The 144,179-nt window shown below is 38.2% G+C and overlaps 1 protein-coding gene across 3 annotated transcripts; it reads right to left on the bottom strand.

Moving 5' to 3' along the window:
• Positions 1 to 53,514: 53,514 nt before the first annotated feature.
• fgf12a (fibroblast growth factor 12a) lies at positions 53,515 to 139,416 on the bottom strand. Of its 3 annotated transcripts, XM_015361561.2 has the most exons (6): positions 115,020 to 116,082; positions 114,231 to 114,281; positions 111,177 to 111,287; positions 100,395 to 100,498; positions 60,426 to 60,624; positions 53,515 to 56,405 (listed from the first exon to the last, which is right to left on the bottom strand). In XM_015361561.2, the coding sequence occupies exons 1-6, from the start codon at positions 115,216 to 115,218 to the stop codon at positions 56,290 to 56,292; spliced, it is 780 nt and encodes a 259-aa protein (XP_015217047.1). In that variant the 5' UTR covers positions 115,219 to 116,082; the 3' UTR covers positions 53,515 to 56,289. The 3 variants fall into 3 exon arrangements, with proteins under 3 accessions (XP_015217047.1, XP_015217050.1, XP_006637935.1); XM_015361564.2 differs by lacking the exons at positions 114,231 to 114,281; positions 115,020 to 116,082 and adding an exon at positions 139,096 to 139,416; XM_006637872.3 differs by lacking the exon at positions 114,231 to 114,281.
• Positions 139,417 to 144,179: the final 4,763 nt, after the last annotated feature.

Here is a 144,179-nt window from a genome sequence, read left to right as displayed (position 1 = left end):
CTCATCCGAAGGACGGCACCTGTTTACAGTATAGTGTCCCCATCACTATACTGGGGCATTAGGACCCACGTGGACCACAGGGTGAGCACCCCCTGCTGGCCCCACTAACACCTCTTCCAGCAGCAACCTTAGTTTTTCCCAGGAGGTCTCCCATCCAGGTACTGACAAGGCTCACACCTGCTTAGCTTTAGTGGGTTGCCAGTTGTGAGTTGCAGGGTGATATGGCTGCTGGCTGCTATATGCATATGCATTTCAAAGTGTGAAGTACAGTTTGTTGTTGAAGCCAATATTCTGGCTTTTAAAGGAAAAATCAGACGAGACATGGGTGGGTTGGATATGGATGGATAGCCACAAAGAATGACTTTGCTTGAAACCATTTTTTATATGACCAGACATTTATAAACATAATTCTTGTATTTTTCAGATTTGCGTCAATTATTTCAAACACTTTGGGAAAAACAGATTCAGTTTTTTAATAGCCATTTTCCAGAACAACTTTAGCTTATTGCAGTGCTTGAAAAAAAAATAATTTAAATAAAATTCCACGTTTTGAACTTGTTAAGAATTAAATGATGTCTTCAGTAAAATATTGCTGATGTAAAAAGGCTCCCTTAATTTCTTGTGTTCCTTAATTCTATTTGTTCCTTATTGTCCCGACTCTGTGTCTTATATTGGCTATATTGGTTCACTCTGTCAGAAAGACCTTTCAACCACTTTTTTTTAATTCATTTTGAAGTGGATGGACAAAGACCAACAATGATGAATGAAGCCCATTTGATCCTGCACATACAATATGAACCCACACACTAAATGGTCAAAAGTATTTCAACAGAAGAAAAGATAAGAAATGGTACTTCAGAAAGTAAACAATAATTCCACTTCAGACGTGCAGCACACACTTCAGAATGAGCAGTGAAATGTGAACCAGAAGACACAAATGTACAGAAAAGTGTATTTAAAACTGAAAACAGGAGGCATTTATTTACGCAAAGGGGTTGTAGGCGTCTCGAACAAGCTACCCAGCCACATTGCCAAAGCTGCTACCCTTGCTGCTTCACAAAAATGGCTGTGTGAGATCACTGGCTCCATAGCTCAATTAATTACCAGTAAACCAATACTCTAGATGGGTGGATTGGCCTCATTTGTAAATGTTCTTCTTTTCTCATATTCTAGACAAAATGGGATGATCAATAATCTCAAGATGGATGGCCCCGTAAAACAAGCAGGAAAACAAGCGTGTTGGGTGCAGGTGAAAGAACTAGATCTGGTTTTTCCTACTGTATATATAATATAGGAACAAAATTGTTATTTCTAATAGGGGTTTATGAAAATAATCAATATCAGAAAATACTCAACCAAATTAATCAATATGTTAAATAAATTATCACAACCAATCACGATAATATTTTGAGTGGTTGGTATACAATAATTAGAACCTGAGTTATTTTTTCTCTGGCAAAGCTTTGGTGAAAATATTGATAATTCAAGCACACGGAGTAAAACAAATATTTATTAACAATAACAGTTAATAAATTACACTAAACTACACACAACATAAACATACAACATACAAGTTAGAGTATTAAAAAGGAGTCCCAAAAAACTCCAGACTACTACCAAGTATTCAACTCATACTGTACTGTAGATTGTGGAAATGCTCAGTTGACAACCCAGCTCATGTAAGGGTTAAAATTCACGCACTACTTAGACAATTTTTAAGGTCAGCACTGGTTTTTGGGGCCCAAGTCAGGTTTATGACGAGTGATCTTTTGCTCCTATCTGAATTTTTTTTTTCCGGAAACTCTCTGGGGCCTTGATGGCACGGTGCATCGCGACATAATTATATGCCAAAAGTGAATCAGTCAGATTAAAATTTGTAACCGAGCATTATTGAATCCCATTCACTTGCAAGAGCTTTGATCAATGGTCTTGATTGTTTCACTCTCATACTTTTTGGTTTGGGTAACATTTCAAAATCCGATGACAGGAGAGGTTCAGATATAGATCACAGAAAATGCTCAGTTGACACCCCAGGTAAGGTAAGGGTTTCCTTTCACGCACTACATAGACAATTTTAAAGCTTAGTGTTGGATTTCGGAGCCCAAGTCAGGTTTAGGACGAGTGATTTTTTGCTTCATTCTGAATTTTTTTGGGGGAAATTCTTTGGGGCCTGGATGGTGCGATGCACAGCGCTGTAATTTTATCCCAAAACTGAGTCGGTCGAAATATTTTTTTTTAAAAAGCATTATTGAATCTTATTCACTTGCACGAAGTTTGATCAATGGTCTTGATTGTTTCATTCTCATACTTTTTGGTGTGGGGATTATACCAAAATCCGATGCCCAGAGAGGCTCAGATATACAGGTACAGTATATACTGTATGACCTTCAGTACAATGGCCAAAAGAAGAGAAAGCTGCCTTCTAAACTAAACATAATAGACCTACAGTTAAATCTCTCTCTCTGTAAACCTGGATGCTACAAAATCAATGGGAACTTATCTCCCTATTCTAAAAATGTATGCACTAACCAGGAGGTGCCATCTTTAACTGAGGGATTCTTTCACTAGAGATCAGAGTTTCTAGCAACAACAGAATGTCAGGCTCTCTTTACAATGTCCAAATCTCTAAAAGCTCCAATCTGCTCTTTGCAGATGATCAGGTCAATGAGCTCTCTGATATTTTCTATCTGTCCCTTGTTATTTCTCCCATATGCTCTTTTTTACTTCTGTGTTTTATGCTGTGCATCTAGTTCTTTGGAGGACACTCTTAGTCATTTACCAAGTCATTTAATTAAGATAAACCAAGTTAAACATTCCAATTGCTCTAATCACTGAATCTCCTACCTCTACATATAAGCAAACCTCTCCTTGCTTCTAAGTTCCCTGAGAACTGGAAATGTTGACACAAGCCAGGTTTCACCCCCTGTATCTAGATTCTTAAAGGCTCTCTAACAGACACTTACAATAGCCTGTAACAATAGAAATAAATTAGTTAGCGTACACAACAATATCTTATCCCAAAGCCATAAAGAAGGGCACAGCCCTATTGCAGTTCTGTTCTGTGTCAATTATTGCAGCCATGTTCCATTTTTCTGCTTTAATTTCAATTCAGGTCACTCTCAATGTGAAATGCCAGTGGGCCATAGGATTTAAATAATGTGCTGATCTCAGCATGAAATGCTGTAAAAAGGCTTTGCATTGCAAGAGAATATCAAAACCATTGTGCACTGTCAACACTGCTGTGTCAATCGGATTTAAGAATTTGAATTTAGTAGTAAACTAACTTATGGTTATGTGAAAGGTGTTTTTTCTTTTTCAATAAAATCTCTAAACACTTCACTTTTAATTAAGATGGCAGTGTTTCACATGTGCTAATTATTTAATTGCAGGGCATTAACCACAAAGTAATACAAGTACAACATATAATTCTTCAGCTCTCTCTTCATAGAGAACTTCACTCTGTTAAATGGAAATTAAGTGCCTTCTCATGGATATGACCTTGATATCATACATAATGCATGTTTTAAACTTACAGCCATCACTTCTGATTGCTTCCTGCAGAGCACAAGATGTGTTTTAAATTACATTAAAAACAGGCCTCTTTTCATCTAAAAAGTAAATCTAAAAAATTGAAAAAAATTTTATGGGTTATTATATATCACTAGACAAATCCAACTACTAATCCATGACCAAAGCCTTAGATACCATGAAGGGTTTGATTGAGTATCTTTACACTTTCACCTATAACAATCTCAAATAGGACATCAATATCTATAAAACTGTGAAAAAAGGAGAAACTGCATTAACAAAAACTTACAATGATCACACAGTGAAGAGTAGAAGGCTCTATATGCAAGAACACCTTTTGAGCCTCTCCCATTACTAGAACCACACATGCTTTTTATATACCAATCAAAAGCCTAATTTCACCCATACGAGAATGGGGAATTCTAAACTTCTTAACAATTGGACATTAATTAAGTCATTCTTGTGGCTATTTACAAGTAATCAGAGGCAATATGGTGGCTTCTAGTGCCAGGTCAGCTGTAACTACTGCCCCTACTTTAGCTGGTCTTCCACAACTCCTCGCCCCACAACTTACTCTTAGAGGGAGAGTGTCATCTGCCATAGACAATGGCTGAAGGGGCACAGTTTTCAAGGCTCTTCCTGGGTTAAATAACCTTCACTGTGAGTCATTTCCCATTTGAAGGACAAATGCTACAAGTCCCTGCCTTTCTTGGCAAGAATCAGATATCTGTTACCAGATGTCTCCTGGAGGCTGTGTGCCTTTCTGTGGTTCCTTCTTGTTCGGTTCTGGGGTTGCTTGGGTCAGACGTCATGGCAGCTCTCTCTCACCCTGTGGAACTGCTGAACTTTCATTACCACTGCACACTCTTGGGTTAAACTCCTCTGAAAGTCTTAGTACTGCTTTCCGGCAACTGCCAGTGCTTTGTTAGCCTTTAAATGTTGCTGTGAAAGACCCTGGATATCGATGTTAGAAAGGTTTCTCTCTTCCAGCTGTTTCTATTCTGAAAAGGACCTGGCTGACCAGAGACTGCAGATTTTTCACCTGCGCCCCCTTTTCTTTCACTCCCAGTAATGGAACTCAAAGAGCGATGACATCTCCTGCGAGACACTTTTCCAGCTCTGCCTGGAGACTGTGGCAGCTGCTCTGAGCCTTTTCCAGCTCATTGCTCACCTCTTTCAGCTTCTTCTGAAAAGTGCTTCACTTTCAGCCTTTCAGCCTGGCTAGACTGCAGCTGGCTGATCGGAGTCTCACAGAGGGCTGGCTGATCCGAGGCACTTCAGGAGACTGCAGGGCTTCACTTGTCTCTCAGTTCGCAGGTTATCTTGGACGCAGTTTTCCTAGTTTTGAAACCTTCCTGGCTCCCTGTCTACATGGTGATCTGAGGGAGTGCATCCCACAGAGTAGTGTTCTCCCACTGTAGAATGGTTTAACAGAGCACCGCAGCCATCTTCTAGCTGCTGCTGGCTCTGAACCTTCATGTTATTTCAGTCTTTGGTCACGGATGCACATCAGCTCTTTTGGAGGGGGTGTTATTGCATAATACTACTTATCCAAAAAGTAAGTCAATCTCTCATAGTGTCACTATTAACAGTAATTAATACAGTAATTCCAATCCATACATGTAAATATAGACATTGAAGGGTTTTTTTTGCCCATGGGTCGGTGTGTCTGGTTAAAAGGCTGTTTGTTGACATTCCAATCTTTCCAATCAAGTGTACTGACTAGTCCTATAAATGACTAGTCAAAAAATAATCTCTAGGGTAATGAGTTTTGTCAGCCACAGCTGGCTATAAAGCTTGTGCCATCCTCTTACTTGTCTCAAGCTGTAGCGTGAGCCTGTCAGCTCTCCCAGAGCAACTCTACGCAGTAAAAAAGAGCAGCACATTGCAGAAAGGTCAGAGGGGTTAAAACACCGGCCTATAAAGCACTCTTAGCTACCCTCCTATTGATGAGAGATAGTCTCTTAATAAATTACGTCTGTTGATCTCGCCTTCTGCTGAAAGAGCTGGGGTTTTCCACACAGTGTGAAGTTCTGCGGCTGTCTCTCGCCCACGCACAGTACTGCAGCCCCCCCCTTCCCCTCCCTCCACACACACACACCTCCTCAAATGGCCACCTCGACATCTACCTCATGCTCAAGAGGATTGCCTCATTTTTCTCGCCTGCAAAGAGACAGCAGAGCTAATGCAGCCAGTCCCCGGCCTTCTGAAAAACTCCAAGAAAAAAAACCCGATGAAATCTCTAGTTTAAAACAGCGATTTATGCCTGGGAGGGGGAAACTACCAGCATCAGCAGCCTCATTTTCTCTCACCTTTTTTTCCTATAAATAAGACAAGGGCACTATACTGCAGAGACACCCAGAGCTCCATTTCAAAATACAGTAGAATATCACCACAGGGAAAAAAAGGGTTCCATTATGTACCAAATTTAATTAACAGGCATTGCTACCTTTTCTTCCTTGTTTCACAGAAAAATAAAAAAAACATGCATATTTATCTTGTTATGTAATAAAGTCTCTAGAAGGAGAAATTTAATTTAAGATGCATAAAAGAAATGAAAAACTCCCTTTGTGCAATGACTTGTGCTTAGGTGTAATCAGATTTTCTGATTTTGGGGAAGCACTTTGGAATCAGGATTTCCATCAAAAATAGGGTTAGACTAATTTGTTTTTCTGCTGTGGATGTCTATGTAAAATCTCCACAGAATTGTTTTGAAATGTAGTGCCTATTAAGGATGACCCTACAATAAGGTTTTCTCTGCATAACATTTCCAAAAGTGGTCTGCCCACAGCTAATGGGTTTTAACAGAAGTTAAAATTTGGATTATGTTAATGACGTCCTGTACAGTATAAAACAGCCTGTTACAGCTTACTCCTGCCTCCATGGCACATGGATTACAGCCGCCAATGTTTCATAATGGGCTGGTAGCTTGTCTCTATACTGTACTTCACATATGACCATCCTTATGACTGAGGTTCTCAAAGACCACTGAGGTGAAAAACACCAGAAGTGGAAGACACTGTGGCAGTGGGACCCAGACACGGCACTTATTACAGACACAGCACATGAGACAGTAAAATGTGTTTTTGTATAGAAGACTGCTGAGATGAGCCAGAAAGCTAAATCAGGAAGAAACTATTGTTACGATATTAGTTCCCCCTCCTTAAGGGTGCTCCAGCCCTTTCACTCAAGACTGTATTCTATGCACCTGCTCCCTATTCCCAGCCCACCTTAAAAGCCAGGCGCTGACGCTCATCCGGGATCTGCATCTGATTTCCATATCGTGCGAGTCCGGGACCTGGAAGCGCCTGGTCCCGTTAAGGTTTTAATCTCTGTTCCCGTTCCTGTTCCCTGTCCGCCGGTTCCGACCCAGCCTTCGTGGTTTTAACTTCGTGTTTTGATGGATCTCCTGGTTTTGGACTTACCCTTGTGTTTTGGATATTCCCAAAGGACTACTCTCTCGGGTTGTTCGCCTCGGCCACACCTCCCCCGTGCACCAGCGCACCTTGGACACGCCCCCCTGTCTTCTGCCCCGTATTCCTGCATGACGTTTCCCTAGTGTTTCCCCACTCCGTCGGATTGTGTCGTCCGCATAGGGTCCGGAAAGAACTGTTCGTTACAACTATATAGAGAAATGGTTCTGATCCACTCAGGTTGCCTAACAAAAGCTATTATTTTGGTCGTCTCAGTAATCCAGAGAATATATTGATAATTGTTAGCATATGGAGAGAGCAGGTAATTCTGCAACAGACAGACCTGTTTACAGTTTGTTTTAAACAGATACAGCTGTATCCGGTCACCTCAGCCAATCAACGTATAATACAATTTCAAATCCATCAGCCATAACGCCTTCGGCTCTTGTGGGCTATCAGTTAGCAAAGAGGAGCAAAACTACACAACCTTTGCTTAAAGCACTACTGTATGTGTCTGAATTTGTGCTTGTCTCTACAAAGGTATGAAATACTTTCCCCATATTTATACCCATGCTTTTTATTTTTGATTTTGCTATTACAAATTCAGGTTTTAAAATAGATAATTTCAGAAAATGTGGGACTGAATTTCCAAAGAGACTAAATCTATTATAACGCCCAAATTTAACTGAGCTCTATTAACCTTAGGAGTGTGTTAGACATACAGTATATTAAATAGTAATAAATACAGATTATGATTGTGAGAGCTGCTTACTGAGCAGCTATATTAAAATCATACATAGAGGAATAAGGCATTACAAAATACAGACTGGTACATGCATTTCATTATAATATCAGACTGAAGAATGCAATGATATCTCACTAAAACACAATAATCATTGTGAAATAACATAATGTTATCTTGCTGAAACACGTTATTGAAAGCAAATGCAAATTGTCTCAGAATAATGGTGCTAATTGGTTTCTGTAATAACCATTAACCTTAAAAAACATAAATTAACCATTATTGAATTAAGAAGCTAACTCAATAAATGGCATGATGTCTAGCATTAATTAGCAAGACTTCCCATCATCTTTTAATTTTCTCCAGGTTTTTGTTGGCTTTAATGTTATCTTCACTCTTCACAGTTTGTCTAACCCATCCTTTCATCTTCTGGTTTTCCCCTTGACTCCAGTGTGATTAATTATTTTAAGTAGTCAAGCATGGCCTCTTTTCAAAATGGCTGTACTACAGAACCTTGTTCAAAGATCTGAATCGGGGGCTGTCTCCGGAACAGTGAGCTCTCTGCTTCTCTGCAAGGGATGTGACATGGTTACCTGAATCTTTAGCCAGTCATTTTGAGTTTTTCTTGTTGTTGTTGCTTTTTAAAAAGAGCATATTTGCTAAAGGTCCTTCAAAGGAGTGGCCCAAAATAAATGGGGGAAGTGATCATATTATAAAAAGCTAAGACAGAAGTGCACTGAAATCTGGATATGAACAACTCAACAGTTATTTATTCAAATGACAAAGGTGGCCTTAATGGGAGAAAGAAAAAAAAGAATCCCCGAGGTAAACTCATAATGGCCCTTGTTATATCTGTCAATATGTGAAATGAAACATTTGTTCATCTCCTCTGGGTTTTTGTGAAACAAGACTGGAAATCCCAGGAAAGCAAACAAATGGCTTTATTATAGTCCAAACACTGCATGTACTGAAGACAGGTGCAAAACATATTCAGAATAATCTTATTTTCTGGAAGGAGTTAAATCTACATACAGTATATAAAGAGAAGCTCTTCAAGAATGCAACACATATTGACCTGTTTTAGTACAGGTATGCTTTTATGAGATAATGCAATATGCCTATGGAAGTGCTTTGCTGGTAGAAAAGTTGCAACATGATATCACTGGGGGATCCAGATCCCAATCATCCAGCAAGACGTCAAAGTGGTATCTGAATAAAAACACCCACAATTGACCTAGACCATGTCTAACAGTCACTCCTTCACAGCAACAACATTTGCTGATACAACAGGGCATGACGAAAGACTTCTCGCCTTAGTCGCAGTCATCAGACCTTCCTATAGTAGTAAAATCATTGCCCTGTTTGCAAAAGGGCAAATCTGGTGTTTCCTGGTAAATCCTAGAGCTGAGCCTCATTCGGTAATGGCATAGAATATGTAGGTTTGATTGGCTGCCTTAAATTAAGCTTATTACTCTCCCCTGTCCACTATCTGGAAAGCTTTTCAAGCTATATCACAAACAACAAAAAGAAGCCCCCCCCCCACTCTTTCAACAGTTGACCTGTCTGTATTGAACAAGCTGAACGAGTATTACTGCAGATTTGATAAACAAAGATTTCTTAAAAGGAGAGATTTTCTCAATTGTAGATGCTGTTTAGCCAAAATAGATTGGAGTTTTCTCTCAAATATCCATTTCAAAATACTTTGGTTCTATGTACAAAACAAGTCTGAACCCTGCAGTTGATGAGGCAAACATACTTCTACGATCCCTGCCTCTCGGCAACTAAAGAGGCAGAAGAAGGCGTAGCCTTAGTTAATTAGTCCACCTATCAGTGTACGCTTTCACCACCACACCTCCGTCTCATCTGGTTTTTAAGCATTAGTCTTTCCCTACCCCCTCGCTCAGTATTGGTTTCCCTTTCGAGCTACTTAGTTGTGCTACGCCTTCTACCTCCTCGTACAGTTCTGGTTCCGACTTTGGTTTATCCCCTTTTACTACGTCTTTTGGATTACTCGGCTTCGGTTGCTTTCTCCTAGTTTGGTTCTCTGGCTTCCCCTGGACTCTCGGCTCTCTCCGGTTTTGGATTACGGTCTGGCTTTGCCTACTCTCTCCCTGTTTGGATCACTGGCTTCCCCTGGACTCTCAGCTCTCTCCTTCGGCTACGGTATTTGGATCACGACTTGTCTCTATCAGCTCCCGCAAGTGGGTTCACTACTTGGTTTCGGTTTCACTGGCCGAATCCGTAACACATACAGTACAGGGCCTTGTGAAAGTATTCAGACCATTTTCATATTGTGTTGCTTTTAAGCTTTAGGTTATGACACTTTGAAGGAACAATTCATATTTGTCATATACACAGTCTACTCCACACATTCACAGCAAAAAAAAAAAGAAGAAAAAATATAATATGAAACACAAATGGAGAAGTCATGTTTGCACAAGTATTCAAATCCTTTGCTGTGACAAGCCTACATTAATTTAGGTGCAGAAAATGACCTTAATAAGCCACACAATTAGTTGAGTGGCCTCTGCCTGTATTAATAGTTGTTTATGTGATTTCAGAATAAATGAAGTGGAAGGCACTTAGGCGTAGATCAAGCTGTCTTTCCAAACTGAGTAATTGGACAAGGAGGATACTGGTGAGGAATACCACTGTGGTTGAGATGAGAAATCTTGTGCATGGATCAACACTAAAAACTTCTGCACAGGGTTTTTGACACAGCATCTGAGTGATCCTACAAACGTGAAGCAATCAACTTTGCTGTCAAGCAAGACAAAATTGTATCTTTTTCATCTAAATGCAAAGTGCTACATCTGAAGCAAATCCAATAGTTCATCACTCAGTCCACACCATCCCTACTGTTAACCATAGCATGTTGTTGGAAGAATTATGTTTTCTCATTAGGAGGGGCTGAGAATCTTAAGACTGATGGGAACATAGATTGAGCAAAGTACAGATAAATCCTAGGGGGCAAATCTGCTTCAGACCTAAAACTGGGACAATCATCTTTCAGCAAGAAAATGACCCAAAGCAAAAATCTACACTGGAGTAGCTTAAGAATAAGAAAGTGAACGTCCTTGACTGGCCCGGTCAAAGTCCTGACTTAAATCCTACTGAGAATCTATAGAGAGACTTGAAAACTGCTGTCCATAAGCAGTCCTCAAGCAATATGCTGGAACTTAAGGAAATCTGCCATGAAGAATAGCTAAAAAAGTGCACCAGGTCCATGTGCAAAATCGGTACAGACTTACCCAAAAAGACTTGTAGCAGTAATTGCTGCCAAAAGAGCCTCCACCAAATATTGAGCTCATGGATCAATCAACATTTCAGTTTTCTGGTCTTAGTAGTTTTTGCTGACATTTACTGTAACGTTGTGAATCCTTAGCAGTACCAGTTTGAGCATTCAGGTTTGTAAAAAAACAATAATTTTAAAAATGTGTATGCATCATTTTGTAATTTCAGAAAACAGGACAACATAGAAAGGGCTTGAATTCTTTTGCAAGGCACTGTAAAAACTAGAAGTATGAAATGATTTTATCAGAGATTTCATCCAAATTTCTAATACACCCATCATGGAAGAAAGGATGTTAGAAAGCTTATATAGAAAAGAATAACATTGTTTTAAAACGTTTTTGCTATAACATTTACATTTGCTATAAATATATTTTTTTATTTTTTATAAAAAAATTACAATTATATGTACCTTGTGACTCTATATTGGATAAGTGTTTAGAAAATGGATGGAAACAGTTTGCACTTTCAGAATGACAATATGTATACCTATCTACCGATTTTGTTTTCTGTTTCTATAATCCCCAAAAATGATACAATGTTTGTAGATTGCTTTGCAAACAAGCATTGTTGCTTAGTTTATATAGACCACCTGTAGATAATTATCCATTTTATGGTGCTAAGTTAGCAAACATTTTATTTCACTTTATCTATTGCCAGGAGACCATAAACACAGTAGCTTGGCACTGGAACCCAAAATGTCTTTTTTCACCATTAAAAATAATTGGCTTGTATTAAGTGAAAACCTACTGAGGACTGATTTAAAAACAAATCAGATGGAATTTCTCTTATGCCTGTAAAACGACATTACCTGATAAGTACCATTTAGCTCAAATATTTTACAGGCCATCTGAGACAGAGATTAATCATTAGAAAATCTTTGACTGAGGAAAGGTGCTCTGTTTTAATAAAGATGATTTTTAATGTAATTAATCTCTATACTTTTAGAAAATAAATAAATAAATTTTAAGCACAGAAGAATATTTCTATCTTGAAAAGGCTATGGCCCCCCATCTCTCTACCAAGATGAAAAATGTTTTTGGTAAGACATCTATTATTTAAATGAAGTAGTTATACACATTGATTTTGATATGTTTACAGTATGAGGAAACTCTTTTTTAAAGAAAAATACATTTTAATTTTTAGAATTGGCTATAATGTTTTATTATACCCACCTGCTTCTCATGTCTCAGCTTGCCGAAGACCACATCCTGGGGACCAGGAGGAAGTGTGGGCGGACTGCTCTGAACCTCTGACCTTCTAGACACTCCCCTTTCAACATGACATCAGAGCCCCCACAGACGGGCCCTTCCTGCAGTGCCCCCACTGTCCTGGAGGCCACATGGTTCACTGTGTCACTGACAGCCAAGAGAGCTCTGGACTACTAGGCCTGTTCTCTACCCTTGACAATAGGACTGTTTCGTGTACTCACCTGTCTTATCTGTCTCTGCAGCCTCTATGCACTTCTAAACACAGAGCAGAGAAGCAGAGTCACTCCTGACAGAATCAAATCACTTTACTTTCCATGTGCATTACATGTACAAGGGATTTGATCTGGTGTCTTAATGCAAACTCATAGATATAAACAGTCAATAATACATGTTCACTTCAGAAAATCAACTTGTGCAGGTAACAGTTACATACACACTACACCCCATACTCATGTGTTCTGGCTAAGCAGTGCAGATGCTGGGTGGTTTTGGTTTTGATCATCAGGTCGCATCTTCCCAAGGCACATTTTTGAAAGACACGATGTCCTGGATGAAAGGAGTCATTGACAATTTTTTCCAATTGCTGAGTTTAGACCGATCTTCAAATGGGAAATGGCAGCCAATGGCTGTTACGCCACGCCCCCGGAGGACTCATCATTCCACCTCACATTCCAGCACGGTTCCCAATTAGCCTTTTACCCCAGCCTGTGTAATGCTGCTTCACACTCTCCCCGGTGCTTTGTATTATGGTTGTCCTGGCTAGAGCTACTCACAGTTTCATTGTTATTTACTACTTGGTTTTTGGCTTCCTGACCCTGGTTTGTTCTCCGTCTACGTCTCCTGGATGTTAAATTGCATTAAATGGGCAGTGGCACCCTAAAGTTGATGCAGTTTAATGCCTTGTCCTCTGGGTTCCCTGCCCTGAGGCATAGCCATTTCCTGAATGAGCCCTGGCCAGTTGGTTCTGCCCATACCCAAAGCATTACAGGAACACTTCCACCCACCAGGGGATTAGTCAAGAGTCCTTGTTAAGAAGGCTTCAAAAGCCCTGGTCAAGAGGGAATGCAGGGTTTTTGGAAGAGAAAGGTTTGCTGGACAGATTACAGCATTAGACCCAGGAGAGGACTCAGACTCTACAGGGAGCAGCTGAGGAAGGCTCCAGCATAATCTCCCCCCCCCCCCCCCCCATCAGTTTCACCAGTAGCATGCCAGCGATTTCCATGTAAATAGGAACACATTTGCTTTTGAGGTCTTATTACACGGTGTAGAAAAGCGCATTTAAATCAAAATCATATGTTGTAAATGATATTTATTGCTCTGAAATGCTCTAATCTTCCATGTTGAAGCATAGTATTGAACAAGAAAGTATTTCCATTTTTAGAGGTCAAACATTCTGTAAAGAACATTGCAAAACTGGTAATGACGAACACCGTTTTGTATCTTCTTGACATAAGCACAGTTATTCATCTCTGTATTCTCTGAATGTACAAGGATAGATACAAGCAGTAGTAAATATTCAAGTCAAGACGGCAACTAAAAGCAAGGTTAAAATATAAGTTGGAGTGAAAGTATTGTACTGTATTTCTATATGAAGGACCAGATTGTATGCCAGCTATTATACAGTAAGTATTATTATATTTCTAAACATTGTTGCCTTTATTTTTACATTTCTGAACAGAGTTGTACAGTATATTACATGTAAGCTACAGTATACTGAAGATAATTTCAACTTGGCTGTGTCAGCACGAGAGTTGCAAAGGATCTACTGGTGGAGGTTATTTGTAAAGCAAAAAGGAAAATGTTTCAGCTGTTGAGCCCATTCAGGTGTCTGAAACATATTCTCTATCTCTTGGCACTTTTATGCATGGAAGTAACTTCTTCTTGTTCCTTTGTATTTCTAATTGTTGTATCCACTGTGCTTATTTATATAACCCCTGCTTTATTTTTCTTCATATTAGACTGTTTTTCCCTTCATCACCACTGTTCTGTTACAGGCTGAAATCTATGACAATGGAAATCTCTCTAAGAATCTAGATACAAGGGGTAATGTGAGAAATACTGATCAAAATAATCTTCTGGTTAACCTTGGTTAAATTCTGGGTAAATGCTCAAGTGTCAATCAACAGCTCAAAGACAAAATATAAGATCATAGCAGGAGAAGAAGAGGAAAAAAGAGCGAATGGAGAGACCAGAAGAGAGAAAGGAGTCATGAGGAGTTGGAACTTGAAGCTTGTGCCAGGTGAAAACCCCTACTTCATGATCATCCAGATAAAACCTGATTGCAGCTAAGTATTTGAACCTTGCTGGCGAGAGCTGGCTATTCTGTGTTTTTAGGGAACTTTGATTTCGTGAATCAATAATACCTCTGTTAACGATGGTCTTTCCTGCTTAGGCATGCATTTTTAGAACAGGGAAATAGGCTCCCATTTGTTTTGTGAAATCTATGTTTTTAGAGAGAGAAATTTAACCACAGGATGTATTGCATTCTGTTTTATTTATAAGGTAGCTTATCTCTCCTTTGGCCTCCATATGCATTATTTAAGAGTCAAGTACTTGGTAGCAGTCTGGGGTTTTCTGGGAGGTTAGAACGTTATGCCTTGTCCCTATCTGTACAGACTGTAAATTCAGAAACTTGTGTGTTGTATGTTTTTGTTGGTTGTAGTCTAGTGTTTGTATTGTCATTGTTAATAAAGTGTGCCTGGGTTATCACTCTTTTCACCAAAGCTGTGCCAGAGAACTAAGAACTCACGTGCCTCTAATTATACCATCTGCTCAGGTATATTTTGGAGAAATCACTTATAAGTTGGGGGTCATGAAAAATTATTTTACTTATTAACTAAACCTGATCAATCCCTGATATTCACCATTTTTGTAAGCCCCCCATTCGTAACAGTATTCTTTTTATAATGTGACCCATTCAATTTACATATTCTTTACTTTTTAAAGACATTAGCAAATGGCTCTACCTCTGCATTTATCTCTTTTGGATGTACAGTAACCTAATTTAGGAATAGACGAGGTAAATACTTTATATACTTGTGAGTTTTGTTTCTTTAACTTTGACAATATTCAACAATAAAAACAGTGCCTGCATTTGCTTTTTAAGCTGTCTTGTGAAGCAAAAAAAGGAAGTGGCACAGCTGGGTACAATAAGTTGGAAGTACAAAAGCAGCTGACAATTATTGTAAACTGTGAAATATGACCACTGTTGTATCTCATAAGAACATAAGAAGTTTTGATTAATCCCAAAACAAAATAGGAATTTTAAAACAGGGCAAATTCTTTAGCTGCATCTTGTTACAGACACAACACACAGAAAACATGCTATATCACACTGAAATAAATTAACCAAGGAATATGGCTGGTTTCATCATAATACGACCCGCAATAAAAAAAAATCAAGTTCTTTAGCTGCATTATTCTGATACTACCGGAATACGATTCAAAGTGCAATTATTGTGGCCAGACAGTGGTGCAATATGTCAGCATACTGTCTGTGACAGACATATTTTAGGTTTTGGTTTATTTCAAGGTTCTGTATGTTGATGCCTACAGCTGTTACACTGTCAAATGTAATTGCAATATTGTTATAAATTCAATGAGGAGTTATAACACACTGCAATACTGCTGACATACTCACCACCATAAGCACAACCCTTCGAACATGTTACCTTATTTTTTGTGATTTTAAAGGGTTTATCATTTTTTCATTTAGATCCCCCTCCAGGTTCTAGTTATAACATGGCATTTTCTTCTCAGGGAAGTCTGTACAGTCTTTCTTTTTATTTGTTTTTACTCTTCATTCAAATGCACTTCTTATCTTTTACTTTTACTTCACTGTAATTTGTTATTCTTGCTCTGCTCATCACTCTGTATTAAAGTGAATGATTAATAAAGACAAATGGGCACCAGGGTTTTTGAGATACAATTCACTCCCTGACACCCAATCACAATCATAAGCAAAAACAATCACCAGTAATCAAGTAATCAGCTCCTCATTATTACTGTTTAAAATCAAATGATTGTTAATCATCTTTATTCATCAATAACTAATGATTGTTCTCAACACTACACTGGCTGATCCTGTCTGGCCAGGGACACCTCTCTGCAACCAACACTTAGACTCCTGACACAACAGCAGTCAGTTTAAACTATAAACAGTACTAATGTACTACTCTACAAAGATTAATTTACAATCAATCCAGGCAAACCTACTAAAACTGCTAAATTCACTCTGGATCTCTCTCTTTACCCAATCCATAACAAAACCCTTGCAAGTTTTCATTTCACCTCTTTCTAACTCTTCAACCTTACACTGGTGTTAGAACTGCCAGCCAGCAAATTATGTTAAAGCACAGGAGAAAGATACTGTCACCTTGGTCTAGTGTAACTCTGTACAATTCTGCAAATCAATCAAGGCAAGTGTGTCCTATTTACTCTCTAGCAACAGGGGGCTGCAACCAAGCCTCAGCTTGCTCCATCCCACTCTCAAACCACACACCTCTCTGCCAACTCCAGCTACACAGACCTTCTCTCAGCTGTGGAGAAAGCTGAGAGCCAGGCAATGCCCTAGTCCTTCAGGTGCCAACACCTCCAGTCAGGCATAGCTCAACTGACTAACCCTGTTCCTCAGAAGTATGCTTCAACCCTATTGAGCCTGCACAACAAACTGCTAAGCATTAGAAGCATAGAATGCTGTTTCTCCCTCACATTCATGCTGTGAGGTTAACCATAAACTGCCTCCCACATCTTCATTAGGATGTTCAGTTAAAACAATCAACTTCCTATATAATATACAGCCCGTCTGTCCTTAACTTGTGACACCCCCCCCTCCATACAGTATATAATGTACCTCCTTCCAGATTGAAGCCTAAATACAGAATGAGACCCTTTTCCGTCTGGCTGATCCTATACTCCTTTCAATTCGTGGCATTGTGGCCCTTTCAATTTGTGGCGTTCCAGAGTTGTGGCGAATTCCATATACAGTAGAGCCTGTCTTTTCAGTTCTTTTACCTCTTGTGGATTTCCGATCCCTCTGAGTGCCAATTATTTAGTCAGTCCAGGTGTGCCTCATTGTTTCCATTTTCTTCCCTTCAACAGGTGTGTTTTTCTAAAAGACACCTCACACTGTCTCACACAAAACTAAACCTATTTCCAGATAACAGAAATAGCCTGGTTAGAAATTGTTCAGCTCAATAAAGAAAGGGTGTCAGTCAACACAAGTCAATGGTGTAAGCTACCAGAAATGATTGAAGCTATCTTAGCAATCTCTCAAAACTTTGACATGCCAGATTCTATGAATACTGGAGGGGCCAAGGTTGTCTAAATAATGCCTCATATTCTATTATTTTAAAGTCTTCTAATCATCCAAATCATTATATGGAGGATGAGGGGAATTTTGGTTCTACTGCATTTTTTCATATAGGGAAGAAAGGCTGCAAGCTGTTTTCAAGCATCTCGTAAAGCAGAATTAGCTAAGGCTATGATTGCCACAGAAGGAACCCGTGACAGTGGACTGGAATGAGAACACACTTGGATGCCTATAGTGTCATCAAGAATTAATAAAGCTACCTGCATTTTTAGCATTTACAAGCTCTTTGCAGCTATGTACATTCCAATACCCCAGGCATAAAACTTACTAATGCGACAAATACCTTTTCACATCAGCTAATTTAAAGAGGCATGTTTCCTCCCTCTGTCAGTATAAATTTGGGTAGATAGAGCAGGGCTGCCAATGTTGCAATTTTGTTTTTACTGAGTTAACTACAGAAATAATCTTATTTTGCATCTCACTGTACATGCATTACTCCAACCTTTCATTCACGTGCATAGCACTATGTAATTAAGACAGTTACAGAGAACTGGAATTGAACTTGTTAAAGTTGCATGACAATTTTGGTTGCTTTTTTTCTAAGCAACAACAGCAAACATTGTAAGCTCCAGAAACAGGGACGTTTGTTTTGGAGCTGGTAAGCAGCTTAGCTGTCCAGCTACTGTTCGCGAGAGACTTTTGAAGAAGACTAAGTAGAAGCTCAAAGAAGAGCTTAGTATTTTGTTTTGGTTATGCTTTGGTTTTTTAGTTTTTCCTTGCTCTGTAAATAGAAGTACTTACTCTTTACACGGCTGTCTTTTGTGTTTGTTTCTCACAGTTCTGCTTATCAATGCTCCTGTTAATGACACCCCAATCCAGAGTGTGTCACGGGAAACATACTGTATAAGTAAATTTTGCTGTGTGAAAATCAACGTTGCTATGGTAACCACACCAGCAACGGGCAGCAACGTGGCTGAATTCCCTTAACCTGCCTGTATTTGACAATCCCCTGAGGCAAGCATATTTAGGGATATTTTAACATAAAAACATGACAGCCAAAGTCTGAAACAAGCAAAGGTCAAAACCAAAGACAGCGAACACAACAGGAGCAGAGAGAATCCTGAAGCAAGCTGGCCAAAATGTGACCATATGACCAAAGTGTGAGACCCGCCGCCGCACTGTGAGTAAAAAATGTTCAGTACATCACAAAAGGCCTTGACAAGGATGGATAAAAGGATCATTTTAAGTAGCCTGGAGTCTGAAATTCCAATGACAATGAAGCCGATGGCGGATGGTCACAGCTTCACTGCTTGTGGTGCTGCTTGAGGGAGAACAGAGATGTTTATGCATCTGCCCTCCCACTCCCACCTCTCAAGATACATAAAGCATTCTGCAAATAGTGTTGGTGATTTCGCTCCAGCTTTCCAGCTAAAATTTATAGTTTATATACCATAACAGAGTTCATAAGGGAGAACTGATATTCATTGGACAGAATCTGCAGCTAAACCTTGCATGAAATTATGATCTTTAAAGCTTTTAAACCAATAAGTCACACAGATGAATCATTACAGTTCTTATACCTACAACTGTGGGAAGTATGAATTACGGCCTGTTTGCCATCTAATGTGATTTCTCTTTTTTTTGAGCTAGCATTGCATCTCCCTGCCACCTCTTCAGCTCATAAATAAGAGGTGCTAGACAATGAGATTTCAGGAAATGATTTGCATTTTACACATTCACATTAAGTCACCTTGGTGTATGAAATCATAGTCAGAGCTTTATTTACTTTTTTAACTATTCAGCACTAAAGCAGTGCTGTAGGATGGAACTGAAAGGTTGACCCAGTTCATGCTTCTTGATCCATATGACATGACAGGGTCTGGATCACAATTTTTAAAAGATGCAGAGAACACCCTGTTCCAATTTAAAAAAGTAGGAAATATTTTCATCGAATGAAGAGAACAATAAAATTAAAGAAAAGCTACCATACAGTATATAGTGTTAGAAAGAGATATAAGTTATAATTTGGACTAATTTTAATTTATACTTTAACAAACAAAAACACACTAATACTTTAAAAATCAATAACTTCACTGTGATATTCTAAATGCATCAAGGAGGCAACAGAAATTGCTAGAAATTACTTTGTGTGATGTTCTTTCACTGAATTAAAAACATTTTTTTTAATTTTAAGAATAAGTTTTACAACTGAAAGCATTGTTTTGATATTTGTGTTTGAATATTTTCAATTGAGGGAATTTTTAAATGCTGTAGTCTTATGCTTGTATGTTTTTTTCCCTTGTATTTCAATGCCTTTTTGAGTTTTGCTATCTTTAATTTCTCAGCTACTTTTTTAGTCTTGAAGATGTCATTCAGAGTCAGCATAATTTAATCTGCCTCCTGCAGTCGCAATCATTTTCATGCCAGTATAAATCAGCCAAGAGAAAGCTGCTCAAGCTGAGAACTACTCATTGTCAGCTGTGTAGATTTTCGATGGTGATATAAATCTGCAGCAATGGGAATGTGAAAAAATGGCTGAAATATAAAAAGACCCTTGCCATTAACAGTTGTAGTACAGACCCCTAGTTGAGAGGTATGCCTTACAATGCAACCATAGATGAGTTTGTGGGCTTAATTACTCTGATAAGGGGAGAAGACAAGAGTGTCAATCCAAGACGAAGTTGAGAAGAAGTGTTAAAATAGTGAGAAAATGCACTAGGGAATACTGGAAGGGCCCAGGTCAGAACGATAAGTCTATGGAATCATGAAAAGAGATCTGCTTGTTTAAAGTGAAGGGTTAAAAATTCTTTCTCTGTACGGCATGTTCAGCAAACCACCAGCTGCAACATTAAAGTATCAGCTGCTGATAAGACCAGGAACCTACAGACACAAAGAATGCTTGTTTTAAGAATCCCAAAGAATTGCTTTTGTGTAGAAGATCAACTGTAACTACCTGCTTTTAAAAAACACTGATATACAGTAGTTCAATGACGTAGACATCTTCTGATTAAAGTAGAAGTTTGCTTAATCAACAGAAATTAATTAAGATTGAAGTTATTCTTTTTGAGACTTAAGCTCTTTGTATTCCTTATCAAGTAAATGTATAAAAGGTCAGTTTTGTTTTTCTAATATGATCAAAGTTTTGCATATATTTATCCCCAAAATGAAATGTACTGTATTCTGTACTGAAGTTATCATTGATTTAATATCATTAACAAATGATAACTTTAACAAAAGTTTGAGAGGGATGGCAACAGCCAAGTTTCCTTGTAGAAACATAATGTTACAGATCTTATATTACAGTAGGAATGAGATTCTAGTTGTAGTTGTTGTACCTAGTTGTACCATAGCCTAAATGCTCAGAGACCCAGATTCAATCTAATACTGTATCTCAGAAACCCTACTAAGTACCAAAGTCACATGGGTGGAATGAGTATCCAGTTCCTTTAGCCAGGAGAATGGACCTCTGACCTAAGGGAGATAACCTCATGACACATTTCCCTTTCAAGCCCAAACTGAAGACTGGCATTAAAACACGCCTAACTTTATTGTATATTGTAAGCACAATTTGCTTGCACAAATATTATATTAATTTCCAAAAGTAATTGGAATCCGCTGTAATATCTATGTATTCTTTGAGTTGGGTTACGTTGTTGTTAGGTTGAATATTTGAATTAGACTTAAGCCTGGAATTAGTTACATTTAGGTACCTCAGGTGTATTTGGTATTAGTTAAAAGAAGGTGGCTAAAATGGAGCATTATTTTCTCATATTGATAGACTGTATTCTGTTAGTAAGACCAGGGGAGGGGCACCACAGTACCATTTTGTACAAAAAAAAAACATTTTGTTCTAAATAATTTGCCATACACTCACAAAATTTCAAATATCCAGGTGTGTGGTCTCCTCTCGTCAGCTCACAGCTGCAAACCTGGAACTACACACAAGGGAGAGAGAGAAGTCTTGATGGCTCTGGCGCAGGCTGAGTTCCAAGCATTCCCTGTGCCTTAACATCAGCAGACAGATGGGCAGTCTCAGGGAGTGAGATAATAGAGAGAGAAACCGCAAACCCATCTGCTGCCCTGCCAGGGATGCAAGCGTTTGTTGTAGAGGCAACTCTGCCAAACAGGGTCAGCTGGGAGAAGAGCAAGAATGGAAGGAGTGTGGATAATAGGGAATAGTAAATACTCCAAAGTCTAGTTACTAGGGAAGTCCGTAGTGAAGAGTAAGAATAGACAGCAAGCTTGGAGCCATGGAGTAAGTCAGGAAAGAATGCTCTAAAGCCTGGTAATTGATGAAGATGGTGTGAATAGAGTGATTTCTGAGTCAGAGGGAAGAGGTCGACTCAGTCTTCTATGTTAGGAGAACAACGTGATAGAACTAGAATCCTGGAGGTGTCCAAAATAGTATACTTAAGAATGGAGAGTGATAACATAAAATCATGAAAAAGTAAGGTAGCACGCAGATAGTGTATGAGTTTTTGCTAATATTTGTTACATCCCATTTTTACAAATACTGTATGTTATCCTGCTTTTCTTTTAGGAATTTACTCTTCTATGTGTTTCTTTGTGCCAGATCACAATCATTTAGTTTTTTTACCCTTCACGCTTGAAACTAGAAGTACAGTAACAATCTTCTTCATCTGCTGGCTGTGAAGGTTGAGGACAGAACATCTGTCTTGTTTCAGAAGGTTGACATTTACAGAACCACATGTCAAGAGGTGCAGCAGACATTAGTCCCATTGCCATGGTCTAAAAACAGCAATGCTTCATTTTTTAAATCGTCCCAGCTTAATCGGAAACCACGCTTACCCCCACCTGCTTCTTGTAATACGACGTGTATTTACTGATGTATCCATTGTGTGAAACCACAGGGGCTGTGGGCATCACTACAGGCATGCAAGCAGTTGGAAGTTTTCACTTATTTTCTCTACTTTTCACACACTCTCCTCTGAGTGGTGATGCACAAGGCCCCCTAGATCAGGCCAACCGATTACAAGGCACCCATATGTTAAGATCTCTGAGCCCTCAGCTCAAGGACACTCAGGGATCAGAGTCTTCGAGCAATGCACATTTGAATTCTATTTTTGATCTTTTTGTATAGTCCCTTTCAGGGAGTAACAGTGGAAGACCCTCAACTTGGTCGATCCTGTTTGGCCAGACCTGCTCTACCCCCTTCTTTACCATACCAGTGGGCCAACATGGCAATGACTGAAGCTGCTACTCCTGGAGGGCCTCCATACCTTGATGATCTTAACTCACTAGAAGCCTCCATGCTTCTAGCTACTACACAGAGCTTCCTGCTCTCTCACTCGGAATCTGGAGCCTCCTGCTCCTCTTCTGTCACGCACTTCACAAAAGGTGTGTCCTCCTTCACTCAAGTTAGCCCATGGACTTCTAGGTCTGTTTTCAGTTGGTGGCATTACCAGGTTAGGTCCACACACACAACACGGACTCTCCAGTGCTTCACCCTCATGTCCAGACTCAATTCTAACATTTATCTAAGTCTGCAGTGCCTTACTTGTGCACTCAAACACAATACTCTCATCAAAAACGCACATCCTCTCTAACACCTCGGCCTCGAGTCTCAGACTGTGCAACTTGCAGCTGCTTCAGCACCCTTTCAGCATGCCCAGCCATCACTGCCTTTACTGTTTGTCTTCTCACAGCTTCCAGCACATAGCTCTTGCCTGGTCTTCGCTGTCTCACTCATTTGTCACCACTGACTTCTGGCCAGCAGCCAGACAAGCCCTTTTCTTCATTCCTTGCTTCAACGCGTCTCGAGTGAGGGATCCTTTACCGCAGCTGGGTACACACCTTCTTTCACTAATACATATTAACTCATAAACTACTCACTAATTCTTTCAATCAGTGGGCTTTCTCTTGACAGCTCTGTCCTTTAAGTCCAAAACAGTTGGTCCCTTTGTAGAGTAAAAATCCACCTTTTGTCGAGCAGAAGAGGAGTTTATTGTATATTCAGCCGAACAGAAGCACCCTCCCTGCAATTAGAAGGATGGTTCTAACAAGAAAAGTTACAGCTCGTGTTCAGCCCATTGATTTGAAGTGCTTTTAGGTATTAGGGCACATTCACTTTAAGTCAATTTAAGAGTGTAAATGTCAATATTTGATTGCATATCAGTTTGAGTTTGAGGTTGTTTTAGGGCTTTCCTAAAAAAAAAAGGCACTGGTGTAAGTGTGGGCATGTCTATCTGTTTGTGCCTTGCGATGGACTGGTGACCTGTTCAGGGTGTACCCTGCCTTACCCCTGTTGCTCACCGGAATAGCCTCTGACTCTGAATTGAATGAAGCTTGCAGAAAATGGATGGATGGATGCTCTTTATAACATTACACAATGAAAATAGCCCTCACGTTCATATGATTTGTAGGCTACTTTAACACCAGCAGCCATCCCACCCATCCCAAAGTCTGTATCCAAAAATAAATCCAAACAGACCAATTAAGGGACAAAGAACTTAATGATATTGTACTTTTAAGAGATCATCTTTTAGCCACCAGTAAAACATAATGAGCAAATGTTTTTTCTTACAGAAGAATATCTGAGTTAGCATAATTAACTATAAAACTCAGCTCCAAAGTATGTGCATTTATGATTCCGGTTTTTGACCTCAGGTTACTCTTTATTAATTCAGCAGGAAAACATCTACTCAATTGGAACTCATTAATCAGGGTCTTTAAATAAACTGCAATAAAATACAATTCCTTCTGTTGCCAGAATAAAAACATAAAATATTCAGGTATTCTCCATAAGATGATATTAAGTTAAATGTATCATAACCTTTCTGTTGTCAGTTTTGCAGAACACTTGTATGGTGTACAAAACACTAATGACTGGTCTTACCTTTACAATCCTCATACATTCCCCCAGAAAAGTTGGTAAAGTTATTGAATAGGAAACAATGAGTCATCTTAAAGAACAGAACCTCCAAATGTGCTGATGTAAACAGTGGCCTACCACAGGGATCTGTTTTCATCCCATTGTGTTTCTGATCTAGATCAATAATTCACATTCTGATAAAAATACATTCCGTAAAATTAGTTTTTACAAAAATGATACAGAATCCCAGGACCAAAATCAAGAAAATCAAAGAAAGACATTCACACATTTAACATTCACACATTCATGTGACATGGATGATTCTGAGCTGCAGGAATGTATTCATGGAAGAGTTCATGTAGATTTCTATGTATCCTCATCAAGACAACATGGGCAAGAAATAATAAAACATGATTGGATGCATAACGGAAAGCATGGAATTTAAATCCAGGAAAGATTTGCTCTACTTCAGACTCCAGAAAAATAACAATGCAGAGTCACAGCTTGAAACTACTGTATAAGAAAACTTGTTTAGGACAAAAAGCAGGAAACATTTTTCACATAAAGAGTTGTGATTTACTACTGTATAACATGGCTCTGTTGTGAGGTTACCCAAATGAGGTATAATGGGACCTACCATTCATACTGTTTGGGACTGTTGGAACTGAAGAGGATGCTTAGGGCAATTTAAGGAGCTACATTGAGTTTTTTCTCTTTCTGTGGTATGGAGGACAAAGGACCAGGATGTTTAGCTGTACAGTACATCTTGAGTGTGTGTCCTTTAAGTTCTTTATAATGTTTCTTTATTAGCCCTATACAATTTCTTGCATTAGGAATTTGTCTTTTCGCATACCCCAGCTTTTCTCCATGGAGACACAGACAGGGAGAGAAGCTCGGGGTCAGAGCACAGGGTCTGCCATTGTACAGCACCCCTGGAGCAGTTAGGTTTAAGGGCCTGGCTCAGGGGCCCAACGGAGTAGGACTCCTCTGCCAGCTGCGGGATTTGAACCAGCAACCTTCCAGTCACAGACGTAGAGCCTGAGCCACAGAGCCACCACTCTGCCCAATGGGTGTAGACAATGATGACTGACTGTAGATGATGCTGAAATTAAGCGACTATTATGTAGTATACCTGTTTCGTGGTGGTCCATGTGCACTGGTGTTTCTGGGGGATACAGTGGCTCTTCAATGGGGAGAATTGCTAGATGGTGTAGTTGCGTACAATTTCTGCATGTTGTGGTCACGATATATCTGGGACACCCCTATTGTGACACAATATGGTTTCATTTGGGGATTCCAGAAATAATCATAAAATTAAAGATTTTATTCTATCCATTAATATTATTTTTTCTAAACCTCCAAACTCCAAATATCGAGAGTTAAAATCGTGAAACAGTGCAGGAATTACTGTATATTCAGATTGAGATGAAGGCTTTCCAAAGTCATTTATCAAAGAATCTTTTAACTTCTTCATTCCTGGGTGTTGTGAAATTAAAATAAAGAGAAACTGTAGATCACCAATAGACCGCTGTTTCATCTCTAAAAAGACAGCATAATCATATATTTGTACAGTATACTGTACAACATCATCAAGCTACATTTCTTGAATTGCCTTCATGAAGTGAAGTAAAAAAGGAAGAAGTAAAACAAAATATTTTAATTAAGAAAAAAGATATGCTTTTTAAAGATATAGCTATTAAAATGTTAATAAAAATGGCCTTTTGAATTGTGGCATAGATATTTGTTTTAGCATATTATGTAAGGTTTCTGTGACCAATACACAGTTATTTACCTTGATTTATGGAACACAAACATTCTTATAGAGGACAAAAGGTCAATTTAAACTCAATTTTCGACTTCATTTTATTATCTGCTTTAAAGGAAACTTTCTTGATTTACGATGGCAGCGTTGCTATCAATGCAATATGACTATAATTAGAGATAATAAATAGCTCCATTAGTGTGGCTGTTAGCTGTAAAAATAGTTTCTGATACTGTTCTTTCCTTTCTTGCTGAAATGCATGTATGGAAAAGTCATTGAACACAATAAAATACATAACATAATACATCTTGAAATGCAATCTACAGAAGCCAAGTATCTGTAGAATGCTAGAAAGTATATTTTACAATTTAATTAACTCTTGTAATTGTAATTGTAAAATAACTGGTTTTGATTTTTAAAAAAAGGTTTCATGCAGGATTCTGCAGCACTAAGTTGGATATTTAAGTGGACCATTTAATAATACCCCTTTACAAAAAATACACATCTGAAAATGCTGGACTTTTCTAGACGCCTAACATAATTAAAGGGTGTGATAGGTATTCAAAGGGATTTTCAGAAGAGATATATAAAAACAATAACTAACTGATACTTCATAAAATATTCTTACATCCTTTTTCCTTCAAATAAATTGTCAAATGAAACAACTTTTTGAAATCCATTCATCAATGATGGATTTCAGAATATCTGCATTTTGAAATTGTGTACCATGCAGCAAAAATTTCAGCTATAAGAACAAATGATAGCCTTTTAAGTGTGGGATATACAGTAGGTTGAAAGATTCAATCCACAAAATCCCAACATTCCCCAGTGTATTTTATTAATGCCTTTATGGGTCCCAGTCAGCACATAAGACAATACTGCATTAACCAATGAGAATAGTTTTGTGTGACATACAGTATAATCAAATAGTTGAGTTTTTGAAGATGCTTTCTATAATCTTGCCATCCAGGACCATGGTGCAGAATTTCTATAGATGAAGAAATGCTTGGTGTTTCCGTTGCATTGATGTAGGCTTGGTTTCCTGGCTTGGCCATCAGTATCTGAATGAGACACAAACTCAAGGCTACATGCTTTTGCAAAGTCTGCAACTTTGGTTGAGAACCAACATTATCATCTATTCCACAACAGCAATTGCCTGTGGACTGGTTATGCGTGAGGGTCAGACTTTCATTCATCTTTGATCGATTCTCTGCCATTTTGAAACTCCTCCCCTCGCATTTCTTTGGAATAATGAAGGGTGCCTTCCCTAAAGGCTCTCCTCCATACGTCCTTGGATTTGCCTTGCAAAAAAACAATTGACGACCACACTATTCTCAAGCTTCAAAATGTCCATCATTCAATGACCCTGGACAGAACATCCACCATCCACAGATGGTGATATGACGTGCAATTAGTCACAAACTGGAAATATATATATGTGGAGTTCAATAATGTATATGAGTCTGGCAATAGTATAGATTGAGTGTTGCAAAACTGTTCAAAAAGCTCCTTGTATTCAAAAGCAGCAAGATGATGCTGTGCTGCTCTCACTGCTGCATTTTTTTAAAAAAGGCTTTCCTCTTTTAACAGTGGGGCCAGAGAATATGACAGATGATTAATCTCCCTGCAGTAGAACAGCACCACGGCTTTTCAAACCCATCTATCATTCAGTTCTCCACCTTTATCTGGAGCCCAGACCCCAGGCAAGCAGAGTGCCTGATTGGTGTCAGGGGGATGAACATTTCAGAGCTAGAGACAATAATCATGGAGGGAATCTCTAATAATAGTCATCTTACATTCCAATAAAAAAAAACCCTTTGAGAAGCAAATCAATCTGATAAACAAACATTTTGTACCAGTCTCCTCTTTACTGCGCTGTACATTACAATGATACAAGTTGTAAAACAATACACAAAAAGCTTAGAAATTAGTGTTTTAGTGCTGAAGTGAAACGTGTTTGCTCTGCTGCATTCAGGAACCATTAGCCAAACAAACAGTACATGCAATCTCTTAAAATAAACACATTGCAGAATCTGACTTTCAGACTACCTTTATTTAAATGTTGTGTATGGAGCAGCGTAGGGATGTGAGATACAGTATTGTCTGCTAACCCTGTAGTTGTAGTGTCAGAATTGAAACCTGCAACAACCAGATTCCATGCTTTGATAAACTGTATGAAGTGACAAAGTACAATGGTGTTTCAAAATGCAAAGGTGCTTAATTTGAATTTGTGAATTAAACACATTAGTGACTATGTATCTTTTATGGGACTGTTCTCTATATTGTAACCCCTCCTGAGTTTTGAAAATTAGTATTCCAACAGCTTACAGGTTTCTTATGCTGATCTGGTATAAATTTTATTGCACAACGTGCTTCATCATCACTGGTGAACCTTTGGTCTTGAAGATGTCTTTTGGCATCTAGGTAGTACACAGGTCCGCTGCAGACCAACACTGTATGACCATATAGTGCTCAAACAATCATTGGCTTTTTGAAGAAAACTTCACATTGAATCTCCAACACCTTCTCACAGTCTAGATTGTTTTCATTACAGTCCCAGGAAGGATGCTTCTGAGCTTGAAAATTAGCTAGTCATCATGATATTCACAAAACAGGATAAATGTGCCTTATTTTTGCAACGAAAATGTGTATACCAGTATCAGAGCAATAAAGCTCTGAGTTGATTAAATGGATGTATTGCAAATGAAGAATAATTTTTGATACCAAGATACTTGCAGTACTTGTTTCATTTCTAAATTGGCTTTATTTCTGAAATACCTTGAATACTGCTCTTTGTTATATTCTGAGTTTTCTTCCCACTATATTGCAAGAGTCAACACTGGTGCTCACTATAAAACCCTTCAGAAGTACTGTATTTGATTACACATAACTCCTGAATTTCTGTACACCCCGACGATATTGTATATTGAAATTTTAGGGATCAGAATTAGCTCGAGATTGGTTTTAACTAAGGGTCAGAGTTAGGGTAGTTCTCTCTAAGATTTAGAGATAGGGTCAGAGTTGTACTTGTGTGAATAGAAGACAATCCAGGAGGCTAAAATAATGCTGGGTGAATTTTTCTAATGGACAATTGAAGAATGTGCAGAGAATAATTTATGCAATAAATGTAGTATTTAATTCATTATACATTCACATCGCTTCAAGGTGACTCATTACAAGTCTCCTCCATTCATGGTTCCTACTTTTCAACACTCATCACCTTATTTAATGAGCAAATGAACTGTCCCAAATGCTGAACTATTGTATCTTTTGCTGAATTAATTAACATAGCCCCAGTGCACAGGCCTGACACATTTGAGTCTTGCTTTTGAAGCCAATCGATCTCCAGCGGCCAAGACAAACTGACCTGAACTGATTCTCTAAATGTTGTGTAAATTAAGCTATGCCATTTGGGATTGTTTAAAGGAAAAGAGCATATTGCATTTTTAAAAAAATCTGAAAGAACAGCAACATGCAAGCACTTATTAAGAATCTCTGAACCATATCTTTGTTTCTGTGTACATTTCTCCTATATATAGTATTTATTTATTTAGGTATTAAGGAACAATACTAAATTTTAGTACTAAAATACAGTACTAAACAGTACTAAAATACTAATTTTGTTACTGTATCTGTCCACCCACACAAAACTAAAAAGTAGAATGAAAATAAAGTTTTGATAAGGTCCATTATGTTGTAAGCATGACAGGAAGCTGCGGCATTACTACAATGTATAAAAAGAATTAGAGTAAAAGTTTTAAAATGCAAAAACGCTATGGTAAATTCACGAAATAAACGTTAATTTATTGGTAACGTTCAAGATTTGGTAAATAGGTGTGAATTGGGCAAAGATGAAGTCTGTTATGAATGTGTGTGTCAGCAAAAAGTACCATTTCATTACTCACAAACAGAAATGTTTTGTCCCTGACAGCAACGATTCTTGAAGACTTGAAAATGTCCCTTACCAGCCCTTCTACATTCTCTTAATGTTCCTGACTGAGTCTCCTGAGACCTCTCCACAGTGGAGTTCAAATCAGAGTTCTGTATGACATTTCTTCTTGCATTCGCCAGTTCTGAATTTCTGAACTGAAATTACACAGGAGAAGTCTAGACAGGGATGCCAAGCCAAAAATTGCTCTTCTGTTTAATTAGCAGATCACTTTTGACCTTTATTGTTACAAATGGACATTGTTTTCAGGAAGCATTGTCCTATTTCTAGTGGAATTAAATTGTTCTGTCTTCATTTCAAAAAGCACACAAAGTTTGGAGGATTGGATGTCCTTTCCAATTTAATATTACTACTTAACTCAAAATAAATGGTCTCTTCTGGTCTGCAAAAATACAATAAAACATGCTTTTGTGGACATATAAAATAGATTTGTAATTTGAAACACATTACATTTGACTGTTCAGGAGTCTTAGCCAGTGGCTACAGAGCCCGTTGATCTTGACTAAGTTAAGGATAATGGTATCACACCTACAGTATGTCCACTATTTGCATGTGTCTATGTGAAACGCTACAGTATATACGGTGTATACCTTAACCCAATACTAATGTCTTTTGTGAATATAATTTTAGCAGGATGAATTTTTCCCTTTCAAAGCACTGTTGCATACATGAATAAATAATTCATTTTCAGTATGGTACAGTACATCCAATTTTCTGTACCTTTAAAATATTCATTTTAGCTGCATTAGTGTAATGAGAGTGCCAATGTCTGACTATGCGCAGACTTTTGATTTGCTTTTCAAGAATACATTGTGTTTACAAAGGGGGAGCTGCCAGAAATACTTCATCCAAAAATGATTTAAAAATGTCTATCTGTCTTTCTGAGATTTATTGATGTGATAAGAAAAACAGTGCTATAATTTATATATCCAAATGAGTGCAGATTATTACAAGTATAAGTCAAATAGATGTCTGGTTTCCAGTACATAATTTTATGTAGTTTTAGTTTTGGTTTAAGGATTGAGGATTTATTTCTATACCCAGAAGTGAGCTTTTATAAAACCTCCTAAATTAAAGTGTATTCCGCCATGTATTGTTGAATGCATTATTAAAGATTTGTTTAGTTAAATAAGGGTTACGCTAGTATCTTAAAATGGAATACCACTTGACTGATTCCCAATGTTTTTAATAAATGGTTCACTTAAACCATGTACTGTAGATCTAAAAAATATTAAAAAGAACTATTTAAGAATTTGGCAGGATTGTTTCAGTCATAATCCTTGTTAGGAATTATTCAGAAATATGTCTGTAAACTGCTCAATAACATGGTACATGTTACCTACATAATTCCAGAATATCCATCAAATTATTTATGTGTTCTTCATTCAATATAATTTATACTAATTTGAAGTTGAAATCTAATTATTCCCAGATATCTATATTTGAATGATGCTCAAGAATGATTAACATTACTAAAACAATCTGTATTGAACCGTCCTACTTCTGATTAAATCAATCATTTTTAAAGAAAGCTCGTTAATATATGGATATATATTTAATATAGTTATTATGCACAAAAACACAAAATACACATCAAAATAATGTAAACTTCACATACACATTACATTATTTTGATTTCCATATGCATTTCAAAAATCAGATATAAAAAATGCTGATTTTCATTGCATGTAAGCTTTCTTCTATTTGAGAAAAATATCCGCGTTCCTGTTCTCTTGTTTGAAGGTCAGAGATAGCATTGCCAGCCACTTACAAAGTTAATGTATTGTCTAAGCCAACCTGTTAATTGCTGTATCAGTCTTGCCAAGGGAGAGCTTTTCTATTTAATGTGACAACCTCCAGTTAATCATCTATTTTGTTTATATCCAGATTAAATAGTTTTAATCCTGAAGTTATTATGGTTTAACTGTACTTTCTTTAGTTAAATCTGGTGGGAGATGCATCTTTATTTTGTTTCCTACACAGAAAAATGAGTTGATTATTCTAATGCTAGCAATCTAATACTAATTTTCCTTTGTTTTGAACATTTCTGATTTTTTAAAGATTTTGAAAAAATGGTTTAGTATTTACATTTCCATATAGTTTGTAAGGAACACAAATCCTAATCTCTCACTTACACCTGCCTATGTACTGTATAAATATCATGTTTCTTTTCTTTGCATTTCGTATTTCGAATGCCTTCCTTCACCCCATCTTTGCCTTGAGGTAGCTCCTTGGGGGGAGCCCCATTCGCAGTGAGTGGCCTTTCTCCTGAACAAGGCATGTTACCTCTAAAAGACTCACTATTCCAACCATGCCTATTCTCCGCCTTAATAAGGATTTAACTGAACCACTGAAATGAAACTGATTGCTATAAAATTAATTTTAATTGATTTGATTTGTTCCGGGCATCTGTGATGGACCGGTGCCCCATCCAGGGTGTATCCTGCCTAGTGCCTGCTGCGACCCTGAATTGAATAAAGCAGTTAGAAAAAAATGAATGAATTAATTTTGGTAGTAAAGAAGAAGAGATAAGGGAAAATACAACAAATTCTGCAATAAAGCATTCTTATGATACCATACTTCTATGTAGGGTAGTCTGTAAAAAAGACCATCTATTCAAATTTGCTTTAATTTTGTTCTGGATCTCAAACATTTTCTTTTATACATAATGGAAAGTAAGGGGATTCTAAAAAAAATGGGTGGATACCTTGTCTAGGCATAAGTACTTAGTTTGTCTTATTTTACAGAAAGCTACGAAGGAGACAGTCATCAGCATACAATGAATACGGTGTTTGGATGCTTGTACAGTATGTTGAAGGGAAAGCAGCTGATGTTTTGTCTAACATACTGTGCCAGGGTTTCTCATGAATGAACAAGTTACGATGGTGATAATGGACAGCCTTTTCAAGTGCCCATTGTGAACTGTCACTACAGTCCTTTCACAAGTGGATAGACATACTGATGACTTTGAGTGGCCAAAGCCAATGTGCTCTAGAACAGCCCACTGTCACAATTATAGTTCCCCCTCCTTAAGGGTGCTCCAGCCCTTTCACTTAAGACTTTATTCTCTGCACCTGTTTCCCATTCCCAGCCCACCTTAAAAGCCAGGCGCTGACGCTCATCCGCGCTCTGCATCTGATTTCCATATTGTGCGAGTCCGGGACCTGGAAGCGCCTGGTCCCGTTAAGGTTTTAACCTCTGTTCCTGTTCCTTGTCTGCCGGTTCCGACCCGGCCTTCGTGTTTTTAATTCCTTGTTCTGATGGATCTCCTGGTTTTGGACTTTCTCGTGTGTTTTTGGATATTCCCTAAGGACTACTCTCTCGGATTGTTCGCCTCGGCCACACCTCCCCTGTGCACCAGCGCACCTTGGACACGCCCCCCTGTCTTCAGCCCCGTTTTCCTGCATGACGTTTCCCTAGTGTTTCCCCACTCCGTCGGATTGTGTCGTCCGCATAGGGTCCGGAAAGAACTGTTCGTTACACCCACAGAGTTCTATTCCAAGTGTTCAGCTGAAGAAAACACTATATTAGAGGCTAATTCACGAGGGGACTGATCTAGAATATGAAAGAGGTGCTGCACAATAAACAATTCAGCCTCTCAGAAAGCCTGTATGGTCATGATGTACCGTATGTCTCATCCACTTAGACTCTTGGCACATAGTCTGAGTCTAATAGTTATAATTATTTACTTATGTAATATCTAGAGTGTTCTAATAGGTCTTCAGCATAATGTATAATGAGTTTAGTAATAGTTATAGCTTGAACTAAAGCCAACAAGGATTACTTTTTCCTGTGTTTTATTCATCAGAAGTAGGGAAGCATCTTACATGGTCATCCTTAAATGCTAAAGGGCCCGACGGCAGATAAGCTGTCAATCTAGTGCCGAAACTGATTGCTGCTTCCAGCTTTCTATGTCTCTGCTTTCTCATCCCATTGACCAACTGTGGTCAAACCAGTGGAATGTGTCAGAGATGGAGTACGAGTTGAACTGGCTGCAGAAATGACCCCATCAGAGAGATATGCACACAAATGTCGTATTCCTAATTCCAAACACATAAGGTTAATGTCTCTACAAAGTCCCCTGGTTGCAATAATACTTCCGTCAAAGTTCCAGTAACTGGAGGCCCTCCAAGAAAAGAGATAAGTGATAGTCCCTTGTGTGCAAAAACGATGACTTTGTCAACCTAAGAAGTGTTTTCTTCTAAAATGTTCTTTCCAAAACTTTTGGAAAGAGAAAGAAGACTAAAAGTGCCAAGAATAAAGTGGTAGGATTCAGTACATCTTGTGCTGTCGGAACACATTGAGAAATGGACTTTATGACAAATTCTTTAAGGTGAATTTGAAGTCACCTAAAATAATAATACAAGGTATTTCTGCACTTAAATCTTAAAATGGCTACAATTTAGCATAATAATCCATTTATTTGGCAGTAATTGTCTCAGTTTCACAAGGATTGAGGAAAAGTATAAGCCATCCTGCGAAGTTCATTTGTTTTTTTCCAGACATAAAGAAAAATCCATTTATATCACAACACAGTTAATTTTTTATAAACTGCGCACTTAAAACTGAAGGACATAAAAACCAGTACCTCTTTGGGGAGAATTATTTATAATTCTGTCTTGATATATGGTTGGATGCATCTAGAGTTTGTGGTACACGTGATGGATGAAGTCAATTAGTGGCAGAGAGCAGGAATGTTGTACAACAAGGTTGAGCCCAACTTAGTACAGACATACCTCAGAAATAAGCCTGAACTCCATCATAATGTTGTTTTTTATAGCTGGCAGAAAAGAATGATCCTTTTCCTAGTAGACAAGGTAACAGCTTTTATGCAGAAGTATGACATTTGGCCCTACATAGAAAAACTGCAGACTTACTATGCTACAGTAAGGTAATGTCACAGAAACATTATACATAGATAACACCTTCAGTCTACTAATATAAATCCTCCATTTTATGGCTGAGTAACGCTTCTCTCATATACAGTAATCATATAGAAACTGATCACATTGCCGAAGCTGCTGATTGCTTCAGTGGTTCTCTTACAGATTGGGATTTGTACCAGCTATCAATGAATGTCCAATATGGGTTCTAAAGGTGTTTGGCAAGTTCTAGGCATCTCTTTTTGCAGAGGGTATTCTTCTTTGCAATCCACATTGATACTGGTGACTTCAAATGGTAGTTCAGACATTTTGTATCGTGAAGATGCCAGTATCTATTGGAGAGCGCTATTTCCTTTGAATTCACAGTTACTTCCCGAACCACTTGCTTCACAGACTGTGGTAGAAAGACACAATTGGGTCCTCTTCTTGGTAGTGTGGCCAATCTACCAGTAGCCTTAAACGTCGTAATAATAGACACTACAGGGAAAGGTGGCAGATTAAATTTTTTGTGGATTCATTTATAGAATCCCCCAGCCTGTCAAGATCAATGGCCATCTGCAATGATGAAACCTTGAATCTTTTCCATGTGTGTAACTCCATTTGTACTCAAGGAAAACAAATCCTTTAGAGGCATCTATAGAGTTCCAAAGGCTCACAATTGCGTTCCAATGTTACTGTAGATTAGTTTTTGTTGAATTGTATTGAAAGAAAAATTTAGAGTTGTAAGTAAATGTGACCAACTTGATTTCTGAAATTAAATTAGTTATTTAATTATGACAAATATGATGTTGCCCTGAGTCATACTTTCATGGTTACTTTATTAAGTGACACATTACCCTGTCTGGAACTCATTCTGTTATATAAAGTTTCTTGTTCCTATTTTATTGGAGGTGTGAATAAATCTGGAAGGCGCTCTGCACCATCACTGAATCATCACCTGCTTGACAAAAAACTCCTGTTCTTCTCCCAGAGCAACTGGCTATTGGCAAGTATTATCATAATTTCCCCTAGTCTGCTCATCCACTTACAGTACTTGTAATGTATGCCATTTGTAACTTGCATGCAGAATTTCTTCTTTCTTTAGGCATTGTCTTTCAAGCTCTGACATTCTTCAGATTTCTTTTTGCTACATTTTATTGAGGAAATGTGAAGCCTTTGAAGATTTTCTGGAAGCCTTATACAGTAGTTAAAACAAATATGACTGAATGCAACTGTATTATGATTATTGTACTGTTTGGCACTGCATTTGATTTGAATCTTCACACTACATGTTAATGAGATAACCATGCATTTTTAGTGTAGTGAAAACATGTACTGTAACAGCATAAACATTCATGTCAACACTTCTAACCACGGCCAACGTCTGTCTGTCTATTTCTTTTACAATTCTCCAAACATTGTTCTGAGTTATGTAGAATGCAAGTCGAACTCCACAGACAATACATTGGAATTTACACTGACTTAAAATAATGCAAATGAATCTTTATAGATTCAAGACTTCCTTTGCACAGTAATTGTGACATTTGGAAGAGTTGAACAGCACAGTCTCAACTTTCAGGGAGCTGTCTCAGAGGTAGCATTTTTTGTGTATGCTCTGTATCTCAACCATGCAATTCAATTCCACATTCAGGTGCTCTTGTATTTAGATTAAGCTGCCAACATGAATAAATGTAGGTCACAACACCAGGCATGAAAGCCAGACAGTTTTTCATCCCACAATGATTGATTTACAGTTTTAAAAGTGGATATCAAGGCAGGCAGGCTATCGTGGAATAAAAAAAGCAGGATAAGTTAACACATTTATTCTTTTATGAAGTCAGGGCTTGAACTACACCCTAACTAAACGTTTTACAGACGGACTTATACAGAATAATATGTGCAAATTACATAGAGTAAGAAAACAGGTAAGAATGTTTTTTTTCCAGTCACCTCTTATCATTAACAATACTATTAATTGCTGCACAGGAGTAGCTTATACAGTACATTACTTACACTTGTGGAAACAAAATGACCTGCATGTTGCCAGTATTTCACAAAGAGTGACTATTAAAAATAAAATAGTTAACATTCACATGAATCAGAAATGTATTTCCTAATTAAAATCATTGTATCTATTAGCAGGTTAACAAGCTGTCATTTTTCATGTTAATACTTTTGCCCAGAATCCAACTTAGCAACATCTGTCTTCTGCAAATGCGTTTTCTAAATTTAACTTAGTCACACTTATGTCTTCACACCATACAGCTCTGATTTTCATGGCTGTACGAGTATAACATGATTGAAAGAATTATCCGGGTCCAAGAGTTATGTACACTTCAGTTATATTAATCTCAATTCATCATATACAGTATTAACTTTCTTTTTGTTTAATATTTCCATTTGTTTCTGAATGTTTTTTTCATGAATATTCTGCTTATTATCTGCTTATTAAAACTGTAGTCTGCAATGAGATATTAAAGCTAAGCAAGACTGGGCCTTGTCAGTAATGGAATAGGACACCTAAAAGAAAACTGTAAGTGGTGTTAGTGGACCAGTAGGTGGCAGTCTTCTTTCTGGCCCAGGAGTAATGACACTATTCTTAGTAGTGGCGTGAACCCCAGTGTCCTGCTGTCCAATACAGTGCCATGGTCACTGGGTGCAGGGCAGGATACACCCAGGTTTGCCTTGCAGTCCATCACAGGGCAAACACAGACACGCACGCAGTCACACCAGGGCTAGTTTTCCCAGCAGCCACCACTAGAACCTACTAGTATGTTTTTGGATTGTGGATATCTTTATCATAATGTGAATGCTTAAACTGAACTTTTTTCTTGGGTGAACGAAGTTAAATGTCAGAAATCATGTTTACATAGTCTCGTAATTCAATTAAATGGGACATCATTGAAAGGGTGTAAGCATACCACTACTGTATATCTTGTTTTTATTTTATTAAAATAAAATGACCATCTTTGGACTAAAAAAAACATCATACTGTAGATATCAAGGGCCTATTTCATTAGTCTTAGAAGACATAGCAAATTAAAATAGTTTTGATACTAGGCTATTCTTTGTGAAAATTTTACATTCATTTCAAATTTTACCTCTATAAACTTGAAAATTTGATTCCAATAAAAATTTCAAGAGATAACTCTGAGCTACTCTGAAGACTGATGTTAATTACATTACAGAACAACTACAGTCAGTTACAGTAAATTATGATCTAATTGAGAAAACAGCAGTTTTCTCTACTCAGCCCCCTTTCTATTAATAGAAAATACTATAAGTTTATTCAGTTTCAGATCAGGTGATTAGAGAAAATGCCATGTTTCTTTTGTTTTGCATCAGCTTATTACTCTCTCTTTTCTCTTTTGAAATTGTCTTCCCCACAGGGCAGCTGAGACATAAGAGATTTAAAGGGCAGTGACATGGTGGTAGAACCAGTCATACAGTATGTTCATTTATAAATTGCTTTTGCTAGTTTTCATTTCTAAAGTAGAAAGACAAAGAAACTATTTTGGACAAAATGGTGGAGGCTCCTGGATGACTCAACCTGGCAATATTTGCTCAGAGGGCAGCTTGAGCTCAATGATCCAGATGTATCCAGATTGAGTTTGGATCACTGTGATCTGGATTCCATCTGGCGATGGACAATGGGCAGACAGACTTGGGATTAGTCATCTAGGGGTACCTTGACTGGGTGGACACCTGCAGGCATGCAATGACCTCATTGAGAGACATCCAGCCCCTCCAATCAGCACAGCCTCTCCTGTCAGATATTGCTAACCTTCTAACATGGGCATGAATATGATAAACATGGTCATATCCACTGGGAGCCAGGTCTTTTAATTTAATAAAATAATTTATTATTCAAAAATACTTGTCTAAAGAAGCAGCTTCTACAGTATACTTAACAATCTGGGGTTGTGGCCCAGGCTAGGGTGATATCTATAATAGGGTTACAGTTCTGATCTCAAACTTACTCCTATAAACTTTAATTTACTATGCCATCAGTGTTTATTGACTTCATGTTCCAGATCAACAACTAAAATTGAAATACAAACAGAGTTGTTTATATGCCTGTTATAACTTTTAATGGGCATTTGAACTCTGCCACAGGATACATTTGGTTATGGACTGCTCAGGACCAGGTCCAGTGCATCCCCACTGTCTAAAGCACTTACGTATGGTCATCTTCTGCACCCGAATCAGATTCGCACAAGAGATTCTTACAGACGGGACACTGAAAGGAAAACACCCTGTTACGATCCCTGCCTCCCGGCAACAGAGGAGGCAGAAGTAGGCGTAGCCCCTATCCATCAGTCCACCTATCGGTTTTCCCATTCACCACACCCCCGTCTCATCCTACTTAAACACCTGTCCTTCCCTACCTAGTTGCTCAGTATTGGTTTTCCCTTTTGAGCTTCCTGGTTGCGCTACTTCTACCCTGTGTTCGTCTTGGCTTTTGGTTTGCGGTTTTTCCCTTTGGACTTCGGCTTTTCGGATCTCGGCTTGGATTGGTTACTTTCGCTCTGTTTTGGATCACTGGCTACCCCTGGATTCTCGGATTGCTCTACGGACTTCGAATCTCGCTTCGGCTTCGGTACTCGTTCCCTTTCGGATATCTGGCTTCCCCTGGACTCTCGGCTCGTTCCTATGATTACAGCTTGCTTTTGGATTACGGCTTGGCTTTGTTCGCTCCTGCAAGTGGGTTCACTCACTGGGTCGGTCCCTATTACCGAACCCATAACACACCCATGATACCTGGAGCAGCTGGCAGAGATTTTAAAGAGCTTATTAAAATGAATAAACACAGATCACAATACAGACTCTGGGGAAAACTTCTAAAAATACACAGCAGCATGAAACAAAAATAACAGACCGACTTCACAAGCACATGCTTCTCACTTCCACTGATACTTCAAAAATCTTCCTGTACAACATCAACACATACAGCACCAAGTGACAGTCTGCAAGTCACTTTTGGTTTTTATGTTCGTATTTTGGACAAGATCCTGGGATTCTAGATCCAACATATTGGTCATCTCTCAGGGAAAACTGCATGGTCATCTTCCCTCTCACTTTTTTTTTTATTCACTTCCACCAATAACTAACCAATGCTTTCACGTCCACTCAGCCTGGTTTCTTATACTCTCCAGTACTGCAGGCATTGGAGTATTCAGCTAACTCCTAGTCTCTCATTTGCTGCCTTCACTTTAAATTAAAGCTTAATAAGCACTACAACAGCTCTGTCTCACTCTCCACTAAGCACTGCATCTTCACTGGCAATCCCTAGTTCTTCCCCATTAACTTTTGTCTATAAACACTCTTTAAATGAACACTCACACCCCTGTTACAGCAGCAGCCAGTTTGTCTCTCATCACATACTCACAGGGAGTATCCAGGACTCAACTCGCCATCTAGACTCTTATCTCACACCTACTATATAAAAGGAGCGTTCACTGCTATATTGAACAGTGAAGCCCACTCCCCTTAGGCCCCAACACCTCAATTTAAAAGCATAAAAATTCCTGCAGTACAACTCTCTTTTACCTTCACCTAACAAACTAGAATCAAAACACAGAGAACCTTTACCTCCTACTAGGTCTTATAAAACTCTTAATTAGTTCAGAGGCGTGACTAATTCCACACAGAGTCTATCCCTCCCTTCCCTCATGTGGAATTTCACTCTCTAAGTACTAATTACTCATTCAGAGCAGCTGTGTCTCACATTGCAGATTCTCACAATTATTAGTCAGCCATCGTGACTCTCTTTTCTGTAACACCTGAACCTATTTTTATTCTGGCTAATCATACCAGTTCTACCAACTCACACAATTTATTAATCTCTAATTGCTAGCAATTAGCAATTACAGTAACCATACAGATGAACATTCCAAATCATGTTCAATCATTTCCTTTTTACAGATGTTTATAGATATACAGAAGGCCTGTTAAAGTATTAGTCCAGTGAATGTTCACCTTTAGAAAAGCCTCACGTAATAAGAGACAATTAACAAATTTCTGGGTTGTCTGTTTCTGTCTGTTTTTAGTAACCACTTTGTTGGTTCGGTTTGGAAGCTCTTAAACTCGAATATATGAGAAGTATGGTGATTCGTCAAAATGTAGTCCATTTTCATGCTGTAGGCAAGACGTTTAACTCTTTTGATGTTTCATTGTCTGTTACCCTGAGTATTAAGACCTTCCTTTGTTAATGTCATTATTCAATAATGTTCTTCAGTTATCAGTATATTACCATGACAAAGTGATGGGACATTTTCATTTTTAGATTAGGGTGGGGGTACACATCTCCTACTGGGCAATAGGTCACCTACACATCATCAAGAACACCATGGATACCAAAGGATTCATCCCATTATCGAATACTGATTACAACTGTTGTCAGGGACAACTGATAAGTTCATCTTCCATGAGTTTTTCCTCTAGAAACACAGATGAGACAGATTCAATAGAGGTATTCAACTGAAAAAGAAAAGGAAGTTTTCTACAGTATGTTGTACACAAAGTTAAAATGATTGAAGAAAGTGAAGTGTTGACTTTCCCTGTTTATTGTAATATGTCTATGATAAACAGTGAATGTCTAAGAATTTAATTTCCCAACTGCAGGACAAATGTAAACATTTTGTGCAATATGCAAAGATAAAATATAATTGAAAGTACTTATTATAAAACTGTTAAGTACAAAGTATTAAAAGCAGAACAAAAGCTGGCTGTCAGAGCATGTGTTGATTTTACAGCCAGAATTGCAATAAAATGTTTTTTTCTTTTTAGAGATCCCCTATTCATAGATCCCAAAGACCCCCAGGGATCCTGTAACAGGGCGACCTGTATTGGCCTATAGAAATGGGGTTGAACCACCAGAGGATAGTATTGAGACCCAATAGCACATTGCTTGCATTCCCAAAAGGAAATTAGAGAATTCCCTGCACCTGGGGATGACAGTTTTCCATAAAAGCACTCACTGATGAGACAGAAGCTGTCTAATCAGTTCTTCACAGTCACTCTGGCCAGTGAGATTGTATCACCTCAGGGTGAGAACCTTTGAGAAAAGATTAAAACTACTCCTTCAGGGGTAAAAGCAAGGTCAAGACTTACCTTACCATGTTAGCCTGCTGGTAAGAAAGAAGATGAGGGGGAACAGATTGGTTGGTTTAAATGGGATCAACAGAGTGAGGCATTTCCCCTGCTACCAAGTTCTGATATGGAGTTAAATGAGCACGTTTAGGTGTAGCTACAGAGTAGAGAAAGAGGAGTAACATCAGGGTGGCTCTATCCACCATTTAACCTCCCACAATAGGTTAGTTTCATATACAGGTCCTGTGCTGTGGTGCCATCAAAGTGGGATTTGTTATATTTGGTGTTAGCAGTGGGATGCCTTGCAATTCAACAGTCATAACCCCAGGTGCTGTTATAACCACCTATTGTACATAGTTTTTACCTAGTTAAAGTAGGTAGTTGTGTCAGCATGCATAGGCTGCAAAGGAACAAGTTAAAGGTTTATTCCATGCTGAAAAAAACAACGTTTTGGCTGTGGAGCCTTTTTTGGGTGTGGTTGTGACAATGTTATTTGTCAAACCCAAAGAAGGCTACACAGCTAAAACGTTGTTTCCTTTCTTCTCTTTTCAGTATTGTTTTTACCTGTCTGGTTAAAACTATGTAGGTGGTTACAACAGTGCTGATTCAGGCTATTGCTGTGCAACAGGAAACAGCATCCAACAAGAGACTAATAAAAATCAACAGGAGGTGACCGCAGCCTAGCTGAAAGCTACCAGGATCCCCCAAAACAGATTAGATGATCAGTTAGCCCAGAGTCCTGAGAGAGAGGGAAGGAATTTAGTCCTGCATGTCTGGCACATGTCCTACAGAAAATGACCACAGGCAATGTTATTGAAGCCTATCTAGTGGAGACTTAAGCATACTGTGGGAAGACCAGGCTGAAAAAAAGCTCAGAAGCTCAGAAAGAGTATCTTAACCTCGAAGCTTTGATGCATCCCAGTATGGTTTTTTAAAACATGAGATCTTGTCTAGAATGGAAGTCATTTCCACTGTCTCTTATTTCAGAATTGGAGTTAAAAGTCCACATTCAGGAGCAACTACAGGGCAGGGAAGGAAGTTTCTCACTGGGAGGTTTCCTCTGCTGTTTAATCTACCAAACTAGGGATTTCTTTCATGTGCAGGTCCCCTGCTATACTACAATCAAAAGGGGATCTGTTACAGATTCCCATACTGCTTGGCTGAGAAATACTGATGTGTGGCAGACATTTCATTAATTTTTCACACTATCTTGTTCCTACAGATAGTTTGGGATTTAGCTTCTGAAGATATCTGTTCAAAACTGTACTCTTGTACCTTTGTGTTCACTGAGCTACTGTAGTCATATCCTTCTGTGTGTTATTGACAGCTGTAACTGTGCTGCAAAAACAAACCAGCACCAGAAACAGCAGGGGCATTTTGTCATATTTCAGCCTCTTTCAATTGCTTCAGTTCCTAGATGCATTTATAGCAAAAGAAATACAATGGAGGCAAGCTGTGCACAGTACCTTTACTGGGGCCAGTTAATTCTAATGACATCGGCTTTGTATCAGGCCTCCGAATGGTATATTGGAAATGCAGTGATGGATTGCCTTGTATAAACATGTCAAGTGAAATAAATAGAAGTTCTGTCATTGTCTAGCCTTCCTGACTTTTATACAAAAAGATATTATGTCTCTTCCCCTCCATAACAGAGACAATGCTTTTATACATCCAATTACTAACAAAGTGCAGGCTATTTATAAAAGAAGTGAAGATGTACATACTGTACAATTTGATACCTGAGCACTGTTATGATAGTCATTTTTATGAAAATAGTTACAGTTAAATGTAAAGGATGCAGTGGCTTTGCTCGCAACCTTTTTAAAAATCAACAAGTTATTTCTGTCCTTTCCAAAAAAGAAAATGACAGCCAAGAGTTACTGGTAAATATAAGTGATGGATTCTGCTCATATCCTCTAACTGTATCCTTGACACAGAGCTGAGTGAAAGAGCTGTTGTGTTCACAATCTACATGACCTCAGTGAATCAGTCAGCGATTGTGCTGAGGGGAGCAGAGGGGGATTGATGAATGAGTGTGCAGATTTGCTCGAACAGCTCAGGTTCAGACATTAGTAGGTTTACAATATATTATATGCTCATAAGAAGGTATCTGAACTAAGATTGCAAATATTTTGTTTCTGTTTCTAAAATAAAAATGTTTGGTTTGAGGAGATCAGAATAATCTGCCAAGTTCTACCCACTACTTCAAATTTATTCCTAAAATCAATAATAGCACATTTTAAACTATATAAATCAACAGTAAATTCAGCATAACAATGTAGAGTAAGAAATGGCAAAACTGTCTCCCTGAAAATCTTAAATTAATATTCAGAAGGGTATTTCAAAATTATTCTCATCAACAAATTGTATTTAATTAAAAGTAGCAGTCTACAGAATCTCAGTGATGCACAGCCTTCAGCAGACGGCAGCATATTGAATACATCAGCCTCAAACATTTTAAACCCAGGGGATGGTTTATGTTTGCTTCAGTGTCTTAGATGTTAAGAACCCTGCCATATTGTGGAGGATGATTCTTGGAATTCATCTTGAAAAGAGTTACAGTACTAGCAAATAGCCTGTTCTCATTTATAATCGTTCATACATTGTTAAAAGTAGTTCACTTCAAATACAGTATATCAAAAACGAACCTTTTGTAATACTGTTTGTTTAGGAAGAACAACACTGCTTAAATCAAATCAAACTAATCTTGCACATGTACTGTAGATACAGTACAATGTCACATCTTTGTCACCTTATCCCGGTTACTTTGCTGGGGTCACAATTCACAAAATTGGACCTCCTTCACAAAGCACCTTCAGTAATACTATATCGTATGTTTAAATATATTTGACAACCTTAAACTCAAACAATATTAAATGGGAATAAGATGTTTTATTCAACTGACTACAGGTTTCAATCATTTTCAGAAACATTGAAACACTACAAGCTCCACAGTTCCTTGCAGAAGAGTTAGCATCTCTCACTAATATCTTTGAATGCCCCATGAGAAGGAGCTGCCAATCTCTGTCTCACTTACAGCCAAGAAAACTCTGCCTGTCTGATCTCAACGGTACCCATTCTTCCACCGTGCTATCTGTCCTCTACCACTGGGGAAATATTTGTCGCACTGAGATAACAAGGGGCTTGAACTCACAAAGTCCAGATCATTGATCTCAACCTGTGATAAGAGTGAGCATCTTTTCTGTGCTACTCCTACCCCTGTATACCCTAAGAGTTCCTAATCAGGAGACTCATAACCTAACATGAGCAGGTGTGCAGTGGTGACTCTGTGTATGACTGAGTTACAATCAAACAAAATACTCTAAGTTAAGGAAGTTAAGTCAAGGAACTACGCATTGCCAGATCCACCAGGCCTGTATGATGACCATGTCTGGCCCATGTACATGAAACATAAAAACAAGATTTTTATGTGCAAAAGGGGAAGTTGAAAAAAACACTTCCACATCCCAATAATAAAAAGTACATACAATGGAGAAAAACGCTTAGAAACAGGTATTCTCAACCCAGGAGATGTCCTTTAAGCTAATTGTACAAAATGTCTGAAAGTGTTCTCAAGCTACTGTAGGTAAGTCTATGACCATAATCACTTGTTGGCTGTCACCAAGATAGCTTCCTCCTCTCACTTTCTCAAACAGCCGATTCTCTCCCTGTTTCCAAAGCACTTTTCCTTCCCTATTGATGCATGTCCATGTGTGACCCCTCACCTCGATATTCAGAGCCCTACACATAATTGTATGAGGGCTACATTGTACTGATTGAGCTACCTCGGCACTCTTGCAAGACTGACTGTGATGACATAAAAAATGTAAAAATGTTTTACAGTTGTTTATTACTATCCCTATCACCATTAGGGTGTTCAATCACTTTACTAAAAAATGCAAATGGTTGTTTTGATGTTTTGGTCAAATCTGATTTTTATTCAATAGGGAAAAAATCCAGTTGCTGGATTTTTGGCTTTTTCTGTCATTTATACATGCATTTCCCACAACACTGTTGTTTCAATTCTGTTCCTTCATCAGACAGGGTAATCGTAATGGGACCAGAATCTGTTTTGTCTGGTGATATTGGGTATTCTATTTATTCACAATACCACTTTAGGAACTTCTGCCCAATCTGAAAAGACTGATAGATTGTACAGCCATTTCTTTACAAGAGAGCAGAGGTGCTGACTGTACCCTTCTGTAAATTGGGATACAATCAGATGTTCATTTATCCCACAGAAATCAAATGTGATTTTGTCATTTTCCTGTCCCACTTTTAGAAGACACAATAGTTCATCCATTTTCTCAAAATGTATCTGTATGTAAAAACAAATTACAGAACAATTGCTACTGTTGTAGCAGTCCCATTAGGAATAAAAACATTAATCATAGGCAAAATTAAAGATTTAAAAACGATAAAAGCTTTCTCATCCTCCCATCTTGCATATTCCTGTTATAGATTCAAGGTTTGCATTCATTCAATTCTTGAAAGACCAGCTTCAGCAAAGTGGTAATTCCACTCACCCATCACCCTTTGTGTAAAGAAGGGCTTCTTATTTTCAGTTCTTAAACTACTTTATATTAATTTACACTTGTGGCTATTTGTAACTGTGGATTCTTGTTTCAAAAGTAGAACATTGGCTTGAGAGGAAGAGGTATCTGCTGTGTTTGGAGGGCAGGATGATGAGCAATCTTACATACAGTACCAGCACTGTTTCAATCTGTATATAAATCATATCCCTTATCCCAGCTGAAATAAATAGAATCCCTTTGGACATGCAGAGCAAGTATAGACACCAAAATAAAGAAAATTATTAGAAAACACCCTCACTGAGCAATCGGAGACAGAGAAAGAAAAGAGAAAAAATGACTTGCCTTAATAAATATCAACATGACCTTTAATGTCTTCTATGAAAACAATATTCAACAGTTGAAAAAAGGCAAAAACAAAGCTTTGGTAGAATTCTTGTTTTGTTTTCTGGTCTTCTCTAAGTACAGCATACAGTATGCCCTAGCGTACAGGACATCATACGTCCTGTTTCGTCACCAACATGATAGTGTGTTAGGAAAAAATGCACATTTCTATAATGCAGTTTCTTATAGTGCTAATATTCCATTTTCTTAATATTTGTACAATCAATTATATGAATAGTTTAGGCTCGGTTAATGCTTTTGAAACCAATGTAACAATGCATAAAATTGACACTACATAGATAAATTAAAATAGTGTACATCCGCATCCCTAGTAGAGTAATAAAAGTAATGTATTGTACTGTAAGTGGTCAAGTCAGGCTAATTAACTCACCAATGATGTGTCTAAATTGCAGGGGTTTGGAAGGCTTATAAAATGAATTATCTGTGCTACAATTTTTACAAAGTATAAAACAAAACAATTGTACTGTTGATTTATCACAAAACATACTGTACAGTAATCTGTCAGCAGCTGTTGGGAAACGGTCCTAAAATATTATAGAATTTATCACCCTGGTGCTGACAGTAAAATTGCACAGCAGTTAAATTGCAGAACCAAAGTGACAAATATAACACTGGCTCAAAAATGTAAAATACCTGTGCAAAAACAGAAAATTAGATTTTGGCCATAAGGCACCTGATGTTATCATTACACATTGCATGTATTTTTTAATTTGGATTTTAAATAATTGAGTAATTATTTTTATTATGAATTGAGCTGATGCTTTTATCCATGGTGACTTGTGCAACTAGAAAACCGAAATCGTTCTACTGAAAGGGTTGCTGATGGCCTCCAGCAAATCTGTGGTCTTGAAATGTAGCAAAACGCACACAGCTGGAAAGACGTTTAGACAATGGAGCTGAAAGACGATTCTGACAGGGAGAAAACATTCTGCTTTACTTTAACAGCACAAGTAAGCAGCGAGCAGACTATGAGGAATCTAGGACGATAACTGCCAATGGCCTATAGCTCTGGGAGAAGAGCAGCTGTAGGAACAGGTGCTTGGCAGGAGCAATTCATCAAGTAGGTGATGAGCCAGCAAAGGTGTATAGTGTCCCCCAGATTTATTCATTCAGTACACCCAGTGAAAGCGGAACAAGAAACAACACACAGTGAGTTATAGACTGGATAATGTGTCACTTAAAAAATTCTAATTGTTATACCGTAATTAGAGCATGGCACAGAGACATACATATATTAAAAGTAATATTTTAAATAATTCATTTCTGGAACGCAAGGTGGTTTCATTTATTTACACCAAGTCATCATTTGGATAAAATCCCACAAAAACAAATCTAAAGTAACATTCTGCTTTTTGGATGTGCACTGGAAGCCTTCGGGTCAATACAGAGGCCCCTGAAGATTTCCTGTTTCCCTGGAGTATAAAAAGATGTTACAATAGAAAACATTCAGTAGCAGCATCGTTAAGGCCAGAGAGATTTCTCAAAACTTCAGGAAATGGTTATTGCGCTTGACAAGTTGGGAGATGGCTATAAAGGAGTCTTCAGAAAGCTAAATCAACCACCTGCCCCAGCAGTGTCTATTACTAATCAACTTAGAGCTATCACTGCAGTGGTCACAAGGACATGAGTGTATCTCAACACCACAGGCTGTGAAACAAGTGGTTTCGGAGGCAGGTGTAAATTCAAAGGCAATTACCCACTAGTGTCTTCAAGTGTCAAAAACTGCCATTTGAATGTGGCTTTTTAGCATTGCTACAAGGAAAATTCCCTTTTGAGGGCAAAAAGAGGTGACTCAGACTCTGGTGGTGGCAGGGGTTCTTTTATGTTTTGAGGTCTTTTTGCATTTGCCATTTTGGGACCTTGTCAACGAGAAGAAATTACAAGAAGCTCCAACATGTTCCAGGGCATTTTGGCCAGACACCTGGTTCTTCCTGCCAAGACGTTCAAGCTTGGCCAAAATAACGGAAATACCAGCATGCAAATTCCAGACCTCAATCTAATCAAATGTTTGTGATGCTCACTCAAGATGGCAGTTCACTAATGGAAATCAAAGGCTCTGAAGGACTTTTTAATTGGTTCTGTAAATTGGCCCTGGTAAAGTGTTAGTGTAGGTGTGTGTCTATGTTTATGTCTGAGTTTGGTTTGCGATGGGCTGGTGTTGTATCTAGGGTGTATGCTGCCTTGTGCCCAGTGCTTCCTGGACTAGGCTCCAGGCCACCATGATTCTGATTTTAATCAGAAACACCTTATACAATCTGTAAGTTCTCTTATTTGATGTTTATTAATCCTGTTTCATGAGTCGTATGAATATATTTGAAGAGAACCTTATGGAGTATTACAGCAGCCTTTGAGATGCATTTTTGATCCAGGGCCTAGTGTGATGAAGCCTCCCAAGGCTTCAATTCAAGCTTTAGTTCCATCAGTGTAGAGGTTCCCCACACACAAGGGTTGTTTCAATTTAGTTTACAAAATGACAGGCATGTGACCATTGAGATACAGTACATGCAGAAAATATATTTTATGGTACTGTATATTGCCTTTATTCTCAATATAATGATGACAATTCTGGAGCTACTGTAATTTGTCACATGGCCCTTAAACAGGGAGAGTTTGCATAAGCGTCCACATTTTGCCAAGTATTTGATGACCCAGTGTAGGTGGGTAAATTAACACTTGTAGGGTGCAAATAGCAGCTTTGGTTGTTAATGAAATTTGCCAAGTTTCAGTTGTCAATGAAATTTGCCAGGTTTCAGTTGAATCATCGCTGTGATTTCAAACACAGAGGCAGCTTAATTTGTTTTTTGACTGCCTGTGCTTCAAAAAAAAGTAGTTCCAAAAGTGAGAAGAGAAAAAATCCCTCTAATTGATATAGCCTTCTGTTATTTGGAACCCTAAAGAGATAGAGCAATTCTAAAGGAATGGATTGCAGACGGCAGAGGTGGTATGAGCAGGAGCGTCATGAGGAAGTCCCAGAAAAACTGTAATCCTGGAGTTTCTGAGTATCTGGTTTACCCCACAGGGAGGAGGATAAGCAGCACAGGAGGCAGGAGAGTAAAAAAATACGGGACAACAAAGTAGGCAGCTGAAGATAAAGTGGAGAGGATGAGAGGGATATAGACAGATGAGAGTTAAGAGGTAAAAGCGATGAAAGTACTGTAGTAGTAGGACAAGGGTCTTGAAAGAGGTGTAAAAATAGGTAAGCAGTAGAGATTGTCAGGAAAAAGGGGTGCACAAAAATCTGAAGCAAGCTAAAGAAGTTTGGATGAATTAAAGAGAATAAGCAGCAGATGCAAGGAGTTTGGCAAGGACAGATCTAGTTAACAGGGACATGGACTACAGTATGTACTGAGAGGAATAGATTGGCATAAAACCACATCATATATTTAAATGGTTGAGCTAATAGGTCAAAAATAAATGTCAAACTTATTTTGTATGATTCCAATAAATAGACACTGGATGTTCTTTTCTAAAAATCTGTTTACTTAACAATTCTCACTGAAGGAATCAGTGGCACTTCTGATCTACAGTATAGCACAGAAAAAGTACTTTACATGCAATTGAACTTCAGCTCACACAGAGGAACTGATCTGTCGTGACATATGGGTTGTAAAATTTAATGATATCCCTGAATAACATCATTAGGAACTTCCATTTCTATTTTGGCAGCTGTTTTTCAGAAGTGATCAGACTTGTAATCCAACAATTCAGCGAGCAGTAGTTTTGAAATGATTCACCAAGTATGATGTAGCAGCTTTGCAGTTTAAACGGAAAAAAGAACCAGGTTCCATTTACAGTAGGTATCATAATCCTACAGATACAATCCTGCAAGTCTCCAAAATATTTTTGACATAAGTTTAAAACCTAGAAAACGATTGCAAGAAGTCATAACACAGCACTGTCTCAACAGCCAGAAGGAACATGTGTATCAGTGTGTGGCAGGAGAAAGAGATCATTGATCTAAAACTGAATTCAAGTTGATTAGCAGGAATACAGTCACTGTAAAACAAACCTGCCTAATTCATAAAAGCAAAAATGTAACATTTCATGACTACACACAGTACCATATTTTGCAATTACAGTGTTAACTGCAGAATTATTTGATTTTAGTCCTTACACTTAGAGGTACCCTAGCTTGCAAAGGTACTTGTTGAAGACTAAATACGAGCCCCTGGTAGGGGAATAGAAAATTGCTCATTGGCAGATGGCCCACAAAATTATTGGTAAGAGAATAAACTCCACCACGTCCACAGAAGTTGGGTCTGCATGATCAATGCAAAAGCTTAATTTACAATATAAGGTTTTTATTAAATGCACGTTTACCTGGTGGTATTTTTTTCGGGATGGGTATATTTCTTCACTCCTGGATAAAGGCAAAATCACAAGCAAAATCGGAAAAGGCTGGGAAAGCAGTGGTGAATTCACACACACATGAAGAATGGCTGAGGAATCAGAATTTTGAGCAGGACAGCTCTGGTCTGGTTTAATGAGAAAGGTAGAGACATAATGAAAACATTGGTTTCATACCGGTGCTAAGAATAGTAAGATGGCCAGACGAGCAAAGAAGAAAAACATGCTTTCTCCAAACAATACCTTTTGTTTTCCCCAGTTTTTTCATCGAAGGCAAAATCAACATATCCAAAGAACCAGAGTAGCTACCTGAAGCAATTTTGAAGGCCATTCAATGGGTAGTGTTGTGCATGAATTGGAACTAAAGCCTGTCTTGCTGCAAGTACCCTTGTGTCATTAGTAAAAATGTTTCCCACTAGATATGTCAGACAGTTCTCTGGGTGTAACTGTCTTTCAAATGTTACAATTGGGGTGGCATGATGGCACAGTGGTTAGCATTGAAACCCACTTAACTGGGGCCCTGGGTTCAATTTCTGGGGTGCTAACAGCATGGAGTTTGGGAAAATTGGCCCTTGTATGAGTGTTTGTGCCCTGTGATGGACTGGCATCCTGTCCAGAATGTATCCTGCCTTGCACCATTTTCTTGCTGGGATAGGCTCCAGCTCCCCCACAACCCTGTTCTGGATAAAGTGGTTAGAAAATGGATGGAGGATCTTACGACTGAACATCCCATGTTCCTTTTAGTTCATTTCTTACTTGCTGCTTAACTTTTAATCAGCAGAAACTGTTATTGAAATACTCTTCTGTTTGTTCTAAAAATGGTCCAAAACTTAGATGCTCCCTGATCTGGATTACAATTTCTTTTTTTCCTTGAACTGACATTCACCTCCATACAAATACTTCAAGTTTTAGAATTGCTATTTATATGTCCTCCTCTAAACACACGGGTTTGGAAACATGATTATGAATGAATTATCCGAGTCACTGTTAAAATCTACACTCCAGCCAGAGCCATGTAAAGATATCAATTCTTTGACATGGTGATCCCACATGCTTTATTTGCATTGGAAAACAATGTTTGTGCTCTATGCAGGCACATAGCCCTGTCTCCCGGCACCAAAAACCTTCAGAAGCTGTATCACAGAGATCACTGGTATACATTGAGTCAAGGATCCACCCCCTCAGAGAACTTTATCACCTGATCACTTATAATCCAACAGGCCTCAGTCGATTAGCCTGCAGTCTCCTGGGGCTAGTGGCAGGGTTTGCATTATAACCAGCAACATCAGGGCTACAGCCTTCACTCTGCGCTTCAAACAGAGGTTTTTACTCAAACACTCAGGATCCCTGGATTTCTGAGTCACATCTTAACAAATACTGTAAATAAAATTAATAGTAAGTGTTGCATTGCCATTTTTACCTATGTACAACATCAAAATATCGGATAAAAGGGAACAATACACGATTGTCAATGTTGTTTTTTATAACCACATTTTCAAAGACATTTTCAAATCGGTATGAATCTGCATCTTTTCTCTTATGCTCTTAAAGCTAATTTTTTTATGGCCAGACACTGTAAGCTTAGTCTGATCTCCAGTGTTATTATATACAGTAACTAACTTCTTTGAGCTATTGTAGCCCAAGGATTAATGCAGGATTATTATCCGGTAGTGTAATAATTTTCTTAATGTTGTTTTAGCTCCCTCCGATAACAATGACATCATGTGTAGTACCTTATTCTTTTCTTTTGCATATCCATACTGTATGTTGCCAAGGGCAACATTAAAGGCCTTCTTAACAACATAGTGAACAGTAGATTCCAGTGGTGGAGGGCAGACTTCAACTTTAACAACCAAGTATTTTTTAATATTATTATTCAGAAGTAAAAAGTTCTGAAAACATTGGAAATATTTTCAAATTCTCCTTCAGTATCACAGTTCAATAGAGACTTTTTAAAAATTATATGGATGTGCTATGTTCTTTAAGGTCATGATTTGATATTTACAGTAGGTTGTTGGTTTTGGTTGACTGAGGATTTATTTATTGGGTTACAGTGAGTTATACTGCAATTTAAAAATAATTAAACTTAAATGTTTCCACACCCTGCCTCAACAGATGTCAAAATGTATGGAGATTATACTCATAGTCCTATTTTATGGCCATTTTGTAATTAAACCCTTTTCCTGCTTATTTAATAATATTGACTTTTAATTAGCATCAGGTTCTAAGAAAATGCCTTATTAAATTGTCCAGTCATATTTTAATCCATACAGCAGTATAATTTTGAACAGTGAGATTCAAAGCCATAACTGAACAGTATCTCACATTACAATATATGTAGTATTACACAAATATTAGATGCATAACACATTTAAAGAAAATAAATATCTACAGACCTTAAAATTGGAATGATCAGTTTGGTTAGTCTGGATATCATTGACTTGATCATTTGCAATTGTACAAAGATACTGTATACAGGAGCATATTATTCTCCTTTATTCTCCAGCAGATTTGTAAACAATATAGATTATACATTATATCGCTGAAATACTTTGAAGCTATAGTAAAACCAGTTGGTGGCCTATGTTTAAAAGAATATCCCAATTTCAGTTGTGAGTGGGCATTAACAGACATTTTTACCTTCAAAACTCCAGTAAAAGTCAGAAGTCAGCTGAAGTCCATGGCAGCACATTTGTTCCAGCTTTGTTGATGATAGTGACCGAAATAGTGAAATTCTGTCAATTCAAAATACAGCCTTCATTTTTACATACTCTTTTGTGGAAGAGACTGATGCGCTATAGAAATTAACCCAGAAAGAACCACTGCAATTTCCATTAACATGTTTTATTTTTAAATGATTATTCTTCATCTTTCTGCTTATTATTTATTAGTTTTTAAATTCCATAATGCATTTATGATGTGTATTTTCAAAGGTGCAAAAGTTCGCAAACCAATCAAATTTTCCAGGGTTTTTCATGTGGAAAGACTCTTCTTACCTTACAGCGACAGTACTGTGGCATTAGCAGAGGGTCTCTAGCAGGGCTCATCTAGCTTGCTTCTCCCTTTCATTGATGCTGTGATACAGTAGCTTTCTGCTAATGAACTACTGAGCTTTCCTAAGGGGTTCTGGTCAATGCTCCAACATAAAGGGTGGAGAGATGGAGAGTATCTAACACTGACATGACTTTCTATTCAACAGAAAAATACATTTTCCCTCCTTATTTTCATTCCCCAGTGGAAGACATTTGAAAAGATACAGTAATACAGTATTTTAAGACAGAATATTAATATCCTTATTAAAGGTAACCAGAGATATGTTGAATCTTCAAACACTGTAATTCTAAGGTATCAGCCTAGTAGCACCCCAAGCCACAACTATGTTCTCAATGGTATTACCCACGAGCACAGAAAATGTACATTAACGGTTTTGCAGTAGGCATTTTATGGCTATCTCATTTCTTGGGCAAGAATGTTACTTCCTGAGTTTACAAAGTTCCACAAATCAACAAGACGACACACATATCCCTTTCTATTCTAGAGACAAAGGTTTCAAAATGGCTTGATCGTAATTCACCTGGCATTCCCTATGTGTATCACATTGCAGGGTTGCCAGCCTGGTAGTTTTTGCAAACATCTTTTCATGGACTTGGTTTTCCAGGATGGGGTTGTATTCTCACAACTCCTGAAATTGGTAGGGTTAGGGTTAGCTCACTTCCTGCATTTTTCAATGTTTTTCAACTGCATTTTCCCTCTGTTTTCACTTTCCTTCATGCAGTCACAACACAAAATCTGAAATGGCTTCTTAATACAAACCTGGCTATTTTCATGGAAAACGAGAGACATTTTTGTGTATGTTTAGGATCTCTGGACAATGTTAAAGGTGGCTCAGTTGATAATGGTGCTTCCCAGGGTGCAGGACAGAGCCTGGGTGGTAATATTAGCTGCATGTGTCCAGGAGAGGGCAGGATGAGCTGGCTGGGGCTCTTTCAGCTCTCAGCAATATGGTAAGCCTTCAGCCTCTTGGAAGCTTGCAGGCATTGTCTCTTGCATGGGGCTATGCAGCCTGTGAGGTGTTAAAAGATGACTGCTTGAAAGGCGGGAGAGTAGGAGGAGTCTGTCTACACTTCCTTTTTCTCCCCTGTATCGTAACTCCGGAGAAGATATGAAAAACTGGCTATTCTATAATGGGTAAGACAAAATAACTACACTAAATACCAAAATATTAAAATAATTAAACATTAGAACCCATTTTCCAGGATGTCAGTAAATGTACAGTACAGGCATTTGGCAACCCTTTCACACTTTGACATAATTAACTACTTCAGTTCCCTTTTTTCATGACACAGGACTGCATCAAGTTTGAGACAGCTAACACTGCAGAAAGTGTTGAACGACAGTTCATTGCAAGCAGGTGATATGAGCGCATCTTTGAATCCTGCATACTTCTAATGGAACTAACAAAACTGGACTGAGCTGACCCTTACTAAATTATAGAAGAGAATGACGCACACAACAAACTCAAATTGAACAGAACAATATTGTAAACAAACTGAAGTGCTCGAATGCTGCTGTTGGTGTGCAGATTTATGTCCATATTCATACGCCAATAATCCATCCAGACACAACATATCAGCTGAAATAATAACAATAAGCAAGTGAAAGTGTCACAGCATTAATAACTTAACACTTGAAACTCTATCATGGCTTCCATTAGGCAAAGCTTAAATTCTGGAACATATTTTTGAATCTTTGTTTTATTGTTAAGAAGAGATGAACTTCCTTGTTGTCACAAAGCAGACTTTTGCATAAAATGTACTGTATATTCAAGTCCTGATTTAAAATATGTTTTTCTTTTTTTCCTCTAAAACATGTCACAGGCAAGAATTCAGTTTTGTTTTCTTCTTCTTTTTTGTTGTTGAACAATGTGTAAGAAAGTGGGAACGAGTTCGGAATCCTAAGCAGGAGGTGGTGCTGCCTGTCCATTCTGGTGCTCACGGAGTTTTGGGATCCTGCTATGTCGAGTCCTGGTTGACAACTTTGCCTCCGTTCATTGTGGGAGTCCCAGAACTTTTCCTCGAGCGTTGTTTCTCTTCGATTTCATGCAGTGACGGCTCTCTGTACATGCAAACTAAGGCAAGAGAGGAGAGAAGAAAAGGTTAAAGCTTTTGAATGGGATATTACAGCTCAGTCTGATCAAGACATACTGAACAAAAAAGTAGGAGATAAAAAAATGTGAAGGTTGTATAGCTCATTTTTCATCCCTACATGAATATTCTCTAATTCATTACTTTTACGTGTAATAGAATATACAATCCTGTAGCATATACTGTACTACTCATTATAGGATAAACAAAAGCATAGAAGCTGAAGGAAGAAGTCATGTTCACATTATACAATGCACCTACTGTATAACCACATTTAAAATAATTCACATTATCCATTTTGGCCACAATGCTACAAAACATTATTGCTCTAGAATGTTCAAGGTTCAGTTCAAAAAAGTGTAATCCCCAGGATTATTTTAGACAGACTGAAGGACCGGAACCTTAAAAATCTTGAACAGAGAAAAAGGTGAATGGACAGGAAAAGGGAAACTAAGAGAAAGTGCATTTAAAACTGAAAACAGGAGATGGCTCCTTAAAAAAAGAGGCTGTGAGACCCACAGAAATGGTCTGTATTGTTTACATAGATTCCCGCACCTGCTGCCATCATACAAACATGCTATTTTCAGTTCATATTCCAAAAGGATGTCAAGTGGGGACAGACATTGTTTTAGACCACTCGAGCAATCAGCACTCCACTATACATGATGGCCAGCAAGATGCATTTGGTTTCAAATTCTGCTTTAAAAAATGTTTTCCAAATGTTTCCTAAAGTTTCTAAAAATACTTACACTTTTAAATTAAATCAAAAGGAAATTTCAGAATGCAAAAAACAGATAAAATAGTGTTTGTCAAGTAACACATAGAGGAGTAAGCGTTGACAACTAATAGTACTAAATTCTTTCAGGTAACATGCCAATAAGATGCAGCAATAAAGGGCAAACCATACATTAAGCTTGAAAGATACAGCTAACACTAATCCTGAGTTGGAAAAGACAAAACAAACACATGAGATATAACCAGCCCTCTAAGATGACTATCAAGACTCTTCCAGTCCATTTCACTAAAAGACATAATAAGCTGCTACAATCTTACCCATTTAACTAATATTCTACGGAAACAGTGTCTATCAGCAGCATTTAAAGTAAAATATAAATAATAATCCAGAATCAGAACACACTTTGTATTTTTAAGAAATCATAGGACGCTTTTCTCAACTTCCAACTTAACAATTTCCTAATACACAGAGAGCAGTTGGTTCAGTATGGAATGCCATGTTCTCTTTGTCACTTTAAGTTATGCTTAACAACGATACTCCTCCTCTATTACTGCAGAAATGTTCTGCTACGAGAGGCTGGTATAGCTTCCTCTGAATCACAGAGTAATTTTGGTTAAAAATAAGTGGTTTTCAGTAATGCAGGTATCCTTGTTCAGAGCAATTTTCGTTTCCATTTAGTTTGCAAGTACTTTATAGTGGACATTCTGCCTCCAACTGCTTCTAACACTCCATCTTGGGATCAAGTGAAATAAAAAAAAATACCACAATATGTTCAACTTAAAATTTCAGTTAGTGTTAAACTTCTGAAAAGTACTAATTTACCTGTGTGAGTTGTTGAGGAGGCATCATGGGGAAACAAAAAAAAATCAATTTGTGATGAAGACGTTAAGGCATTGCACAGGGCAAAAGCTGTGAGTAATAATAGCCAGTCTTAGAGAGAAAGAAGGGAGAGACATTACCAATATTTTGTTTAAAAATAAAATGAGCAGAGAGCTGTTCTCGGGGATCTGCCCAAGACATTGCAAAAAAAGATTGATTATCTCGTTTATATTTATCATTTGATTAGTATTTATGTAAAGCATTAAATATTTAAATTGTGAAATAACACAAATTAGCAAGAGTTGTTAAGTCCATGGTGTGAATTTCATAGAAGCTGATAATATCTTCCATAGTGCTAGCATCATGACATTAATAAAGCCTGCACAGCAGTTTAGCAACATGTCTTAATTAAATCTTAGTTTGCTGAAGTTTTAGGATAATCAGCATTCAAATGCAAAAACATATTTTTCCTCAGTCATGCCGATGCTGTTGCAAAGCTTGACAAAGAGCTTCAGCCAAGGGGAAATACAGAAAGCTCATTGCAATTATGTGTGCAAATGAGCTCTGAAGCTCGTCTTCTGAGGGCTGGGCTGCTGGATGAAATCACTAGCCTTGAAAATAAAATGCTGCTGCATTGCTGCATCTGTTTGAGAAGCATTGCGTCTCATCTCGCCTGCTTGCTGGATATTACCAGTATAATGCACATTAGACAAACAGTACTTCATGTTCAGAATTGTGGTGTAGTGATTAGCATTTCTGCCTCACAGTTCTGGAGCCCTGAGTTCAATAACTGTTCCTGGGGTTCTATCAGCCTGTGTTCATGTGGGTTTCCTCTTGTTGCTCTATTGTCCTCCCACATCCAAAAGACATACAGGTAGGTTAATTGGCTTCTGTAAAAATAACTGGTCCTGGTGTGAGTGTGTCCATGTCTGTGTCTGTGTGCCCTGTGATGGATTAGCGGCCCCTACAGAGTGTGTCCTGCCATGTACCCTGTGCTGGTTTGGGATGAGCTCCAGCTCCCCCGTGACCCTGAACTGGGTGAAGCAGTTATTGAAAGTGATGTAATGTGATGATAATGTTCAGAATTTCAAAAATGGCACCAGAACAGGCCCAAATTGAATGCATGTATGTGCTGATTCAGTGGGTTAAACCCACAGCCTCCCCTGCATGAGAAAAAATAGGACGATTACACTGAAAGTGCACTTCATTACTCATATTCAAGGAAGAAACAGATACTGTATGTCAAAGGACCCAGTAACCCGGAGATTAGATCAAGGAAGTGTGAGCAATATTTTGCTGTTTCCCTGAATATAGCATTTGTGGATTGATCTGTACTGCATGCTGGCTTCGAAGACACATGGATCCCACGTGGTTTACCACCAGTGTGAGATTTTGGCACTTGGCAGGAAAGCCTCAAACGGAGCTCAGAAAATATCACAAGGGGTGTTTTATGGGTGGATGAGCGAGTGAGTAGGTGAATTAATCACAGTGAGAAAAGTATTTAATCAAAAATCAATAAAACAAATCAGCTAGACTAGGGTTGTACTAACTGTTCTTATATTCAACCATGGGTCAACTGGATCAAATACATTTTACCTTCAGAACAAGAAGGTCACCTGTGCTAATATGCACTGCAATGCATGTTTAAGGTTCTATACAGTATTTCCAGAATTTTTTTTATCAATACTTTACTGCTCTAGGTTTCTAATGGCAGCTGCATATATTAGCATATCTTAAAAATCTTTCATAAATACCATAGCAGGAATACTGCAGTGGCCTCCATTCATCAGATTAGACTCCAAGGCTTTTGAAAAACTGTTTCCACTAATCTCATTCTTTGCACGAGTTAGTGAATAGTGCCACCCCACTGAGAGACTTAATCTCTTTCTTCAACATTTGTCTCAATTGACCTGTTGTTTTCGTTCTAAAATTGAGGGAACTTCAAATCAATACATCGTGCTAAAATTACATAATGCGCTTGAATGCCCTCAGCTAACATATTGTAATTATAATTACATAAGAGACACTGTAAAAGCAGAGAAAGTCCAGAGAAGGACAGCCAGAAAGATAACAAGTATGAAAGGAATGTCACACATAGATACATTTAAATAAATGTTTTGTCCCTCAAAAAAGATGACTATGGGGAGATCTGAATGAGATGATAAAATATTCTACAAGGTTTTGACAAAGTCAGAACAGACCTTTATTTCAGCTTCAATGGTGAGACCAAGACCAGAAAACCAACAGAAAATAAATGTAAGCCCGAAAGAGGGGGGGGGGTATTTCTTTACACAGTGAGTTGCAAGTGTTTGGAACAAATAAAGTAACACTGTTCGATCACAGGTTAAACAATGTTTCATTCGACTTGCCTTTTGGGAGGTTAAATTCATAGATTCTCACAAGGCCTTACTAAATTGTTTGTTCTAAAATGCCAGTTAATTAATCTTACCTTCAATGGGTTTTGGTACAAAATGTGATGAGGGTTTCGTTTTCTTCACTCGGTTGCCTTTCATGATCTGCCCTTCCTTGTTAAGGCCGAGGAACCAGGCCCTGCCAGACTCCTGCTGTCGATACAGGGTGGAGGAGTAGATGACGTAGTAATTTTCAAACACGGATTCCTTAAATTTACACTCCGGTGTGAACATTTCCTGTTGAAGACAGAAAGGGGGAAGGTATTTATGGTGTACAATGTTTTGTTTCAGAAAATTAAATGATCCAGAAGCAAGAAGAGTGAGTACTGAGTTCAGCTCTCTAGGTTTTGAACAAGTGACTACATCGCTGCTCCTCTGCGATTCAGATGGCATTAATGGAACAAAGAAGGCACTGGAGACAGCACCAACAATCTGTTTTGAGTAATTGGTATGTTTACTGGAGAATGGATCGTGACAAATTATACTGTATGAAATAAAACTTAATGAAGATGATATAGAGTACTGACATTTAGAATTATGAATTGAAATAACACATTCAAGACAAATTAGCAAGAGTACTTAGTCTATAATGTGAATTTCCTGGACACTGATAATAATGTCCACCGTGCAAGTGCCATGACAATAATAAATCTTTGGCCAACAGGAAGAAGCAAGTCCGTTTGGGTGAAGGAACTCTCAGTTCTGATTAGCAAACAGGGATTTCAAGGAGGAGTGCCCAGGCAGCCCAGTAACACCACTTCATATCAAATGTTGAATTGAGAGATTGGGAGAGATCAAACTAGACATTTTTTTTTCTGTCTGAAGTACAATGCTTGAGGCATAACCAGACATCTGTATAGTACTGGTTTGGCCTTGATAACTATTATTTTTATAGAGCCATGGAGACAAGTGTTTTAGTATTGTATTCTGGGCATTTGTACTAGTGGGATGAGTTAACCTTATACAGCGCGTGGGTAGATAAAGTGCTCTTCACTCTTTCATGTCTAGGTCTTTGTCATGCTGAGAAAAAGAGCCCTAGCAGAAAAACACATGTTATATAAGTATTACGTAAGCTTCAGTGAGAAGTGCCGAAACCTAAATCCTGTATTTGGATTGGGAAAGCTGTGAAACCCAATTAAAATATTAACCAAGTTAACACCCTGCAGGCAAGTGAACATCAAAACAAGTTTAACAGCCTAGTCTGCATCTTTGGATTGCATTATAAATGTGCTGTGCGGTGTGGCTGTTGACACATAATGGCCACTGTGCATTAGCTGCACTTTCGGTAATGGTTGAAATGGGTCCCTCCTATATTTAAAACACTTTGGGGTCCTCTGGGATGAAAAGTGCTGGAAAACTGCAAGGAATTATTGTGATCAATCATCCTGTCAACAGGACGACCTGTATTTAATTACATTTTAAATGCATGTTAGAAAGAAACATTAAAGATTATGTTGTCTAGATAGAAGGGACACACACCAAAAAGAAAGCTGGAGTGAGCACATTGTTTATTTAGTGCGTGCATTAGCACAACGTCCATACACTGTACTGGACACTTTGTCAGGGTGTGGAAGTATAACTAATTACGTAACATACAGTATGCTCACTATTGAGGCAATATGTAAGGAATATGCCAAAGATCATCTCTGAAAGTGACAGGATGAAAGCAATTCACCAGCAGGTCACAACCAACAGCTTTAGGGAAACAACTAACAGTTTTGGAAGAAATATTTGGAAATTACACGAATGAACTGTATGTCTACCAATGGGGATGAAAATAAGGCCCTTTTAAATAAGGCCCTTTTCTACAGTCATCCATCATCCATAACCAAATCATTCAATTCAGGGTCACAGGGGAGCTGGAGTCTACCCCAGCAAGCAACAGGCACAAGGCACGATACACCTTGGATGGGGCGGCAGTCCATCACAGGGCACACAGACAAGCACACACTCACACCAGGGCCAAATGGCCAAATGTCCCAGATGCCAATGAACCTAACAGGTTGAACTGTAGAAAGGAACTGGAGCACCATAAGAAAACGCACGCAAACACGAGAGAACATACAAATTCCACACAGATAGCACCCCAGGTCCAGAATTGAACCCAGGGCCTCAGCAACGCTAACCCGTGTGGCACCGTTCTGCCCCCCCCCCCCATCTATACAGCAGTGAGTAACAAAAGCAAAATGATAATTTAGTACAGATTACTTTGAAGTGGCGTGGTGCTACCCAACATAAGGAAAACCTTAAAGAACATCCAAGGTGCAGGATATTCTTCACACGTTGCACTCTGAAACAGCTGAGAACTTCTGCACCCATGGATAGAATTTGCATTTCTAAGTGATGCACGTTCTTCAGCTAAAGATAAAAATGCAGATTTTCTGGGAGCTCCAGAAGGCTAATCCTGCCCCTGCTCGTGCACGCAGAGTGAACTCCCTTTAACAAGAAATACACCATTAAGCTTCCAAGTTCCAAAAAGCCTTGCATATAATGACTGCAGAGAGGATATGACAACACCATAAATACAGTAAATACAGAAGACATAAAGAGTGCTATGCAATGACTGTCGGAGATTAAACTGGTCTTCGAGCACCTCTGGGCAATTTACTTTGCCTCATCCATTATGCTGCTGTCACCCCAAAGAAAGGATCTTGCTCGTGGATGTTGTCCTGGGCTATCTTTTCAAAACATTTCCCCACCTTTTCGTCTTTTCAGAATAAAGCCTATTTTATTGCAGAAACACACTTTATCTAATCTGCTCCTTTGTTGATCATAAGAGCAAACCTTATGGGCAATTTAGCAGTGTAGAAATAAAACACTTTTCTTCGTACATTAACAAACGCATGGTTACGGAAGAAAATTATGTAAAAATCATGTTATGTAATGCTCTTTCACTGGCATTTATGATGCCCTTCATTTCACTACTGAATAAGCAATACCATCACATCAAATGCTGTAAATGAACAGAAAGCCAAACTACTAATTAAATAAACCGTTTAACTGTTATGATCATGAAATTGTCTTGCACATTTACAACACTGTGACACACTGCCAATTTAATATGGAATATTTTCAGTAAGAAAAACTACAGTTATATAAAATAAAAAAAAACTGTCATTTTAAAAATATCTTGTAGGATGAAAAAAACTGAATATAAAGAATTTACTGTACCATTAGTAACATGTAACGCAGAATTTCTTTACTTATTCCTAGAATACACCTTGTCAAAGGCCTGACATACTGTATGACCTTACATAAATTTGCCCCGTCAGGCTACGGATTACGATTTGTGGTCCCATGTCCTTTTTAATGAGGTGAAAAGCTCTCAACCACAGCCACTTTGGTACTTGCATCGCCATAAATTTGACAGCCGAGATCATACTCCATTACTTTAGCCTAAAGCATATTTACAGGAGAAATCTTAACTCATCGAGTACAGTAGCTTTCTAATGCTGGGGCTGTCATCTTAAAGTGACGAAGATCTCATTCATGATTTAGTGCAGAGGAGTCTAGACCCAGTCCTTGGGCAGTACATTCCTACAGGTTTCACATGTCTGTTAGGCTCATTAGGTACTGATGGTTGCATTTGCCCAATAAGGAAGTAATACATTCATTAAAAAACACCCACACTACTAAATATTCATGTTCTTATCAGGATATGACATGTACAGTACAATGCCTCCCATCCAGGGTTTATCCTGCCTTGTGCCTGCTGCTTGCCAGGACAGGCTCCGGCTCCCCTCTGGCCCTGACTCGGATGACATAGTTAGAAAACTGATGGATGGAGCCTTCAGGGGAGGCCAGACAGTGTAAAACATTATCCAGGACAGGGGGGCTAACACTCCCATAATTATAAACAATGATAACATGGGATCTTCAATGACCAAGTAGTAAGGATCTCAATTTAATGTCTAATCTGAATGACATCACCACCTGTAGCGCAGTGTCCTCAGTCATCATAATGGAGCTCTGGTTTCATTTAGAAAAGAACAGGGATGTTTCACCACGATGCCGCAATATCGCCTGCTGGAGTACCAGTGATCAAAAAGACTGTAAAGCACCTACAGCAAACTCTAATCTCTTGCTGCTAGCGTGCCAGGCATCACTGTGCTGCAGAGTAAAATAACTGGCCCTCCATGAGACAGCCCAATTGGAAAGCAATGTATGTCTGGACTTCTGTTTATACAAAGGATTCCAGTCCTTAAGCGGGTGATAGTTACATGTTTTACTGGAGTTTCAGTTAGTTAACTAATTAATCCCTAAAAAATAACACAACTTCTCTTCTTAATGATTGGTTTATTCATGAAGTGAAAACCTGTAGGTTCTGTGCTTCCTGCCAGTCACTGGTTTACACAAAAATGTAAAGGGCAGGCTGCCATGACAAATAAAACAAATCAGTCTTCATATCTCCCAGGCTGCTGCTGTAGTCTTGTAGAGTTTATCTATGGGGGTCCTGGGTGGCTCTGGTGAAAGTGCTCATGTGGTGGTCTTGTGATCTGGTAGTCCAGCCCTGTTCAACCCTCTTTTATGTCGTTAATGGTTTGTGAGTGGGATTCTCCAACAGAAGGATGACCAAATGACCAAAGGACATTGTGAGATGAAACTGTTAGTGAGGTACCAAGAGGTGGCTTCAGAAGAAGGCCACCTGTTAATCAGAGAAGAGCAAGTTAAAATGAGACACACCTGGTTTAATTGAAATACTGGCACCCAGAGAGAGTTATATTCCACATGAGGGAGAGGAGCAGAGTGGATAGACTGAGAGGAAAGGCCACACCTTCTATAAATGTAGCATTATGCCTCTCAACGCACATGAACAGCAAATATGTATTTGACATTATGAAACCACCCTGAAAGGACGGATTTAAACAAATCAGCACCACTGTTCAACTGTCATGCGGTCTGATTATCAGCAGGAAGACGATGTTAATTATATCTGTTTTGGCAACACCATAATTCATTGGTCATGACAATAAAGCTCTCTGAATTTCAGTTTGAGTGAACAACTGATCAGTTTTATAGTAGATGTTAATTAAGTCTTTAACAGGCCTTGGTGGGTATAGGGTCATGTGGTCACCTATTAGGAAGGCTTGAGTAACCAGGGTATCCTTAAATACCAGTGTTGTAAGAGACTGTGGGACTCACAATGGATATTTACTTAGACAAGTGGGAATTTCAGAAGAAAACACACACCACTGTGTCTCACAATGGCTTGTGTGGCTTGTTTGAGAGTTATATGATGAAGCTGAGTTGACTGACAGTTCATAACTTCATAAGAAAACATAATAAATAGAAAAATATTTGGCTTTTCCAATATTTTCAAAATAGACAGCAACACTACTGGCAACATTACTGGAACAATAGATACAAGAACAGAAAATGAACTAACAAGTTCTGCCTGCAGTCTGTTTTGTTCACTGACAAACTCTACATTCTTTCAATGTTCATGAAAGTAGTTTTATTTATTTTGTACTCATATGAGATTCCCAGCCTGTTAAAGCATATTTCTCAAAACATCATTTTTTATTTTTAATAAAAAAAAACAATGACCTTTAACAGAATCTTTGCTACAAAACAAAGATCTAAGACAAACTTTGGATTTTTAAGAGCTGCTGTACATGTCAAATAAGAGACTTTTTCTTCTGACCATTTCTTCTGACCATACTCCTGACCTTTTCTGTAATGGTGCTTTGGGAAACCTTTGCTGTCGTTTGCTGGTTAGCATTGATTAAATCCTTTCAAAAGCCCAATAACCTAAGGTGCTCTGGGTCATTTTTAAATGTTATTATACTTGATTGACAGACCAATTATTACTCCCTGTGGGGGATGTCTGCATCCAGGCTTGAAACAAATTTTCAATTAAAACCACCTCACCTGGAACAGCCTGACAATTAGGTAAAGACAGTCTCCCATCTGGGTCTTGTAACCCTTTGTCAGATATTAGACCTCAGTGCTTTCAGTCTGGTCTGTAGTCCCATGGAAAAATATACCTAGTTCTGTCAGCTAGCTGCTCAAAATACCTTTAAATAAGACATAGCTCAATAAGGAAACCAGATCAAAAGACACACAAAATGTTCACACTAAATGCAAAATCAATGCCCCTCCCCACTCCCACCACACAACACACACATTTACCCTGTACATTCTTTCCCAAAAATCTGTCAGGTACATCTGAACTAGAATGAACATCTTTCAAATTTTCATGTGATCTTTTGTCAAAGCATTGTGTGTGCATGACAATGATGTCTTGCGAAATACGTGCTAAATAAAAGCATAGCTTGTCCATAGCCATGAGAAGATTACTCACGTCCTAACACATAAGCGAGACAGGCTTTGGCTAACAGGAATCTTGGATATTATATAATGCGGAACTTACTGGCGGGAAGACAGGGGATGTTAATCAACAACATGAAGAGAAATATGGCCTCATGGTTATGTTATACCCAGTTGACAATTATCCTTATAACTTGAAAACAGTGTAAGACACTGTATTCCATGAGCAGCAACACACCGAGGTTTAGCTTAGCATGCATCTCTCCATAGCTTCATTTTACCCTTGTAGTTACTGCAATTATCGGCTTGTGTGACTCATAAAGTGCCATTTAACATCAGAATATATCCATAACATCAATCACAACTTTTCAATCTGACAGACCACACCTCACAAATATGTGTCTTCATTACCAGTACTGAGTGTTTTCTTTGAAAACTAGCAAATAAAATTGCAGAAGAAATGCAAAAACTGTTTTGTTTGTAGATAATATTCAATACCGGCAGCTTATAAAAATGAAAATGAAAAAAATTGCCAGTTCTTAATCATAAAAGGAAGATACACAGATTACGTTATGCACAGGGCATTCAAATATGAAAATCATAATACCATTATAAACATGCAGATAAATGTGTAAATCTTTTTGTTTTGAGGTTCTTGAAGAAGTTGTGTTTAATTGTAATATTATCTCACCCTTTGAAATCCTCTATTCAGGTGTCTTTACTTTTAAGGTGGCACAAATGAATCAGAAAATGAAGCAGGAAACCTTGGCACAACATAAAAGCATAGGTGTAACTCGTTATGAATGGAGGATATTCTGTGGTTTATTTTCCCTTGTGACAACCACTGTCCACTAGGACTTTCACACATAGTTTTTGTTTGCATATCTACTTAGATGCAAGGGGTACACCACTATGAATTCCTACCGGGATATACCATGGTAAAAACATAGTGTTGTAAGGATTGTATGATTCAATGCAAATCTATGTCATCTTTGAAAATTTACCAGCTTTAGGAGCTCTCAGGTGGCTCAATCACATAAAGTAAACATGTTCTCTTGGAGCACAGACTGGGCTCTACTTCACTAGTTGCTTGTGACCAATATTCCTCAAGCACTAATATAACAGGCACAGAGCAGAGTTAGGACATTGTCAGCCAGGGCTTGCTGTCTTAGCTCTCTGGCAACCACCAACACTAGTGACTTGCTGGGAAAATGCAGGTATGCAGAGATGTCAGTGTGTGAGGCACTTTTCCTCCAGTCAGAGCTAGCTCTCCTATGAGGCACTCTGGAGCTCACATCATGCCAGGGATGAATGCTTACAAAACTTTTGAAATACTTAAAAGATGCTTAGAAGATGCTTACATAACTTTTAAAAATACTTAAAATTGTCTCTCTCAACATATTTTGTTTAAAAGGACACCAAATGGTTTGTAATGTACGTACAATATCAACAGAGTAACTACTAGTAAAAAAAATAGTTTCTCATTACATTACTGAGTCAGCAGGCAGACAGTAAAGGAAACAAGAGACATTAATTTGTATATACTGAAAAGAACATAGAAATGCTTCTTTTCACTTTTTTAGTTCTGCATGAGACTCTCATTACAGTCTTTACACATCTTTGTATTATCTCTGTACTGTAGTTTACACTGACAGACCAGTCACACTCAATCAGGTAACAAGGCATCTTCAGCAAAGTGGTCAGAGGATAAGTGTTCTCTGCCCTCTACCTAAAGTGTGAGCCACAGCATAAATTCACAGACACAAAGATGGCCAGAGTCCAGGCATTTCTAACCTTCTATTGACTCCCACAGGCTCTGAGACAGATGGTATCAGGAGAATCAGGCTCTCTGGGAAGCTTTGCTGTTTTATCTCTATTAAATACTAAAATGAGCTATTTTTTTTAAAGTGTAGCGATACTTCTGACTCTGGAAGGTTGTTACCTGCTCTGCCCAAGGTAAACAATATGAAAATAGGATGGATTTGCCCAGAAAAAAGGCTCTAACAAATTGAAATCTAAGCTGCAAATTTAATGTAATTACACAGAGACAGACAAAGAATCTGTATTGCTTCATGTAAGGAAAAATTATAACAACTCTCATCACCACCAAAACTAAAAGCACTTGAGAACCAAAGTAATCATCATGAGCAGTCACATTCATTTCAATGGTAGGGTAACATCTATTTGCAGCATGTACTGTATACTGCACCTAACCAATTTAAAAACATCCTTCATTCCTGTGTGGGAGTTTGCCCTTCAAACTCCTTAATGATTTGAACAGAAAATATAACACCGCACAAAAGCTCTTGCTTGACATTATGCGACAAGGATAAAGAATTTCAAGAACATTTCCAATAATTAAACTAGTGTAACTGAATTCAATGTTAAAGGGAAGTCAAAATAAACACTCATTTTATTTTTCACCTTATCACCCAATACTACCAAACTGAACTAGAGCATTTTAAATTCTTGAAGATAGGAATCATTGTAATAGCCATCTGAATGAAAAGCTAAAATCTGATTATTTAAAAAAGGCATAAAAACTATACACTGAGATAAATGTTCTTCATTAATCTTAATACAAGAAGTAGGTGGAGTTCTAAAATGAAAGACATCATCTATTGAATAAATTAATGTAGGAGGCCTTAGACATTAAGATGATCAAGTCTGACATTCTTTGGGAATTTGTCCTTTCTTCTTATAATAAATTGTAAATGGCTGAGTGATTGTACTCTAAGAGACCTTTGTCAGATCTGTCAGTCAGTAAAGACTTTGGCATCCTTTTCTATATAAGAGGTATTCATGCATCACACCTCAACCGAATGAGGACATTTCTTCCGACATGTATAGAAATTGAAGTCTCACACCACCTATATTGCCAAGGACATCCGATGTGCTACTGATCTCCGCAAAAACAAGACACTAACAATGGTTTTTAAGCTATTTTATTTAACTGCTTACCAATTCCCATGCCTTTTAGGAAATCATTATGTACATTTTATAAAGGAGCTGTTCTAATAAACAATTTACCAAATCCTTGACATAACCAGTGTAAGCATTTATCTGTTATGGGAATGAATATTAATTAGCTTGTATCCAATCACAACATTACAAACTCATCCTCTGTTTGACACATAAAGTAAAATACTATGTGTACTGTATATGTATCTTAGATGCATCTTACAAGAGTAAGAGCTTTTTTTAATTCCCAGAACTCATAGAAACTACTAACTTTCTTAACTACACTCTACACACAATATCAACCACTGTGAATTGCTGTTCACACTATATACAGGGAAGGTATAATGAAAATTCTCTTTAAGTGGTTCCAGCTTCTCAGTATAATACACAAACCACAGCATATCACAGTTCAGATTATATTAACACAAAAAGTTATTTTGGAAATTTTTCTGCTGACTTTTCCAATATGAAGCATCATCGAATAAAGAGTGTCCCGCCTGTATCAGGACTGCTGTCTGGCACGGAGCAAGACATGCCAGTTTGTCCTCCAGGGTGTGTCTGCTGTGCTGTGCAGACACCTGCTTTGCTCTGCCTTGTCATTCCACAATGGATAAGATGGACGTTTATTGCCCAAAGCACGAGAAAAGCACACCTTTCTTAGATAAGGTGTTTGTCACGATCCTTACTCCTCCTCTTAAGGGCGCTCCAGCCCTTCCTCATTTTCCCCCATTGTTTACACCTGTTCCTTATTCCAGCCCCTCTTTAGTTCCACCTTTAAAGCCAGACGCAGGCGTTTGCCCACGGCTTTTCATTGAATCCCGTTTCGTGAGAGCCCGGGGTCCTGCCCCGGCTGGCTCCGTCATGGTTTTAGTTTCCTGTTCCTGATTCCCTGCCCTGCCGGTCCCGACCCGGTTCTGGTTTTTAATTACTTTGGATGGATCCCCTGGTCTTGGACTCTGCCTCCCATATTGAATTTCCCTTTTGGATTTATGCTTGGATTGTTCGCCCCGGACTCGCTTCCCCTGGACACCCACTCACCTTGGACACGCCCCCTGTCTCCTGACCCACTCCTGCATGATATTTTTCCCTACTGTTTCTTCACCTTCCGGATCGTGTCGTACGCATAGGGCCCGGAAAGAACCATTCCAGTGTTCAAGACCACTCCACTGTTCTTAGAAAAACTAAAGGATAATCACCCACAACAGAAACAAGACAGGTCTGCCAAAGATCTCCTAACCTCCCCAGTGAAAATCAGAATTAAGATTTCACACGTTTGCTATGTTTTAACTATGTCAAATTTACCAAAGTTGATTCCCAAAGAACTTAAGAAGTTCAAAGTTTACTGGATCAGTAATGGACTGTCGTGTCAGCAAGAGGCTATGCTTAAAACCATGTTACAATTTGTTATCTTAATGAACATTCCCACACTACAAACAGGTATCTGAGTTGATTTGTAGCCAAATACTTAGCTGATTTTATCTCAATTACCCCAACAAAATTAGCTCAGCCGTTCCTAAGCTGTAATTAGGGAGAACCTAATTGTTCAAAATAAAAGCCAATCTGGCCTCCAAAAAATGTTTTGTAATGATAAAATATGTTGCATTCTTAAATGAAAGGGGTTGTTAAGAATTGTACAGTATGTAAGCATTAAACTGGTCTCCATATACAAATAACAGAAATCTATTAATAGGAAGCCTTCTGGATCTGGAAATGCATTTGGAAGTATTTGTATTTACAGTACTTTCTACACACATTTCTCTCATGAAGCCACACAGAATGGAATAGTCACCACAGATGCAAGGGGAGGTAAGTTCCTTGGCATGCATGAAATACAGCAAATAGAACTGACAGCAGCTATTATTCATAAGGTTGCATTTCCTAAATCTAAAATCTCAAGTGTTGCCATCAACAAATAAATTGACATACATAATACCTTACCTACAGTATATTAAATGTAGCCCTGAATTTAGACCGAATAGAATACACGCTACTAAATAAATTGTTCTATTGTTCCAAATTACAATTCCAGAGACAATTCATATTATGTATATTCAAAGGAATTAAGATATCTGAGCTACACCCATGCAACACTGCAAAGATTGCACTCTGGAGACAGACAGAGCCTGTGGATGCCTGGGAGGTGCTAGGCACTGGCTGAAACGCCCAAATCCTGAAGCAAAATCACCATGATTATTGGAAAATACTCCAGCAAACTTGATTGTTTGTGCCACTAGTAGTTTAGCTGCCCTGCACCAACAGTTAGGGGCCAGAAGCAGTAAGTAAGGAGCTCAAAGAAGAGCATAGGTTTTTATTTTGTTTATTATTTTATTGAATAATGCTTGTTTACTCACATTTTTTGGACTTTAGACTTGTCTCAGGATGTCGGTGGTCAAAGAATGTGCTCATATTGTGCAGCCCTATGTGGAATCACAAAATACTGTACAGTATATAGTGTACATTCGTGTTAAGGATACTAATGATCTGCTGATCACCACTCACAACACTTTCCATTCTTGTCCTGCTGGATCTTAGTGCTGCCTTTGACACAGTTGATCATGTCACTTTGCTGAATAGATTAAAGATAGTTTTTACTATAACTGGAACTGGTTTGTTATGGTTTAAATCCTACAGTACAGTATGTAACTGCTAGAAAACAACTAGTTTAAAGGAGTCATTGCTGCTCCTCAGTAAGGTTGGTCACATCTGGTGTCCTGCAAGTCTTTATTCTTGGTCCAATTCATTTTTGTATTTGTGATTTTCAACTCATCAGATTCTCCATAGGTGTGCCGTCAGCTTTAACTTCTGTGTTGATGACACCCAAATTTATGTTCACGCTAAACATGGCATTAATCGACCACTATCTGTTGAGTCTTACTGATTATGATGTTATTAAGTGAATGAAAGAAATGAAATATTTTTTCTGACAAAGGCTATGTCAGAGGTGATGTACTGTACCAAAGAAGATGCTACTGTATATAAAATAAAGGTTGTTATTAAATACATCAAATGTTTATACTTTGTGGTTCTGATATACACTTTATTCTCTGTTCTGTTTTTATTCTTTGTCCACTTATTACCAACTAGCAACAAACGTCTGGCAGCTTTCTTCACTTTTTAAAGCATATAGTATCATATAATATCACTGTGCTCACTATTTTCTTTCCAGTGACTTTGACCCAGTTTAATTACTTCTAAATGTAGGTCAGCTCCCCTTCCTTCTATCTAAATTACCAACACATCATATTTGCTAATGAAAAACAATCCTTTATGTCCTTTTACACTGTTTTTTAAAAAGTCAATATGATAAAGTGATTACCTCTGTAAGTCAACTCATCGCCTAGCATCAATCTGTGTGCAGCAAAAGTCAATACTTGTACACTAGTGGAAGTCTGCAGGCCAGAGTCTGTAATTAAAAGCTTTCTTCTTTCATCAGCTACCCCAAGGAACAGAAGAGCTATTGGACTCACTGATGTTTATTTTCTTAAGGCACATTAATATGCTTACAACCAACTGTCACAAAGATGTAAGTAGTATTCATTAACAGAATTTGTCCACCTTAACAGCATTCAGATATATGATATTCTCTTGATTCTGGGCATCTGAGTGAGAGAGATTTAACTGCTGGTTGCTTTGTATTTAGTTAGAAAGCAGCTCATCTCTTGTGTGGCCTCTGTAGGCATTTTAAGAGTTTAGTGTTTAGTAGAAGTCTGGATTTTTTGTTGGTGACCAGAATGTTAGGCCTCTGAAACGCCTTGTCTGTAAATACTTTATGTAATGTAACTTTGTGTGTTGTATGTTTGTGTCTTGTGTAGTTTAGTGTAATAAATATTTGTTTAAACCAAGTGTGCCTGGATAATTACTCCTCTCAACAAAGCTGTGCCAGAGAAAAAAAGAATTAACGTGCCTCTAGTTACACCAGCTGCTCAGGTACAGTATATGGTTAGAAATCGTTTACAAGTTGGGGGTTATGAGTAATTATTTCACCAGTTTTACCAGTTTTTTACCAGTTTTGCAAACCCCCATTTGTAACAATATGTATTTAAATATGAGCTAAATATTACAATTATTTTGATACTTCTATGCTATGCATTGTACAGTCTTTATAAAAACCTTGGAAATAACAATCTTTCAAAGTCAAAGTACCCATGTACTGTAAACAAAATGCCTTCATAAAGCGGGACCGTGCATACTGTGCTACTTGTGCTAGGAAAGCACAAATGTTTCACATTTCATTGTTGTGGTTTGTGGAGAAATGTAATTCAAAATATTTAGAAACTTCTTTTAATCTTTTTATAAACATCAAAATTGTCTGATACAAAATGTGTATGTAATGGATTTCAGCAGACACTATCTGTGATGTCTGCATGTTTTTAATTTACAAGTTTGTCTAACCCCTATTTTTAAATTTGAAATGTGTCTATTATTTAGTTAATGATAAATGCAAAACATATAAAACATGACTTTTCAGATTGTCTGTCCTTTATGTAGTTTGGTCTGGGTTTCACATATGGCTGGCATTATTAGGAACAGCCTAAAGAGAAAGAATTATTATTTACATGGGGCACGTGGCCTTACTTGTATATGTCAAATACAAATGTTAATAAAAACGCAAACCTTTTCAATTACAAATTCACTTACTGTAAAAAACTGCACTTTCCAATGGCTTTACATTTATTTAAAGTCCTTTATTCTAGGTGATTTTAAGCAGCAGAAAAAGAAAATAAAACATGTTGAGATCAAATTAACATTAAGTCTTCCATTATCAAGCGTACTGTATAACTGGGATTGAAAATGGTTGGCTCACATTGTCAAAAGCAAAGTGTTGATCCATTCTCACTGCATCAGATACCATCAAATTTCAATAAATAATATTATTCAAAATTAGGCAGACTTGTGCCTACAGGTATCCTGTATTTGTATCTACAGTAGTTTATTTGTGCAAAATAAACTGCTATTGATTGTGGCAAATTTGCAAAGTTATACGCCACTGAAATGAATATTTCCTTTAAAACATCCTTATAAAATTATTTTGGATCTACTAAGCATTTTCTGTGTGATATTTTACCAAATGGACACAGAGCTGAAATTGGAAATCATCCCATCATCTATGAGAGGTGTGTAGAATCACTGTAGTAAAAAAAGCATAGGGAAGTAGGGAAACAGCTGAAAAAAGTAATATGATATTAACAGAAAAAACATCTTAAGAAATCTTATGTATCACATAGTTCTTCACCACTGGCATAATAAACATGCGTGCCTACCTGGTTTCAAAAGGTCAGACACTTTACTGGCAGATGCTCATATGATTCACTATTGTGCTACAATCAAACCATTCAAGATAGCGTTAAAAAAATATCTTACAGCAACCGAATTATCATGGCTCACTACAGGAGCAAGCTTACAGAGGGCTATTAACGGTCAGTGTGTCTTTTGGAAAGTGTGAGGGAACGAGAAGACATACGTTGCTACAGGAAGAATATAAAGTAGCTCTTTCAAGAAACTCCATAGAGTGTCTCAGTCAATCAAGTCATATTTGTCAGAAATAAAATTCAAGAAAACAAGAGTGTCACATGTAATAATTCATGGATTATTTTCCCATAAATACAAATAATAAACTTCAGTAAAACTCTGCTTTATAGAATTGCAAAGGAGGCCTCCAGAACCAATTTTTTTGTGCTGAAATATTCAGACCCTTGGACAATTTTCACAATTGTTGCTTGCAGTCATGACACTTGAAAATAGAAATTAAACATTTGCTATATACACATCCTGTTGCACACTTTCAAAGTAAAAGTATTGAACCCAAGGCTGCACTCTAACCACTGTATCATTGTGAAGGGCAATATATCTTAGATATGAATAAAAAGGGAATGGCATTATTTTACAGGTCTTACAAATGTCAGATACACAATGTTGTGAAATGAAGGCATTCTGCATCAGACAAGAATGATTTATTAGTCAGCTGTTGGAGCACTCATGCTCCAATTTATTAATACAAGCCCTGAATTAGGCATTAATCTAGTCTTGACTTCATGGGGGTATTGCAGCATTACTACATAATTATCAGATCAAAAGCCATTAGTATGAAATTAGAAAGAAATTCATTTCAAAGATGGAAAAAGTTAACATTTATCTCCTTGAGAAGCCACGGCTTAGAGCAATGAGGAAGATGTGGTTATTTTCCATTTTCAAAGTGTGCGGTCCCATCAATCATCAGCCCTTGGATTCTGCAGAGACTGCCATTTGGCAACTGTAGAGGTAAGCAAACTCACCACTGAAAAATGACCGTCACACACTATTACTGCCAAAGACATAAAACATGACAAAAATTGATTTGATTCTTACTCATTTTTCAGAATTTTGTCATCGTTGCAAACAAACTTGGTGTATAAAAACTGTTTCCTTTAATGTAAAAGATCTCAACTCAATAATGGTACAAAGCTTGTGCCCTGGTTTGATGATCTCATTGCACCTATGAGTGCAGTAATTGTTTCACCGTTTCACCCCATTGGAAAATTCCACATTAATCTGTACCCTTTGTTTTCTCTTAACCGATTCACTGTCCTAACATACTGTACATATTACGAATGTCTGCCATCTGTAACTTGAGGTTACTGTATGTAATACAATTGCCTGCTGTAAGCCTATGCAGTAAAACAGCAGAATTTGCCAAATGGCGGTAAGTATGTACATTTTGATGTATTCAGACACCATTGCTACCTGTTGTATTTTCTTCTAGGAAGTATACACATTTCTACAGCAGGCTCAGCTTCCTGATGATAAAGCATCCTTATTTGTTAGACAGGATGTTAGTCTCCTGGAAGAACACTTTATGCCCCTATACATGGATCATATTGAATGAAGACTGTTCCAGATCTATTCCCAGAAATGCACCAGGTTACTGATTTAATGTGTAATCAAGCGGGTAAACAGTCAAATCCATGATCTGATTCAGCATTGGTTGAACATCAAAGATCAATTTCATACTTTGCATGATACAGCAAGCCGAAGAGGAACATCACTGCTACCAAATGGCAGGCTTATCTCCCTATCAGATACAGTATCTCTCACAAAAAAATGTCTCTTCCCGGGGGAAGTATTACAACAGTGATATATTGCACAGAAATATCTTCCACAAGAGATTTTTTTAATTTTATTTTCATATTTTATTTAGCCAGTATTTGCCCCTGATGGTTTAAAGCTATTTTACAACTCAGAATGATATGTACAGTACACTACAAAAAGATACGAAAGGCTTTTTGAGATGTCTGCATGACATGCTTGTTTGTAATTTTATTGTATATAATGCTACAATATATCTGCATAATCCATTCCTATCTGGCAACTTGCTGTCCCAGTTTGGTTAGACTTTTTTGATGCATTTGGAATTAGATTACTATTGCGAAAATACAGCAAAGAAAAAAAAAGTTATTTAGTATGAATATTGCATTTACTGTATACATTTAGAATATGCTGCTTTTGATTGTCAAACTGGTACAAGTGTGAAAGTTTGGTTTTTGGAAGGAAAACATTTTTGCATTACATCATCAGTTCATCCATGATTTTGCAACAATGTTCTTTTATAAGATTTTGGCTTCCCAGGAACAAATCCACATCACCCTGGAATCTCTAGACAAAGCAAAAAAAAAGTATTTTTGATGGGGTTTTCTAATAGTGCTGATTAACATGACCCCTGGGATCTCTGTGATGGCACATGTCCATTTTTAAAGAGGGGAAGGAGTCCTGACAGGATTTTTTATATTATATATAACAGGTAATTGTAATGCAAATAAGAAACAACGATGCATTGATTACAGCATATCAACCAGGGAGCCATAAATCGACCCTGCTAACTCTTTCTCCTTCTGTTCTCTCCATACACGATAAGATAGCAATCAGTGCTAACTGCCACCCTGCAGAATTTTAAAGAGAGGCAACTTTCTGGACTGAAAGTTTCTCAAAATAATTTCAGAACTTCAAGAGATTACTTGCCTTCTCCTTTGAACACAGTCCAATTTAGGATGCTGTCTTCTGACTGGAAAGAAAAATGTATAGACTTCAAATCCTGACACAAATAAAGTCAATAAAAGACTGTAGTACCCTACTTTTTTTCTTAGTATTATCGTCTGATTCTGAAAAATACCAAGCTTTTTAGTGTCAGCTCAGCTCTTTATTTTGGATCTGACAAGCTCCTAATTGGTGTTCCAGTTCAGGTTTGAGTCATCTTTGATTTTAGCATTGTGGCTAGGAAATATTGTTCATCTAAATGGGTATGTTAAAGTCACCTTTGAACCTGCAGACCTTACTGTATCTTTAGTCTTGTGTCACAGTATATCTAGGCTTCTGTCAGAAGGGAACTTTGTAAATGAGAAAAAAGACTTGCATCACAACACAGTGCACTGAACATAAAATCAAACAGTGTAAGGAAACGCACACATCCTGAAATACCATATAATCAAAAAGCCATCCTTTGAATTTTAAACACACAAGCTTTAACAAACACCATCTTCATCACAAAAGCATTCCTCCACCTTTTGATAAGTCTGTCAGCAGAACCATTGGATGTACCTTTGTAGTACACATTTCCAGATTTGTACTCAATCCATAGACACCTTCACATATACAGCCCTATTAGAACTCTGCTCCCAGTATGAAAACACTTGTCTCAGGTCATCACCATTGGCAGATAACCACTAATGTGACCCTTTTTTAAATTGAAATCAGTTATTTTATACTTTCTCTCCAAAACCCAAACCCTTTGAGCTTAAATCTAAGATGTATTGCTCTGTTCTTGCAAATATCCAGATTCTGTAATACCAAACTGCCGTGTTGCTAAAATTGCTGAATGTGGGTGTTACGCTGTTGGACAGCTAACTGCAAGGGATAGACCCTATGTGGGTAAGAAGATCACTGGGAAAGCAGAAATTTCCCGAGGGCAAGTTCAAAAGACTAGCAAAAAGGTCAATGAGCCGAGAGTGAAACTAGGCAAAAGGTATCCAAAACAAAGTCCAGGAGTTGTGGTTGAAAAAGTCCCAGGATGATATTTCAAGCTCTAAAAGTCTAACCCCAAACCGACCAAAGTTGGAACAGGGAACAAGTAGGCTGGAGGGGAGGCGTTGTGATGGGTTAATGAAGTCTGATTAACCTACGCCTCCCTAGAGCGGATGAGGTACATACTATCAGTTTGGGTGCTCTCTGGTGGTGGGATGTTGGTACTGTAACAATGGGTCCTTCAAAGCCATTTTTCAAAGTCTCTCACGGAGACTGCATTAAAAGGTTTAACCTTGAAGAACAATGGTTCAGTTTTTGTTCATTTTTCTTTCCTTACTTTTAATAACATTTTACCTTTTAGACAATTTTAATTTATATCTGTAACTCTTCTCTAAATTCATAACCTCCTAATCAGAAACAGCTATTGTGAATTATCGCAGCTCCTCACTAAGACCCCTGCACCAGGATGAAGAGGACCAACCACTGGGCAAGTCTTCTCCAGTGTGCCCAGTATTCCACCGTTTGAGACGGTGTGAGATAGGTGAGTTTCTCACAATGAAGCACGGCACATTCACAGGCACCCAGCCAAGCCCTTGCATGGCAACCTGAGGGTACCCAGGCTGAGGAAATCCTCCACAAACCCAGTGAATTGTACACTGACATTTGGGAAATTCGACTTGCAAGCTTATCCCAGGCACAGTCTAGCAAAATCTTTACTACAGTGTTCAAACCTTCATCTGTTAAGCCACCTAGAAACAATACAGCTCATCTAAAAATAATGAAATTTTGCTTGGCAGGTAATATAAAATGAAATGGTAATTGAAAACATAACTGTGCAATGTTAACAGTCATTCAGAACTGTTTTATTTTGTTTCTTTAATTGAGATGACCATAGATTGCAGATTCATTTTTCAAGACATATTTTTAATCAAGAACATTAAAAATATTCTTGATTTACAAATGATGTCTACACATGAGGAAACCAAAAAAACTCAAATATGTGGATCACACAAGTGTTCGCTCCCTTCATTCAGTGCTTGACTTGGAAGGGTGAATACTTTTGCATGACACTGTTCAGTATATCAGTATACAATGAAGAGCAGCTGTCCCAGTACTGAGCCCAATTGGACTCTCTGTATATTAACTCACACAAATGATTCTAATATGGTTATTCTCTGTATGTTTTCCTCAAGACAGTTTACTATACAGCTACAAAGTACGTTGTTAATTCCCACTGCTTTAAATGCAAAAATAAGAAGTCCCACATGGGAAACCTTGTTAAAGGCCTTGAACATCCAGACACAATAGGTCACGAACACTAAGTGTCAGTCCTTTCCGTGGGTTATCACAGTACAATTATGGTTATTGCCATAGACTGTACCATATACCGTGCCATATATTGAGTCTTTTGTACCCTTCACGGTCTCCTGTGCTCAAAGCAGGTTTAGTTTCTTTAACCTGTGGGTCTAAGATACTTCTTTAGAGCCAGGAATTAACCTTGCTGCCCTTCTTTAAACTGAACCCAAAGGGAGAAATGTATTTTCTGTAATGTGGTGAAATTCTGCACAGTATTCTAAATGAGAGATGTCACCTTGAATCAAGCCTCTAAAACTGATGGCACTGGAGGGAATCAGCACTTGAAGCCTCTGTGGTGCCAAGGCACAATGGGGAAATCTATCCATTCATCCATTTTCTAACTAATGTATCCAGCACGGAGTCACAGGGAAGCTGGAGCCTATCCTGGCAAGAAACAGAAGCAACGGGTGCACGGCGGGGTACAACCTGGATGGGATTCCAGTCCATTTCAGGACAATTTCTTAGGCCAATGTTTCAAGAAGCCAATTAAGACGGTACACCTTCTGAGTGTGGGAGGAAAACCACACAAACACAGGAAGAACATACAAACCTGTGTACATACTGCAGATACTGTACAATTGAACCCAGGGCCCCAGCACTGGGACCCCAGCTGGGAAATGTGATGTAAAATCAAAACACAGAATACTGTAGGAAAACAATCATTAATGATCTACCATTCAATGTCTTCTGTCGCACGTCTAAATGCACACTTCTTCCTGTAATAGATTTATATTTTACACCATGGTAAGGCAGGAATCTCAGTTAAATCTCTGTTAAATTGGGACGATTCTCCATTCATAATCTCTAAAACACAGTCGGATACATGAAAAACTTCGCAAAAAAGACATCTACTTTTTGGGGAAAAAACAAGTAAAGCAGCATAAAGATCACTTGAATATATACAGTAAAACAGTCTGGTAGATGGGTAATGGGGTAAAGCAAAGCCAACTGCTGCAAGTTCTCTCTGGAGAACAATTATGGCAGAAAAAATGCCTGCAAAAAATATACCTGAAAAATAGAGGAGTATGTTATTAATGAAGAAGGGAAAATAAGAACTTCCTTGGGGCCTCTGATCCAGTCATTACTGCAGTTCTGTTCAGCTTTTATGAACATACTGTATGTCACTCAGTAGAAATGTGTTTCAGTTGGCGCAGCACTGCTGATACACATTCAAATGTGTCTTCAAATGGCAGAGTAGTGTAGGTGTACTGAAGGCGGAGGTGCTAGCTTAAGGCTGTAAATATTTATTCTCAATTTTCCATGAAAGCAGCTGCAATATTCGACCTGACTAGAATTCTGCTTGTCATAAATTCACAATCCTTCCATAATTACTTCAATGAAAACCATAGCCCTATGTCTTGCAGCCACAACTGTGATCAATACAATAGACAGGGTTTTATCAGTGTATAAAACCCTATGAATTAAGTCTGCTTGTTTCTTGAAGATACAAGTTCTCTTAAAAAGAAAGCAATTAAAACAGCCCATGTGAGAGGAGCTACAGCAAAGTAACAAAAATTAGAATGCCACTTACCACTGGTTAAAATGTTCTTTCCTCAGGCTGAACTCAACAAACTGTCAGCAATTTAGTTAAGTGGCATGCAGACAGTTTGCTGATGGCCTGTGCTGAATGAAGTAACGTATCTTCTGAAATAAGAGATCCGAACATAAAGCCTCCAATAATAACATTAATCATCTGAAGCAGCCACATATTGCTGAAGTATGACTTTTTTAATGGAAATAAATGATGCCTTTCATTTGTTGCATAACTAACATACTGTAGATTATAATGCATGGATTTAGGACACATCATGTGACTCTTTTTTCTTGCATTTTGATGAACAGATTTAGTAGAATGTTCCAAAAGCTGACCTGAAATGTATTTTATGTCTCTGTAGACAATCTCTCTGCAGCACACACTCAGAAACATAAAAACCCTATAGCGTCTCCAAAAGGCTCTGGACTGCAAGAAGTATTGGATTCCATGGTCTCTGTGACAGCTCGCTACCATGCTGTACATTATAATTCAGACTGAGTGCATTAAAGTCTAAATTAAAATATGTCCGGGAGTAATTTATTTAACACTTGCCCTCCCTTCCCACTCCAACCACCAGCATATAAATACGATTATCATGCTGCGAAAAGATAAGGGTATGTCACTGTGCCAGCTACTGTATGTTCCACCTCTGCTGAGGGGACACTCCTGCTGCTCGCCCACAAACATGGGGACTGCTGCAGTACTACAAGAAGGTGCTCTGATGGCTGAGGGAATGACTTCACCAGGTCAGTGGAGGTGGTGTTATTTTGGAATTTGACATCTCTTTGTTCAAAAAAACATGCAGTCTTGCGATTTCTATTGACATATTTATAAATACAGTCCATTTACAGGCAGATGGCATCTCTTTACCCAAAAAGTTGTAGAAGAATGAAACAGATATGCCCAACCAGAATTATGTCCAACTATGTTTGTGAAACCAGCACTAATGTTCTTTCTAGAAATGTTTGGATGAGATCCTTGGAATAATAAACTACTAACTCCCAAATGTGCTACATGGGCCAAATGGTTTCATTTTGTTTGTCATCTCTAATCGTTCTTATTCATTAAAAAGGTGAAAAAGAGAAGGCTGATTCAATTGAACAAGGTTGGGAGGGAGCCAGCTTGTGACCAGAATCTGTACACTGTTAACATATTGAAACACACCTGCACAAACAACAATGTCGGCAAAAACACACATGTACAGTACACACACTGCAGAGACACACGACGGGCTGTGTTAGAATAAAAATAAAATGAAAACAATCCTCCCGAGATAAAACCACTCTTCACCAGGATCTGATCTTTGGCAGCGCCACCAAGAACCACTAGCCAGAACTGCAAGCAATATAAAACTAGGGAATATACTCCATCAAACACAAGTCAGACAATCAAACATAATGACACCATGTTCAAAATTGTCATTAAGCATATCCTTCATGTTTTTTGCACATATAGTAGAAATCAGCTTACTGTCTAAAAAATATGAAAAAAAATGTGTTGGCCTAAGTGTTCCTAATTGCAGATAAGAACATAATTCTTTGAAAATTGCTGCTGTTCATAATTATTAAACAGGAGATGCAAGCTGAGAAAAAAAAACCTCCAGTAGTTTCTTTCGGGTAAGGCCAGTTATTATTGCAAATTGTCCAATTTCAACCATTATGTGCTTGAATTCTGCAGCATACTGCAGCAACTGTACACACCACTGCTGCTACCAACGGTGATCAATTAAGCACTCTAAAAAGGTTGCATTAATCAGAAAACGACTGAACAGGGACACTCTCTACATCCAGATGAGGAGACAGCACATTTTCGGCTATTAAACATTCCATTTGGAATACTGTTTGCTCCATTTGTAGAGTACTGACATGGCAAAGAAACTCTGCTTACATATCCTCATAATCTACTTATCTGTGAGGGTAAGAAGATGCCACATAGGCTTGGAGCCTATTTCACATTAAATATAGTTTCTCTGTACAGCACATGGTAGGATTTTGATTCTTTGAATGACTGAATTTGAGCTGGACAGAAAATAACTAGGGTGGAGTGGTTAGCATGGCTGCCGCGCATACGTTTGGAGTTTGTTCTCTGAGTGTTCCAATGAGTTTCCTCTGGGGACTCTGGTACCCTCCACTAATCAAAGATGTACTGATAGGTAAACTGGTTTCTGGGAAAACTGGCCCTGATGTGAGTGTGTGTGATTATACTCTATCTGTGTATACCCTGAGATGGTCTGGCATTCTGTTCAGAGTGTATCCCACCTTTAACCCATTGCTTACTGGAATAGGACCCGGCTCCCCACAACCCTGAATTATATAAAGAGGTTAGAAAATGGATGGACTAAATACCAAAACTTCTAAATTGTGGACATGATTTTAGATGTCAGACATGAAATAGTTAAACCCATACAGTATATAATGGACATCATTTTTAAATGAGCTAAGGCTTGGTCATATAACTGTATGACAGCCGTCCTGCAAGTGCATGCACACAAACCTTACAAAAACCACAAAGAAACGTTCAGGAGGTTGTCTGGTATGCCTTTTGTGTACTGTAAGTCACACACAATAAAGCAAAAAAGAAAAACAGCACTCAGACCTAACTACCACCATTCACATCCTTTATATACCAAACAAGGGTTAACTGCACCCACGTGAGAATGGGAAATTCTTCACTCCTTCACAAGTTAAGCATAATAATTTGTGAATCACTGATTTTAAGAAAAATATGACACTCTTCCAACCCACTGTAATTAGTAGTCAGAGTAGAGAGGTACTCAATGACTTCTTGTATTTGGCAGGTGAACATTGTTTTTAATGTATTTTCCTTTCAGCATGGAATAAACTGACAAAGCTACTTACTCGAACTTCTACATGTATTTGGGACTAGTCACAGATAAAAGCCTAAGATGGAACATCCATGCTGTGACACCATTTCTTAAAAAAGGGCCAACAGAAACTTTTAAAGAAACTTTAATGTAGACAGAACTATTTTATTTATCGAAAGTGATTTCACAACAGTGTTCCTTGTTGGTTTGACAACATCAGCACAGCTAATTATAATATGAGGGAAAATAGTGAAGATACTGTAAGCAGTTAAATCATTGGGGCATATCAAATAAACTAAACTTCCCTCTACAAAGGATCGTAAAGAAGGTTAAGAGCATTATGGAGTATACGTCTCACAGTCTACATTGTGACTTCACACTACTCCCATTTGGGAGACATATCTTTGTCCCCAAGTGTAATAGAAATAAACTTTGAGTCTATTTCAGTCAAAATGGAAAGTTCATCCCCTCTACAATCTACAATCCCCTCTACAATTACAGCCAGCAGCCATATCACCCTGCAACTCACAACTGGCAACCCACTGAAGCTAAGCAGGTGTGAGCCTGGTCAATACCTGGATGGGAGACCTCCTGGGAAAAACTAAGGTTGCGGCTGGAAGAGGTGTTAGTGGGGCCAGCAGGGGGTGCTCACCCTGTGACTCATGTGGGTCCTAATGCCCCAGTATAGTGATGGGGACACTATACTGTAAACAGGTGCCGTTCTTTGGATGAGATGTAAAACTGAAAAGAGTAGGGGTGTACCCCGGCGTCCTGGCCAAATTTCCCATCTGCCTTTATCAATCATGGCCTCCTAACAATCCCCCCCCACTATGAATTGGCTTCATTGCTCTGCTCTCATCCCCACTGATAGCTGGTGTGTTGTGAGCGTTCTGGCGCACTGTGGCTGCTGTTGCATCATCCAGGTGGATGCTGCACATTGGTGGTGGTGGAGGGGAGTGTCCAGAAAAGTGCTATATAAGTATAAGCAATTATTATTATTACAATCTCATTCTCAAACAAATACAGTTACTCTCTTATTTAGTGTAATAACTGTCCAGAACCATTGTTGTCTTGAAGTCTGTTGGTTGGTTGGTTGGAAGTCTGTTGGTTGGTTTTTTGACACTCTGTGTCATAATAAGGCATAATGAAGTTTAAATGGACTAAACACCCACTGTGGCTATTTACAAACAGTAAAGGCCATATAGCGGCCTCTAGCGGCACATCCACTGTAACTGCAATCCATATAAATATGGTTTGCCACACCATATTGTTTTATGTTTTATCCTTTTGGACATATATTGTAAACGGCAGTTAACACATGAGAAAATACAAAAAGAGTTTCCTGATGATTGACACTTTTATTTCAAGTCCATGCTCACTTGTCCTTCGATTCAAATTCTGTTACTACTGAATTTTATTTTTAAGGAGATTTCTTTATATAGAAAATGCAATAGATCAAGTGAAATAAACTCTTATAATAAAGAATATTTTAAATCCTATTCAATTGTATCATTAAAAGGCAATTGTTCTTTGCAACTTAATTCTAAAATTGCACCTCTGTGCATTACAATGGTAAAAATATGTAAATTCATTAACAGCAAATGCTATTTTGATAAACTAAAACTCAGTATTTTTAAATAACGTATGTTATATCCAGTTACAGTATACTGTACTTATGGCCTAAACAGTACCTATATGTCATTTTTTTTAATTCAGATTTAAATGTGAGAAAACAGAACAATTCATTTTACATATGCACTTAAATGCATATGCACAAGGGTATATAAAGTTGATGTGAACAATTTCAAATACATTTTATTTCTCTTGCAGCACTTTTGACCGAGTCGACTGAGCTCTGGCTGGCTGAGCAAGAAACAGCAGGCTCCACAATTTTGATGAATAAGCTGTAGCAGTTCCTTAGTTAAAAATGCATGGCATTTCTAATATGATGTACTTAACTTGTAGTTACTGCACAGAATGTAGGTCAAAGGAAAACTGAAATAAATTTAGACGTTATGACACAAATGCTGCAACACAAGAAACTGGTTAATAACCTCAGACATTAAAATATAGGGGTTCCAAATATTTCATGTAATCCCACATCTGTAGATAAAGTACTGAACAAATGTAAAAAATATAAGAAGCCACTTTTGTGAGGGCATTACGATTTTCAAGAATCTCATAAATGAACTGGACAAGTAGTAGAACACATCCTTAAATAGTACCAGGTATTCACAAAAATCAGTGCATTCTACTATTTAAGTGGCACAATGTGTTTATTATACAGTGCGCTTTCCATCCTTGTGAGTGAAAGGAGAGCCAAGTCAAGCATCAGCAAATCAGCAGCCAAAGACCAGCCACGATGCATCTGTTTCACACTGATCACCCCAGAAAGAGTGAAACTGGTCTGGAGTTTCTGAACGTAAATTTACTGGACGAGCACTACAGAAGTAGGCAAGATCTACCATATTGTTCATTTCTTGAAAACCAATTAACCCGAATCGGAGCCAAACAACAGGTTAATGGAAAGCCTAGACCATTTTGAATTTTCAAAATCTTCCAATAACATTTTGGCACTTCTGCTTTGGAAACCTGCAAGGCCTGCCACAGCACACTGACATACAACCATCAACACACTGTTTTAAACAGAGAAGAAATAATGTTATTCAATACAATTTCACCTCATCATTGATTACATTACTACTGTTATTCGCACACCTTTTTATTTTTGCAATCCTATCACGTCTGAAATATAAACAGTGTGTATATTTAGTGTACTATGCTGTGTACAGTGTACAGTGTGGCAATATACAGTACATGTGAGTGAGCATACAGTATGTGGTTTCTATTTCTAATTCAATCTTCAGGGTGTGATATGAACAAAACAAACTAAATCTAAAGAAAAACAACCTGCACAACCCTGTATTATAGAATCGAAACTGCAACACTAAAAAAAGACTGGATTGTAGTGATTACAATTTTCACTCCTTTGCAACTTAGAGTTTCTATACTCAGGCCTTTCTCTCAGCTAAACAAAATATTTTTGGGAGGTGTTTCTTCATTAGCATTCATTTAAATGCAGTTAAAGAAACATATTACAATAGAGCAATTACACTGCACTAGAAGAGAAATACAGATATTAAAAGCCCAGTCATCATCACTGCAATATACAGTGTATCACACAGCTCCAAATGTCATAATTTTGTCATTGTCTTTATGTACTTCCTCCTACTCAGCAGGAGACACATTACAGAAATATAATTCATTCCAGCTAGAGGATTCTCCCAAAGAGTTCTGGCCCTGTATCACAAACCGTGGTAATATAAATGCAACCTACGTAAATGACACTCAGAAAATCAAAGGCACCAAACAAAGATACAGTAAAAGGAATTTAGAAATTCTATATGCAGAAGAAATAAAATGTCCATGGAGAATTTAACATAAAACTGCAATGATTTAAAAAAAAAATACTGCCTTATCCTCACAAATACCATACCAGGGCCAGAGAAACATTTGAAAGTATTTTAAATAAAGCTACTGTAAATAGAAGTGTAGCACTGTAAGAGACTCATTGTGAAACCTCAGCTGTTAGTGCCATGCTTGTGAAACTGGGCTAAGGCCACCAGCCTCTTCAAAAGCCATTTTTCACAGCTGTTGAGAATTCGCCCAACCAGGCAAGTGACAGATTTGAATCCTGCCCTTGAGCAATTTGGTGAAGATACTCGGCTATGCATTTGACCAGCTCCTCCACAGGCCCACCTGGTACATGAACCCGGTAAACTGGACACACTCACACCAGGGCCAATTTTCCCAGAAGCCAATTAACCTACCAGTATGTCTTTATACTGTGGGAGGAAATCAGGGCACCTAGAGGAAATCCACAAAAACATGGAGAGAAAATACAATCTCTACCCAGATAGCACCGCAGGTCCTGAACTGAACCCAGGGCCCCAGCACTGCATGGCAGGATATATGAAAATATATAAAATAAAGGAAATCCAGATACAAAGCAAAATATGCACATAAAAAAATCAGGGAGGGAGTGCTACTACAGTATTTCCTGCTTTTCCATTATGGTCATTTCAGTCAATCAGGAGGGATACAAATGAGGAGTACTTACATCAGCCCTGATCATACAGCACAATATCTAGCATATCCTTTCATGTTGGACAGCTGAAATGAATGAGAAATTTAAAAAGTAGGGAATCTGTGTGCTTGCTGTGACTCACAGTGCCACTTTCTAATAATTTATACAGTATTACTACATATAGTTTGTCTTCACAACAAGCTGCACTCCAAAGTGCTTTACACTTTGTTGCAGAAGGCCACTGTAAAAATGAAAATGAATTCCATAAAATCTCAGTCCAAATCACTAGTTCACAGACATTAGATGTAACACTGTTTTTTTTTCATGGGAGCTTATTCAAATCTTTCCTTAATTAGATCAGATAAAAAATATTTAAGCATTTATATTCCAGCAACATATTAATAAGTCAGAAGTATTTAGGCAATAAGTCATCTTCGTGATGGTAAGTATTTAATTTATGGATGGATGGAAACCCAAATGTTTAGAATTGACCTTGTAACACAGACTGATGAGCATCAACTACTCATTTTTATGAGGTATATTGTTTTATACAGACTTTATTTATTTCCATGAACTGGAATGCTACTGACCAAACTCACAAAGTTCCTGTCCATTATATGGGACAGGGCTGCCCAAGCTTAGTACTTGTGTAGGTCTTATGCAATTAATTAACCACCTGATCCGTGATTAACCACAATTACCCCCTTAACTGTGGGAAGTCAACTAAAGGGTTCAATAATATCATGTGCACTAATTCTTATTTATTCATGTTTTTCTACTTCATGCAGCCTTGCATCTAAAAAAACATTAAACTGGTCAATACAAGGCCTTTTGGTGATTTGAGAAAAGACTGGTTTGATTAAAGAGTACCATGGTATGAAATTATAATTCCCATAATTATCGGGGGGTTCACAACCTTCTTGTCAGCACTGTAATGTAGTTCTCATTCTGTTGTTGATCTTAAGGTTCTGCACTGCAGACCAGTTAAAGATGGCTGCAATCATTCACAAAACTTCAGCCAAGCCTGCAGACATAAAGGCAAGAACAGCACAGTGGAAATGTGAGGTGGTGATGCATGGTCCATCTGTCTACTATAATACAGTGTAGTTCTGCATTTAAACAGGTTTGGGAGTCAAATGTGTCATACTGTAAAACCATGTTTGGGTTTACTACAGTAAGTTACTGGCATACAAACTATACACAACTAATGAATCTGTTTTACAAAGAATGTTTGTAAGGCAACATATGAAAAAACAAAATATTTATGTTGATTTGTACCTGTATCCTCATCTACACTGTGTGACTGAAGTGAAAGTGGTCACCAGAACGTTTGGATACATAATAAAAGAGGGTGAATCCAAACTGAGAAATGTGATGCTAAACCCAATTAGAATACTATGTCAAGCCACCAGCCTTCACAAAAGATATTACTGTTCTAGAATGGACTCCAGGATGGATGACTGGGCAATTAAAAATTAGCAAAGCTCAGCGCAATCCATTTCTTCTAATTCAACTACAAAAAGCCATGAAGAAAGGACACAACTGCCTATTAACAGCAAATACACATTCCAAAATGAATTCACCTGAGTAATTTAAGAAGCAACCTCATGATGTGGTTTAATCAATAAACTATGAGCAGCTAAGCAAGTGAATTGGAATTAAGTGCCTCCTTTCATTTGCATTTAGGATCGTAACAGCAGTGTTGATACGAAGGAAACAAAAGAATTAGCCAATGTTTGGTTCAGTTTAGCAATTTACAGTAAGCCATAAGATAAGTCCCCACTATCGTACAGAACTGCAGCATATTTTTGTACAATTACCTAATTTCTTTGCTGAGGAGAATAAATATTTTTCATTAACTACTGGACAACATTTGAGCAGGCTAACAGAGCAATGTAGACTCTTTTGCTACATTCCTGTGACAGGCAATAGGCTGTTTGATCCTGGCCCACAAAGTGTTTTAGAAATACTTAATATCACTTAACTCTAAGTATATTTATAGGCCTTGTTTCTATAGAGGGTTAACACCATTGATGCCTCTTGTGAATTATAAAATCAAACCCTAAAAGTCCTGAAACATTTACCCTTAACACCTGGGAGCTTTACGATTTAGACAATTCTAAAAGAAAAACATTTTTTTGGCTGCATTTAGGTTGATTTAGATTGGAACCTCATTATTTTTCTCCTTTACAAAATGAAGAGAAGCCAATTTTGTTAAAGTTAGTTTGGCGCTGTGTAAATTATTCACTGTCTCTTTGAATTATGATATCCTGGTTCTAATATAGTTTTAAGCTACCTGTACGTAGACTGTCTTTAAGTGACCTGTGAGTCAGACATCCCTTTACAAACAAGATATATTGCTGGCCCCAGCACTAAGGCTTTAATGAAGGTGGTACCATAACTGGAAATAAGCATTTAATATTATTATGTGTTTTGTTGAATGAATCAGTACTTCCGAAAAAGAACACTCAGAAGATTTGTTTTAATCTCCGTGTTTGGTTTTTAGACAGAAAGAAAAGAGTAAAACCCATGCATGTTACATAAGGGTGCACATTAACAGTGAGAACTTAGCTGAGATTATTCCTACATCATATCACTGCCAGCAGACAGACACACAGCAACAACACAGGAAAAACAACACAGCAAAAAAACATTCTATATAAAAAAACTGTAATTGCTTTCATTTATGTTGTACTTTCTATCCTGAATGATCCCAGAACACTTTACATATAGGTAGGGATCCAACTCATCATTCAACTGAAGTCATACACAGTATCCGATAAGGCAACAGTAGCCTCACAGCACAACAAATAAGATGGGGGAAATTACTTCAATAATTTAATAAAGAGAGAAATGTTAAGAAAGCCACATTCTGAAATTGTGGAACTGAAAGATGTCATGTCCTACTGCACAGTATCCCAAGATCAGCCTACTGATCACCTCAGTTTTATTATTAATTTTGGACTACAAGGATTATTTGAAGCTTCTGACTTGTTTTGTTAATGGATTCATACCGAGTTACAATAATTGTATTATGTACTGTGTTGTACATATCCTTTTATCTGCCTGCAAATCAAATTTCCCATTTGGGAATACTCATATTCCCAGTTTAGAATTCGTAGGAGTTCAAATCTAGGCTGTGAGAGCGACAACCAGAAGTTACAGTGCAATCTACCATTAACTGCTAAGACTGTTGTGGGGGAGTCAGCAGCACATTAGTAAATCTGACACATTATTTATGAGGTTGTACTGCCTTTTTACTGCATTTGACCAAATGATTACCACAGTATACTATACTAAAAATATTACATAGAAATCTTTTATCAAGGCATATAATACAGTACTATTCCCATTATCTAGTGTGGCATGGCACAGTGAAACCAAAGGATACCATGTTAAAATTATGATAAGCCACCAGTAAAAGTGTGAGCACATACAGTACATCCCAGAGAACACGCATGTTTTTTTTTCATCTCATCTACTGCAGTGCTACAGTCATGGGTAAGTACTCAAAAATACTGGGAATAATGGGTCTTACAAATGTGAATACCTAGACTAGTTCAGTAACCGTCTCCAGTTTCAGTAAGTTGCTTATCCTGTTTAGGATCACGGCAAGCTGATGTAGGGGGACTGGGAATATGGACCCAGAACGTTCTCTCCAGAATGGGATGGCAGTTGTTTGCAGGGCCACAGAGAAAAGGACAATTCAGAATAGCTAACATGTCTTTGGGAAGAACATGGAGGAGTCAGAGAAAACCTATACAAAACACAGAGAAAACATGCAAATTCCACACGGACAGATGACCAAGGCCGCAGTCATCGGCTGCTGTCCAATCGCTGCCCCTACTGTAAGTCAATAAATCAGGTATTGAATCCTTTCCATAAAAGGAGGGTTAGGTAAAGTGGATTCTTCCTTGTCATGGCTAAGTTTGTTATGCATATTATAAGATATCTGAATATGCTCCGAACCCATCTGAACACAGGAAACACAAGAATTCTATTCACTTTATAATCTAGTTGGTCAAAAACTTAACAATCAGCTTCAGCTGAAAAACACTTCCTTTTGTTATTATGTCTCAAACGTCCAGCTGTGTTATTTTTGCATTCAAACTATTTAACATTCAGAAAAGACACAGAAAGGAAGTCCAGTGTGCCGCATAATCCATGTGGATTATGCAGCATCAAAACCAAATACCTGCACGTCAAAAACAGCAGCAAAAGCTTCAGGTTAGGGGCAAACAAGGATCTGCAAACTATTTCGTGCAGGCAATTAACAAGACCACCATATCAAACTGCAGGAGCAATGAACATGGTCTGAATTTCAAGTTCATACACAATGAATCAAATGATATTGGATATAACACTTAGACACAGGGAGCCACTATGAAATTATACACTGAATAGCAAATGAACAAGTTAACTCTAAGAGAAAACGCATATTTACAGGAGTCAAACGTTCAACAACAGATCTTCAAATTCCTCCAAAGGAAATAATTCACTTCGTTTGCCTCATATGAATACTAGTCACCTATAAATGCATTATTAAAAAAGATGGTGGTAAAAATTCTAAATTAAGTCAACACAATTAAATAATATGTATGACTTTAACACCAACATACTTTCAAAACTGTACATACAGTACCTGTATACAGGTCCATATGAACATCTTTTAATATTTCATTTGTTTCCTTTTTAAATAAAATACATAAACTAAATTTTACAATCCAATACCTCCAGCAGTATCTTCATCAATTACAAAAACAGGTACCTTGTTACAAAAGCTCATAAAAAGAACAGCCTGAAGCTAAAAGATGTTGTGCTGGAAAAAAAAGGAAATTATCTCATTAACATCAGCCCTAGAGTTCAAAATTACATTAATCTAAAGGTAATTGCAGGACATGAGGATACGAATCATTATACAGTATGATTCCACCACAATTATTAATTAGAATTATTATTGCCAAAGTTATCAGTTGCAGAATGTTTTAGGGGACCTCCGTTGCAATAAAACAAGAACACTAATTGCATGCTATTTTTTAAAGGTTCAATAAACATTTAGATCAGGGGTATCCCACCCAGGTCATGGAAGGCTGGTGTGTCAATTCACATCACCTCTCTGTTGGTTCAATTGGATCCATTTAACAGCATCTCCCAGCTCATAAGACACTGGTACTTTAAAGAGACCTAAAAAATCCACAGACATACCAGGACACCAGGGCCAGAACTGGACAACTCTGATTTAGATGATAAGGTCAGAGGGATATGAATGCAAATCCTTATAGCCTTATAACTTCACAGACATATTGACATATATCTTTTGTGTGGTCAGGTCACAGTTGATGAGAGCTACAGTATAGAGATGGAAACAGCCATGCATGTCCTCTAAGAAAATACAGAGTATAAGAAATATTCCTCAATTTTCCTTTGGGATCAATAAATCTGTCTATCTAAATATGATTTTATTGTGAGCTGTAGTTTTTATTTTTGCTAATCAAGGATGTTTTCGAAGTACTTGAGCTCATTATCAAATCTGATGGATTAGGGAACCTCCTACTCAGTGATGAAAAAGGAAACAGAACAAAAAAAAACATGTACAAAAATGAATAAATACAGAGCAACATTTGATCATCTTGTGCTATACAATTCTCAGTGTCCCTGAGAGGAAATCTACAGGCTGATTCCCTTATGGGCCATAAACAAGTTTTGTGTGGCTGAAGAATTGCTGCTTGTAAGATCTTGACAGCGGATCATTATTGTGATTAGAAGAGAGTCAATACTGTCTTTCTTCTTCATCCAATAACTTTAAGTGTCCTTGACGGCTATTGAACATTCTATACAACCTCTCACCATACCATCATGTCAGTAATTCAACCAGCCCTCAGAAAACACAGTCAGTGAAATGCTGCAATTTAAGAAAGTGATTTAGAAAATGTATTACCATTGAATCGTTCCTGGCTTACAATCTGCCTTTCCTCAATAAAAATAAGAGCTTGCAGGCTTCTTGGGCTATCCATGTTTCAGACTCCACAGCTTTTTAAAACTGTGTAACCTTGAGTATCATTCAGGTTTGATGCATCTGAGGCAAACTGCATGCTTTATATAATTCAACGCTTTAAAAAATTAATAGTGATGAAAGTCTGCCTTATTGCAAACTACCTGATGCGAAATGATGAACATTACATTTCAGAGTGTCTCTGCAGTCTATTTTCTAAGCATTACGAAACAGCTTATAAAAAATGTAATGCCCTTCATTTCCATTCCATTGTTTCCATTAGATTAATTATGCCTTGCCTACTTCACCTTCAGAGATATGCAGCATGTAACAATTACAGACAGGTGGGTAGATGTTACATCCTAATTTTCTATATTCAAACATGTAAAGGTATTACTGTTGTCTACTTGTCTACTTTCATGGTGGTTGTACTGAGTAAAAAACTGCCAATAATAAGACACTGTAAGAAGGGTTACAGATGACAGGAGGCCGTTCTACCATCCAGCCTGTTAAGTAATTAGTACAGTGTCTACTGTAATTGATCCAAGGATTTCCTTCAACTGTTTCATGACCACTTCAGCAACATGACTTGGGTAACTTGTTCCTGACTCCTACAAGTACAGTCATTAGCATATCAATAATGCAACATACTGTAGACCCTACTGCACACAACAGTGACTGGCTGTGAGGTTCCCTACCTGCTGTGGATGCCAGACAACAGTGATTTGCCTGTCACTGTCATCAGTGCTCTTCGATGACTTATGGTATTCACTGGAAGGGAGGAGTCCGTGAAATGAATTTTTTGTGCAGTTTCCAGTTGCCGTCCTGAAACGAACACCACTTTTCCTCCTGTGTTCTGATCTTGTGGAGAGGAGGCCCAGAGAGTGAAAAGAGTTCCAGGTCAAACTCACATTAGTTCTTCCCATGTTGACCTCTCCTGGGATCAGTACTGGCTCCCAAAGCTTTATTCTCCATCTCTTTCTTGGCGGTGGTACTGTAAATGCACCTCATCTACTAACCAGTTTTGATTATTTCAGTGCTTTTCGGGGCATATGGTACAAGTCAGCATTATTGCAGTATTAAATTCTGCAGTGAAGAAAACCAGCCCACCACCAACAGTGCCAAAGGTCAAACACTTCAGTGTTTAGTGTTGAGATTTACTTTGCTTTACATGCCACTGTGATAAACAACTTTGAGAATGTTTAATGCAAATACTATAAATGATGACTTGAACTTATGGAAACTAACGTTTGGGTCCTCACATCTCTATAATAAAGATGAATGTGCTTCCACAGTTTTTTCTTTAAATTCTACGATTACCCTTTCTTTCCCCTCAGGCTACTGGGATGGACTGCATTCTAGAGTCTAGAAAGATACACAGAATGAGAAGGTCAGGGCCCATGGTGCCAGTAGGGGGCAGTGGAGTGCTGCTACAGAGACAGTAATAATCCTGTTGCATGGAGAGTCCATCGTCACTGTCTGACCATATTCTCATGTTGTGAGCAGATGCTTGACAAAGGAAATTCAACTCTGATAGGTGATCCACACTAATAGTAGGAACATACAGTATACTATACATACACCACAGCATGGGTGTTTCTGAGCTGACAGATGTTACACTCAAGACGATCTGGGTGTTTATGCACATTCTTCTGTGGTACTGTATGTCCTCATCAAGACAGTATGGGAAAGCAACTGAGAAGCAAACAAAATGCTGGGGTACATTGCAAAAACTATGGAATTTAAATCCAGGCTTGTTATGTTTAAGCTCTACAATGCACAAGTAAGACCTTATTTAGAATATCGTCTTCAGATTTGGTCACTGTCCTATGGAAAATATATTGTAACCTTAGAAAGAGTTCAAAAATAGCAACAAGAATAATTCTTGGTCTCCAAGTACTGTCATATACAGACATGTTGAGGGAGCTAAATCTCTTCAGTCTAGAACAGAAGACATGGGATCCAGGCACACTAAACCTTAAGGATATACAGTAAAAAGGTACAACTAAGGGATGCTTCACACTGGAAGGACACAGGGTCATAATTGGAAACATAAGGTGAATTCATTTAAGAAAGAAATTAGAAAACAACTCTTTATTCAGAGAGAAGAGAGTATGATGAACATGTTTACACACATCAGGTGGTTAAAGCCCAGACTCTGGGGACCTTTAAGAAATGCTGGATGAAATTATAGACTATCTTGGCTACAGAACAAATATGATAGTCTGAAAGGTTTCCTCTCATTTGAAACCTTTTTTGTCCTTGTAATTGAAAACTTTGTATGCAAAAAAAGCAGTGGTGTTATGGAAACAGTGATACTCTTAATTCTACAATTCTCACTCTGTCTTGATGACTTGAAAACATTACTTCAACATGATTACTGTACTTTCCATTTTAGTTTCAGCATTCCTCTCTCCAAGTTGCTTATATTATTGACAGTATGATCTCTTCTTAGGAACATGCAGATCTAATTTGCTGTATAATAATGTAAAGCATCACTCTGTGAGAGCTGTATAGACTACAGCTCACTCTCAATACCAAATCACTTCAGTTTCATTCTCAGGTTTGATTCATCCATAAAGATTGAGGCACTCATATGAATTTCATCAAGCTCTGTAGGCTTTCAAATGAGTACTGGCCACTGTTACTGTATGTTTACTCAGCAAACAGGCCACAACAAAAACATGAAATGCATCTTAGGCTCCAATCAAAGTTATAATAAGACTACCTGAGAAGTGCATTTTCAGTGAGTATTTAAAGCTCACTGGGGTAAATCTTTACAAATAAAGACATTTCAAATAACCTTTCACAGGTGGAAAGTTAATCTCAGTAATATGCACATTAATTAGTTTTTTCCCATGCTTTCAGCAAATCTGCATTTGTGAAAAAAGGGGTATATAAGGGATATACCATATAGGTATACAGTATACAGTAAGGGATATACAGTATGAGGTTCTGTATATACAGGGCACTTTTTGTTATTTTCAGTGATTCTCAAAAAAGTGATAAACAGTGTTTAATTTTTACAAAAGGACTTATTTAAAATGCAATTCTATTTTCGTCCCATTATTGGGATTAAGGCTGAACCTTTAGTACAGCAGATGCTGTTATGTAAGAAAAACCAAAGTGATCGCACAGGGAATTTGTTTTTTTCAGAGCACATTTCCAGAAATGTGTTTGGTTAGGTGAAATTAAGACATCCAAGAACATAATGCTGCTCACGTTGTGTGTCCCAGTGGCTCAGGGCAATGCTTTTGGACTGCTTTGGCTCCTCTGTGGGTTTTGTCAAGTTTGATCTTGAGTTAAACGTTTACTTTTTGACATGACTGATTGGAATTTGAATTTAAATGAACATGTTCCTAAAATGAAATACCTTTAAATGGTGCCAGTACTACATAAATTGTTAACTTAATAGAAATACATTAGACAGCAAGGGGAAAGATTTAAGGAGGCATACTCTGCCTAATACAATAGGCATTACCTGCATCTGGCAGAAAGCAAGGAACCCTCGTAGTGCAGTTAGAGTATGTAAGGAGTCATTTTAGCAGTGAAGGTGGTTGCTTCTATTAAATCCACTTTCCAGAAAAATGAAAATGTTTCAGTTTCAAACTCATGATTTCAAAATCATGAAAAAGACATCAATCCTAGTTGAATGAGCAAAAGAACTGATGCTTCTCCTTGTGCACTCACTACTGATTTCCTAAGCGTATTTATAAGCGTTTGAGAAACTAAAATGAAAAAAAAAGATATTCTAAATAAATATACAATACTTTACCTCATAATGCATGGACTTGTAAAATGAAAACCATCTGGTCTCAATCTGTTGCTGAAAATATGTTCTTTACATCCTTGTTGTAAAACGCCTTGCAGTGTTTTTCAAACTGAAGGATTCCAAAGCACTTAAAAAGTGTTTTGACAAGGAGGAGATGTGAACTTTCGGTAGTTCAGATAGTTCAAGCCCAGAGTGAAGTCTAGTGAGGATCCTGCAATTAAATTCCCTACTTTTACACAAAAAAAGTCATGGGATCTCTAATGATCAAGTAGGCAAGATTTTAAGTGAAAATGATCATCTGAGGGAAGGCACCTCCGGGAACACAGCATCCCACCTCACCACACTGAGACACTGTCAAGAGGGAAGAGTTCCACCTACAGGCCCACCAAGGCTACCCAAAGCAGCAAACAGCTTTTTCTATCAACCAACCATCCATCTAGAGTATACGGACACAATGTACACTACAAGCAGATGATACAACATTAACTACTGCCATAATCATGTGGTCTTGCAATCCATCCTAATGATGGAATGAACACCCTTCTTTCACGAGGCTAAAGTTCAGTTACCTCCTTAGCATTCAAACCTTATTAAACTTTAATATGAAATTAATATTCATAAAGAATGCATAAAAAATATGCATTCTTTATGAATATTAATATATAATCCTAAAAAATAGAAAGTCTGAGCACAGTCAATGTCCGTGCAAGACGGAGGTTATCTTGAGTGAGATAACTGACTGGGGAGAGAGGGTGCTGAGTTTGGGTCAGAGAGGGCTGAACACTGTAATAAGGGCAATGCGGCAATGCATTACCAACCGAGCTCCTCTACCACTGTGTGGGCTGGCCAAGGGGAAATTTGCATGGTAGTTTTACAGTAACAGTAGGGCCATGTCATTCCCATAGAAAACTGAAGAAAGTAAGGTAAAACCATGACAAGGTACAGAAAATATGCTAAATTCACAAGGTGCACTTTCACATTAGTATACTGTATATGTGAATGTAGACATACTGTAAACACACATACCACAAGGCAAGTCTATTATATCATAGGATTGGATAGATTTCAGACTACCATTTGTGATCAGTGTTGTTGTTATGCAACACTATGAAATATTCGGCACTCTCCCAGCACTGTTTTAATATGCATGATCCTCTTACTAAGACCTTAGATTTGAAACTAAAGAGTGAAAAGAAGCAGGAAGCCAAACACCCAACAGCCACTTTGTATAAAAAACACAACAATATTTTGTTAAAACGATATCATGTGAATGTTTTTTTTTATCAAGAGGTGTGTGTATATCCATAAATCCGATGTTTACGAATTGTCATAAACCAGCTGTAGATAGCAGGAGAGTTCTTATGCCCACTCAGAATGTGGACTGCTCTTGTCCTGAGTCACACATTTTAGAACTGGAGATATTCTTCAGCCTAACAAGCAGTGGTAATTAGACTTGACATCTACCTGTCTACATAGAAGTGTGGGAGTACAGTACTTCCAATTTACATTAATTAATCAAATGCGGTGTCTCCCAAAAGACCCAGAACTGCAGGGGGGCTGTTCATTGCTGATACTTCTAAAAATTAACTTCAGGGGAGTTTGCAAGTTTGAACTTTCTTTCTTTTCCACTGATGTTTAATGAGCTTGGTCTGCAGATAAGAGGCTCTTTCGTCTGTTTGTACATGAGCTCGTCTATGCCTCCAGATGTCAAAGCTTCAGTGCATTTCAGGAGAACAATGTCAATTTGCAAAGAGACTGAAATTCAAGAATAGACTTGGTAAATCGGCAGTAAGCATAATAATTTAAAATTGACAAGCAGGCCTGCAAGCTTAACTTTTTAGAAAATACATACAGTATATTGTTTTTTCAGGGGGAGTGTGTCTTGTACAAATTGCTCACTTTCTGTTTCATTGAAAATAGTTTATATTGGTATAGGGATCAATGTCCTTCTTCCTGTGCTGTGTGTTGTATAACAGGAATGCTTATACTGTATGCAGTACTGTAAATGGTCATCACTTTCATTAAGTGCTAAATCATAGAACGGTCTGCAAATATCATTATCTCCTGGCCTACAAATTTCTTTCAGCAAAATAGCTTTTAAACAAAGGTATGATTTACTGTTATCTCAGCCAGCATCTTAGATCTAAGTTACATTCAGTATTCAGTTAGCATGAAGTCACCTGTAACCAGTTCAATGAAAATGAGAGATCATCATCTTACCGAGCTGTAGAGGAATCCCTCCCCATTCATCGCAACATAGAGACCAGCTTTCACTCCCTGGATTGCTACCACTCGCAGTCCAACGGGAATTAAATTAAAGAGAGCTGAAAGAAAGAAGAGATACATTATAAACATGAATAAACTTGTTTAAAGTGAAATAACTTTTTTTGTTTGTTTCACCAATGTGGGTATTAAAATGTGAAGCCATAAGTATATATCTCTGTACAACTACCATAATCACACCATGAAATCTCATGGCCATCATTTTTTATTTAGATGGAGATACACTCCATCGTATACATGCATAGTGCAGAAACAGCTTTTGTTATGGGTAATAATCATCTGGTGGCGTCAGTTTTCATTTCTATGCTTTCATTTCATATCAAATATTGATGATTGCATGAAAAACTAAACTGCTTAAATAATGTTAGGAACCGTGTCCTTACTACACTAAAGTCTGACAAGACTAAAGCTACTGTATGTTGAGGGGCCCTCCTTTCATCTACAGAAATATATAACCTTTAGTTTGACTACAAACAACTGGTTCTGGAATCAGTCCAGGAAGTCAGATGACGAATTTTGGGGTCGTCTTTGAAGAGAGTCTTGCTTTTGTAGATCATGTTCACATTGCTCATATCCATATTCAGGTCTACCAGTCTGATACAGAAAATCTTATGCACGGTCATGTCATCTAGGCTTAACTATTGTAATGCAGTTTTTGCTGGTGCACCCACAAACATTCATAAGTTTCAGCATATTTAGGACTGAGCTGATTATATTTTAATCAGAATTACTGTAAATATCACCTGTTTTACTTTCCTTGCACTAGTTTCCTTTGGATTACAGAATATAATAGAAAATGCTTTACAGCATTGGTATACATTACCTGTCTCCTTTGTTTTATTATGTAGCGTGTTGAGATAATTTATTGAGAAAAGAAATGCTATACTGTACAGTATGTGCTAGGCGTACATGAAAAATACAGTATATTAGTAGTACTTCAGGTGGGTAGCTGCGTCAGCATGCGTAGGCTGCAAAGGAACAAGTAATAGGTTTATTCCATGCTGAAAAAAAGAAGAAAGAGAACACAACATTTTGGTTGTGGAGCCTTTTTCAGGTGTGAGGGTTGAATTTTGGGGTTGTCTTTGAAGAGAGTCTTGCTTTTGTAGATCACGTTCACATCGCTCACACCTGAAGAAGGCTCCACGGCCGAAACGTTGTGTTCTCTTTTTTCTTTTTTTCAGCATAGAATAAACCTATTACTTGTTCCATATCAGTAGTACTACTAGTAGTACAACATTCAAGCAGTAGCGTTCATCACTTTTTCTTTTTATATATACATTTTAAATCAATAATTATTTTCTCTTTTATATATCCCTGTCTTTTCAAAGCAGTTGTTTCAAACTGCCCGTTATTAATCAACTCCAGACTGCAGGAGTGATGAGGCTCTCACTGATTATTAGCAGACACTTGGACAGTCCCAGGAGCCACTTGTGCACAGCACAATAAAGACACCCTGGCTGATCTGATATAACAACATGTGAGTAATGTTGTCATTTCATGTTTTTTATGTAATTTCATTGAACGTTAATGTTTTTCTTGTGTGTTTTGTACTTTTATGGGAAAAGCCAAAGACAACTTTCCACAGTAGTGGACAATGAAGTATCTATGAAGTACGTTATCTATGTCTATTGTTTTAGAAAAAAAAATGTTGCTCAGCAATGAACAATTTAAGCATAAGAAAATCTACATTCTACATCACTAGGTTGAGGTAGAATAGGGAGGGTACTCTTCCAATTGATTTCAGAGAAGTGAAGGATGCTGTTCATGCAACTAACAAGGACCTTTTTACAGGCACTCAGAACAAGAGCAGTGATGTTTGTGAAACTGACAAAGAAAAAATAAAAAGGAGACAAAACTGAAACATTAATAAATTGAAATCCATCTCAAAGCAGACCAATCAGATTAACGCAAATCACTTACACTTAGTACTGTAAATGTACTATATTTTAAGCACATCACACACATGACTTTGTACAGTAAATTGATGAAAAACCAAATATTGTGTAAAGAATTACGCCATTACATCAGAGCTTCCATATAACAACAAAGGAAAAATTATGTAAAAGTAACACAACACTTCAATCACATCCCAGAATATTTGTGCTGTTTCACTTTTATTTGATTTTGGACAGGAGATATAAAGACATCAACTCAATGTTGTAGCAACCATTGGGTTTTCAATAAACTTCACCTAAAATATACTATAAATTCATTCATAGACAGTAAGCTGTAGGAATCGCACAGAATGGGGACATGTTAACTCTCAAGAGTAAATTTCTTAATTGGGTTAATTATGAAACATGTCATGCAAGTCACAGAAATCTGTTGCATAACCAATTGTAAAGTGTTATAATTGTCAGCTCCTTGACTTGACAAAAAAAGCTCTCTGCATGCAAAAGTGTTTCTTGTTGACATGCATCTCATTTACATTCCATTTTTAGTCTACAACAGCAAGAGACATGCCATCTACACTGGAATAAAAAGAAAAATATTTTGGCTGTCAGAAGACTGGGTGGAAATGCAGAGATGTGACCACTGCAATCAAAGGTATTGAAAAGATATTCATCATGTAACAAAGGTTGATAAAGGATCTTAGATTCTACAGTCCTGTTTTTTCACATTTCTCTCCCAAAACGATGCAAACCATACCGTATGTTAAAATATATACATTTATGTTTTTTTCACAATGAATTTGCAGACTATAGGTCTGAAACCAAAATATTTACACTGTGAAAGGTGCACAAGAAAAATTCAGAAGGAAGAATTTAGAAAAAGTATTTAGAAACAAAATAGGTCAGTGTAATGTGAGGTCTATAAGGTACATCAATAATAAGTAAGGCACAAAAATAAAACTGGCAGAGGAGAGGTGGAATTCCGAAGCATTATTTTTCCAAACAGGTCAGTGATGCCTTCAGTCCCATGCTGCCATTTGTACACTGTGCTAGACATGTCGGAAAATCCAAAGGAATTGTATTCCTCAACGCAAAAGACAAGGGGTGACAGAAAGTGGCACTGTGGATATCTGTTTCTGACATGGTACTGTTAAAACTAACTGATATCAGTCATTCCTTAGCATAAACAGGTGGCTGAATTCTACACTTAAGCTTATTTTTCTCTCACTTAACAGGGTCCCAGACTACTGTACATAACTTGCAAAGAGCTACTTGTATTGTACAAATCGACCCACAAGCCCACCTATAAAAATGTATAAGACTGACATTCAGTGCTCTGAGTGGAGCCTGATACCTTATTCTGGAAGACTGGTTAGCTGCCTGGGTTTGCCCTCAACATTATGGCGCTGCAGCTAATTTTCAGAGAAAATGGACCAGGTTTTCAACACAGTCACGGGGAAGGGGGAGTTCTATTAAGAGGTCTTCAAGCATACCGTAAACACTACAGCTGTCTAAGCTGCTGAATTAACTGTTACACAAGGGAACAGTAACAATAATAAAGAACATCTGAGCTGACTACATTCTTTCTCTATACGTGACAAAAAGAAATTACAAAACCTTGTACAACAGCCAGAGAGTTTCAACATCACCTAACAGACGCACAGCTGCCATTTCACAGTAATCTGAGACTTGCCTTGGCAGCAGACGTGCTCATAACAGAAACGTCCCGAGTGGACACGTCGTACAGAGGAAGGTGTAAAGGACTGTGTCACTTTTTATTCTTATCCTTGAATGCCTTTGTGGAGATTTGATGTAGATATTTAATCCTGAAAAAAGCTGGTAAATCCTATCCAAGTGGCTACATATAGTACTTCCACTCACCAAAGATTATAAAACTAGAGGGATGCATGTTTTAATCAAGTAAAATGTGTTCTTAGGACCAAAAAGTATTTTTTACAATGGCAGATGTTTCCCTATCCATTTTATGGACTCCAGATCAATATGATAAGCAGACTGGTGAATTTCTTTAATCATATACTATACTGTATATACTATACATATAATAGCAACATATACTATAATACACTTTAATGTGCAGTGCATCCACAGGGAACCTTGGCCTTGAGAAATTTTGTGAAGACATTCTGAACTGCATAGGACCATCTGGCACATGAACGTATTCTGGCCAAAAACCCAAAGTATTTAATGCAAATACTATATATCCATCCATCCATTTTCTAACTGCTTCATCGTATACTAGGTAGCAAGGGAGCCAAAGCCTATCTTGACAAGTGATGGGCACTAGGCGGGATACACCCTGGAAGGGACACCAGTCTACTGCAGGACAGAACCAGTTTTCTCAGAAGCCAATTTGCCTACTAGTACTGTATGTCCATTTTCTCCACCTTGAGTGGCCCCACTCAGGTGGAGAAGTGAGAAATCGTTTCACCAGTAGAAACCAGTGGAAAAATGGGGGAATATCGGGGGGCCAATGTGCACAAGCCCAAGGTGAAATTTAGCCAGGACTCTACGGATAATAGCCATGTTGTTTCAGATATAGTTCAAGTGGGCCAGATGTCCTCCTCATACCTCAAGGATGTGTCCACCTCAATATCCTGACATCCACAACCAAACAAGGTGTGCTCTTGTCTCATTATCAGTTTTGGCAGAATAACTGTATTTACTATTGTTTGTGTCCATTAGCAGAAGCTTCTGCTGTAAAACCCCTTTTTTAGATGCTAAATCTGAGTTCTTTCTCTCTTTATTCTGTTCTTTTAATATTACGTGAAGCTTATGTACCATTACGTATTTCTGAGACAAATACATTTATTTCCTTTTTATCTGTATGATGTATGCATTCGAAGAAAGAATTAAATGAAAATGGATATGGCAAATATAATGGAAACATTCACCACACAACCTCCTTTCACAGTAGCTGATAAGCAGTGACTTTTGTCAGGTGAAAACTTTGGAAATAAATGAATGTGACAACGTGAGCTTGTCTGCTGTAATAATTCAATTCATACCTAAAACAAAATCAATAAAACTTCTGCCAGCTAGTTTTTTTTGTAACAAGTTTTTCTTTGTTGTCAGCAACGTTAAGTAAATTAGCTTCTGGGGAGTCCACTCACCAAAAACATCAATCCAGGCACAGAGAGCAAACTAGCCTGCACGTTGTGAGCACAAGACTTTGATTTATCATGTAAGAATGTGTTTGCTCTGTGATAGAAAAGCCAATGGGATTGAGGTAACCATGATTACCCTCTAGAGCGGCTGTGTGACAACCCAAGAAGAGAACATCTGCAAAGCACTGATAAATCAGCAACATCTGGCACACTGACTGCTGCAGCATATCTGCTTGCATCACATAGCCACTGCTTGACAAATCACGTAAATGTGTGCTAACCTGGTGGCATGAGATCCCATTCCTACTGTAGCTTCATCCAATGGGATGTCACTTGCATTAAGGCATCCAATATCATATGACCACCACTGGGTGACTGATTTGGAAGTCCAGCACAAAACCCAACTCTATTAGCAAGCTCCTGTCATTTCACTTTAGAGAATAATCATTCAACAGTAGGGCCTCTCTTCAGTATCTCTGGATAGAAATGAAGTTTTGTCAGTACTCTATGCCATAATAGTGTACACATTTGAAGTCAGCCAGCATCAATGGACTTTTAAGTCCAATGGATAATTAAGCTACAGTATGTGAAAAAGTAGTTCAAAAGAATTTAAAATAAATTACCACAGTGAATTATGCTACTATCATTAACAGACCTTGAGAATTCTGGGAATTTTGAATTTCTTTGTTTATACTACATTATATTTGTCATTATCATTCTTACGTAAAAGATTTACATAACTCAAAGTACTGAGGGTCATGGAAATCTAACCAGAATTATGCCATTTGTCAGAAGAAGAACACTGACCTTTCTTTGGTAAACTCTATAAAATTGTATAAAGTTTATAAAAAAGATACTGTAGATGATGAAGCTGACCTGAAGATCTAGTTAACTGGCTGGTTCTATCACTTCCCTGCTGAGTACTGAAAGAATCTTGGCATCATTGGAGAGCCAGGATTAGGAATTTAAACAGGGAATCAGACCCCAAACCAAAACAGAGACTCATGACATGTCTGTTAAATCCTGGCAGGTCAGAATCCTCTTCCTGTTTACACATGCAGATTTCTATATTGTACGACTGGCAAAGCATTTACTAAAGAAAATGTATGTGATTTATATAACTTCAATCCTTTGGCAGTTATCTCCTGCACTGCATCAAATTATTAATCTCTAATGCAGAACCGCTATGCTTCCACCATCTCTGAGCTCTTATATCTGGAACTGCAAGGAAGAAACAGTTTAATTAAATGAACATCAGCAAACCCGCACAACTCCTGCCAGGAAATTTAATTGTTCTGATGGTATGAACTACATTCTGCGGGTCACATCTTGGTAACCATGTTTCTTTTTTTTTTAATCGTTTTCTGGCTGTCAACCCAGACTGCATTAAAGTTTAGTTTCTAACCGGTAACACTTCTGCACATAGTACTCAACAACAAATAATGCATTTCACAGTTCTAGTACAAACACACTGCACATACTTTAATGCTAAATGGAATGGTAATAAATGCAGATTTGGTGGTCACCCTCTTTACATTCATACATCCTCCTGATTTGCACAGATACTGTCCAAGAAGTTAGTAGTAAGGATCAGCGGTTCGGACCACTGTATCACTGGAATCTCTGGTTGACAAAAAGAAACAGAAGCAACAGTGTCATTCTGCTTAGCTGACATGTTAATTTGCTTTAGCAAATGTACAGTCTGTCCTGTTTCAAACTGTCCAGTAGATCTACGACCCAGGTGGCGACATTGGACATCAGTCTACCATAGGACATACTGCACACACACAGGGGCAATCTAGATTAGTACATCTAGTACATACTGTATTAATCTGCCTGCCTGACTACGAACCTATTAATCTAGAGCCAGCCTTTGGAAGGTAGAAGGAAACCAAAGAACCTAGAAAAGCCAACAGAGCACAGGGAAGCCATGCAAACGTCACACAGAAGTCACACCTATTTGAATCAAAGTGTATTATAAGAAATATCATATTACCGCTGCCTTTGTTGTAAAACATTCATGTTGGCATCACATTTTCAACCTGACTTAAGCCCTCTTGGAAGTAACAGAGTTAAAATCACAAAGAATGAAACACACATGAAATAGTCTGAAGAGATACACAAATATAGAAGATGATGCAAGCAGCAAGAGTGTGGGAGGGTGATGCGCATTTTCTCCTGATAAAAACTGGCCTTCGGCTACCAAACAAAAGAAAAACACCGGTTTTAATCTTCCTCCCACCATTGATTACCAAGAGATAAAAAAAACATAAATAGACTAAAGGAAACAAACACTTGATTTTTGCAGAGTGGTCTTGGCTGGTCAAATACAGAATTACTGTATGTGTCTTCTCAAACTATTGTTACGTCTTTCATTCAGCGTTCCCTCACTTGCTTCTATATAATCTTAAATCAGTGGTTAAATACCTTAGTTAAAGTGCATCTCCAAAATCTTCAGCACACAAAATTCTATGCAGTCTCTCCTCAACAGTCAATAACATGCTTCCTTACTTATTGACTAAAATGTTCTTAAAAGATGATGAACTGATGAACATGGGTAGGAATGACAGTGTATCAGACACTCCCAGTAACTATGTATCAGTAACTATTTTTACTTCTGCTTAAGTCCAATCAGTTATATTTCAGTTTTCACACCTGAATGAGGCAAGCCCTGAAAGTCACGCATTAGCAAGGGCTGATAACAATTCCAAATCTCACTCAGCAAGTGTAAGAGCTGTAAGCAAATTTTCAAAAAAGGGCCTCAAACAGAAAACTGAAATAAATTAACCAGAAGACACTGGTTCTGGCTACCCAGAAACAGGGCAGAGAACCACTGTTCTCAGGTATTTTTGAAACCAAGGCCTGGTTGCAGAAAAGAAGCCTAAACAAGCAAGTAGATCAATATCACTGTGTCATGTAGCGTCTTTCAGGACCCTATGCAGACAGCACAATCCAGAAGGGAGTGAACAGACAGGGGGAGGTGACGAGGAACTGGGCTGGTAGACAAACAGGGGGGGCGTGACCAAGGTGCTTGGGGGGTTTGGTCCAGGCAAACAAGTCCAAAGGGTGCTCGTAGGGAAATCCGTAGGGAGGCAAATGTCCAAAGCCGGGTTATCAATCCAAGACAAAGACAAACGAAGTTAAAAGCCAGATGGGATCGGGCAAAGGGTCGGGGAATAAAAAAGGGTAACGGGGCCAGTCACTCCAAGCCCCGGACGCAGATGGTCAGGACGTCATGGAAAAGGCTTGCCTTCGGACAACCCGGAAAATAGGCAAGCCTTGTTGCGTCCTTCCTCAAATACTGAGCCCGGAACAGTGGAAGCGTCTGGCTTTTAAAGGGAAGACCGGAACAGGAGGCAGGTGCAGGAGATCAGGTAAAATGCAAAATCCTTAAGGGGGAGGGATTAGAATCCTGACACACTGGCAGCAATTGGCTCTGGTGATTAATGGCCAAGTTGAAACAAACACCAGCAGACATGGAGGTGCTGAAGGCCAAGAACTGAGAACCACTGTCCTAGATGATCATGAACATGGTGAGTCTCCCGCTCGATTCAGTTATTCTTGAAGCAGGTTAACCTGAGCTCATCAGGTAGCTTAAGAAAAAAATAATAATGACAACAAAGACATTTTAAATATAGAAAAATATTTTAAATTGAAAAATAAATGTAAAAACACGGTTCATTAAACATTAAGCCTCTTCAGTGTTCTAATCCTTGCAAAACCAAAAATGATTACAATAATTCCTACAAGATCAACAGCAACCACCTATTTGTTAGTAATCAAGTTTCTACATTAAACCTGACTTTCAGATTTGCATACTTTAATACAGATTTGAAGTTCAAAGACAGCAATGGCATAACTATCTCTAATCTATTCCCAGGGAAGATTAATTAATCTGGTACAAATCCATACACATATGGATAAAGATATTTTTAGTTATATTTGCTAAGTTAAGAAACCTAGGTACTGTATCTGAGTGTTCCTCCATATTATCCAGTTTGGATTTGGTCTAATTGTGATTTGTTTTATCTTTTTCCTTTCTCCATAGTTTCTCCACAGCTAAGCTTTAGGATTTAGCTTCTCACATTCTAGCTGTTGTTTACAATTTTTTAACAGATCTCACACACCCAAAATATTGTGTACGATTCTGCATATTTAATATTTTTATGAATCTGTGGCAATAATAAGAGGTGATCATACTGTATAAACCTTACACCATTCAGTTAGGTTAGTGCTAATCTGCTTTATCATTAAACTACAAAAAGTCATTATTACAATGTTTTTTTATTGAACACTTAACCCCTCTGGAGGAAAGCAATGAAATGATTATGTGAAACCCAACAGAAGGAATTCAAGCCATGTGCAGTACACCCAATCTTGTTAATTTCTTAAAAATGAAAAACCATACAAGTTGACTGAAAGTAGAAGTGGTCATGTATTATGTCAGGTCAAGGCAATGTAGATGTGCCACAACAACAAAAAAACAATTTTCTATTTTGATGAAGTTTGCTTTTGATTAAATAGAATCCAGCAAAACTGCTTCAAGCTTTTTCTGTGCTCCAAAAAGAGAAAGTATTACTTCATTCATCCTCTATAAACCCTTTTCTTCTCGACATATTAGAGGATTTAACACTATCCACAAAGTTAGGTGCAATATTTAAGATGCCTAATTACTACATATCCTGTAATGTGAATTATCTTGAAAACAGAATGTTTTTTTAGTGATAATGAAAGCAAATGGGTGCCATCCATCATTGTGAATAGACCATTAATCTTGCACAACAATCCCGACTATTTACCACTAAACAACTGCAGGTGCTCCACAGGAAGTTTTAATGGTGTATTCTTAGACACATACTGTAGCTTTGTGGTTTCTGTGGATTGCTACTGTATAGGAATAAAACAGGGGGTAGGTTCCATAATATATTTTTTGTATTCATTTTACATTTCTTCTGTAGTGTTTGACACATACTGTGATCTGACTCTGATCTGACAGGTCCCATTCCCCTAATTAATTAACCCCCCCTTGAAAAAGTTATTCATAACACTTCCAACACATTAACTGTGTATTTTTTCTTCCTCTCAGAGCCCACATTATAGCAATGTCGAGAGAAAGTAGACATACAGTATTTACTGTAACAACAGAACACATTTTTTCTTCTGATGTTCTTCTCATTTCCTATTTTTTAAAATAATGCCCAAAATTATCTTAAAATGCTGTTTCAAAATGTCCTAGCATTCAATTGAAGATTTCCCTATTCCCCTGCTTACAAAGTACTGTGACAAGATGTGCGCTGTTTGCCAAGTTTAGGGAATCTACACAATAGCAAGCAAAACATTACACATTACTTTATATACTGTACAGTATATGGCCAGGATGATTTGTAATTTTTTTCAAACCCAGAAAATATTAGTGTAATCACAGCAATTAAAGAACACAAGGGGATACGTCTTGACTCATGCCATGCTTGACTTGTTTTAACACAGAATGCTATTTTAATTAAAGCAGATCTCTTAATACTGACAGTGGGATCAACGTGCAATTAGTTCTCTCTGAAGACGTTTCTCACAGTTGCTCCTACAGTATACAGTAGCTACAATACACCAAGACAAAAAAAAAACATGTTTCATTCTTGTAACAAACGCCACCACCTCCAGCTGTCGACAGTTCTGTATTTTTGAAGAGAAAATAAATAACATACTGTAGTCGCTGTTCTCATCTTTAGTCCCATCAATGGTGCCATCAGGGTGCATCTGCAGAAAAAAACCCTGCTGACTGAACAGCCGGGTGACAATCCCTTTCAGCTGGGGTTCTGGAAAACACACAGAAAAGAGAAATAACAGGAGACATGTCACCACACTGGCATAGGTGTTCCATTACAAACTCTGTAGGATCCTAAAGTAGGAATCTTTGGTAAATTTTATCCTCCTGAATCCTTTTTGAAGGGAGTTTTGTCTTAAGTCAGGTAACCTTTTCACTGAAATCAATCGGAACTGAATTTATTGGTGACCTACAGTACATGACTCACGTGCAACATTACAGGGAAACCGAGACCTTTTTTTTTCCCATAAGTATTTCTTCACTGTAGGAAAATGTGAAACTTGGAATATACTCATCAGAACCAAAAGCAATAAGAGACAAGACGCAGGACATGTCAGGTTTTAGACATACAAACAAACACCACAGATGGAAAAGCGTGCATTTTGTGTAAAACTCTGCTGCTGTCAAGTTACTGCATTTACTGTACTGTGGGCTGACAAACGGTGGGGTGACAAATTAAGAACCTGCAAGATAAACTATAAAATTTAAGAAACCTAAAGTCACCTCATGAGGGAGTTTCACCAGGACAGTGTGTCAACTCAATTTGCCCTCTCCATATTTCTACCCAAGTGGACAAACTTAAGCATTTTTTTTTCTAACAGATTCACTGATAACAGTTGTTGATTGTACTGTATTTTGAGATCAGTATAAATTTGTGCAAAAGAAAATCAGCTTTTCACTACTGAGGATTACAACCATCACTCCAATTCTGCATTTCTGTTTAGAGGAATTATTTGATTTACAGACTATACATAGCAAATCAACATATGCAGTACTGTATAAAGATTCAGCACTTTACAGATTATATTTAAATAGTTTTAGAAACCAAACTATTTCTGACATACTGTATAGTCCTCCTTTCCCATTCTCTCTTCTTTATTCTTGCACATTTTAAAGTTTGCAAAATAGTTTGTAACATTTTTAGAAACTAGGCAATCATACATGTTGTAATATATTTATAATTATTAGAGATTAGCAAATTGTAGCTCCGATGATCACCAGCAATTGTGAAAATACATTATCTTATATTATACTACAAAACAGCAGTATTGTAAAAGTAAACTGCAATTTCAAAAATGAAAATAGGTGTAGTGATATAAGAAAAGAAACTGATGTCTTCAAAATCTGTGTGGTTTTGTACAGTATGAGGTGCCATACCAGACTAACTTTATGTAGATTTAACTCTTTGATTCAAAAAGATGTAATGGTTTCTCTTTATGGAAAAGAGGTATACAGTATTTGATAAAAGTCCATAAATATTGACTGCAAGTGTCAACATTAATCTGTTAGTGAATAATAATAATTGCTTATACTTATATAGCGCTTTTCTGGACACTCCACTCAAAGCGCTTTACAGGTAATGGGAACTCCCCTCCACCACCACCAATGTGCAGCATCCACCTGGATGATGTGACGGCAGCCATAGTGCACCAGAACATTCAGCTATTAGTGGGGAGGAGAGCAGAGTGGGGAGAATGAAGCCAATTCATAGATGGGGATTATTTGGAGGCCATGATTGGTAAGGGCCAATGGGAAATCTGGCCAGGACACCGGGGTTACACCCCTACTTTTTTCGAGAAACGCCCTGGGATTTTTAATGATACAGTACATTAAAAATGCCAACAGAGGGTCAGGACCTCAGTTTTACATTTCATCCGAAGGACGGCGCCTGTTTACAGTATAGTGTCCCTGTCACTCTACTGGGGCATTAGGACCCACATGGACCGCAGGGTGAGCACCCCACTAACACCTCTTCCAGCAGCAACCTTAGTTTTTTCTTAGGATGTCTCTCATCCAGGTACTGACCAGGCTCACACCTGCTTAGCTTCAATGGGTTGCCAGTTGTGAGTTGCAGGGTGATATGTCTGCTGGCATTTCTTGTGTATTACATTATATTAACTGTAGATGTACTGTATGTACAGTATATGTTAGTACAGTATAATAACATTGTATGAATTCAAACTAATACTATAATCACAGAAACCAACACTATTCAAATTCTAACCAATGCAATATACACAATAAGCATTATTCACGATGCAAACCTAAGACTCATTTAAGTTAATTTGGGTCCTCATGCAACTAAAAAAGGTTTGCATGAAATTCTAGCCTACTTACTGGAAAACTGTTCTCTTCTTGATTCCCTTACGTGTGTTCATTTCTAATGAATACAAACTATTTTATCATGCCCAGAACAATCAAAATGTGTAAGAAGGCATACTGTATTTCGAAAAAAAAAGCAACTTAATGCCTTTGAAATACAATATAAAATCACATATGCCTGGTGACACAAAATGAGTTATAAAACCCAATATACTAAACTTACAACTTATGAATTGTGAATTGTTTTGCATCTTCATAATATTACAGCAATCATTCTGGAATTAATGCATAATTTGTCACCAACACTCTTAGCATAGGTTTGAGCTCTTTATGTGTTGATTATATACATTATACTGAATATTTAATAGGCTAATTGATGTCTCACTGCAATACATTTACAAGTTATAAAAAACTTCTATAAACTGAAGAAATCGTAATACATACAAATTTACTCTCCAAGAACATGTTTCACATTACTAAACACATCTTTAAAAAATATACTATTTTTAAGATTTTATCATAATAATGAACAATGATGATGGAGTTGTGGAATGGATGTATGAAAAACTATGACTCAAGGTACAGTACATTAAACAAGAACTTGAAACATTCAAACACTCTGCACTACAGTATACTGTAATGGTTTATTATGTTTAATGTTGCATGATACAAAAAGCATTTGGAATTTCTAAATAGCTATCTAGGAACATCCCCGTGAAGTGAGGTGGCCATCAAAATAAACAGCTAGTAAAATTTCCATAGACGGACTGAGGTGAACACAAGATGAAGTGACTGGAAAACACAGTGCATGTATTGATACTGAGCTACTGACCTAGCCTGCGCCCCTTATGTGCAACTTGTACTTGAAGAGTAGAGGAGGCATCTTATGGGGAGAAGAAAAAAAAGCCAAAATATCAGACAGTCCAGAGCAAGACTGGCAGTTTATTCACAAAATACAGTATAGTGGCTTTCCGTGACTGCCATGGAGGATTTACTGTACGGTGTCGAGCCTATGATATTAAAAATGATCTCTTTTTCGAATATTGAAAGTACAATACTGTATGTGCAAGCTAAAGGCATAGTCTCACGTTTTGCTGTTCTGACGAAGAGACTTTCAGAACCACCCACAACGTTACTGAAGTACTGTAACTCCAGGTTCCTGCAGTATCTTTAACTGATAAAAATGTACTTGAACGTTTACTTATTTTATCAGAAATATGCTTGGTGCATTGCAGTAGTACCTGTATATTAAAACACGTCAGAAAAATACCCTGAAACATGAATGTCAAAACTAAGATCACAAAACTATCGATTCCATCATTGATCTCTCCACCAGCGCATATTTTCAGTACGTACTGTACACAGTTATTGTTAAATCTAAATAAACAGTATTTATTGCACATATATTTCAAGACAAACTTTTTTTTTGCTATTAACAAAGAACAACAAATGACTGATGGAACAGGTGTGTCTTTAAGATGGCATTCTTAGTCCGTTTGTAATTGTTTCTCCTTCGACTGATTTAGACGCTGTCCTGAGCTAAATTTGGTCAACAGCAGGCGATCAGTGGCAGGTGTAATTATTGAGAACCTTAAATAATGTGCCCGACTATTCGACTGACCTGGTCTCCGCCGAACTGGTCTTTTCTTGCCGCTGCAGAACCGGACTTTGCTGAAAACCCCTAACACATGCCTTTCGCACAGGGACCGCCCGTCTTTGCTCGGGCTGGTGCGCCGCTTGGAAGTGGAAACGCGGTCGCTGTTGGACTCCCTAGCCTGCCGCTTTTGTCGGATCAGTGAGCTGGCGATTGCCGCTGCCATCTCCCCGGCAGGCTTAAAGAGTTTCTAAGCAGAGATTAAGTGTAGCAACCAAATTGACACGATAAATTAAAATGGTGTAATGGGCACGTAAAACACGGTAGTTTTTAATTGTTATTATCCCAAAACACGGGGCTCAGAACAGGAAGAAAACCAGCTCTGGAGCATGTAACACTCTTTGGGTATAACCACAGGTCATTAAGATCTGATAGTACATCCATTGAGCCTTGTGAATAACGAAGGTTTGAACGGCTTCCCTTCTGAAGCGATTTCTCGATCTATCGGCAGGTAGAGTATCTCAGATAATTGGGAAAGTCCTTTCGGTCACAAGCTGAGGATATATTTGATTAAATTAATTCAGCTACTTACGATTTTCACTGTGCCCTCATGTTTCACGTTCAAATATTTTAAGAAAACTAGGTTATATAAATGTTATGTCACGACAGATAACATCAAATTGTATTACTGATATTATAACTTACAGTATGTATGATTATATAACATGTAATTAACAGTATGACTGCCCTGATTCATAGTACAGCTGCTCGGATAATTAAGTGCCTCAAGCACCTGGTATGTTTCAGGTAATTCGAGCTGTCCGTTTTCACAAATCGAAGCTTCCTCCAGAGGTCCACATGACGCTGTTTCTGTGACCAAAATATCCAAAATATCTAGCTCGTACAAATCAGACACGACCCCGGGAACTTTTCCCTGTGTTTGCCGGACCTATCTTTAAGACAGCAAGTCTATGGGTATTCGTGTCGGCGACTTGATCGTCCCATAACTTTCTAAGTTCTCCAGAACACAAGAAGACGCAATTGCAAGATAGGAATAAAAAGCCTGCCGCTTCAATCGCTTCGCAGTTCAGCGTACCCGGTCTGCATTGTTTTATCCAAGAAGCCAGACATCTGTGTCAGCGTGCAAGCAGTCCCCAACCTGTTCCGCTGAGCACTTTCAAAAAGATGAAAAAGAGACGTGGGGAGTACAGTAACATCATGCTCTGTAATTATTCTTCGGTTAAACTGATTTACATTGCTGCCTTGAACATTTCACAACAGTATCGTATTATCGCCGTGTCCTGGTTTTATTTGTGCACCTATATATATATATTTTTTTCAGAAAACATTAATTCCAAAATAGTCCGCAAGCCTCACAGTACAAGACGGTATTTGTCCCTGGTGTTCAGTAAGTGAATGGTTTGCAGCTCTTTCTATCTCTACGCAATCCTACGTGATTGAGGTTCGGATGAGGAATTCTCAGAGGCAGAGGGAAAGAGAGAGAGGGAGAGTGAGCGAGCGGAGAGGGAGGGGTACAGAGAGAGTGTCTAGGATCTGCAGAACACATCTGTCCCCCAGTAAAAATCAACCACACGGAATGAGTCTGCCTTGACTCCCTGTCACGAAATAGGAGAGGCAACAAAAGGACATCTCTTTTTACAATGCGTCAATGTCAAAAACCGTTTAAAATATTGTATCGTTGTTAATATTATAATAACGAGATGTGAATACATTTCTCATTGTAACAACTTCATTTTACGAGTTGCGCTCGTTTAGGGCAGCTACCGTCTTCGATATACTGTACTGTAATATAAGGCGACATAGGAACCATATTTTTCAGACCTGTTAACTGGAAGACGTCCAAAAAGCAACACAACTTGATTTAACCTCCAGGAAAAGGGTGAAGGCTCGGGTAATTATTTAATTGATCTGACCAGTATGAGGAATCAAAGTGTTGTTACTGCACATCCAGTAATGGGGTTTGAAGCACAGCTTTACTGAAGCTGGAAAAGGGTACTGAATTATTGAAAGTTGTAGTCACTGCACGCAACTCAACAACTGTTATTAGGATGAGACCATACAATATGAGCATCTGTCTCAGGAAAGTGAAAGGAGTGCTGGTAAAATTATCAAAGTGTGAATTATATTGACCACTCTGACCTCAATAAAACATTGAAATAGAGCCTAAAATTGGTTAGGCATCTACAGCATCTTTACAGAAACCACTTGACTCCTGTGCTCCTTCAGACAGGTTCAAATAGGTTTCTTGATACTGTGGATAGATCTGAGTGTAGCATGGATTCATGGATCTGAATTCATCTAAATCCTACCTCTGGGAAGAAAAACTGAAAGACTGAAGCTGAAAACATGCTGGTGAGGGTTTAAAAGCACCACACTTATTCCGACCATGTTTAAGAGGGTACGTCAGAATCTGATTATATGCTTTGATAAACTTGACAGAAAGAAGGAAAATGTTTTTTTTAAAATATACAGTATTGAATTTCAAAGGTTTAAGTATTTCTGATTTCTATCCTGATTTAGCATGTCTTAAATTATTGTAAATATGATAACTAATGTGTAATTGGCCAATAAATACATTTTCACACATTTACTATGATTGAAAAGATAATGTAGACTGTAATGCAGTCATACAGTATGTAAGTGAATGATCATACAAACATTAGTCCATACACACAAAAAAAGGGTAAACATTTAGCCACTGTATGTTTTCTCCGTTGTTGGAGGTCAGGTGCAGACTTGTATCACAACCTTACTGCTGCCACTGAAAACACTGTTTCAGCAGAAACAACAAGGAATAAACTGTAGCACCAGATGACTAGTTGAATTAGAGGAGACTTTAGGCACTGTGTGCTATCTGAGAAACTTCCAGCGTATATCGTGAAAATGTGCATTCTTCATTGAGATGTCATGGAATAGTCTACAGACCTATCTGCAATGTATATTTTAAAGGACAGCATTTGATCATTGCCACAAGCTCTTTAACAGAAACAGAGAGAGGCTGAGATAATGATGTGACGGGCCTCATCATGGACAGCTGCACAGACTTACATGTCTGATATAGAGATACTGTAAGTGCTTTTAGTTAAAGATTTATTCCTGCTTTTATTAATAATGAATAGTTTTTCTTTGATTAGGTTTTGAGCAATATGATACCAATAACCAATTCAAGACTTCTTAAACCAATTTTCAGAAATCCTCCATGCTTATATAATACAAGCTTTTATTTATAGATCTATATTTTATTTTATTTATTTTATTTTATTTTATTTATAGATTTATAGATCTTTTTCACTGTGTCATCTCAAAGTGCCAGCTTGCAGTGACTTTCACCAGGGCAGCTGATAAAGACACATTAACTTGCTTCACACATACTGTACTGTATGACAAACACATCGTTTATATATTAAAATCATATTTAGTGATTTCATGGGTTCTTGGGTTAAATGTTTTTAACAAGGCACACCAGACAATTTATCTCATATTCGTCTGCTCTGAGCCAAGGTCAGCTTTGATGTCCTCTGTCCATCACATGGCTGAGAGTGCTCTAACACTTTCTTCAGGTGGGTAACATTGTTATATAGTATTTCTTTAGCAATTGACATATTCTCCATTATATGTAGGTATCCCAAACATTTACGCCTTATCTTCCTAATGACATTATCTAGTGGCTCATATTTCATCATTTAGCATACATTTGACAGTGTTTGTTGAGTAGACAGCTTAGATTGTAGCATGAATTGGATCTTCTTAATGCAGGCTTTGGACATCTTCCAGCTTTCATCTTCAGACAGTGCAGTCAAGAGTGCAAAACTACTGTAGAATCTTAATGTTGTCATGTTTGTCATTGCCATTTTTCCAGATGTTGGACAACATTAACCTTATCTGGACCACGGCCAACAGAGGAGTTATTGGTGGTAATGTCAAGGTCAGAAAAAGTGTTCACAGGTTTGACTGCCATTTCAACATGGTGTTCTTATTACTGATTTTGAGTTAACTTTGTGTAGACACTGCTGCAAATGACAGTGTCACTAGTTTCTTGTGTGTCTGAGATGAAAGTTTCATGATCAGTGAAGACAGACTCCTTAAGTTAAAGTTCAAGTTTAAGATGTCATTCATCAATGTTCAGACCACAGTTGTTTCCAATCACAGTGTACAGTTAACTACAGTATATAGTTACAGTTATAACTTTGTCTAACAGTATAGTATATCTAGAATACAGAGGTCCTGCGATAGTAGTCATCACACCCTGATTTCTGGTATTGCACTTAAATACTTTTTGCTCTTTTTCTTCTCTCTATCAGCTTTTGTATGGTGAATGTCTGATCACAACAAAAACATCCTTCCCTAAATCCAGCTTGGTTGAAGCACAATGGTTAACCACACAAAAACTAGAAAACTATAGAGCATAATGAAATTACAACATCTGTAAAGTAATCAGATTCTGAGGGAACATTATTAGTCAACAACCTGACAGAAGCATTTTGCCTAATCCTGGAAAAGGAACAGGTACTCGTACCAAGACAGTGGAGAAAAAAAAAACAGACAGATAAAGCAATTCCTGTTGGATTTCTGTAACTAGAAAGGATGATATACAGAACCTTTAACTGCCAGAAAAAGTGTTTTACACTATTCTTGTAAAAATAACGAAGATTGTCTGTAGATTACATTACCTCTGTACGTAGAGTAAAAGCACTGCAGAGAGGTTACCAAGATGCACATACTGTATACTGCATATGCTACCATTTAAATGAACAAGGATCCCAACCGTTTCAAAGTGGAATTCAGGGAAATGGTTGACCTTCTGTGGAAAGCATGCAGACTTGGATAGTCTCACAGGTCACAGTAACACAAAGTACAAGACTAATTGAAAAATAAAGGTTTAAACATGTATACTGTAAAATCATGGTTCAATTGGAACAGAACCATTGTTCAGTTTTTTTTTTCTTTAAATCCTGTAGGAAACACAAGGCATTATCCTCCTTGTCGTCATACCATCCTCACATAGTGTTACTATGGAATGGTAAGGATGGAAAGAAAGGTACCAATAATACAGGTTCAGTCTAGAAGCTACTTTCTAACACCTGCTTCCTGATTTGATATAAGCTCTGTTTGTGTACCAAAGTCATGATTCAGCAGTGCCTCCTTTTATTTTCTTCTTTTAACCAGCTCCCCACTGACTTTGCTTGAGGTCATGAGAGAGCTTCTTGCCAGCACCAGGCAGAGGGAGTCCAACAGCAGCATTTTACGAAAGACGTGAAGGTTCCCATTAAAAAAAAATGTGTGTTGCCTATGTCCATGCCTATATCCAGGAAAACCTACTGGACACTGAGTGAAAATGAACAGCGTTGCAGCAGTTGGTGCATCCTCATGCAAAATTTCTCGCTTTCAGAGAATCTCCTTGGGGAAAGTGAGGATAAGATAGAGCCAAGAAAATCAAGTGTTTAAGTGCAAAGACGTCAAAGCTCAGGACATGAGTAACGACCAGTCTGCACTTAAAACTGTGCTTCATGTTATTTCAGCTTTAACACATGGCACGGAATATACAGTATTTTCCCATCTGCTTAGCTCTTTGCACTCAAGCCTTTCACAACACCTTACAATCACTATCACAGTTTAACTACTGTATGTATTGTTTTCATGTGTACAGCTCTACTGTTCCACTGCTGGGATAGAGAGATATTTAAACTATTTACAGGAAAGTGGGGATGTTTCCATTTACTCTGAACCAACAGCTGAGAAGCAAACATTAAACAATGTAATCAAATAATGCAGAAGTAGAAGCAGACGTGAAAAGACTTTTCATGTCTCCGCTCTTCTCAGAGTCCCATTTTGCTTCAGCTTAAATTTTTATACTCTTTTCAGGCAGGCGGAACAGCTGTTTATCTTTGCTCATGCTCTCCTTCCCGACGGCTGTATTTGACTTCTGTACAGCTCATCCATGCCTCCCTTCAATTTGCTACTCTATAGTCTTGAACTCTCCAAGAACCTCCAGCCCTAAGCCCCCTGGATATACTGTAACAGCATCCATCTCTGCTTTAGGTTCTACATCATACTTGAAATCGAGGTTTTTGTCCCTCTTCCCCTGCTTCCATCACCTTTCAGGTCACGTCCACCTCACTACCCACTTTGAGCTGTTTCTTATGCATAAAATTAAAAATGGCAAAATGGAACAGAAAATTGGAGATCATTAACTCAATTAAGAATGGTTGCAGGCTGTGAAATAATGTAAAGTATACTGTACGTGTACAGAAATATATGACATTTCTTTAAATTTGTACAGAGTTTAATTCTACACAGAGGTCTCAACAATAACCACTGCAAAGCTACAGGGAAAATTAAATCTAGCGAAAACCTATAGTATGCATATGTACTGTTTCTTTAAAATATTTGACTACTTTAAAAATGAAAAATTCCTTTAAGTCTCTCTGCTTCCATATCATGGCATAGACACTATCACAGATCATGTGATCTTTCACAATCGTGTCCTCAGTTTTCTGCAGACAGTAGTTTCCAAGTTTTTTTTTTAACCTTGTTTAAACAGATTTAAGTCTTTGCAATCCAGAGAAAGGGAAACAGCTGAAGAGTCGGATAAGGAAATTCCCATAGGATTTCACAAAAATTACAAAGCACATACTGTATCAGCAGCTGAATTAAAAATCTTTGAAAAAGGTAATCTACTATTCTCTTGATTAAATACCATCTTGAAAAGATATCATCCCTATTCACAGCACATTAAGTCATTTGAGGTTTAGAGAATGGTTCGGCATGATACCATGAATAAAAGCACTTCTTCAAGGCTGCCTTTTACAGATTGTCCAATATTGCCCAAGAGACTCCAAGATACTTATGTTCTCTATGGATTGGGCTCATTCACTACGCTTATACATTCTCACATCTTGTTCTAAAAGCCTCTCCAGGAAGAATTTACTAAATTAATCAGAAGGTTGTCAACCTGGAAAGTCTGGAGAACAAGATAATATTTTTAATCTAGATCTTTCACGAAGAAATACAGGAAACAATGTAAGTACAAGAACTTCTAAAAGGCAACTACTCGGGGAAGAACCTGTACAATTACACTTGTATTCCTTGATATCTACTGCCACCCAGTGGTACTCAAGGGAAATGTATTTTCCAGAGTTAGACGGAGGGAGAGAAGGAACCTGGCGTTACCATAGTGCAGTGGTTGGCATTGCTGCCTCGCAGTGCTGGAGCCCTGGATTCAATTCCAGACCCACGGTGCTATCGGTGTGGAGCTTGTATGTTCCCCCTATGTTCTCCTGGGTTTCCTCCAGGTGCTCTGAGTGACTCCTGCAGTCTCACAACATACTGATAGGTTAACTGCATTTGCAAGTATCTATTCTGCCCAGAATGTACCCTGTTTTGTGCCTGTTGCCTATGGGATAGGCTCTGGCTCTTGCTTGACCCTGAATTGAAAGAAAAGGTCAGAAAATGGATGGATGGGAAGGAGCCTGTTCTTCCTACAGTATCTGCTGTCCACTTCCACTTCAGTTAGCTGGGATGTGAAGCTGGGCATTGCTAATAAAAGTGTGAATTACATTTCTAGGCAAAGATCACACCTACCCATTATTCAATACCCACATAAGTACCTGTATTTTTAATCTTTTTTGGTATTTTCATTTTCTTGAAAGCTCTAGATTTCAATCCTTTGTCTTTGTCCTTTGCACAACTCAGCTTTTCCTTTTCCAATCCTATTTCAGGGATTCCCAAACTTGAGTCTGCAGATAGCACCTGCCTAATTGTAGAGTAGCTTAATTGGAACATTTGCCAGTTTCCTTTTCTACTTGGAAGTTTGGAATTGTACCTTACTTGTGAAACACGGGGGTTAAAAAGAAATCTCCAGTATGTTTTAGAGCTGAAAACAGTAAATTAGGTCAGCTTGATCCAACTGTTAAGTAAATAAATAGTTCAGTTGTTCAGTGAGTTAGATGGTGACTGGAACAAATCTCAGCAGGTGTGTGGGCCTCAGGACCAGCATAGCAAACCTCTGGCCTCTTTGACAACTTGGTGAATAAAGTTTTTACATCCCATCACAAAGTCTACAGACTGTTTTCCACACAACCTCTGTTATGTAAGGACCGGGTCTAATGAATTACTTTCTACAGAAATATTTCTAGTCGCATATTACATCTCTTTTGTTCTAGATATCTTACTCTACGGATGAACAGCAAATAGGAAACAATACTATCAACACAGTGAAAACACCGTCATGTACATATATCTAAATATTCTACTATAGTTCTTAAATTTAAATGTAATATATAAATATAATAGTGGCCTCTATACAGGTAATTTCCACTAAGAACTTGGTGTTATTAGTATTGTTGTTGGTTAGAAACCTCCATATAAGCTGGTGACTAAACACAAAAGTAATCTCATCCATTCACCCATTTTCTAACGTCTTTATCCAGGGTCATGGAGGAGCCAGAGCCTATCCCAGCAAGCAACGGGCACAAGGTAGGATACAGTACACCAGTCTATCGCAGGGCACACAGACACAAACACCCTCACGCCAGGGCCAATTTTACAAGCAGGCGCCAAGCTTCAAAGGGTCATTTAGTGGGCAGGGGAACCTGAGTATGAACCTGAGAACCTATTTAATTCTATATTTGTCAGCCCCTTAAAATAAAAAAAAACAGTAAATAGCAGAAATACAGCATCCTGTGGAAAGATCCAGTATGATTTATGTTCTTCCAAAAAAATCTTAATTGATAAATATGGATGATTTTAGCAACAGTTACAGTGGCAAGAATGGAGACAGACTGACAACTGATGCTGATACTGTACAATTTTTTCTGTGGATTAACGGCATTTAAAATGCAGATAAATTAATAATAATTAATATGAGGCAGCATTTTTTTGCTACGTATTATTTTGAAGACATGTTTAGCCATGTAGAACAATGTCATTCGCTGTGTTCAAACCCCCCACCCCCCATTTCAGGTGAGTGTAAGTATTGGGACAAATGGCTGACAGTATTGTCTAATCGCTAATGTGTTCCACTTTGCATTAACTGTTAAAACATAAGTTTCATCACTGTAGATCATGATCATGCATTTGTATTTAATGCATTTTGTCTTTGTGCACTCTTGTATGTTACTACCACATTGAAATCATTTGATATAATAATAATTTGTCTGTCTATAATCTATTTTTTTGCAAAATTACAAAAAAATAAAAATTGACACCGTCCACTGCTCTATCAGTCAAACACATTCAAGCAGCATTAAGTTAAAATAAACTCTGGATTCATTTTTCTTAAGCATACACTGTCTTTGCAGCACAGCTTTAAGACACCACTGTAATGTCTAACAACCCATAAACCAAAATACCATGTCAAAACGCACTTTTAAATATTTCATTGTAGTGGTTCCTAACAGAACATTACTGTGCAATTAGTTGTATTCATCTCTTCTGCACAAAAATGATCAAGTCAATCTTGCTTTTCTGTATTTACAGGATATAATTATTTTACAGCAAATGAATACTCACACTGACTTCACAGTCACAGGAAGAATTAGTTTTGGGTGGAAAAGGTTAAGTAAAGCCCTGAGATCTTCCCTGTTGTAGCCTGCTTTTGCACAAACAACATGACAAAATAGAAGGGGAAAAACTCTTTAAATCATTGATGGCAGCTCATGTTGTTTCATTTCATCCACAAACTAATAACTAATTTAAAGACTTTCCTCTTGAAACATGCATGAGAAGAAAAATGCCACTTATCTAAAACTCCAAACTAAAAATTCCACCAATGAAGAGAACCTGCTCTAATTCTACATCAATCAGTATATTTTCTGAACTCCTGCATGAAGTTAATACATTTCATTGTTTTAATAAACAGCATTTGAATGCCTTTGCAATCTGAAATTCCTCTGAAACAGAGCAATTATGTTTTATTAATACCATGAAAGATTCAAGGGAAACTTAGATTGTCCACTTCTCCTCCACTCCTCCAAAAGTTAAACTTTTAAAATAAAAATTTCACTTGGAACAACACATCGAGTTAGCATTTGAATTTCCAATATTTCCCAGTATGAAAGTTTGAAACATTCATCAGGAACAAAAGACTTTATGTCACAGCATTAATGGTAAAGGTGTTTAGCACAAGAAAAAGCTACAGTGATCAAGTGATGATACGGTTTACCCTGTTCTTTACTTAATAGTATAATAAACTGTTATGCTAATATTTAGGAACGGGTGTGCAAAAATTGAAAAATAGAGCTGGAGAACTGAACCAAAGGGGCAGTTCTGTAATTTAGATTTTCAACAGCAGAGGGCAATGTCAGATCATTTAATGTCTTTTTTTAAACGTTTTCTATTCACTTTTTTCTTCAGCAAAATTGGAAAGATGTTTTAATGCATCAGAATTAAAGCTCTTTCAACACCCACTGCAGGATAAGAAACATTTTCTTTGGCTTATAGGAAGATGACAGAACTATTCTAAATTGATCTAAACCAAACCTCTCAGTCGTAGCAAATAAACCCTTTTTCCATAATAGTTACTGCATAATTTTGAAATTAGAGAGATTCAAGTCATGGAAGCTCAAACAATTATTTAGCATCCTTTCCTGGTATAATTGAGCATAGCTGGCATAGTCTTTTTGTCCAACAAATTTAACATAGGAGAAAGGAAAGTTCAAATGTAACAAAAAGAAATGAAGCACTGCCTGAATAATTGCTGTAGACATGGCATGCTCGCAGTTTTTACAACAGACAAGACTGTTAAAAAAGTGCTTTTTCTCGTAATCTGTCTGAACTGATAAACTAAAGTAATGATTCATTCAAAATACCCTACAAAACATTTTGGGACAGGGCAATCAAAACTGGTATGTGCTGTACAGTCAAGCAATTGTGATAATGAAATCAAGATGAATCAGGAATATAACATAATATACATTTTATTTTTGGAAAATTCCATTCATATATTTGGTCATAGAGCAAAAGCATTTACTTTATGTACTGTGTATTCAACCCAGTGATTTCAACTGACTATAAGTAAAGAGACACATTCTCTTCAACTTCAGAGTGTAAAAGCCAGTATTTCATTGCATATCCCTTTAACATAATAAATGCATGAAATCTACTGTAGAATCCATTATGTTTACCAAACTCTTAGTGAGATCACTCAAGGAGCTCTGCTGCAGTCAAAGGTCTTTGAACTCCTAACTATTCTTTGAGAGTCATGACTTACATTTTTTTTTCTTTAGCGTGTAAATTTCTGTTCACCTGGATTTAAATCTGGAGATGGACCTCTTTTTTCTTCTGAAGGAATTTTGGCGACATTGGCTGTATGTTTCGGGTCACTTTCGTGATTACTCTAGTCTAGTGCAAGTGTTCACATTACTCCTATCCTGGAGTCCTTGCACTGGCTTCCGGTCACATTCCGCGTAGACTTTAAAATCCTCATGCTCACCTACAGTATAAGGCTTTACATGGCTTGGCACCTCAATACCTGTCTGAACTTCTATCGCCCTACTCCCCACCTCGCAACCTCCGCTCTTCAAATTCTGCCGTCCTTACTGTCCCCCAAGCCCGTCTACATTGTATGGGTGACAGGGCCTTCTCCTGCTATGCCCCCAAGCTCTGGAACTCTTTGCCCAAGGATATTAGAGAGTCACCTTGTCATCCTGTAAAGCGCTTTGAGAAGCCACCTTTAAAGGCGCTATATAAAATAAAGTTTCTTCTTCTTCTTCTTCTTCTTCTTCTTCTTATTATTATTATTATTATTATTACTGTCATACACTGGAAAAATAGCATTTTTAGCGACTAGTACATTATACAGTATTGTCTTTTCCAGGGCATATCTTCCCTTCCACTCCCCTGCATAAAACTGACCCCATTCCTCGCCCTCTCTATTTTAAGATCTAAAACTAGAGGCATGGTCAACAGCTCTCCACATATTGTTTCAATTATTAAAGACACTCCATTATGAATTTTCCTACGGAAGTAAAGATGACATTCACAGGTGCTTAAAATAGTGAACAACAAGCAGGCAAAGTAACAATGCAAACAGCATGATAGAGATAGGATAGGTTTTCACCAGAAAAGTATGTGGAAGCTCATTTAAAATCAGACGGCAGTTCATTATACAAAGGACTGTCACGCCATGCAGTTAAAGCTGACACCCTGGTTTGCTTGAAGAAATCCTAGTATCCTAGGATCAATAAGCTACCAAAATAACAAATGGACTAGATAAGCCAAATAGGCTACTCTCATTTGTGACCTTTCTTGTGTTTTTTACAGTGTATTTTATAAACTCTGCCTGCCTTTATTGCACAGCTATCTTTTTCAAATCCTGCAGAAATCCGAGTTGCTGGTGCTCATGCACATGGAGTCACAGAGCAAAGAGGAACTAACAGAAACAGAGCACAGACGGATCAACAGGACTCAGCCACTTACTACTGTATAGGCAGCTGGATTCATAAACTGCTGCTTGGTCTACAGTACCATGCTGATAAAGGAGTATAAAGTTACTGTTAGCTGTAGAATAGTCTTTGTTTCGTCCTAAACATTTATTTCAAAGGAACAGCACAGCCCACTCTCTCCATCAACCCCCTAAACCTCTAACTCTAGGTCTCATTATACCTTTGTTAGCTATTAAAGTGAGGCACACTATTCCAAGGGCATTCACAACTATTATCCCCTTTAAACCTGCTTTGGAATTTGGACAATGGGAAACCGATAACAAGTGTGTTAATTGCAAGATGGCATTGATTCATTCATTCATTCATTGGTGAAGGGAAAAATGGAGCACGACGGCACATTTGTATAGAACCACATAGGGGATAATTCAACAGTGAAGAGTATAAAGAAAACAAAGTAATTTTTCAGCTATGACCTTCTGCAGGAAGGTTTTTATTAGTTTTTATTCCCATATCGTCGGTAATTCCATTGGAATTGAGGACCTGAACCTATAATCCACCAGTTAGGTGACCAGAGACCCACTACCTACACTTCTCCATTACTCATTTTTGTTTTGTTATATTTATAAATAATTTTATATGTTGCAGTGGTTAGTATAGCTGCCTCACTAAGGCCCTGGGTTCAGTTCAGAGCACGCCAAACCAGTAATAAGGTTTCCTTCTGCCTTTCAGCCAATAAACCACTCACAAGGAACAGAGGCACCAAATAAGAAGGTGTAGACCCATTAATTTTTAAAGAGAGAAGTCAGGCTTAAGAAGGGCTGAGGGCCAAGCTCCTTGACTGAGAAGCAGACCCCTGTGCAGTGTGAGGAGTTAACCAAGGGGCAGCTGCGCAAGTTGGAGGAGGAGTGCAGAAACACTCATCAGAGGAAGAGAGAGGAGCTTACTGGGAGACTTCTAGCTTTTCAGGAAGTGACGTCACGGAGGATTACCATTTAGGGTAGCAAAGGTGAAGGAGGACTTGGTTGCTGTCATCCCTCTTCAACGTGTTAAAAACTCCATTCATCAGCAGCACCACACAACCCAAGTCGGCCCACGATTATAGACAGCACTGACGTAAGTACTGTGAAACATTTGTTGCTCTTTTAATAAACTGCTGAATAAATGTCACAAATCTAGGAGATGAATTAGGAGGTCTGCCTCTAATATCACTTTGAAACTACAGCAGTTTAATACTATTGACCTTTTTTGTGGGTATATAAAAATGGAGAAGGGACGTCTAAACATGAGCTAAAATGTTGTAGCCAGAGGAAGAGACATTATAAAAAAGCACATTTCATAAAAAAAGATTGAAAGAACCGAGGATTCCAGCTGCCTCACATGTTAAAACAATGGACAGAGGATCCAGCGTTTCTCATGCATGGGTTAGAATCTCTTCCTTCAACTGTAGTTTCATGCTCATTTACTGAAGGCAAGCTGGCCCCAGACCGTGGAAGCCAGAACTCAAACATTACCCCTACTTTACCCTAAAAGGATAGGAAGTATCTTAAATGAGCAAAGTTAATAAATATTAGTGCCTCTAAATACAGAATACACTGTAGGTTAGCACAGGTACTTAGAAAACTTGGGTATATAAAATGGTTTTTAAATTGTTAGATTCAACCCATGTTCAGTACATGGGAATCAGTGATCTATTGAATAATTAAAATAAATACAGAAAATAATAACAAAAATGATAAGAAGAAATACAGAAAATGAAAGCACTACAGTTGCAAGTATCTGGCACAAGCAATAAAGACAAAGTCAAAGAACTGGAGTATCTCTCTTCTACAGAAAGCAGGTTATACACAGTGGTAAGGATATCAGGTCAAGAAGCAAATCAGAACTACAGCACATCCTCATTTTGGATTTCTGTTACCTTCCAACTTCCAATACACCATGGATCAACACAAATACTGTGCCTTGATAAAATATCCTAAAAACAATGCAGTGTTAGTTGCAGGTTATGTATAGCGACTGTCACATCTTCATCCTTCTGCTGTCAGAAAGCCACTTACATCTCCTGAGGGTTGCGGTAAACCAGAGTCTTTTCTGCAGTCACAGGGCACAAGGCAGGACCACGCCCTTCACTGCAGAGGGACAACTGAGAGACACCTATCAGCTTAATCAGCATGGCAGTTTATAAAGGGCATTGGACCATCAATAATTTGAAAGATTTCCTGAAAAACCCTGACAATGAATGTAATTTAAAGAAAACAAGATTACATGGTGCCGCAGTGGTAAACACTGCTATCTGGCCACCTTGGAGTCCTGGGATCAGTTCCTGGGGTGCTATCTATCAGTGGTGTTTGTACGTTCCCCCTGTGTTCATGTGGGTTTCTGCCCTGTGATGGACTGGAATCCCATCCAGGGTGTAACCCATTGCTTGCCAGGATTCCTGACTTCCCTGCGACATTGAATTAGATAAAGTGGTTAGAAAATGGAACAATGTGTCCAATATAGCCCGTTTGAATTTTAGGATCACGCAGAAGTTTCCTAACAAAAAGACATGAAAATAACCATATTAAAATTCTCCAAACTGACACAGAAGAGGGAATCCTATAAGATCCATTCTGCACACAAAGCAGAACCTTTTATCAGATTGTCCAAAATTATGGTGCTTATTTCTCCCTGTTACCCGTGAGCAAGGGTTAATATATTACAGAAATCGTGCCCTGGATCCCTTGGCAGCAGTGCTCTCTGGAGTGTTGGCCCTCTGGTAAAACACTAACAGATGACTCATATTGAAACCACAGTCCTAGCGGAAATGAACAACAGCCTGGCCACAATCAGCCAGACTCCTGCTCATGTGTTAAGGAAAAAATGACTGCACCATGAGGGGAATGAGCTTCCTGAGGCATTTGCTGCCAATCCACAGAGAGGGACCCACTTCAATGATGAAGAGAAAAAGCAGACGACAAGTACAGTTCTGTCCTTATGCTTCAAATGATCTTGCAAATGCATGACGTCAGTGTGCCTGTGTGACCTCCTGAGGTGAATACAAGGAGGCTTGCCATCCTTCCAGCTGGCCTTCCTGTTTTCCTGACGAGAGAAATCCTGGTGTAAAATTATCAGCGCACTCCGTGCCTTCAGTGTGCAGTCCCAAGGGCTCTAGCGTTTGATACCCATAGAGAATAGAAAAACACAGAAAAAGGTTTTACCCTGCCTGTTCCAAGATACAAGCTAGCATCCTGCACTCCTGCATACTGAATTAGACTATGGGGTGTCAGAAAGTGCTGAATGGATGACAGTCTATATTGCATATAGGTGATCTTAACAAGAGCTGAGAATGTACATCACAGTGGAAAGTGGCAGATCCAGAAGATCGCCCTGTCGAGCTGTTTAAAAAACAAACTGTTGTACTGAAGATCTTGCAATGCAAATGATTCTATGAGTCACTGTGTTTTTTCTTCTCCATAAAGCAATGAATTTGGGCAAATTCATTGATTTGCTGGGTTTTTCAGGCGATATGCAGGGGAAACAAACACTGCCCACACTGTAATGGATTGGCTGTGATGTAACAGATAGCACAAAAGCATGCAGGAGCTGGCCGGTCACACTGATGAAGTCTATGCAGCATTGACTAACAAGGGCTTCTCATAGGTGCTTATGGAAGTTTTCCAATGTCAGGGCTGTCCATTGATAGTCCTGCAAAACCTCTGAAAGGGCTTATGACCCACCCAGTTTATTCCACGTTTCCCATCCATGTCTTGAAGTATTATTATACTTAAAGGTGGGGGCGGGCTCAAAACAACATCTTGCATCAGCATCTTGCAGACAGTTGGTAGAATGTGTTAATGCCTTGTTGTATAGAGCTGGGATAGGGACGAACACAATGACATCATAGCACCAAAAAAGCCTTCCATGAAATTCAGGCACTATGGCATTTTCTGGACACTTGTCACAATTTCAAGAAACAATATTGACCCACCAAACAATTTTCCACACATGAAAACATTTCAGATTATGTCAGATTCTCATTTACAGATTAGCAACAAAAGTGACATGAGTGCCTACAGTAAACGTCATCCACAGGGAGTATTGTATTCAAGACTGACTGATCATGGAAGAGGAACACTCAATGAGCTGTTACAGTACATAGTCAGATTAAGGCAAACTCCATACATACCTGCTGTTATTGCTTTTCATTATTTGTAACAAACACTGGCATCGGCCTCAGGTAGAGAAACCCGTCATATTAACCCTTGTAGAACACAATCATGGCACCACTGATACCAGGCCATCAGATCGCTTCATTGCTGCTGAACCAAACCTTCTCTCTCCTGAATGGCCACACAGTGCAATTGTGGTAATAAAGACTCAGACAAGAACCACAGCAGTACTTTAACCCCTTCTACAACAGATCTACCGCAACAAGCACAGACCTGTGAACAAACAAGTTCAACACACGTTCCAGTCTAGTCACATTGTAAGATTTCTATCTTACACACTGTAGATTTTTCTAGACCCTTTCTGAGATTTTAGCTGACTTTTACGATTGTCTTATCTGTGTAATGACTGCTGTGTGCCTCATATTACAAAATATCACTGCATAACATCTTTGATGACGGCAGTCTTCACTGGCAGTTTACAAAACATGAAAGAACTTCTTACAGTTTACCAGTAATTGCCCAAGCAAGATGGCAGCCAACATTCTCAAAGTCTGACCTACAAAAAAGCTGCAGTCTTCCTCCTCTGTCTTCTACTTGACAACTTGACAAGTTATTTCAGTTACTCTGTATAGACTTACGATGTTATAGGGCATCGCTGACAGAAATGTTCATGAATAGCAAAATAATGGTGCCTTCTTTTAATTCAAAGACTACAAGTACATTACATATACACATCTGATTTGAGTGACTGCACAGATTAGTAAATATAATGGATATTATATTCTAAGAATGTAATAGCTAGACTTGCTTTCCCTGTCATTTTTTGGAGCTCCCACCACTTTTTTGATCAAGTTAGATTTGTATTGCCTACCTCTCTGTTAGTTGGCTAGAAATTGTCCCAATAATGAGTCATTTTGGTAGAGAAAATAAGTGTTCGATCCGTTTCACTACTACAGCCCCGAGGATGGATCGTCTAATACAGGTGTTTGAACACGGCTAATCCAAACACTTCTCTCTGCACATACTGTACTATAGCCACAGCCCTTGGTGGCCTAAGCAAATGGGAGGCTCTTACCTCCTTTTACTCTGGAAGCTCACATGACAGCCCCACTGGGCACCATTTACTGCAGTGCTTTCCTACAGTATAACACAGCTTGTACAGTCTACATTCCCTGTAACATAAAAAGGCTGCTTTGTGAAAATAAGCACCAAATATTGGTGTACTTTATGAAAAACATGAACACTAATTTTAACAAAGAATGCATTGGTGTTGTTCTTGTAACGTATGTGTAGTTTACAGTGGTTTAGTAGTCTAGTTCTTGGAATTAAATTAAAATTAAATTCAAAATATCAATGGTGGCACAGTGGTTAGCATTGCTTCCACACAGCGCTGGTGCTGTGGGTTCAATTTCTGGGATGCTCTCTGTGCTTTGTTTGCAAGTTCTCCCCATGTTCATGTGGGGTTCCTCTGGGCGCTCCGGTTTCCTCCCACAGTTCAAAGACATACTGGCCGGTTAATTGGATTCTTGCAAAACTGGCCCTGGTGTGAATGTGTGTGTATCTGTGTCTGTGTGTATCCTACTTTGCACTCTTTGCTTGCTGGGGCAGGCTCCAACTCCCCCGCAACCCTGAATTGGATAAGGTGGTTAGAAAACGGAGAGATGAATCTGATTGTTTACATGTCATATTTTCTGTACTGTACGTGCCCTTGTTAAGGAAGCCCTGATAAATTCTCTCTATTCGCACTTCTAATGTTTAAATTCTAGATTCTTTATGACTGTGGATATTATTTTTGTAATTCTGAAATGTAAATATTTTGGCTTTGTTGACTGAAATAAGATCATGAGCGCTGTGTGAAGAAAAAGAACACCAGGATTCTTGTACAACCTCAGAGAAAAGACTCACATTTGCAAATACTGTATCTCTAGTTCTCTTCCAAAAACATCTTTTAAAAAGGTGTGCATCATTTTTTTTAGAAATGTAAAAGAATAAAATGCAAGCTAATAGCGATAAGCAGCCCAAAAAAAGTGCTTACACGAGTAAATATGTCGATATTTATGAATTCCAGTTTTTATTTTTAAACAGCAATATTAATACATGCAAAATACAGATAAAAATGTATACAGATTAATAAATAATTTCCAGAAATCATTTAAGCCAGTAGGACATCGGACTCGTTCCTTTTCTTCCCTAACTCTCCCTCTTTATTGTCAAGAATCATGCCATCTCAGCCTAGAAGGTGGGCACTCATACTTCTAGCCTTTAAATAATGGATGGCTGTTGAGTATATGAAGCACAATCTAGACTCAGAGCTGACATGATGAGTTCACCTCTGTCATTTCCAGATAAGCATAGTACCTTGCCCTTGCAGTTTTTAAATTGAAATAATAACCACAGCTGGGAATAAAAACCACACATGCAGTGCTGCAAGCCTGGTTAAAGGAAACCTAAAACAAATACAACTGAAAACTGAAAAAGTGATCTTCCCATCTTTCACAATTCATGCTGAACCTGCTTAAGCAGTTCCCTGAAAGAAGGTTCATACAGCAGTTCTCATATTATCACTCAGTACTTAGAATAATAAAATATATTGTTTCACCTAAAATGTTTTCTCACTTAATGTGGCAAATACAAAACCTTTTTACAAGACAAAGGTTACTTCCAGAAGTCTTGAGCTGTCGTAATTAGCAGCAGCAGACCTTCCCACTGCCTTTATTTTGCCTTCACACACAGCAGATTTTCATTTTACCTTCTGGAATTGTGTACTATTATTTTTCATGGTGCTCAAGTAAGATCAGACTATTATAGTGATGTCATTTCCCAGGACTCTCTGTAGTGCCCAAAGTCCCTTTGGCAAGGTGCTGTAGCAGCCTTACACTTGTCTGGGCTGTACAAGCCTGGGCCCTGCAGATGCTGCTGACAGAGCTTCAGAGCTGGGGTCTAACTACACAAGCTGCTGTGACCCAGATGAAGGAGAAGGATTCTGGGTTTCACAAGCTGCTGCTCAGCTTTCAAGGATAAACAGGGGAGAAAGAGTATAATAAGTCTTTTGCGGTGAGAAACAGGATTGTAGTGTTCCAAATAGCCATCCCTATGGCAAAGAGTTCACCTTTAGTTGTAATGATTTTGCTACTTGTCTTGACTGTGAGGTTCTTACACTTGGAAGTCCTTACAATTCTGTGACTAACCATGTGCTATTCTTCTCCCTTGCTCATAATAAAAATAATTCCTTACATTTATAAAGCGCTTTACAGGCAATTTGGACTCCCCTTTTCCACCTCCAATGTACAGCCCCACCTGGATGATGCGACAGCAGCCATAGTGCACCAGTACACGCACCACATACCAACTATCACTGGGGAGGAGAAAACAGTGATGCAGCCAATTCATAGATGGGGATTATTAGGAGGCCGTAATTGGTAAATGCCAATGGGAAATTTGGACAGGATGCCAGGATAACAGCCCTGTTCTTTTTGAGAAACACTCTGGGATTCTTAATGTCCACAGAGAGTCAGGTAATACATCTCATCCGAAGGGGTGCCTTTTACAGTTTAGTGTCCCCGTCACTATACTGGGGCATTAGGACTCACACAGACTGAAGGGTGAGTGCCCCCTACTGGCCCCTCTAACACAACTTCCAGCAGCAACCTTAGTTTTTCCCAGGAGGTCTCCCATCCAGGTACTGACCAGGCTCACGCCTACTGAGCTTCAGTGGATTGCCAGTTGTGAGGTGCAGGGTGATATGGCTCCTGGTGAAAGTCTCATCATTGAACTGGGCATTGTCACAATTGTAATCCCTCCTCTTAAGGGCGCTCCGGCTCTTTCACATGTTGCTATTTCTGTGCACCTGCCCCCAATCCTGCCCCTCCTTATTTAAACCGGGTGCTCTCTCTACTCTGGGCTCTGCATTGGAAGACAGACGCCCAGAGTCCCGCCTACCATCAAGTCGCTCTACATCCGCGGCTTGAGGGCATAGGCCTCCTATAGGCTTCCTGACCCTGCTGAGTCCAGGACTCAGAGCGCCTGGCCTCGTCATCCTGTTTTTATTCCCGGTCCCTGTATCGGATCCCGTTCCGGTTTTTAACTGTGTCTTGTTTCCGTCTCGAATGGATCAACCAGATTTGGACTTTTGGACTTTGCCCCAGGTTTCTCCCCTGGACTCCTTGGACTAGTTCGCCCTGGCTACCACCCCCGAGCACCAGTTCACCATCGTCATGCCCCCCTGTCTGTCAACCCCTCCTGATCCTCATCATCTCCTCCCCTAATCCTTTTCCACTTACTTCCATATTACACCTTCTGCATAGGGTCCTGAACAATGCTTCACGGGAGCCTAGACCTACTCCCGTTACAGGTATAATGACTGACGTAAGAGCAAGTCATCAGTGAGAAAGAGTTACGAAGTGAGCAGGCCCTAGAGGCTGACTGCAGGGGTGCATGCAGTTGGCACAAGATGAAAGCATGAATACAATCCTAACAGACCCATGCACAGGAACATAAACTTTAACAAATGTGCTGTTTCAAGTCTCAGAGCCACTCACGCTAGGGAGCTTCTCCCACATACAGTACATCTTAGCCTGTGTGACTTCTGGTTTGTATTTCCCTGTTTATTTACTCTGAAGAACTCCACTGTGTCACTTGCGCTGTCAGTGTGTTTGAGGATTCTGAACACTTGGATCAGGCCTCCTAACAGGCTTCAGTGTTTAAGACACAAGCGCTTCCATTTCATCAGTCTGTTAGTGCAGGATATTCCCTTAAACCCAAAATCCAACAGATTTTCTCCTCTAGACTGATTCCAGCATGATATTTGTATTCAAAACATTTTGGTGACCAAAACTGTTTAATTATATTAAATGTATATTATACATTTAGACTTAATGGTATATGGTACAATTTTAACATAACATCCATTAATTTGACTGAATGATGTGTCAGCATAAATACCTAAGTCTCATGTTTTTATACTCAATTTTGCAATACACTCTACCCAAATACCTACCACCTGTTAATTGAAAACATTCTTTGATAAGTACAAATTATATTATTAATCATTATATTATCATTATTCATTGTATCGTCATGTGACACAGGGTCACAGGGGAGACAGAGCCTATTCCAGCAATGGATGTGAAGGTACATCCTGCACAGGACATCAGCCCATCACAGGGCACACACGCACACTCACACCATGGCCAGTTTTTCCAGAAGCCAATTAACCTACCAGTATGTTTTTGAACACTGGGAGGAAACTGGAACACCCAAAGGAAACCCACACCAACCCTAGAAGAACAGACAAACTCTACGCAGATAGAGCTCCAGGTCCAGTGAGGAGTGTAGCCCTCATTAGCTGTTGTAGACACAGTGGACCATATTTTCAAATCTTTCACCGGGGCTTTCAATCTTCTCCCGCTGGATTTTAACAGGCAAGTTGTGAAACCTAACAAATGCAGTACCGGTGGGATCCCAGCAGATTAGTACATACTGTAGACAATAGTGGATAAGCAAATAAACTAGAAACAATTTGATGTGAACTTTGCAGTAAGCATTCCATACGCATTGAACACAGTCATTGGTTTTATTTTGTACTGTAAGTACACATGTGTTCATCTGTCCAGTATCAGAAAGACTCTCATTCTTGGTACAGGCTATGGCGATCTGGAGCTCATTCAGAGAGCAGAGTGCAGATGGCAGGACTACAGCCTGAAAACACTATTCCTTCACAGAGCACAAACGAGCACACAAAAACACCAGTTAAACTAGCCATGTCTTTGGAAAGGAAGAGGAAAGTAAGAGGAAACTGAATCCCAATGAAAAGCTTCTTTGAACACTGCAAGAACCTATAAACGTTCACCTGTTTCTTTTTCTTGCCCACATCTTCAAATAATGCAATGTATACATGATCAATCTCTAAAACATTAAAAATACACAAACGTCTGGAAAAGATTTAGTCTAAGCATAGAATTCCTTCATTTTTCTTATTCAGAGAAGGATTTAAACTACAAAAAAAACTGAAGCGTTGACACCATTAATCCAAAATCAATTGATATATGCAAAACTTTATGTAGACTGAAGAGTTAAGTAAAAGTTTTGAAACTTTTTGATTTGATCGTACTTTTCTCTTTGTGTCTAAGTTTTATTTCATGGTTCAAAAGCTGATATTTTTGTGAAAACTTGAATGTTTCAGCAAAGTTTATATTCCAGTTCAGTGACCACTGGTCCAAAAACACTGACTGAAATGGGGAAGAGGTTTAACACAGAACATGTTCTAATCAAGAGTTCTGACAAACGTCAAAAGTCAAAGACATAAACTTGTTTTAATTACTGTACTGTATATTAATAGCTGCTAACCAGCCATGTGTACAAACAAAAGTAGTTATCTCCCAGCATGAAGAATATGCATATTATATACATATAAACTTCACAAATATAATTTGAAAAACCAATGCAAATAGCTGATGCAGTACAGTAGCTGAAAATGGTGTTTACCATTAATTAATTCATATTCTTTAACTTGTATTTTTTACAGCTATCATTCAGTTTGTTACCTCTTGCTATAAAATACTCAATTACAAAGAAATTATTAACAGCAGAATCAGATAAAATGCTAAAACCTACTTATCTATTACAGTAGAAGTGTCTGCATACCCATATTTGAGTGAGTTTTCGAGTCTTATGAAGCATTAGGGCTGTGCTGTCCATGGTTCTGAAACAAAAATAACTTTTTCTAGACCACCTACAGTAAAGGTCTGGGATTTCTTCCTCCCAGTGTCTGGCCAAGGTTCTGCACTACTTTACTGAGGTGTCACCTTTAGAGAATTTGAAATCCAGTTTTCTAAAGAGTGTACTGAGTTCTTTTTGTTTTATCTTTAAAAGCATTGCAAGATTTATAAGAAATAGATTTAGCTTATTAATAATGTAGTTGTGCTTCGCTCCCTCCAAATATTGCATTACAGTTTATGCTGCAGGGAAATTCTTTTTACGTCGTTCACCAGCCGCTAAGACATTACAAAAGGGTTGATCATTAAACAAGAAAAAACGGTTAACACTGCACATCAATGAGAAATCGGACCGAAACCACGTATGGAGAGAACAGCACCACACACTAACAGATCGACAGACTACTGTAGGTACAGTAATCTATCCAATGAAGTAATAAAACAACAGACGCAGCTTCATTCGTATTTAAGTGAAAACTTAATGCAAACTGACTACTTCTTCGTGTGCTCCATTAACAGTACGCATACCCCATTGGGGACTTACATCAGAAAGCATTTAGCCAGTCAGCTATGTATAGCTGCAATTACGAGAAGGGACATACAGTAAAAAGCAGTTGTATTAGAGGAACTGAATAAAACAAGGGCCGGTGTGAGTATTTGTGGTGGTTTTAACCACAGGCCCGTCATGCTCCCAATCGTAGACAGAATTCGACTTTGTGAAATAAGAACAGTTTCACCAGCCTGATGAAGGGTCGGCGGATATTCTTTTCACTCTATTCCACCGATGAAGACAATAGTCTCAAATGTTCAGGGGAAAAGCATGCAAACATCATCTTACCACTTGCGCTTCTAGTCGATTTCAAACGCTTTCCACATAGACACTGCAGCATATGCGCTCCTTTCTCCAGGAAATGCTTCAAAATCTTCATTGATTTGGGTTAATGTTTTCCTATCCTTACTCACGCAATCTAACACTAAAGAGCACGAAGGGTTACAGAAGCATAGCCACCTCGGCTCGCCTGTGGTGACAGCCCGATCTCTAGTTTTCGTATTCTTCTACAAAAAGAAACGGCAAAATTTAAACGCTCAAACGACACATCTTGAGACTTTTTTTCAATGTAGGCAGTTTGCCAAAATAGGTTGAGTCTAAGCGTGGAGCTGCGCAAGGACGTCAGAATAATTATTAATTTCTATAGACCATACCTCCTCTTTACTAGCAAACGTAAAACGTGGGTTACTATGAGAACACGCACGCCAAACTTAAACTGCGGGGTAAGTGGCAGGATTTCCGCGAATGAGGTAATATTGTACATCACTTTACGTCGTTAAGGTAGTAAAAGCAAAGACCGGGAGCACTGTAAAACTGTGAATAGATGTCAATAACAAAATCTTGCGTTTGTTTCGTACACTATATTCTCTTGTTATTATTTACTACTGTACCTCTTGGAATACAGTACGGTACGATTGCACTCTTATCCGTATTTGAACCGGAAATTGGGTTTATATTAGCAGTTTTCGAAAACGATTACTGTATATTCATTAGCCGCTCGTTATTATACAGTATGCTAAAAAAATGAATTAAATTCGTCTTCTCGAATGATTACGATTAATCTTTACGTCTACAAATCTATATTTTAATCACCTTAATATATAATTTATATTAAACCGAAAATTGTTGAACAATCGTGCAGGATCCCGATATTGTGAACGAATCGATACTGCACTCTTGCATGTACCCAACTTAATTGAAAAAACCTATGGAAGCACTGCATCACCATCACATTTTAAAGAAGACCTTAAAAAACATTCTGTCGCATATTTTATGTTACTTTACAACAGACTCACAACAGACTATTTTTTTAAAATAATATCTGCATAAAATACTACGCTGATGTTTCTCCCAAATTGGAATGCCCTTAAAACGACGTTGAATCTTCCCTGGTACGACGCGATTTGGGAAATGAATACACTTGAAAGGTGCGTTTTCAAACATAAGGCGCCCGTACTCCGTACGCAGTTAAGCATTTACCCAAAAAAAGTACTGCAGAACCTCTCTATATGATTTAAGGTCGTTTACTGGACCTTTATGACAGTCCATTCATGTATATTATTGTAATCGTTTGTGGAAGAATGTATTAAAGAGTGCCAGCGGTATTACATGCAATTATTCCCGTGTCTCGAAAAGATAACGGCGCCCATGCTTGAGGTTTTCGTTCTTTCAAAACTTCAAGAGTGTCCGATGAAAGAAATCACCACTCGTGTCTTGACCTAGATTCGAATGTTTCCAATATGGAAAAATCACACAAGTGGTTTTAACCAGCATTTAACAACACAAAAAAAGAAACACTTCCTAAATTATCTTGTGAATTAATCTTATTAATGCATTAGAGTCGAAGAAAAGCTATAGGTAAATACTACATCTTAATAAGAAATATTTTTCTACGTTTCGACTGACCACCACTTTGCTTACATCCCCACCTAGTGGGAATAGGTATGAACGCCAATGAAGTAATTTTTCATTCTTAAGATGTCATATTGTCCGTGCAAATTCTGTAGCTGTAGGACATCCTTGAGAGTTCAATCACTTCTAAATGACTAAATTAGCTTAAACCAACCCCTTTACGTTGATTGGCATCGCGCCTTTGTTATCTAAATACACTAATTATCATTTCCATATTGTAAATTTACAGTAGGATTTTAGTACTACATGTACTTGACTCGTAGAGTACTAGAGTACTACATGACACCCTTGACTTCAAACCTCTGGACTCCACCCACAATTGCACACCTCTTCAACACCTCAGTGTTGCTTTTACCCCTCTCCCTCTCCCAACACATTTCCTCACTGACACTCCTAGAATCTGCCCCTTCCTTACCAATCATCCCACACAACTCCTACTCCTAGTCAAGGCCCTGGTAGGAGACTCCTACCTAGACTTCTCTCCCTGCCATCACTGTCCTCCCCATCCAGCTCCTCCAGAATCCTGTGACTCACCTTGTCTTTTTCTTCCCTTGCTTTAACCCCCGCCAACCCTCCTCCACTTCCCACTCCCTGTTGCTGCATCCATCCATTTCCAAACCTTCATTTACTCTCCATCCTTGCTCCTCTGTGGTGCCCTGAAATTCCCACAGACATCAGAACCGCTCAGTCCCTGACAATCTGCTAAGGACTCACCAGACAAGACACCACCCGCGAGCCCCCAGCTCTCATTTACATGCGCCTGTCACTCGTGTACAGCAACCTACACCGGATCACAAACACAACTGTGACTGTGGTGTGATCCATCTACAGATCTGTATTCACACTGAACTCCTTACTCCAATTGCTTTTATTCTGTGTGGATCAGCAACTGCCCTGTGCACCTTTCCATGCCTGAGCATCTGCTGAGAAAATATTACTAGAATAATAATAAAATAATAAGTAATAGGTGTATTCCATGCTGAAAAGAGAAGAAAGAAAACACAACATTTCGGCCGTGGAGCCTTCTTCAGGTGTGATGAAGGCTCCACGGCTCGAAACGCTGAATTTTCTTTCTCCTCTTTTCAGCATGGAATACACCTACAGTATTACTTGTTCCTTTGCAGCCTACGCATGCTGATGCAGCTACCCACCTGAACTACTTCATAATAAAATAATAATAATAATAATAATAATAATAATAATATAGGTTCTCACTTTTTTCCATCTACACTTATTTTTGTGAGCAGTATCTCTGGGTTTTTATCTATTCACTTATCAATGTCCTGATTAGGTTCGTCTGCAATAACAAAGGGCAGGAGCAACTGTGGAAGGCTGTTGTTTAAGTCTCCTGTTCTAGAGACAGGTCAGTCACTAAGTGGTTTTTCAGATGTGTTTGGTTTCTGTGTGTTACGGTTTCTGTTCTGGCACAGAACGTGACACCGTCATCTCTCTTTTTTAATATTTTCTGGGTTGTGGACTTGTAAAACTTAATGTTGCCCAGTGTTATATAATCCTTTTTGGCATCTGATACCAGTCCTGATTTTAGGACCACTGCCTTATGGCTAGGTGCACTGTACAGTATCTCCCATTGGTTCTACCATACAGGGTGGGTGGTTACTGCTCTTAATCAATTCGATCAATTTGCCAAAAGGTGTTGTACTGTATCTAAGCTCAACCACATCTTGATCTGCACAAAATAAATTCTCCACCTGGATTTAATGGATTCAAGCCCATATTGTAAACGCATCAAAGAAAGTGTAAACAGCAATCCAATAAAACGATACTTTGTCTGATTTCTCAGAAATGTGTTTTGTATCAAAGAGGGCATGTTTTACACGAACACAATCTCGCAAAAAATACAAAGTGTACACATAAATATTAACATGTAACATTACATAACAGGTATCTAGACATAGTACACAGTATATTAATGTTACACCACTCAGGAATCTACACAACTACACCAGAACCCTGTACATTTAATCCCCCCACAATTATACTAAGCTTACATTAATTATGCATTACTTCACTTTTGCACTTAATCTACTGATTGTACTTGCCCTTACTCCTTTATTGGGAACTCATTTACTGATTGAGATGTTTGATTGAGTGTGTCCATACTCATTATTTTCCTCCTTCTGTTAAGTCTACATTGAGGTACTCTAAAACACCTGTTTGAAGCCATACTGTACATTAATGTTCTTCAGGCAGAATACAAGTCAGATCAAAGGAGATATTAACAGCTAGTCTCAGCATACTCTTACTGTAAGTGAGTTATTTAGAACACATTCTCAAGAGTCTGGACATCTTAGTTGTTGTACAGAAGACAAACGGTTATTCCGCACTGAATTACACGTGTGATACAGAACTGAAAAACACAGACCAAAAATAGTGGTCAAAATAGAAATGTTACAAAGTTAGTATTGGATATAACCTCTCTGGGACCTTAACAAAACTAGTAGGACTGCCATATAGACCTGATAATTCTCTGTGGGCTGTCGTGCCACTGTTCCTGTGTGTCTGCAGTCAGGTGGAGAAGGCTGTGCACTCACAATTGGCTGCTGTCAATAGCACTGACAAGTTAATCCTACCAATGTTCTACAGGACACAGAACAACACTACAACATAAATATCTCTAATCACTGTTTTAAATGTAAGAGAATAAGATACAGACTGTTGCAGTTTCACTGTGAATCAGAAGCTACCCAACCATGGTTTGAATCTGATACTCTGACGTCTTTCAACAGCTGGATGAGATTATTGGATCCATTAGCTACTAACGACCAAACAGGCTAAATGGGCTGAATTTGCTTTACTGATTCACAGTCTTTCTTATTTTTCCTTTGAAATTTACCTGGCACTGATTGAACCAGTCCTCTTCCAACGACATCAGACAGCCATAGAAACACAATGAGTTGCTTTTCCAAACCAGTTGGAAGTTTTTCCTCTAAAATCTCAATTTGCTACGGAGGTCTTGAAATATCTGTGGTGATATTTCATGTTTATATCATGGTTATATATATATCAATATATCATGTTTGTCCACATCTTGAGAAGCTTATACCCTGATTTATTTCTCTGGATGATTTCCTCAACTCCTCCTCACATTTATAACCTTTCATGTGTTCCAAATACAGAATGAAATGAAATGTCTCAACATACAGGCTCATTTTACTTTATATGAACATCCGTCACCTCCAAAGCCCATAAAAAAGGTCTCCATGTCTTTAAATGATTATGAGACAATATAGTGAAATCCCTTTCCCATTTTACCAATTAGTCTCTGGCAGTACAGTAATATGAGAGCTAGTATAAATATGAAACAGGACATTATAGCTCTTAGCTATCTTATGATCTGAAGTATGGCCCATCCTAATGCTTATACAAGCCCTATAGATCTCAAAATGAGATGAAGGAGATGAATAATTTTGACAGTTTAATGGCTATGAACCTTTCTTGCA

This window comes from Lepisosteus oculatus, chromosome 13 (genome assembly GCF_040954835.1).
Source record: "Lepisosteus oculatus isolate fLepOcu1 chromosome 13, fLepOcu1.hap2, whole genome shotgun sequence".
Lineage (NCBI taxonomy): Eukaryota > Metazoa > Chordata > Actinopteri > Semionotiformes > Lepisosteidae > Lepisosteus > Lepisosteus oculatus.
This window is presented reverse-complemented; position numbering and strand designations above follow the sequence as displayed.

Coding starts and splice junctions, on each gene's coding strand:
- fgf12a (XM_015361561.2), bottom strand. CDS start 115,218: ATGGCAGCGGCAATCGCCAGCTCACTGATCCGACAAAAGCGGCAGGCT. Junction 114,282..115,019: donor ACCAGTTCGGCGGAGACCAG/GTCAGTCGAATA, acceptor TCTCCCCATAAG/ATGCCTCCTCTACTCTTCAA. Junction 60,625..100,394: donor AGGGATTCCTCTACAGCTCG/GTAAGATGATGA, acceptor TGTCTTCAACAG/GAAATGTTCACACCGGAGTG.